We start from the raw sequence: 144,179 nt of genomic DNA, 5'->3' as shown, positions 1-144,179 counted from the left end.
TTATTGAGTATTTTTGCATCAATGTTCATGAGGAAGATTGGTTTGTAATTCTCTTTCTTAGTTGCATCCTCATGTGGTTTGGGTATCAGGGTAACTGTAGCCTCGTAAAAAGGTTTGACAATGTTCCTTCTGTTTCTCTTGTGTGGAACAATTTGAGAAGTATTGGTATTAGCTCTTCTTTGAAACTCTGGTAGAATTATCCACTGAAATCATCTGACCCTGTTTTTTTGTTTGTTTGTTGGGAGACTTTTAATGGCTACTTCTATTTCCTTAAGGGTTATAGGTCTATTTAAATTGTTTATCTGGTCTCAATTTAATTTGGGTATGTGGTACCTATGCAGAAAACTGTCCATTTCTTTTACATTTTCCAATTTTGTGCAGTACAGGTTTTCAAAGTATGACCTAATTATTCTCTAGATTTCCTCAGTGTCTGTTGTTATGTCCCCCTTTTCATTTCTGATTTTGTTAATTCAAATATTTTCTTTCTGATTTTTGGTTAGTTTGAATAAGGGTTTGTCTATCTTGTTGATTTTCTCAAAGAACCAACTCTTTGTTTCATTGATTCTTTATATAGCTCTTTGTTTCTATGTTATTGATTTTAGGCCTCAATTTGATTATTTCCTGTCATCTGCTCCTCCTAAGTGAGTTTGCTTCTTTTTGTTCTAGATCTTTCAGGTATGCTGTTAAGTTGCTAGTGGGAAATTTCTCCATGTTCTTTATGTAGGCACTTAGTGCTATGAACTTTCCTCTTAGCGCTGCTTTCATAATGTCCCATAAGTTTGGGTATGTTGTGCATTCCTTTTCAATGGATTAAAGGAAGACTTTAATTTCTTTATTTCTTCCTAAATTCAGTGGTGATTCAGTTGAGCATTGTACAATTTCCATGAGTTTGTAAGCTTTCTGCAATTTGTGTTGTTGTTGAATTCTAACTTTAAGCCATGATGATCCAAGAAGATACAGGGTGTTATTCCAATTTTTTGTATCCATTGAGGTTTGCTTTGTTACCAAGTATGTGGTCACTTTTAGAGAAGGTTCCATGAGGAGCTGAGAAGAAGGTATACTTTTTTGTATTTGGGTAAAATGTTCTATAGATGTCTGTTAAGTCTATGTGGGTTATAGCATATATTAGTTTCCTTATTTCTCTGTTAAGTTTCTGTCTGGCAGACCTATCCAGTGGTGAGAGTGGGATGTTGAAGTCTCCAACAATTAGTGTGTGGGGTTGGATGTGTGATTTAAGCTATAGTAATGTTTCTTTTACAAATGTGGATGCCTTTGTATTTGGGTCATAGATGTTCAGAATTGAGACTTCATCTTGATGGATTTTTCCTGTGATGGGTATGAAATGTCCTTCTCCATCTCTTTTGATTAATTTTAGTTTGAAGTCTATTTTGTTAGCTATTAGAAGAGATACATCAGCTTATTTCTTAGGTCTATTTGATTGGAAAAATATTTTCCCAACCCTTTACTCTGAGGCAATGTCTGTCTTTGAGGTTGAGGTGTGTTTCTTGTATGCAGCAGAAGGATGGGTTCTGTTTTCTTATCCATTCTGTTAGCCTGTATTTTTATAGGAGAATTGAGTCAATTGATATTAAGAGCTATTAATGACCAGTGATTGTTAATTTCTGTTATTTTTGGTTTTGGTGGTGGTGGTGGTAGTGTGTATGTGTGTGCGTGTGTGTGTGTTTCCCTTCTTTGGGATAGGGTGGTGTGAGGTTATCTATTGCCTGTGTTTTGGGGGGGGTACAGCTAACTTTCTTGGGTTGGAGTTTTCCTTCTAGTATTTTCTGTAGGGCTGGATTTGTGGACCAGTATTGTTTCAATCTGCTTTTGTCATGGAATATCTTATTTTCTCCATCTATGGTGATTGAAAGCTTTGCTAGGCATAATAGTCTGGTTTTTGTTGTTGTTGTTGTTGAGACAGGGTTTCTCTGTATAGTTTTGGTGCCTGTCCTAGATCCCGCTCTGTAGATCAGGCTGGCCTCGAACTCACAGAGCTCCACCTGGCTCTGTCTCCTAAGTGCTAGGATTAAAGGTATGTGCCTCCACCGCCCAGCCCTCATGGTTTCTTAATGTCTGCAGAATGTCTTCCCAGGACCTTCTGGCTTTCAGTTTCCATTGAGAAGTCAAGTGTAATTCTGATAGGTCTGCCTTTATATGTTACTTGGCCTTTTTCCTTTGCAGCTCTTAATATTCTTTCTTTATTGTGTATGTTTAGTGTTTTGATTATTATGTGGTAAGGAGACTTTTTTTGGTTCAGTCTATTTGGAGTTCTGTAAGCTTTTTGTGCCTTTGTAGGCATGGATGGGAAAGTTTTCTTCTATGATTTTGTTGAACATATTTTCTGGCCAGGCAGTGGTGGCACATGCCTTTAATCCCAGCACTCAAGAGGTAGAGCCAGGTGGATTTCTGTGAGTTTGAGGCCAGTCTGGTCTACAGAGCAAGATCCAGAACAGGAATCAAAGCTACACAGAGAAACCCTGTCTCAAAACAAAAACAAAACCCCCCAAAACAAAAAAAAAAATATGCCAGGCAGTGGTGGTGCGCGCCTTTAATCCCAGCACTAGGGAGGCAGAGCCAGGTGGATATTTTTTTTTCCTGTGCCTTTGAGCTGGAATTCTTCTCCTTCTTCTATCTCTATTATTCTTAGGTTTGGTCTTTTTGTGGTGTTCCAGATTTCCCGGATGTTTTGTGTTAAGTATTTGTTGGATTTAACATTTTCTTTGACAGATGAATCTATTTCCTCTATTGTATCTTCAACACCTGAAATTCTCTCTTCCACTTCTTGTATCCTGTTGGTTATGCTTACATCTGTAGTTCCTGTTCATTTACCCAGATTTTCCACTTCCAGAATATCCTTGGTTCATTATTGCATCTATTTCAGTTTTCAAGTCTTGAACTGTTTCCTTCACCTGTTTAACTTTTTTTCTTGGCTTTTTTGGCTTTTTTTGAGGGATTTATTGATTTCTCCAAATTTTTTTTTGTTTTGTTTTGTTTTTGTTTTTTGTTTTTTTGTTTTTTTCGAGACAGGGTTTCTCTGTGTAGCTTTGCGCCTTTTCCCGGAACTCACTTGGTAGCCCAGGCTGGCCTCGAACTCACAGAGATCCGCCTGCCTCTGCCTCCCGAGTGCTGGGATTAAAGGCGTGCGCCACCACCGCCTGGCTCGATTTCTCCAAATTTTTTACTTGTCTTTTCTTCCATTTCTTTAAGGGAATTTTTCATTTCTTCTTTAAGGGCCTCTATCATCTTCATAAATTTATTTTTAAGGTTGTTTTCTTCTGCTTCATCTGCATCAGGATGTTCGGGTCTTGCTATTATAGAACCACTAGTTTCTGGTGGTGCCATGTTGCTTTTTATGTTGTTGAATGTATTTTTACACTGCTGTCTACCCATCTTTTCCTCTAATCAGTGCAGGTGGGGCCTGTGGCTCCAGTGGCCACTCTTCCACCAATTGGTGTAAGTGGTGCCTGTGGGGCCTGTGGCTCTGGAAGTTGTTGATATGGCAGAGATGGTTGGCATGGGGAGGATGCTTTTGCCCCATCTCTGGGGTTGTGGTGGATCAATATTTAACTATTTTTAGCCAATTTTATTTCAGAATTTTTCAGTGGGATTTTCCTTGGTAGAATCTAAAATCATACCCACATACCCTAATATTTGCATATTTCTAGAGGCAAAATTAAGTAAAAACAAGAAACCATATCTAATTAAGCAAACATACATTGGTGGGGTATGTTATCTTAGAAATGGTGAAATAAATGATCCACGTTGCAGAGACACATGAAGTCTAGAAATTAACAATTATGGTTAAAATATTATTGGTGCACAATATATAACACCATACAGTATACTGTAGTATTAACTAAACTATGAAATAAATAATCAGATAGTGATGTAGGTAAAATAACAGTAAGACTGGAAAGGCAAGAACAGAAAAAAACACCAGATTGTCGGCATTCAAATTTGTGTGTACACGAAACATTTTAACTTTACCACTTGCATAGTGCTATTTGTCAGCTGGGGTTCTAAATAGAACACTGACTTTAAATCCTCAGCAGGATTAGTTAAAATGCTAATTTACTTTACAAATATCAACTATGAGTAATGTTAATAGCACATCCATTAACTTAGTAGTAAATTGCCATAAGTGTTACATGAGAGTAAAAAAATGAATTTGCATATCTTTCACAGTTAAGAACCAGGAAGGGCCAGGCCATTTGTGAAGGTTGTTAGGTATGTTAGTAGGCTGATGGTGATCTTTGGATGCTATCTTAAGAATCATTGATCTGGGCTGGAGAGATGGCTCAGAGGTTAAGAGCACTGACTGCTCTTCCAGAGGTCCTGAGTTCAATTCCCAGCAACCACATGGTGGCTCACAACCATCTGTAATGAGATCTGGTGCCCTCTTCTGTCCTGCAGTCATACATGCTGTATACATAATAAATAAAGAAATCTTTAAAAAAAAAAAAAAAAAAAAAAAAAAAAAGAATCATTGATCTACATAGCTGAAGAAAACACATCTATTTTTCTAAGTTGTATAAGTCTAATGTATAAAGACTGTCGGGGTTTCATTGCTGTGATAAAAACACTATGATTGAAAGCAACTTAGGGAGAAAGAGGTGCATTTCATTTTACAGCTTGTAGTTCAGCATCCAGGGACATCAAGGCAAGAACTCAAGGCAGGAACCTGGAAGTAGGAGCTGATGTAGAGGCTACAGAGGAGTGCTGTTTATATGCTTGTTCTCCATGGCTTACTTAGCTTGCTTTCTAAAGCACTCAGGAACACTAGACCAGGGGTAGCACAGTTACAATGATCTGTGCCCTGCCATATCAATCACCAATCAAAAACTGTACCATAAGCTTGCCCACAGGCCAGTCTGGTAGGGGCATTTTATCAAGTTAGGTTTCCTTTTCCCAAATGGGTCTTGCTTGTGTTAAGTTGACATAAAACTAGTCAGCACAGATGTGTTGCAAATTGTTTTTCCTAGAAATCACTCTGTGATATCTTAATGAGTTTCAGTACTCAAATCAAACTAATGAATATGACTTCTCTCATGAAAACATATTATAGACAGAGAAGGACTTTGAGGTTGTAGACCTAGCACATCACTTATAATGGTGCTGAACTGGGTTAGACTGACTAGGAGATCCATGTAATTGAGTTCAGACCTAGGGGCCACAGAAGCTAAAAGTGATTGATGTCACTAGACAGATTAAAGACAAGTTAAAGTTTTACAGTTTTGTGATTTTAAAACATTGAATCAATAACTTCCAGAGTCATATTTTTTAGATGTTGAGAGAGAATTAATTATTTAACACAATATTTACCAGGAAGGAACTAGGAAGTTCAGCAGTTAAAGAAAGTTCTTGCTATATGATCATGAGGATTTGAGTTCAGACCACTCCAGTGATCATGTAAAAAAGCTATGCATGGCAGTGCACACCTGCAATCTTAGTGATGGGGTGGTGGAGACAGGGGCTTATCAGGTCAGCTGGGACAGTGAAATCAGTGAGTTCCAAGATCAGTGATGACCCTGTCTAAAAAAATAATGTGGAGAGTGACAGAGGAAGACATTTATTAATAATGCCTGGCTTTCTTATGCACAGGCATACACACTCCTGCATGTATATATTTACACAAACAAGACATATATCTATACATAAACACATATGCATTCATATGTATATCTAGATAGATAGATAGATAGATAGATAGATTTACCTGGAAATTCACACTGAACTAGATGTTAAGTTACATCAGTGTTCCATAAATTTTATGATAATGTTCTCAGGTCATGTTATCTGGGCAGAGTTATGTTCCATTTCATGTTTACACCACCAAATTACATTAAAAAAAATCTTTACATGAACTAGCTGAAATAGTCTCACAGCGATGATCAGAGGAGGCAATAAAACAGGAATCAAGAAGACTTGCTATAAAATCACCTGCTGTACAGAAGTGAGAATTTTAGGCTTTCACAGATATGGAAGACTTTACTATTCTGGAAAACCAATTTGCTGTACAGCATCTATTTCCAGCTCGTTCCCATGTTTCTCCAGATTTTAGAACTGGTTGCACTGAGATCAAGGGAATATCCCCAGTGACTCACAGTATCATTTATCATTGCCACATTTCAAATAAAAACAAATGTTCAGTTATTCTGTCTTTTCCCAATGGGATTATCTTTTAGTGAGTAAAAAGTAATTCTTTTAAGTGGAGAGGCATAGAAGAGAGAGAAGAGGGGGAGAATATGCATGCACCCTCCAGCTCTCAGTGTATTACCTCACTGCTGGTGCAAAAGCAATGAGAACAACCAATAATGGGCTGGAACTCCTAAAACTATGAGACAAAACAAACAATATCTTTTTATAAACAGATTATCTGATGTGTTATAAAAGCCACAGAAAGTTTTTTGACAGTCATGTTTCACACTCATTTTATCTTAACGTTTGAATGCATTTACTTTTAAATAAAGTAAGTAATGTGCAAGCAATCCTAATGAAATACAAATGTTGTTAAAGAAGTATCTAATTTAATGTAATTCACACAGGGATGGAGAAAGAAGAACAAACCTTAGAGCTTTATAACATTTCATAGCAATTCCAAGGCAAAGGACACAAGGAACTGTGAACCAATATATTACTCTGGTTAGTGAATTCAGGTTTTGCAGTGATGTGTGTTATATATTTAAAGCTGCATTCTGTGTACTCTGTGACTGAAAAAAACAAGCAAATACATTGTACTAATGAGATCCAGATGTTCTTGTTGGAGAATAGAATTACAGATAAGGAAAAGCAGGTGGCTAGAGTGAATCCTGTAAGATTGGATGGGAAATGGAGTTATGAGTTACAAACTCATAGGCAGACAGATTATAGATAGATGCATACACACACACACACACACACACACACACACACACACACACATACATACACACACACACACACCACAGAGTTGGATGAATATAGAAACAGGCACAGATCTATGGATGTCTAAATGTATTCATTCATGTTTTTCCTGACTCTGGTCTCTAAAATGTAGAGAAACAAAGGCAATCCAACAATCATAAATGTCTTAATGGTGAATGTTGTAAGATTCAATATGCTTCATGACTTTAAAAAGTAACAAGATGTGGTTAAAAGAAGATGTTCTACATTGGATAAAGACTTACTAAGTATCCACAACACTGATTATACTCCATGATAAATAAAATGAAAGTACACCTTCCCAGACACATTCTGTACCATCAATATTTCAGCTTCACATTGCACTGGAGTCCTAACTGATGCTAGAAAACAGGCCAATAGAAAAGAAGGGAAAAGGAAGGGCTGATAATAAAGAAGGAAAATCCAAAATTAACATTACTTTTATACATATAATCTGCATCTTACAGGCCCCAAAGAATCTTCATTTCTATGAATTGTAAAGAGGAAGATCAGCCATTAAGAGTACTTGTTACTATTCCAGAGGACCCAGGTTCAAATTCCTGAAACCCACATGGCAGTTCATTACAATCTACAATTTCAACTTCAGGGAATATGATTCACTCTTCTGGTCTCTGTGCTCACTGGGCATACAAGTGGGACACAGACATACATGGAAGCAAAACACTCATGCATACAAAATAAAAACAAATTAAATTTCAAAAAATGAATTATAAAGACAGCTGAACAAGTTTCCAGGATAAAAAAATTCAATATATAAAAAACAATTTTATTTACAAATGACAGAGCATAACAAGTACAACTTCAATTAGGACATTTACAAAATAGAAAAACATTGCATTTCTAGAAACAAACCTACTAGGTATAGAAGGATTAGACATCTACAGAGAAAAGTACAAAATATTCTGAGAAAAAAAATCACCTGATGAATGTATGACAGTCATCAATTAGAAGAGTCAACTTTATGGTTAGTTCTCCCTGCATTGATCCATAGCTACAATACAAACCTTATCAACCCCTGAAGGGATTTCTGTTAGAACGTGAACATCTGTTTCTGAGATTTAAAGGGAACAGTGAGGGGAAGAGCTAAAGTAGTCCTGGAGAACAGGAAGGGAGCACTTACTATGTTGGATGTCAATGTTAACGTGGTCTGTAGCTGAAAGTATGTTATTTATTGACCTCTGAAATGATTGCTTTGTGTTCACAATATATATTATGCTGTACATTAAAGCTTATTTGCTTTTTTGGAGTAGGCCATTTTATTGTGGTATATTTCAAAATAAAAATGGCATTTAAGAATAAAAATTTTAAAAGTTTTTTCTTTGTATCTTCCTAAGTCAAAATTCATTCATGAGTCTTAAGTCTAAGACTGCACACTACTCTAAAACACTGTTGCTCATGGTAGTTTGGTAAAATACTTCTTGACCAGACTGGAATCTCAAGCACACTGATCTTCATATTCAAGAATCAAATATGAAACACTAGGCCCCAGATTAAATATCTTTTATATGAACATTGGGCCTGACCTATAATTCAGTTGCATAACCACTCATTTCTGCAGCTCTTTTCAAATGCGTCAGAGATAGGAAATACTTTCACTTCTGGCTGAACAAAAGTAAGTAATATTGGAAGGGAAACAATCCCCCTAAACAGATTATGCATAATTTTATATTTAAAAAGAGCTATGTTCATCAAAAGCCTAGATGTTTGAGACGATCTGATCTGCAAGCTTCTTTCCTGCAGTGTAGTCTCCATAGTACCAGAAAATACTATGCAAGCTGCCAAGGGAGGGAAGCAATTAATAGTCCTACTCAACTGCAACGACTATGAAACAAGATGATGACAAGCATGGCAGGATATCCATGAAGGTGCAATAAATGTTTGTCACTGTTGGTGGTAACCAACGTCTATCTTATTGACTTAAGCCCAATTCAACAGGAGGGAAATCACGCCTGGTACTGGTACTGAAACCTAGTCAGCTGCTGGGGCTAGTGAGTCATGAACATTGGAAAAGAACCTACCACTACCACTTTGCTACACCAGCATAATTCCTTACTACATTCTAAATGTTATCTTTATAACCACAGAGAAGTATAGCTACCATACATACACACCAACTTGAGAATTGGAGGCATGAGAGGGGTTTGAGGCAGAGTATTTGGAAGGGACTGTAGGGAAGAAAGTGACATGATTATTTCAATTAAAAACACATTTAAGCCTAGCTGTGATGGCCTATGTCTTTAATCCCAGCACTCTGGAGGCAGAGACAGGTGGATCTCTGAGTTTGAGGCTAGCCTGGTTCCAGAATTCCAGGATGACTAGGGCTACCCAGAGAAACCCAGTCTTGAAAAACCAACATATATATATATATACATATATATATATATATGTATATAGATAGATAGATAGATAGATAGATAGATATAGATATAGATATATTTAAAAAGAAGTAGTTGAGCCAGGGATGATGGCACATGCCTTTAATCCCAGCACTTGAGAGGCAGAGGCAGGTGGATCTCTGTGAGTTCAAGGTCAGCCTTGTCTACAAAATGAATTCCAGAACAGCCAGGGCTGTTACACAGAGAAACCCTGTCTTGAAAAAAAAAAAAAAGATAAGATAAGCAACAGCTGGAGCCAGGCATGGTGGTATGTGCCTTTAATCCTAGCACTTGGGAGGGAGAGGCATCTCTGTGAGTCTGAGGCCTGCTTGGTCTAAATAGTGAGTTCCTAGCCAGCCAATACTATCTAGAGATATCCTTTCTCAAAAAAAGCAAAAATAAATAACACACCCAGACACCACAGCTCTTACTCTAGAAACACTTTTTCTCATTCTTATTTGGTAAGAATATGTTCATATCTAGTTTGAGCACTATGTTCAACTTGATACAAACTAAAGGAAATCTGAGAAGAGGGAACTAAAATCGAAGAATTGGCTCCATCAGATTGGCCTGTGGGCATGTCTGTGGGGATGTTTTCTTGATTAATGATTGATATGGGAGGGCCCAGCCAATTACAGGTGGGGCGCCCCTGGGCTGTTGGTCCTGGACTGTACAAGAAAGCAGGTTGAAGACAACTTGGAGAACAAGCCAGTAACGGTGTTCCTCCAGGGTCTCCACTTTAGTGTCTAACTCCAGGTTCCAGCTTTGGCTTGGAATGGTGATGGACTATAACCTGTAAGGCAAATAAGCCCTTTGCTCTCAAAAGCTGGATCAGGGAGAAAGGAAGAGCACAAAGATGAATGGAGGAAAGGATCAAAATGAGATTCTGGTTTAGGCTGTGATCATCCAAATAAGAGTGGTGGAGTGATTTAGAGAGTCCTTTAACACAAACTGATTAATATCCATCCCCACAGGTTGAGTCTGAGGAACAGCCATTCTTCCAGAGTGAGTGAAAGCTGCCAGAAATTAACATGTTTTGTTTAGGATAAAATCAAAAAAAACAAACTTTAGACTTGTCAATCAGAGCTAAAAACAAAACAAACAGAAAAGTCATGCAATCTCCCAGGTAACAATGTGCTCTGGAAGTTACTTTGGAAATTTGAAATGCTGCACAAAAATGACCTTTTCTAAAATGAAAAGCGAGCACAGGATTTGATCTCACTGAAAAGGACACTTGAGATTTCCTGAAACTTTTCTACACCTCTCCTGCTGTTTCATTATGTATCATCCATGTATGAGAAAAGAGGCTGAGCTCTAGGTCACAAATGACCTAGAGAAAAACCTTGGTTACTGAAAATGACTTTGTCTCTATGAACGAAACTGCATTTCCATTAAAGCAAGCTCCTCCAAACACGTGTCTATCCACAACACCATACCATCTGCTCCAGAAATGGAATATTCATGACTACTGCAGATATGCTAAGAAGTATTGTATTAGAATGTCACAATGGGAGGCATTATAAGGGAGACTTTTTAATTTGTGTTAGAAAGATAGCAAAAATGAGAGTCAAAATCTAAGTAAAAGATAAATATTTATCAATTGTTTATTTTGTGTCACTAAATTAAGTGTCTTAACTAGCATTGAATGAAGCCCTCATAATAACTCAATGAGATAGAAATATATCATTTTATGGCTAAAGATCCTTACATATAGATTTGTTTAAGTAGATAAAACTCCACTCTAATAATTGGTTGAAATTGTAATTAAAAAGCTTGTACAGAATTTCTGTAGTATTTAATACCAAGATACCTTATGTCAAGTACTCAAGCTCAAATGCTGAAAATACAATAGTATATAAAACACAAGTGATTCCCTAGCTTGGTGGAGTTTAGAATCTGTAGCCCAATGCAACTGATTAATTAAGGAATAATGTGCAGTGTTTTAAGTATAATGCTAAGGTAAGTGCACAGAGACTACAGTAAGCAAATAGAAAAACATATCTGCCTTGGTTCCAAAGAGTAAGGGCTAGAGAACAGGGCTAGGGACAGAATTGGAGTCACGACCCCCTGATTCCCAGGCCAAAACCCTCAGAACGCCCTGAGATACTGATCCATGTAACTCCACTAGGAAAAGGTCTAACTAGCCATTAGTAAGGCTTGGTTCTTGTGCTGCTATGTTAGAAAGCAGTTATAGTTACCACTGTATGCTCCTGAGAGTAAAGTGTATATCTACCTGTTTACATATACACAATTTGCTGTTGTTTTGAGACAGACTCTCATGTATGCCAAACTAACCTCAAACTTGAACTCTCTATTCAGCCAAAAATGACTTTGAACTTCTGATCTTCCTGCTTCTACATTCTAAGGCCTAGGGTTATAAATGTGTGGCACTATGCTGGATTTATATAACCCTGCGAATCTAACCCAGGGCTTTGTGCATTCAGGAAACCACTCTATCAACTGACCCATATCCCAAGTGCCAAATTGTAATAATGATTTATATACAACACACAACTTGACTTTGCAAATGAAAGCATGTGTAAGCATTAAAACTTGGCATATGAGTACTATCTATTGACAGATTGTTGAGAGGGTAAAACCACCCCATGATTAGGACACAATTTTTATTCTTAGTTTAGTTCATTTAGTTTGAAAACAAAAGATACCATGGATTGGATGGTACTTTCTTATTTGATAGGCCAATCTGGAGAATCTGCTGAGAGTCATTCTAACCAGTTGCATAGGATAGATGCCTTAAACATGCTGGATAACAACCAGTTCCCTAGGATGGCTGCCTTAACAACCAGTGCTAATGAGGATATAGAGAAGCTGAAACCCTTATACTTTCTTGGTGAAATTGAAAATGGCCCAGTCATGTTGGAATCAGTTCTGGGGAATTCCCAAGTTAAACATAAAATTGCCAAATATTCCAGTAATCCAATTGTTATTATGCAAGATAGTTGAAAAATGTATGTCATATAAAAATTTACATGTAAATGTCCATGACATTTTTAATAATAATAGCCCCAAAGAGGAAGTAATTAAAACATTCCTTAGCTAAGAGAGATACAGTAGAACACTACTGAATGATAATAAAAAGGAATAAAGTAGTTGTCTTTGTTTTTTTGTGTTTTTTCTGTTGCTGTCATGAAACATACTAACAAAAATGATTTAAGGAAGGAAGGGTTTATTTGATGCACAGAGGTCACAGTCCATCATGGTACAGAAGTCACAGTCATAGGAGTTTGAGGCAGCTGGTCATTTTAGCATACACAGCCAAGAAGCAGAATGCAGTGAAGAATTGTGCTCACCTCACTTTATCTTTTTTTTATACAATCAAGGGAATGGTGCTAGCCTCAGTGGGTAGGTCTTACCATGTCAATAAACCTAACCAAAATAATCTCTCACAGGCATTCCTAGGGATTTGTCTACCACATAATGTAGATCTAATCAAGTGGACAGGTAACATTAGCCATCACAGTACCAGTATCTGCTACAGTATGGAGGAATCTTAAATACATTACAATAAGTAAAGCAGGGTTGACATAAAAGGCCACATGCTGGAAGATTCTATCTGTGTGATGGCCACAATGAACAAAACCACAGCAATAGAGAGTTGCTTCCCATTACCAAGGCCGGAAAGAGGAAGAGAGGAAGGATAAGTGCTAATGGGTATAGGTATAGGGGAATAATTAGGGTACTGAGTCAGGCCATGATGATATTTGCATAAGTATGTAAATAACTAAACAAGAATTGTTAAAAGAGAAAGCTATTATCTCAAATTTTTTGTCTAGAGATATACAGCTTATACAAAAATCATGAATATGGTAAATATTTTCATATATTTTTGTTCACCCTAAAAACAAACAGAAACAAGCAAAAAAAAAAACAAAAAACAAAAAACCAAAAAAAAAAAAAAAAAACAACTGAGGGTAATGTGAGGTGATTCAGGCTTAAAAATACTTTAGCTATAAATATGTAAGTGTTTTATGCAGCCATGATATTTTTCCATTTTATTGTCTCCCTTCTCCACTTCATTGCAATTTACATAGACAAACAGAACTGTTGAATGCCACTTCCAATTCTAACTAAGGCAAGGTTTAGGTTTCTTTCTTTTCTAATAATATTCTTACAATTCTTCTGTCTCTATCTTCTCTATATTTTCAAGTAACTCTTCTGATTCCTTATTGACAGTTTTTAGATCCTGCATCTTGGATGAAAACGTGTTAAACAGTATCTAACATGCACACCATTAAACTCTGGTGTTGGACATGTGTCCTCCCCCACATCAGAGCCTCTTGTTCTTTGGCATCAGGTACTTATCAGCCCTCTCATCTTCTGGTTATTGACCTGTGCATTTCCCACTCCTTTCGCCTGGTTGGGTCTGGAATTGTTAGCCAAACAAAAGAAGCCTGGGTGCTAAGCCTAGAGTGAAGGGCTGCTCTGAGGCTGCTTCCTGTTTGCACTGCATGGTGTGGGCAGAGAGGGCAAGGCCTCATGCTGCTTACGTCTGTTTGAACAGAACACAGGGGAGGCTGTTTGCATCTCACTTCTCCAGGCACTCTCACTCAGAACTGCTTTCTGGATCCATCTGTGGTAAAATCTGAAAATGTGCTATGCACAATTACACAAGCAAACACAATGTCCCAAGACAAATATGCCCTATTAGTAAGCAGGCCAGAACTGAAGTAAAAGCAGGTGTTTCCTATATTGAGTCTGATTGCCTACATGTGTGGCTACTCTGAATTATTTCTTAATGACCCTGAAGAGTGATCTCCAGCAGAAAGGGAGGAAAAACACTCCACAGTGCTTCTGAGGGCTATCTGAGCCTCTGCTGAATTTAAACTTAAAAGCTGAGTCTTGTAATTAACTTACATATTTTAGATCCACCATTATCCATTTTTCCTAAGCCAGCAAATTATAAATTCTAACTCTGAATTAGATTTCCTCTTCTTGTTATCCCTGAAGGATCATGGGCTTTTCAAGCCCAGAATTCTAATTTGATAGAGATATTGCTTGACTGGATGCCACACAGTATGTGAAGTATTCCTGAATTTTAATGTGCATTACATTGTGCAACTCTAGGAGGAATGAATTACATAGAAGGAAGTGTGATCTTAACAGTGAAGGGACATTCTGTCTTGTTTGTATTGTCAGGCTGAACTACACTAGTCAGCTCTAGAAAGCAACATTACGTGTAAGTAGAAAAGACTGATGACAACCTTGTTTATTTCTCAACGTCAGTGTTTTACATAGAAAAACAGAAGGGACAGCATTCAGAGCCAGGGTAGTCCTCAGTTAAGGATGTTGTACAACACAGCAGCATTGGACATATTCTTAGTATCATCACAAACTAAGAGGTGGGAACAAAAAGACAGATTCCCTTCATCTTCAAACACGTTCAAGGATACTAAAATGAAATTGTCATTTGGAATGTATAAATAAAAAAACAGTATATGCTGACTCCTAAAATGTGGTATATAGTTCCATACTACAGCAATCATATGAGGGTGAGATATGAGTGCATGAGATAAGAAACTATGAGAAAACAGGGCAACCTAGATAGAAACTTGTCTGACTATTAACATAATACCCAGCAGGGTTAATTCTAAATGTTCTCATGATGTCATTAAGAGTTTATACCCAGCAGAAGATGACCAACACCCAATAAATTGGATGGTATTTTTGTAGAATTTTTTGTTTCACATGACTTTGTTGGGACATTTTTTTTCTTACTGCACTTTTACTCATGTATTACGGCTTCTAATTTTGATTTTTATGGTGTGAGTGTGTCTGTATATATCTGTTCCTTGAGCTTTTTCTTACTTTTGTTAAGTTTTTATTATAGTTTCTTTGAGGGTTTTTGTTTGTTTGTCTGTTTGTTTTCTAAAGAAAGAGAGAAAGGAAAAGCTCTGGAGTTGAGTGGGTGGGGAGGTGGGAGGATCTTGGGGAGAGGAAACCATGGTCAGAAGAAAGTGTATGAAAAAAATTATTATATATAATTTTATTATATATATATCAGAATATACTATATGAAATACTTATTATATATACAGAATACACTGTGTGAAAATTTTTATTATATATATTTATTATATATGTGTGTATACCCACTTCCCTTACATAAAGAAGACCAGACCCTCAACTCAAGCCAATTATCAGCAAGGTCATGTCCTCATTCTGAAACACAAAGCAGTAGGTGGCCAAGGCACAAACAAAAAGATACTGATTAATGTTGTTTTAGTTCTTCAAATAAAATTTATGTTGACATAGGCTAGAGCAACCTTAATCACAGAACAAACAGGAATGAAGAAATTTGTGAGTAGTAAGATAGCATCCATCACCTGTGAGGATTAATTTGGTGTGAGGAATGCTGGAGAAGGTCAAATGAAGAACATTAACATGCTCTAGGGATATCTTCTTGACACCCATCTAAATCCCTCATGGGACAAAAGCTCAATAATTACAGGAATATCACCACATTACTTATGAATTTGTCATCTGTACTTGGCATAGGATACATATTACAACTTCTTAGGTAAATTGATGAATAAAATAATCTGAGTACATTAAAAAGAAAGCTTGTAACCATAATGAATTTGGAAGATAAACCTCAAGACAATGGTCTAGACTTTCTTGAGGAAATTAAGCCAAATGGAGGTGCTGGAAGTTGTTAAATATCATTATCACTTTAAGAGAATTTTGGATCTGGGAAACCTATACAGAGGACAAAATATATCATAGAAGCAATGGTCACAAAGACACAGTCAGGTATGTTTAACTTTTAAAGCCATGGATCTTACAAAAACTTTTATTTAAATCAGCAACTCATATAAAATTTGGGTTCCTTGCCTCTGAAACCTTCAAGAGTTCTTCTTGAATTCTTCAAGAAGAATGTTGGTGAAAAGTAAGTCCCACCCAAGTATCTTTGGGGTCTACATTGTCCCTCCTCCAGGTCACCAGGTTCTTCATTATTTCTTGTTCTCCAAATGGCAAAAATGAAGGAAAGTTCTCTGTCACATTCAGTTCTCTTTCCTCATTTATGTTTTCCATTTTGGACCTAGGGGTCAAGGAATTGTCATCAACTGCATCTCCTGAGTGACAGCCTGCTCTGTCTTTTTCTGACCTCTCTCTTCCCAGCTGGGGAACTCAGTGTTATAATTTCTCCTTGTATTTCACTAGTATGTACTGATGTCCTGCTGCATTACACACTGCAAGTGCAATGGCCTCTAACTAGACCTAGGGATTTGCCAGCAGAAATCTTCAAGTCTAAAAAGAAGACAAGAGAAATAAGAACAAACCAACATAAATATGTTATGGCCAATGCCATGAAGAATGAAATATGTAACAAGAGGCTCGCATGCAGAAGAAGTGGAAGCTGAATAATTTGATCCAAAGAAGCATTGTTGAGATGGTATTTAAGCTGGATGAGAAACACACAGGAAGAGAGTTGGAGTAAACAGTAAGACAAGGGTACGGCAACACTAGAGAAATGAGGCTAAATGTGCTGCGGGATTCTGAGTTGGGCCAGAGTATAAGACAAAATTCAAAGGCAGGAAGGCAAGAGGCAAACTGTGCAGGACATTGAGTGTCATCTGAAGTGCTCCTGTGTTCTTTTCAGTGCTGTGTGAAGTCCATTTGGCATGTGAGAGTTCCATCACAATCATCAAAACTCAGCATCATGAAAAGGTTAGAAATGCTTCCATGTTAAACTAAAATAATTGGAGGCAAGTAATGTCACCTTCAAGAACTCAAGCAAGTTTACCATGCCAAAATGAAATGTGTTAGCAGAATATGGGGAGATTGGACTATAAACTCCACCACCACTCAGATGTGTGAGAAATCAAGTATGATGAGAAATAGTCATCATGTTAGGAAGTAACCAGGCAGAGGAGTGAACACAAACTAAAGGGTGAATATATTTTAGAGTAGCATTGGGATATAGATACTACTACTTCAGCACCTCCCTTATTCAGAGGTTATAAAGAGGAGCTACAAGTGACTGGCTCTGACATGAAGAAAATGGTTCTCCATACCTGACATGGGCCTGACAAAGCCCATGGATTAAGCTCAGACACATGAGCCCCTTCACAGAAGAGTTCTCCCCTACCCCTCTAGAGCACCTAATTTTAAAAAATAAGTTTCCAAAATTAGGTTAGGAAAAGGAAAATATCAAAAGTAACAGGAAGAGGGAAGAGTTTGGAAACTTTGGTACAGTGGAAGCATTTCGTGAGTTTCATGGTTCTGGTGGTACCTGTGGGGTCAGTAGTCCCACTTGCTCTGTACATTTTCATAGTGATAACCCAGATGCATGGAGGTGCTGCTGAGTCATAGCATAGACTAGAAACTGTTTTAGAAGTTAAAGGAGAGTGAGAAATGCCGTGTAAGGATTTCTTTATGTTATGATTTTATAGAGGTGGTTTCAGGACCTTAGATAGTGGGCTTCATAATTCAGTCAACAAGAGAGGAAAGGACTCCTTATCACATGGTTCCGCAGCAGACAAAACTCTATGCCCACCTTAGGAGTGTCAGCATGTAAAAAGTGTGGAAAGGTGGATAATGTGATGAAATCACCAAGCTTTGAATCTGGTACATTTGCTTTGTGTGGACTGTGGATTCTCAGACAGTGTTAGACAAGATAGATCCCTTAGCTTTCTGTTTGCACTGTAAGGGGAAAGGTTGTATAAGAAACCCTCCTCAGATATTGCAATGAAGTCACAGATGTATTACATGCTTATCCTGGTTTAATTTCCTCAAATGAGACTCTTAATTACTGGAACCATAATGCTGACATTTATTATCCTTGTCTTGTTATAAACAACTTGGCTTTGTTTCCAAAGGTTATTTATAGTTTGCCTGGGATGGAAATCACTTATTGGTCACTCTGTTGTTTGTGATAGCATCTAATTACTGAAAGTGAGGCTTATATGAGTAACTCTTAGTTCACAATTTCTCTTCTGTAAAATACAATTTTTTCACATCTGTTCACTCTTCATAGATGACAGAATTTTCTTTACTTGCAAATGGTCTGAGCTTTATCATTGTCCAAGAGAGGTACAGGGTAGGCTGCCCAAGACACACCTGCTCCTTGGTGGTAGTATTTCAAGTCATTCATCTTCAGGGTTAACTTTCTTGCTATAACTTATACTCTTACTCACTATGTACCATCGTCATATGGCTTTATTAGTTTTTAAATTTTTATTTATTTTAATTGACTTTATTTTTATCCTAAATCAATTTAGAAATAAAATTTATATCACTACCACAAGTGAAAAATTAGCATCAATCGTCATAAATAAAGGAAACCAATAAAGTTTTTGTTGCTTTTCAAAATGGTTTTGAGCCAAATACCTGCTTTGTTTTATTAGCCAGGAGATTAGCAGCAGTTTTAAAAGCCTCCTAGTTCCAGCCATTTTCACCAATGGCCATTGAAAGGATACACAAGCCACTACACCTCTCTTGTGAGGTATTAATTCAGGGTCAATGGACTACCAAAAATAATTTCAAATGTTATCTGCAGAATACTTGGGAAATACAATAATTTGGAAAGGAAAACAATCCCTGCTCAAGATAATATTCACAAATTGATTATTTTAATGGTAAGGATTATGGCACAGTAATATGGATGTAGGGTAAAAGGGCTAGTCAAAGAAACCTACCCTGGCCCTCAAACCAGAGCCAGCCAAAGAAATCCACCCTGGCCCTGAAACCAGAGCCAATGAAAGAAATACTTTGGCCCTGAAACCAAAACCAAAGAAACACACCCTGACCCTGAAACCAGAGCCAGTGAAAGAAATACACCCAGGCCCTGAAACCAGAGCCAAAGAAACACACTTTGGCCCTGTAACCAGAGCCAGTGAAAGAAATATACCCTGGCCCTGAAACCAGAGCCAATTCTGCCCCTGACCAACTGAACACAAAACCAACCAATCCCTGAGCAGGAAAACCAACCAGTCCTTGAGCATGAAATCTAGCCAATATGAGTATGTCCAAACTCAACGGGATCAAAATCTGACCAATTCCCTCCCCGAAAATTTTCTTCCTGGAAAAACTCCGCCCCTAACAAGCCCTGTACCTGGTCAGTTGGCAGCTGTCCTTCTCCATCCTGGTAGAGATAGCCACTCTCCTGGATTCCTCCTTTCCAAATAAATCTCTTGAAAGAGTTTTGGGTGACGATCTTCTTTCACCAGCATGGATCAGAATCTCTGCTGGGAAACTCCCCGGGCGGGCGGAGCAGCAGAAGATATGGACACCTCTGCTGGGAAACTCCCTTGAGTGGAGGAGAAATAACTCTTTGCCAGAGCCTGAGCAGACTGTTTGCATTTCAGCAGGGGTTTCCCCTTTAGTGGAAGAATTAACATTTTGGGCCTGAGTTGAGAAGAAAGGGATACCTCTACTGGGAAACTCCCTTAGAGGGGCAGAGCAGAGCTCAGCTGTAAAGTCTCTCTCTCCAATAGGAGCAGGATTGCCGCATCCTGCGGGGAGACCCTACATCACCAAATCCCAGCTTCAGGTAAGCCTGACTTCCTGACAATTCAGGATACCTTTCTCCTCACAGCTGTAGGTATTCGGTATACCTTCCCTTCACAGCTGTAGGTATAGCCTGACTTCCTGATAAGTATATACCTTTCCCTCCAGAGCTGTAGGTATCCAGGATACCTTTTCCTCTGGAGTTGTAACACTTGCAGGTATAGCCTGACTTCCCAACAAGTCAGGATACCTTTCCCTTCAGAGCTGTAACATTTGCAATGACTGACTGAAAATATATAATCATTCTGCTGAGACTATTGATAGTTAGTACTAATACATCTTTTTAAAAGGCCATTCACTCTGGAATTAGATTCCAATCTAGTCTGAGGACTTTACTCATTTCAGATTTCATGAAAGGATTTTAACCTCACTGACTTTGGTTTCCTTGTCTCTTATATGGATCTGATAATGCCTCTCTCATATGAATATTATCAGGATTAATAAAATAACATAAATGATATGTGTGCCTCATACTAGGGGCTTAGTAATTGGGAGCTATTTTTGAGGGCAACATATGGATGGTTGACTGCATTAGTCCCAAGGCCTTGTCTCATATTACAATTGGGAAAACAAAACATATTTGACAAATTAAACAAAGCCCCAAATTATTTCTATGAATTTGCATTAGAGAGAAATTTCAAGGAAATTATCCAAATGATGCAGATTAAAATCTTTGCTGCTTAGTGCTACCCAACACCAGCATGGCACCTTTTTATTTGCTTAGTTCTTTGTGCCTGAAGTCATCTGGACAATTTTCTAAATCATATTTTTTGTATTGTAACAGCTTGAGTGGCTTCAATGTGAGGAAAGATACAATGTTTAAGCATTTCACTTGTTCAGATCAATGCACAAAGCAGTTAAGTCTAGTGACTTGAAAGAGGCAGTGAATATTAGCCATACACACTTTGAAAGAATTCCCATATGCAGGTTCGGCTGAACATGGCCGTTGAGAATGAACCCAGCTCCTCACTATGCTTAGGAATACCTCCCGTGGCTACCTGACAGTTACTGTGATATGCCCACAACTGACATTTTTAATTTTGTACTGTAAAACTTTTCATTTTGCAAAAAAATTTTATTCTCTTAAAATGTACCTTACTGTTGTAAAATATTACTTTAATGATGTAAAGATGTGTTACATTTGTTTATGTTGTGGAATATTGTTTTAACTATGTCTTTTCTTTATGCTGCATTTGTTTAACAATGTTAAGATGTGTTGCTTCGTCTGCCTAAGGCACCTGATTGATCTAATAAAAAGCTGATTGGCCAATAGCTAGGTAGAGGGGGAATAGGTGGGGCTGGTAGGCAAAGAGAATAAAAAGGAGGAGAAATCTAGGCTGAAGAGAACATGAGAGGAGAAGAAAACGAGGTAGATCGGAAGGGGGATGACCAGGGCCAGCCAACCATGCAGCCACCAACCAGCCAGACACAAAGAAGCAGGAAAAGTAGGACATATAGAATGAAAGAAAGGTAAAAAGTCCTGAGGCAAAACATAGATAAAAAGAAACAGATTAAATTAAGTTATAAGAGCTAGCGGGACAAGCATAAGATAAGGCCAAGCATTCACAACTAATAATAAGTCTCCGTGTCATAATTTGGGGGCTGACAGTTTGAGAAAGCCTGCTACACCTTACTTTATTTATATTCTTCTCTGCAGGGATTGTATTAAATGTCACCACACACCAGTGACTAAGCATACAGGCAAAATAAAATTAATATGGAAAGTAATCTTATGGAAGAATTATCTTACTACTTACATATTTCCTTAAATAAAATTAATAACTCTGCTCATGTTGATACCAGTAGGATTAAAATTGGATTCACATACACATATAATGGTGAAAATTAATAGACAAACAAGTACTCAACTGAACTATTTTCAAGGTCTAGGGCTTCAGACATGTAGATAAGCACACTGGCACTCAGCTGCATCCAAACCTTCCACTAACATTTTTGATTAGCTATTTATGCTGTATTTAAAACTCAGAAAAAATAAATTTGAGGATCTTATATTAATCATAACCTGAAGGCATCTTTTTTTTTCTGTATGAAATCTTCCTTAAAAGTAAACCAATGTTTTTCCTTTAGGGTAAGATATGTTTGATTCCTTATCTGCTTTGAGGTTTTAAAACAGAGCATTCTTTAAGTACAAAATGCCTCACTTGTTCCACTTCTTCATTTACCAAGAACTTAACAGTGGTAAGGATAAAGTTGCATTGTTAGAAGCAGTGTGGAGGTGGTTGGTGATGCACAAAAGTATGTAAAACAGTCTGCTCTTTTCCAGGGAGTTGCAATTTGTAATTACATAGAGTTCATCCAGGCATTAAGCATGTTCTCAAGCAATAGGTGCATCTGAGTGCTGCTGGGAAAGATTGGAAGAATCAGATGAGAGGACAAAGGTCAGATTTTGGTGAATGTGTGGGATGCCATTATGTGAAGATGGTGTAGAAATAGTGAAGAGGCTTTTCCAATACTGAAAACTGAACCCAGTGTCTCACATATACTAGGTCAGTCTACACCACCCAAAGAGAATTTTCTTTACATGAATATTTATTCAACTTAATCTGACTCATTATTTATGGAGTTATTATTAATATTATATAACTGAGACTTAGAGATTAAAAATATGAGTATGAAGTAATACTGAATCATGCAAATAGTTAATATGTATCCAAAATGAACTGCAACATAAACATGGAAAACAGGGTATGGTAGGGCTTAAAAAACATAAGTGCCTTTAGGTTGCATAATGGCTAAACCAAGGATAATAACATAATTTAGAGATAGAGAGATGACACCCTGCCAGCTAAGAAAGTAGAAAAATGATCTGAAGGAACTAGAAACAGGGTCCACGGGGAGGAGAGAACTGCTGCTTTTCCTTACAAGTCTGGGGTAGTAATTGATATAACTATGTATAATTTGATTCAAATTAAAGATATTATTTTTCTTGGTAAAGGAATGGCTTTATTTTTAAATTGCACATGATCCAAGTAGCTGATAAACAAAATGTCTCTCAAGATCCCTGCTTCCCTGCATTTTTTTTTTTTAGTATATTGTCTTGTGGCCCACATATAAAAGCAAACTCCTTCCTTGTGTGAATATGAACAATCTAGTGAAGTTATAGATGCTGAATTCCAGCATTTCCATTCCACAAAGGGAGTAACTTCACCAAGAGTTCCAGTCTAGAAAGGGATGGAATCCACCAAGTGCTTCAAGAGTTTAAGCGCTATACTGACACAAACAGGCTAAAGACTCCGAACTGTCGGAGCGTGGGGGTGACTGGCTGATTCTGACTGGGTTTCAGGCTTGCTCCACAAGAGGTGAATCATGCCTGGTTCTGTAAACTTATACAAAAGCCTGTGACTCGAGACCTATCATGGAATTTACTACTTATGTTTTACTAAATGTCGTGCTGTCAAACTACCTTCTAAATACTCATGTTTGTACCCATAAATCAGTGCTGCCCCCAGGAAAGCTTCTTACTGTAGAAAGTGGCAGTTAATGCTGGAATCCATAACTGACAAAAATGCCCAAAATAAGTGATGGTAGAGTGCTAAATTCTAAAGGTAACAGCTATATTATCCCCTCCAAGCCCCGGGGAACATTGCAGAAGATAATGTAGAAAGAATGTAAGACCCAGAGGATGGGGACACGTGCAGTAAAATAAGGTGGCTTCTGGATATGATATGGCTGTTGCACTATGGATTTTGTTGCAGCTGTGGTTATCTTCATAGGGCTTACACGAGATTGTGCCCATTGGCTTCTTCTTTTTTTATCATAGGTGGAAGAGGAGCTTATGAAGCCTCCCAACTCCCTGCTGCATAAGACTTCTGGCAATTAACAGTTGTTGGAGGAAGGATGTCATTTTCTTCAGTGGTGTAGCTTCTGGTAAGTTGCCTTTGTTCCAGTAAATAACCTCCCATTCATGTTCTGATAAGAAATTCTAATCAAATTCAGTGGATTACACATGAAAAGAAGACATGACTGTGGGGGGGTGCTTGTTGAGAAGAAGGGCTTCAGTGGGAGAGGGGCAATGGCAGAGGAGTGGGAGGGTGAAAATTACTAAAATTCATTATGTAAATATAGAGCAATGTATACATATTTTAATATTTAACAGTCAATCATTTGAAATACCCTGACCAAGAACTCAAACATATTTTTTTATGCCAGATACCAGGGTTTTGTTAAATAATCCATGCCTCTTGTGGGGAGTATTGTCAGGCCAAGTGGCATAACTCTGTTTAAGCTACATACACACACACACACACACACACACACACACACACACACACACACACACACACACACACACATTGCGGGAAGATTTGAGCTGGACCTAATCTGAAAGCCTCCTTTCTGTGGCTTCCATAGTACCAGAAAGTACTATGCAAGCTGCCAAGAGAGAAGAGCAATCAACAGTCCTATCAAACCATGGCAACTATGAACTAACCACAAGAATAACAAGCATGGCAAAATATCCCAAAAGGTGCAGTAGTGTCACTCACATGTTGGTGGTTACCAACAGCTATCTAAGTGAACTTAAGGCCCACTTTATTGGAGAGAAAGAATTCCTGGTATTAGAAAACTACCAACCACCTGGGGGTAGTTGAGGTCATGGATTTTAGAAGAGAAACTACCACTGCCACTTCCAGCATAATTCCTAACTACATTTCAGAACTTAACTCTTTCACTCACAGGTAAGTATAGTTCTCACTCCTCATCAAAGAGACTTCTCTTTACAGCAAATAAAGACACCACAGAAAACCACAACAGATCATGGGGATCTTAGCCCCAACAGATATATCTACATCACAGCTCCTGCATCTATGGCTCAGGAAAAATCATGGAACAGGAGGCAAAAAGAGCCAGAACACCAGGAAGTTTGCTATGAGACTGTGTCTCCTGGAAATGGCTCCATAAACAAGACCTGAATAATGACAGTATCAATAGCCATTCTAATACACAAGGAGGAATAATCTCAAGGTGTCACACTTCTAGACAAAGAACTACAGGCAACTAACAACTGCTGACAGAGAGAAAGAGAGAAAATTAGCCTTTGCCAGGGTTGAGCCCCCTACTTAGTTGTCCAATATAAAGTAGTCAACTCTGAAATCACTTAGACATAAACAACAAAATCAGACTCAGCATATTGTGTGTACATACATATATATGCATAATAAAAGAAACGTAATCAAGGAAAAAGAGGGTATCATTTTGAGAGGATAGGAAGAAGGCATTTGATCCATTGCTCCTCTGTTTCCTTTCAGAAAAGAGCAGGCTTCCCAGGGATGTCAACCAAACACAGCGTAGCAAGATGCAATAAGACTGGGTATAAATCCTCATATCAAGGCTGGATGAGGCAACTCAATAGGAGGAAATGGGTCCTACAAGCAGGCAAAAGAGTCACAGACACCCCCCACTCCCACTTTTAGGAGTCCCACAAGAACACCAAGCTAAACAATCACAGCATGTACGCAGAGGGTCTAGTGCAGACCTATCCAGGCTCTACAGTTGCTGCTTAGGTCTCTATGAGCCCCATGAGCCTTGTTTAGTTGATTCTGTGGACTGTGTTTTCCTGATGCCCTCTGGCCCCTACAATTCTTCCTCCCCCTCTTCTTTGGGGTTCCCAGAGCTCCACCTAATGTTTGGCTCTGGGTTTTTGAATCTGCTCCTATCATCTGCTTAAGGAAGCCTGTCTGACGAGTATTGGGCTAGGCACCTGTCTATGAATATAGCAGAATATCATTAGGAATCACTTCATTAGCTTTTACTTTGTCAGTCCTGTTTGGTTCTGCTCTAACTAAAATATATGTTTGAAAAGTTTTAATAGTCTGTAGAAGGCAGATAGACTATCTCCATAAGGGCCAACCCAGTGCTAGATATATAATAAATATTTGGTGAATGAATAAAACAAAGCAAGTTGCTCTTTAGACATCTGATCACGCAGTGTCCATGTGCCAGAGCAAAACATTTGGTTATTTGCTCTCAGTCTCCTCTTTAAATTCAGAATAACAAAGAGTTGGAGAGCATGAAAGCGCCAAGGGACATAATTAGAAACCTTTGTGTGAAAAATTTCCAGTTCATTTTGAGTCAGGACTTGGAAACTTAAAATTTATATCCTCTACATGTGGATTAATATACTTTTCTGAAATATGTTCAGTATAGTAATTAGGGGAACAATAACTTCAAAGTGGCTTTTTTTTGTAAGGACACTTCAATCTCATAAAGGTACTCAACAGATGTCTGGGGAGGGTTCTGGTACCTCATCTTTGCTTAGCTAGAATGGCCTTGATTTTATCTTTTTTTTTCTTTATATATAGGCAAGCCATTCAAAATAAAATCTCTGCCACTTGGATTTGGTGTGGGGCAGAAGAGCTATGTTAGAGCAGCTCCTTGTTACAATTTTTTTTTTCAAAGACATGAAAAAGGTACAAACAGCCTATGAGTCAGGTTAATTAGAATATCAAAGGCAGAGCAGTTTAGTACATGCATGTGCAAACATACACACAAACACACATCTGAATAAGAAGCAGTGGTTGAATAATAGGGCTTCATGTTTCTATAACCAAATGTACTATTTTGTCATAATTCCATATTTCCCATTAAAAATAACAAACTAGATTAAGCTTGTCCAAGTAAACTCAGTCAAATTATTGCTGTTATTTCAGTTTCAGACCCAAGAAAATGTAATGATTTAACTTTCTCTACTTCCTTACCAAGCAGCATTAAAATTCTAAAAGTGGTCTCTGTTTGTGCATATATGTATGCATGTATGTATGCTTGTGCAGGTATGTATTAGGTATATGCATATATATGTACAGTGTGTGTTGATGTCCATGTGTATGTGCATGTGTGTATGTATGTGATGTGTGTGTGTCTATGTGCATGTGTGTGTGCTTGGGTATGCATGTGTATGTGTGAGCGTGTGTGAGTGCAATGGGTCATCAAGCATTCTTTGTTTTTGTCTTGCATCAGCTACTATTTAAATCATCTTGCCTACTATTTGGGAATTAGCCCTTGTGCCCAGTATTTCTACTGCTTCCTGGGGTCTTAACCTGGTTTGAATCCTCTGTTGATCTCTTGCTATTCCCAAGTTCCCTTAGGAACACATACTTCAACAGTCACCATATTAACTGAAAGTCTAATAGAGATTCAAGAGGGCCTCTCATGCATTCTCATGCCTGAGCTCATTTTATTTTATTCCTCCCTTGTCACTATGTTGTGAAGCACAGAAGCAAGAATGACTATTCCTATACAGTCTCAGTGGGAACCCAGCATAGTTCCTCTTTTTAGGTCTGCTATTCAGCCAGCATGCTAAAGAGCACTTATTAGATTGATTGCATAGCTCCTCTGACAGGCCAATGCTTGTGATCTTCTGTTTGTCACATGGAATCCTTTCTGTCCTCAATCCTCCAAATGACAGGAAGCTCAGTCACTGTGCCCTGCTGTAGACATTGGTCTGACACAGACAGATGCTGCAATCGCACGCTTACTTGGTTGCTTTGCTTCAAGACAACTCTTCTTCCTGGCCTAGGCAAATTCTGTTCAGTCTTTGCAATACAGCGATCTAATACTCCATCTATCCTCTTTCCATTAAGTTATTTATTACATAAACTTTAAGCCGGGCTTCCTTTGGGACTTGGCAAAAAAAAGGAAAATGTATCTTGAATATCAATACCCTTGACTTTGTAGATTGTGTGTCAGCTGTGAGTTATAAATTTTATTTTTAGAGATTCAAAGGCTAAGCACTGACTGCTTATTTTCTTTTTGTGTTCCTGGAATAAAGCCTACATCCTCTGTGAACTGTTGCCTGCTGCAGGATGAACAGGAGAGGAGCCTAGGGAACCCTGGATAATATCTCAAAATGTCATCCTTCCACACAACAACCGCTCCTGTCTGAGAACACAGAAGAAAGAAAAATATTACAGAGACTCAGTGGCTATAGTCATATAAGATTCCAAGGTCATAAAATTAGTAGAGTGCTCTGTAATAAAACAAAGGCTCATTAGCAAATAGTTCTTGTATCATTAAAAAACTCAAATAATGTTAACAACTGGCAGGTGAGCTTCTTATGTAAATAAAGGAAAGATTTTTGTACTAAAGGAAACTTGATTTTTTTGAAAGCTTAGAAATTTTTTTGCCATACCAAGTAGAAAACTTCATGCTGGTCAACTTCCTTCCTTCCCCTACTCATGTTTCATCACAATTGCCTCCCCAGGATTCTACATAGTAAAAGGACTTGATGTATGTTGCTCAGAACAAGCATGGAAAAGGAAACGCAAGGAATGCTGGGAATTTTAAAAAATGATGAGGCTAGAGATGGCTCAGCCGTTAAAGGCTAGGCTCATAACCAAAAATATAAAGAAACTTACAATGTGATACCAAATTGGAATGCTTGGAATTCTAGAATAGGAAACAAAATGTTTCTCAAGGGACAGAAGAGTGAAAGTCAGAGAGAAGACATACATGCTAATAGAGGCATGGACCATTAGGAGAATAATACTGATGCTGGCTCCCCTAGAGGTCCAGAGCACCCCAAGCAGCCCAGTTAGTATCTGGGCAATGAGAAATTGCCTTCCTTCAGGTAAGAGATAAAGTAGCTACCTTTGTAGTGCCTTTGGTTTTTAAACCTCTACCGCTTCACTCTTCATGTTTTGGATTTGCCACCAGCAGCCTATATAGGTGCTCAATTGGGGACAAATGGCTAGGGTTGTCTTTTTAAAAGGAAGAATTTTCTTCTTGTGTTGATTTTATATGAATTGCATTTTTTCATTATGGAAAGTAGGTCTATGAATGACAGACCACAAGCACCATGGGACTAGTAGCAGTGTCTAGTACTTTATCACACATTCCTTGGGATTTCATGTGGGTTATAGAAATATGTTTCTTTTTTTAAACAGAAATTGAATCATATACTAAAACCTTTGCTTATTACCTATGAAAGTAGATTGTAGCAGACCTGCTTTGGGAGCCACTCAATGTACATAAACAGAAATTTCCCACAATTCAGGAACAGAGTAAAATAAATCACGTAAGTTTGTTACAATAAAAACTCTGGTCCAAAACCTAGACAGAAGCCCAGATGTCAGGATTGCTGAGTTGCAGATTCATTATTTACACAGAGTAAGCTGATTCTGGGAAGCATAAAGGAAATCAAGTCTGCCCACTTTTGCTCTAGACCTCTTAGCCCTGTCAGATTTCTTACCTGCCTTAGCTGCTACGCATCATGTTGTTCACAGAGACAGGAGAAACTCCAGAGGCCACACTTGGTTGGACACATACTTGTCATCCTTTCTGTCATTTAGCATGATACAGCAAATGCATAGAACTCATTGATGCTTGTAAGTTCAGAATGCATTGTTAATTGAGGTGGTTAGTTGTAAATGCCAACTTGAAAGAATCTAAAATCACCCAGGAGGGGAGCAGCAATGAAGAATTTCCTATATTGAATTGGTCTGTGGAAATGCCTGGGTGCAGTGATTATCTTCACTGCATTAGTAGAAGTGGGGAGATCCAGCCACTGTTGGTAGCACCATTCACTAGGTAGAAAATTCTGGTTTGTGTAAGTGTGGGGAATGTGAGCTGAGCATACATATAAGAACTTGCTTCTCTCTGCTTCTTGATTGTGGATGCACTGTGACTTCAAACTCCTGACACAATGACTTCCCAAAATGATAGGCTATAACCTGGATCTGTAAGCTGATTTTGTAATAGCACAGACCTAAATACAAGGCAAAAGTGTTTTCAAATCTGAGTTAAAGATAGTTTATCCTTAAGGAACTACTTAAATCATCCTAAGTCTCAGTTTTCCCACATAAAGATGAATTATAACAGTAGTTTCTTGCATATTTTTTGTGAAATTAAATCAATATAAGATCTGTAGGAGGAGAAAGGGCTGAGACATTACTTAGATTACTTCTATTAGTACTACCAACTATCATTTTCATGTATTCCCATATCATCATTCATTGGTATAAGTCTCTGTGATTGCATAGTTTTTCATTGTAAAGGTGCTCTGTAACTTAATTAATTAATCAAATACTGGGGACTATTGAGACTATTTGGATTCCATACAGTGGCTGAAAATTTTCCTGTGTCCCACCCAGTCCACTGCCGCTCAGACCAAAGTAAACACGCAGAGGCTTATATTAATTAAAACTGCTCGGCCTTTAGCTCACGTTTACCACTGACTAATTCTTGCATTTAAACTCAGCCCATTTCTGTTAATCTGTATGTTGCCACATGTTCTGTGGTTTTACCTGTGTGCTATTACATGCTGCTCCCTGGACAGCAGGCTGGCATCTCCTGACTCAGCCTTCCTCTTCCCAGAATTCTCCTTGTCTGTTTATCCCACCTATATTTCCTGCCTGGCTACTGGCCAATCAGAATTTTACTTATCAACCAATCAGAGCAACACATTCATAGCATACAGAACATCCCACAGCACCTCACCTTTTCTGATTATTTAAAAAGGAAAGTTTTAACTTTAACATAGTAAAATTACATATAACTAACAGTTATCAACCCAGAATTAGAGTTACAATATCTAGTTTATTTGTATTTTATAAAATTAAAGAAAATATTTTATCTATCCTATATTTGTGAGTTTAAGGTTTTATATCTAATTTATCTTTTATCATAACCAAAGAAAATCATAATTGTAACTATCTAGTCTTCAACTACATCAAAGACCTCAAAAGGACACATTAGAGACAGCACCCGCGATGACTGCCACTCTCCGTCCCTACCTTAGTGCCGTGCGGGCCACACTGCAGGCTGCTCTCTGCCTGGAGAACTTCTCCTCCCAGGTTGTGGAACGACACAACAAGCCAGAGGTCGAAGTCAGGAGTAGCAAAGAACTCCTATTGCAACCTGTTACCATCAGCAGGAATGAGAAGGAAAAGGTTCTGATTGAGGGTTCCATCAATTCTGTCCGGGTCAGCATTGCTGTGAAACAGGCTGATGAGATTGAGAAGATTTTATGCCATAAGTTCATGCGCTTCATGATGATGCGAGCAGAGAACTTCTTTATCCTTCGAAGGAAACCTGTGGAGGGGTATGACATCAGCTTTCTCATCACCAACTTCCACACGGAGCAGATGTACAAACACAAATTGGTGGACTTTGTAATCCATTTCATGGAAGAGATTGACAAGGAGATCAGTGAGATGAAGCTGTCAGTCAATGCCCGGGCCCGCATTGTGGCTGAGGAGTTCCTCAAGAATTTTTAAACCATCTGGCTGGATCTCGCGATCTTCCCCCTTGGCCTTCCCTGTGTCTCTGCGTGTCTGCGAAGGTGTCCTGGAGTCACTCCCCGGAGCAGCGGTGCGGCGGCAGCGGCAGCAGCAGGAAGCAGGGTTGGGTGGGCATTGGATGCGGGAGGTGGGTGTGGTGTGCTTTCTAGCTGTGCAAAAAGGCAGCAGTGGACCTACCCCAAGGCCACACGTGTCTGGTCAGACTAGCTTCTGATGTTTAGTCCCCTGGGCCGGGACAGACTTTTTTTTTAAACGTCTTGAAACCTAAACTCTGTGCTTGTGGAAGACCGTAACCTTTTTGTCTTTTTTTTTTTTTTTTTTTTTAAACAACCTCCACCTCCAGTGGCTGTGACTGGCCCCAGTGATTGTACCTTATTGGTCGCTGTGGTCTGGGCGGGCCTGGAGCCAGAAGGCGACTATTTTTCCTGCGCCACCCCAGGTGGGGAGAGAGAAGTTTCAGACTCCAGTTTCTCTTCCTTGCTGTCTTACTCCTTGGGCCCAATAGAGGTGGTAAGGACTCTCTACTAGCCTCCTGAGTTCTGCCTGAAGATGGCCACCGCACTGGTTGGGAACAAGGGCTGAATCTATGATTGCCAGGCAGACCTAGGAGCTGGGGTCCAAAAGCCAGGCAACTTCTGGCTGCAGGGGCCACCTGGAGTCGCCCCCCCAACACCTCCCCAGCTGAGAGGCCCCAAGGCTTGCCTGTCTGGGTCCAGTGCCTGTGCTGGAGGTGCAGAGGTGAGTCCTTGAGTGCCCAGCTGGGCTTCGCCTACTCTGACTCCTCTGCTCCCACGCTCGCTGTCTCTGATTCTGATGAATCCTCCCTTCCCCTAATTAAAGTCTCTTCCTGCCCCTTTGGGGCTGCATGAAAAAAAAAAAAAAAAAAAAAAAGGACACATTATTATCTAAGTAAACAGGAAGAGCATTGTAATCAACTTCCAAAAATCTAGAATGACAGAGACAGCTGGCTACCTAGACAGTCACCCAAAGTTTGTCTGTAGTGTTAGGGCATTTATCTTCAGCCTACCAGCCTAGAGTCTCTTAGTCACTTTTCTCTGTATACTGTAGAATGTCTGGTAGTTTTTTCTGTGAAGCAGGAACCTGAAAGACCATCTCGCCTTGCAAAGTTCAGTGGTCACCTTCCTATGGGTCCTGCATGTCCAGTTTAATAGGACAGTTTGTCAAGCAGTCCAGGAAAGAATAGTTTCTTGCCCAAATGGCTAACTTTTGCCATGAAGAAGAAGATAAACTCCATATGAAGTGTTTTTGGTGCCCATCATCTTTCTTGAAGTAATTGGTGCTGCCAGGAGCAGACATGTCTCATTGTCCAGAAAAGTCTAAGTTTTTAAAACATTTTAAATGCCCTATTCTGTAGGTCTTTGAGGTGTTTGAAGATTACTTATTTATCTGAAATATATCTATGTATATCTAGAAAACCTAACATGACTATAAGTTTGAATATCTGTATTTCTCAACTATGCATTACAATTTCAAATGAGTTGTACAAACAAAATACTTTAAACAAGAGTAGAAATATGCAAATAGTATAAAAAATTAAATTTGTATCAATAAACTAAAATCCATAGCAATGTAAAACACTTCAAACAAGTTGTTGCTCTTTAAAAGCAGATTCAATAATTTACCCTTTCATCCTATCATATCTGCAGCCTATATTTTTATATTATATCCTCCTTTCTTCTTTTAGAAAGAGATTGACTATGACCAATAACAATTTGCAACCAACAATCTAAACATAGACAAACATCCATAATCCATTTTCTGGGAATGTGGGTGTAGTTTCTCATACTACTTCCTGCTAATAGGGGCCACTGGTAATCTTATGGAGGTCCTGAGAAAATTAAGAATTATAGTCAAATCTTGGCTGTAGCATCTGTGAGGATGGATCATCTCAGCCAATTGCTATGAAGCTGGTTTTGGATGTTGGATGATCTGGGCCATGGTGTCATCAGAGACCTTTCAGGGGGTTTTCCTTGATCAAACCATATTTGCCTGGAAGCAATCAACAGGTTCTCATCTTCTGTGGAAACAAGAGCAGAACCTCTTTTCCAAAGCAATGTATCCTCAGACATAAATTTTGAAATTGAGATACCTTTAAAATATACATATTGATTTAAGTCAGTAGTTTTTACAATCAAATACCTTTCTGCAGTTAAACATCCCAAAGACAATATAATCCAGACTCTCTGTGTGATTTCCATCTTTACATGGCTTATTTTTATATTACTTTTACTTTCTCTTTAAAGAATTTATTTTTTAAAACTTTCTATTTCTTTATTCCTATATTATTTCTATATTCCTTTTTCTCTCTCTTTCAAGCCTATGTACATTTTTACACACAGTATAAACTGTTTAGAGTTTATTTCATCTGGATCTATTTTATTGTGAATCTATTGCTTTAACTGCAGCATTCTCTGCCCACCTCAGCTTCCCAACATAGCGGAACTACATTTACAGCCAGCTCCGTGAACCATGCTCCCTCCCACCTCTGGGAAACAGTGGTGGGTCTTTGCTTCCATCCAGCAGCATGTAGCCCAGAAAACTCATTTTTTTTTTTGTACTAGCAAAGGCTAAATCTACTACAAAGCTTAATGTGCGGCCTAGAGATGCCTCTGTGTATGGCTGTGGAAATCAGCCATGTTGCAGGTCAAGCCCACATGTTGTGATGTGTCACCACCCGCATGAGACATGAAGTAGGAACCTGTTTTTGGCTCCGTTTAGAATTGTTTAGCATACAGAACATCCCATAGCACTGTACATTGGTAAAATTTAATTTCAGTATGTGTCAAATTTTACTCCCCCAAAGACTACCAGGAAGAAATTTTTAGAGATATAAATTCATAGAATGGCAATAACAGTAGAGGAAATAATAGCAACAAAATTATTAATACAGAAAAGCAATGATTAGATTTTTAGACTCAAGCAATTTGAGTGTTAAACCTGCATTGGGGAAAGCCAGAGAAAACCATGTCTGTAACTCAGAATTCCCCAAATTTGACAGTTATTAGGACCAACAGTTCTGGAAGTTGAAAGAAAAGGTGCTCAATAAAAGGATGACTTGAAAGTCAGTATCAGAAGCATTCTTCCCTCGCTCCCCTCATCACCCTCTACTGCCAGGAAATGTCACTCAGCGTGTGTGTGTGTGCGCGTGTGTGTGTGTGCGCGTGTGTGTGTGTGCGCGCGCGCGCGTGTGTGTGTGTGTGTGTGTGTGTGTGTGTGTGTGTGTGTGTATGAGAGAGAGAGAGAGAGAGACAGACAGAGACAGAGACAGAGACAGAGAGTTCCTTTCCAGAGACTAGGTCAGGGGTTTCCTGGGAAAACCTTTTCTACTACAGTATAGAACTAAATGATGCTGAGTCCCTTAGGGTCTTAGTTCTTCCACTAGCAGTGAGCCTCCTTCCAGGTAGAAGACTTAAGCCAGCTCTCTGAAATCTGGCTTACTCAAGAATAAAGCCTTTTCAAGTCTGAATACTGGAGTTTCCTTAGTACATCCTCCTGACAGGTCATCCAGCAGCTAAGCTCAGTCTCATCTAAATAACCACAGCCTTTCTTTCCTCACTCTTTTTTTTTTTTTTTTTTTTTGGTTTTTTGAGACAGGGTTTCTCTGTGTAGCTTTGCGCCTTTCCTGGAACTCGCTTTGGAGACCAGGCTGACCTCGAACTCACAAAGATCTGCCTGCCTCTGCCTTCCGAGTGCTGGGATTAAATTCAGCCATATTAAATCATCATATAAAGGTGTGCGCCACCACCGACCGTCTTTCCTCACTCTTAATGTGGTCCATTAACCAAGGATTGCCAGAGATCAGAGAAATACTTATACCATGAGAGACAGAGCTGATGTCAAACTGGCAAATACAAGTTGCTGGTTGCTTAAGGGGAAAAGAACTAAATACACACACACACACACACACACACACACACACACACACACGCACACACACACACACATACACACACACCAAAACCCAAAACCCTAGCATTAATATTTTTTGAGCATGAGAAAAAAAACATGGATGAAGTGAAAGAAATCATCATAAAGTGGAACACCTCTTAGAGGTTAGCAACACTGTGTGAAAATGAAAACTCAGTTGAAGAGCTGAAATATAAGTCGAGAAATTCTTTCAGAAACTGTAGTCAGGTCTGAGGCTCCGCATCAGAGCCTTTGCCTAGCATACATGAAACTGAATTTAATCTTTAGTACTGAAAAAGGATACCTGTATGTATCTGAGTTTACATATGTATCAAAACAAATGAGCATGAATTAGAGAAAGAATAGTTTTGGCTAATGTAGAAAAAAGTTGATATTTGAATAAAAAAGAATATTTAAAAAGTTTAGACCAGCTTATTTTGTAGCTTGGAGTGAAACCAAAGGAGCATTTAATCATTTGAAGTCTTTGATTATAGAAAGAGTGAAAGTTTATTTCTACCAGAACCTCCATGCAGAAAGAAAAGACTGGAATATCATTAGTGACCATTCTAAATGCTTAACAGCAAATAGTGAAAATTATGCTGCATAAACTTATTGGCAAGTCATGGTTTCAATGCACCAGATTTCAGCAAGAACAGAGACGACATAAGCCAGAAGCACAAGGACAGAGGACAGCCTCCTTTTGTAAGTATCTCCAGCTTCTTTCTGAAAACACAGAAGATAGGCTAGGGTGATCTTGTCACTCCTGTGGCTTTTTCTGTAATGGCTCTGGTTCCACCAAGAGAGACAGTTCAATGTCAGATTTACTTCTCCTTCACATTCATCTCTTATATTGCCATTGATTCATTTGGAACATCTTTGAGGTGCTGTGTGTTACAACACTCTGGGAGAATTTAGACAAGATCATACACCCTACCAAAATGCAATAGAGAATTCTGACAATTAAGAAGAAATCCTAGATTAATATTTTGCTTTACCTAAAATGTGCATGAAATTGAGACAGAGGTATTCTTGAAGTCATTTGTTTAATTTATTTCTAGACATAATCTATGTCCATATATTGTGGAAGGTCTTAAAGAAATGTCAATTGTTAATTTAATTTAATTCACATATATTGATACACATTCCCAGATACCCAATACAAGAATCACCTAACATGTTCCAAGTCACACAATTAATTTATAATATTAGAATTTAGGTGCAGGATATTGGTATTTGAATGCTACCAGATAACTGTACTATACAGAAAGAAAATTAAATATATGATTCAGGTTAAAAATATTTTGAAGTGTGTGGTTCAGGTTGACTGTTATATTTTTCTAAAATTTGGTAGTTGCAAGGTTGCTAGTTTCCTTGAAGCTCTCTATAGAAGGTCCAAATTGGACACTGTGTTTAGTTGGTATAAGTTATTGCATACTTGGGACTTGGTTGTTTTTATCTAGTTCACAGGAATGTAAACACAATAAGAATGAGTAGAAGTATGGCATGGTAACATTATGACATGACATTATTCTCGGAGTGCATGGCTAATTCAAAGCAAAGGCCAGCATTACCTATACCTAACTGTGTGCCTTCTTCATAGGGAAGAAGATGCCTTACTATCCACATGCTAAACGTGGGCCCAACATTGACAAGCTCCGGAAATCATCATGAGCTAATTCACTGCTTATGAGAGGGATGGAGCCTGAAGCGATGTATGAGCAAATGCTTGCTTTTACTTTGTGATTATCTTCCTAATTGGCTCTGGAGTAGTTATATGTGTATAACTTCTTTCTTTGATGTATCATTCTGTTTTTCCTTCTATGTTCAGTGGCATTTTCTCTAAACATATGATAGTTGATTTAGTCTCATGGTGGAAACCAGCTGCAAACTGTACATTTAAAATGATCAAACTAAACAAACACAAAAACACAATAGAAAGAGTGATATGAAAAGAAAGTAGAGAGAAGGAAGAAAACAATAACGATGAAAACAGTCAAGGAGAAAAGGAGGAGGAGGCCAAGGAGGAGGAGCAGTAGCCCCTTCAGTAGAGTGGGGACAAACACACCGGAAGGCTGCTTATAGAGTTCCTTTTGATGTTGGAGCATATTTGTTAAAGTTCCTAGATTCTTGGCTGCTACACCACCTCAGAGTCAAGAGTAAGGAAGAGGACAACAAGGGTTCCAAGCACAGAATACTACTGTGCACATAACACACCATTGACCTGTAATGCTTTGCACACAAAATCCAGACAGACATTCTTATCAAAGCAACAATGGACAGTAGATACTCACACACCCAGGAGGGCTGTGCTTCCAGATTTAGTCTGAAATTACTCTTGAATGAGAACCCAAGATGATATGGCAGACAGCTTCCACTAGACACTTACGATGTGCCAAGTCTTGTTCTAAGAAATACTCATGATTTAGTCATGTTCAGGTCTCACAAATAGCAGGAAGTATTATTTCTCCTGACTTTCTGAGGAGGACATTGTAACCTCAGGAGCTGTCATAAGTAATGGTGGCTGGTAAAGGGCAAAGAAAACTCCTCATTCAACTTCTCAGAATATTAGACACCGATCAGTTCCACTTGATGGAAAGAGGAAGCGCTGCATATCTGAGTTTAATCTTTAATTCTATCAGATTAACTATAAAAACCCAGATGGCATTGCCTGCCTGTGACTTAGTTTACTTGTCTACAAAATGGGAAGAGTAATAATGGTGGAGTGAGATGCCGATAGTGGAAAGTCTTTATGAAAATTATAAATAGCATTTATCATAAATAGCCCTGTATTCATGGCTCATATGGCCTGGTCCAAACTTTCACTATTTAGTTATGAAATAAGTGTGATATTATTTAGTCACACACAGAATCACAATCAACCGGTTCTAATATCAAGAGATAAAGTGGCAGGAGAAGCACAGTATGAACTAAACCCTACCTCCCACCACTATTTTCTTTGTGTGCTTCACGATCTGTGACCACCACTCTTGAATGTAAGCACTCTGACATCCGTCTTGTCTTCCCACTTCATATATTCCCAGCATCCTGACAATATGCAACAAAAGTTGCATCTGAGTGGGCTTAGATCAAGCAGCATTTTGGGGGTTCCACTATTCTTAATTCCATTCAGAAATCAAATGCCAAGTGTTCAAAAAGAGAAGATCTTGCAACAAGTGTATGGGCAAATAGATGCCCTTATACTCTGCATGTCAGTATATTCAGAAAATGAGGAAACAGATGTGAAAGTGATGTTCCAAAGCTAGCCACACAACTAGAGGAGTAAAATTATTTCCACACTGAAAATGCTTCCGCAACCACACAATACTTCCTATTCTAGGACCTGAAAAATTCTTGTGTAAAAAAAAGTTGTGATGTAATAAGAGATCTATTTCTTAGTAAAAATAGTGATTATTTACTTGTGCTGAACCAAGGTTATAAGTATACTATGTGTAATAACTCCATCAGGTAATTAACTATTATACCTCACGTTATAAATGAAGAAAGTAAAGCACAGAAGTATTGAAATGATGACTGAATTGGCGTCCAACGTGGTGGCAAGAGTTTCCACCTAAAACCTGAGAAAAGATTCTAAAACGGCGCTAAAAACAGTTCCTAATTGTCTCTCTCAAATGAGCGGCAGCTGCTGGTTTGAGCTACTGGTGGGTTTCTAGCGTGCGTGCTCGACCTGCCTATGGCGGGAATGAGGCCTTTGCAAGTGGCACTTTGAGCTGCATGGTGGATTTAGCCTTTGCTGGTGCAGAGCAAATGGGGAGGTTTCTGGGCTACACGCTGCTTGGCTAAAAGCATAGACCCCCGATAGCTCCCAGAGCTGGCGGTAAACCATGGCCATGTTGGGAAGCTGAGGTGGGTGGATCCAGCAGCCACAGCTGCTGCAGTTTAAGGCAATAGATTCACAATAAGACAGATTCAGATGTAATAGTTTACAATGTGTGTAAAAGATACGTAGGCTTGAAAGAGACAAAAAAGATGATATATAGAGTTATAGAAACAAACACATAGTTTTAAAAAATAAAGTCTTTAAAGAGACAGTAAAATTAATATAAAAAATAAGCCACGTGAAGATGAATATTACACAGAGAATCTGCATTGTGTTGTCTTTGGGACTTGTAACTGCAGAAAAACATTTGATTGTAAAAGCTGTTGAGTTATGCCAAAATGTATATTTTAAAGGTACCTTGACTTCAAAATTTGAATATAAGGATATGTTACTTTGGAAAGGAGACTCTGCTTTTGTTCCCACAGAAAGCAAGAGGCTATGGATTTGTTCAAGATTAAGATACATCAGGTTTGACCAGCCAAGACCCCCTGAAAGGTCTCCTATGACACCATGGCCCAGATGATCCAACATCCAGAATGGTTTCAAGGCAACTGGCTCAGACCATACAGCCTCATGGACTATTCCATAATCCTAAAATTTTCTTTGTTTCCCCATAAGATACAGCGCCCCCTCCAGCAGGAAGTAGTAAGAGAAGCTACGCCCAAATTCCCAAATTATATGTAATTTTACTTTGTTAAGGTTAAAACCTTCCTTTTTGAAAAAAAAAAAAAAGGGGAAGTGCTGTGGGATGTTCTGTATGGCAAATGTGTTGCTGATTAGTCATTAAATAAAACACTGATTGGCCATTGGCTAGGCAGGAAGTGTAGGCGGGACAAGGAGGAGAATAAAGCTGGGAAGTGGAAGGCTGAGTCAGAGAGACACTGCCAGCCGCCACGATGAGAAACAGCATGTGAAGATGCCGGTAAGCCATGAGCCATGTGGCAAGGTATAGATTTATGGAAATGGATTAATTTAAGCTGTAAGAACATTTAGCAAGAAGCCTGCCACGACCATACAGTTTGAAACCAATATAAGTCTCTGTGTTTACTTGGTTGGGTCTGACGGCTGTGGGACTGGCAGGTGAGAGAGATTTGTCCTGACTGTGGGCCAGGCAGGAAAACTCTAGCAACACTGAATATTGCCAAAAAGGAAGTAACAGAGCTGTAAATCAGACCCTTGTGGTCTGTGCATTTGCTCTTATCCATGTGCCTATTGCTTTTGAAATGGTGTTTAGCTAGAGTTTTGGCAATACTTATTGAATGGTGTCAGCTTTTCTATTGATTCTCACCTGGTACTGCATACAAAATTATAGCCACTGTCTTTTCTTTGCCTAGAAACAGAGAAAAAGAAAAGAAACTGGATCACCAGCTACTGCATTCCATGTGTTCTTCCACACCAGTTTGTTTTTTCCTGTGTTTCCAATGCCAGGCCCTAAATTTCTGCCAGGTGTTGGTATAGTGCCAACCTAGACATCTGGTTGAGGCCAAAGTGCCAGAACATGAGTAGCTATAACATGTCCACTCATTCTGCCTCTTCCCACTCCATGAGCAGATCCATCTCTTTCTCATTCATGCATTCACCTTAAGTACACTTGCTTGTGCTATAGTGCCTGCTGCTTTTTGTCTCTTTTTCTTGCTGTGAGTAAAAAGCTAAGGCTGCAGTGGCCTGATATGAATAGTATAGGGAAGAGTCTAGAAGTAGCTCCAGGAGATGTCTGCATACATAGATGCTCACAGGAGACAAAGGGACAACATTATGAAACAGATAAGTCAAGTACGAAAGAAAAAGTTCTCCATACACTTGATTTTTGCTACTATATTCCTACTTTTGACAGATGAATGTTCCTGAACTTCTACAGTGAGGGAAAAAAGGAAGGTAAACATAACTGAAAAGATTAGCACTATGTCTCACTGTCTGGACCCCAGTTACAGATCCATATTCTCTAATTAAAAAAAAATCCAGAAAACCAGAATTGTATGTATCTCTCCTTAATTCAAGCATAAACTAACTTAGAATTTCAAAGTTACTGTTCAGTGGATTGACTCAGCCTAGAACTGTTATTTTCTTCATCTAGTTTTCATGATCAGTGAGGTTCAGGAGGGGACAGATGCAAGTGGCTGAGAACCAGTTTGCCTGGGCTGGAGTGTGAGGCAACCATGTTTTCTCCTTAGCAGTAACTGTGGGATTGGTCTCTTCAGGTATGTTACTGGCAGATAACCATCCACTGAGGAGAATCATGAATGGAATATAACATCACTTTGTTTCTCATCTTCCTCTAGTGAATTCTGAAAATAATTGCCTATTGTTTAAATAAATGTTACCCTTGAAAAATTACATTGAAGCAGCTATAAACAAACTGGGAAGAATGGGCCTTCAGTAACTGCCTCTAATTGTGGTTAAAACAGTGTTCTAACCTTGATCCCAGGCATAATAAATAAGAAATACAACCAATAAGAGAAAATCATGAAGGAAAAGATGGTATGTCATGAACACAAATCTTTTCACTTTCTCCCCCAAACCACAATTGGAGAATACTACTTTCCTATGGCATTTCCAGTGGTCTTGAAAATGATTTTGAAGTTGAAATGTTCTTTTTTAAATAATAACTTTATAGTGCATAAACCTGGTCAATATCATCTCAACAAAGTGATCAAATATAGTATAGCATCACAAGTAATTAGATGTATTGATTTCACATGCCTTCTGGTACAAGGTACTGACAAATAGCATGACATCACTTTTTTGATGGAACTACTTAGCTCTAACCTGATCATGAGACCATATCAAATTAACCAAAATTGAGGAATGATAGCTAATTAATACTTCTCAAAGTTTCAAGGTTCTGAAAGACAAAAAGGAAATGTCTTGGATCAGGGAATACATAACAACAAACTACAATGAGACATATCAACTGATTATCAGATAATAAAATAAGTAGGTAGAACAGTTGGAAACATTGGAAAAGATCTGTAGTTTAATTAACAGTATTACACTCATATTAATGTCCTGTTTCAGCTAATTTTTATGTTAGTCCCATAAAATGTACCTTTAGGAAAGCTAAGTGAAAGATATAGAAATGTTCTGGGAACTAATTTTGAAGCTTTTTTGAAAGTCTAAAATCATAGCAAAATAGAGGCCTCAACCCTACACAAAAACTCCAGGAAACTAAAGAATGCTGAGAGTGGGAGAAATAAACTTCCCCAGGTAAGAGCACACCAATTTGTTATTCAATACTAAATGGTCAATTCTAAAAATATATACATACAAGTAACATTTGTTGCGAGATATTTGCACACTGTGTAAAGATGTATTGCTGTGATTGGTGTAAAAAAAAGAATGGCCAGTAACTGGCAGGAGGTATAGGCAGGACTTCCTCACAGGGAGAGATAGGAGGAGGAATCTAGGTGGGTGAGAGAAACACAGATACACGTAGGAAGCAGGATGGGCCACATGTAACAGAACATAGATTAATAGAAATGTATTAATTTAAGTTATAAGAGCTAGTTAAAATCTTTTAAGATTTATGCTACATGTTGTACTGAATGTGGCACAAATTCATAGAAAAGCCACTTGCCTGTGACCTTACAGGATCCAGCTCAGTCCTGAGCTGCACATGGGCTGGAGTCCCTAACCAGCTGGATCCAGGTGGCTGGGTCTTTCACTTTTTCTCTCCTGGTGTGTTGTGGGCTCTCCCTGGACCCCCATCTCGAGCTGCTACCACACTAGGTAGCTGCCTTGAAACCCACTTGGGTTTCTACTCTTCTATGCAGTTGGCAGAGTTGGTGAGTCAGTTAAGATTTCTTAAAGGGAGAAATTAGTTGTTTGATAACATATTAGGTGATCTGAAAATGGAACAACTAAATGAGAGGATAATTAATGTTGATGAGATAGATGTAATGTCAATTATAAATATTATTTGTTTGATCATTTCTATTTTATCATTTAAAAAGTTGGTTAATGTGAGTGCCAAGATAAAAAATTTAGAAATACTTGATAAAATGGACTATAGAGAAATTCAGACTCAGACAGAGGAATTTAAAGGTGAACCAATCTCAGCATTACATTATATGGTCACAGAAAAACAGCCTAAGGTTTTCAAATAGCCAACTTCAATCTATCCATACATATAGGAACTGCCAAATGCTCAAGGCTGTGAATGAGCAGATTGGATTCCTGTGCAAATGTTAGATTTGAGAAGACTCGAAGATTCAAAGAAGTGTTATATGGTATGCATTCTCTGTTTGTGAAGCAAATGTTAAATTGTGGTCAACTTGTAATAGAATTATCCCTCAAGACTGGAAAGATTTGATTACAGTTGTCATAGAGGCTGGTCCCCAGTTACAATGGAGAACCTGGTGGAAAGATGAGGCTAAGACCATTGAAAAATGATGTAGAGCTAGAGATATGGAAATTTCCCAAGATCAACTTCTTGGAGAAGGCAATTATGCTGATATACCCTAATTCTATGCCATGTGGCAGCCATGAAGCCAGGAATTGAAGAAGTAGGAAAGAAAATTGAGTTATTTACAAAAGTTATACAGGGCCCAAAAAAACCTTCATGGATTTCTTACAAAGGCTGTCTTCAACAGTACATAGAATGATACCAAATTCAGAAGCTAGACAGATAATAATTGAATCTCTGGCTTTTGAGAATGATAATGCAAAAGGATAATTAGGCTGTTAAAGGCAAGATCAGCACACTTGGAGAAATGGATCTGAGATACAATTAATATTGAATATCATGACCATGATGATACTTGGATAGGAGAGGTGATTTCCAGAGGTCTGAAGAAAAATAATAGTTTAAGATGCTTTAATTGTGGTAAACAAGGTCACCTAAAAAGAGATTGTAAACAGGGCAATCCTAGATACAATGTTTCTTCAAGAAACAATGGCAACAGGATACCCTTCCTTCTGGATTATGCAGAAGGTGTGGTAAAGGCAAACATTGGACTAACAAATGTAGATCATCAAGGGACAGACAAGGTAATTCTTTGCCTTTGCCATTGGTAAACTCCCTGAGAGGCCTCTTGCAGGCCCCCATGACAAATTTGGTTCAGTCCTTTCCTGCCATCATAGAATCTGCAAATGCTTCACAGAGCAATTAAAGAACCTAATGCCTATTGTAAAAAAAACCATACTGCTTGAGGTGATAGAACAGCTATAGAAGAGAGAATAAAAATTTGGGAGAAACCAGAAAGTAAATTTTTTTTTGCAAACTTCTATAAATGAACAAAGGCCAAAATTAAAAAAATGAATAAACAACATTCTCTTGAAGGTCTTGTAGAAACACGTATGGATGTAACAATAATTGCACCAGAATCTCGGCATCCAAATTGGCCTCTTCAGGAGGAAACATTCAGTTTTTAGGGATTGGAACATTATCACAAGTGAAATGGAGCACAAGATGGGTTTAATGTATGGGGCTAGAAGGATAGAGAGGAAAATTAAAGCCATATGTGGCTAATATAGCTATGAATTTATGGGGTCATGATCTATTGCAACAATGGAATAGCTAGAATAACATTCCTTCAACCTCAGAAACAATCCATAAACTAACACATGTTTCTGAGAGAAATATTAGAGGATATTATAAAGAACAGTCACCAACCATCCAGACTGTACAAGAGCAGGGCACAACAACTGCTGATCTTCCAAAGATACCAACAGCTCTACCTTTAAAATGGTTAACAGACAATCCTGTATGGGTTCAGCAATGGCCTTTAACAAAAGAGAAACTATAGGCCTTAGAACAGCTGGTACAAGAGAAGTTAAATGCTCAGCATATTAAAGAATCAACTAGTCTTTGGAATTCTCCTGTATTTGTTATTAAAAAGAAATCTGGGAAGTGGAAAATGGGTAACAGATCTAAGTGGTATTAAGAAGGTAATTCAGCCAATGTGATCTCTACAATCTAGAATTCCTTTGACTACTCTGTTACCTAAGGATGGCCTCTTATAGTTATCAATTTAAAAGACTGTTTCTTCTCAATACAAGAAAAAGACAGAAGAAAATTGCCTTCACAGTACCTACTTATAATAATTCCCAGCCAGTCAGGAGATATCAATGGAAGGTTCTCCCACAGGGAATGTTATAGCCCAACTCTGTGCCAATATTTTGTAAAGATGAATATTACACAGAGAATCTGGATTGTGTTGTCTTTGGGATTTTTAACTGCAGAAAAACATTTGATTGTAAAAGCTGTTGAGTTATGCCAATATGTATATTTTAAAGATACTTTGACTTCAAAATTTGGATATAAGGATATGTTGCTTTGGAAAGGAGATTCTGCTTTTGTTCCCATAGAAAGCCAAAGGCTATGGATTTGTTCCAGATTAAGATACATCAGGTTTGACCAGCCAAGACCCCCTGAAAGGTCTCCGATGACACCAAGGCCCAGATGATCCAACATCCAGAATGGTTTCAAGGCAACTGGCTCAGACAATACACCCTCATGGACTATTCCATAATCATAAAATTTTCTTTGTGTCCCCATAAGATACAGCGTCCCCTCCAGCAGGAAGTAGTAAAAGAAGCTACACCCAAATTCCCAAATTATATGTAATTTTACTTTGTTAAGGTTAAAACCTTCCTTTTGGAAAAAAAAAGAAAAGGGGAAGTGCTGTGGGATGGTCTGTATGACAAGTGTGTTGCTGATTGGTGAATAAATAAATCACTGATTAGCCATTGGCTAGGCAGGAAGTATAGGCGGGACAAGGAGGAGAATAAATCTGGGAAGTGGAAGGCTGAGTCAGAGAGACACTGCCAGCCGCCACGATGACAAACAGCATGTGAAGATGCCAGTAAGCCACGAGCCATGTGGCAAGGCATAGATTAATGGAAATGGATTAATTTAAGCTGTAAGAACAGCTAGCAAGAAGCCTGCTACAGTCATACAGTTTGTAACCAATATAAGTCTCTGTGTTTACTTGGTTGGGTCTGAGCGACTGTGGGACTGGCAGGTGATAGAGATTTTTCCTGACTGTGGGCCAGGCAGGAAAACTCTAGCTACATGTGGATACTTTAGAAAGAATGTTTGAAGTAGTAAAGAAAATTTCGCCTTGTTGGGGATTACAAATTGATCCTGAAAAGATACAAAGAGGGAAATTCCATTAATTATTCAGGATATAAAATAGGTCTAGAAAAAAATTAAACCCCCAAAAGTACAAATCAGGAGAGATTGATTACAGACTCTTAATGACGTTCAAAGATTATTCAAAGGTATTTCCAATCTATGGACCACTAATTGGGGTAAAAAAATGATGAACTGAATAATTTGTTCAAAACCATAAAGGTTGACAAGGACTTAAATAGTTCAAAAGAATTATCAGCTGAAGCTGAAAAGAATTGGCTTTAGTGGAAAAGAAAATACAAGATGCACATATGGATCATGTGGATCCAAAGCTTGATTGCATTTTGGTTATTTTACCCTCTAAGCATTCTCCTACAGGAATTTTAATTCAGAGGGAAGATATTATATTGTAATAGATATTTCTACAAAATAAACAGAGTTAAAAAGTAAAAACTTATGTGGAAAAGATCTCTGAGTTGATTTTAAGAGGAAAATTAAGACTTTGTCAATTAGCAGGAATAGACCCAGCAGAAATTGTAGTACCTTTAACTAATGATCTAATTGACAAATTATGGGCAGAAAATGAATCTTGGCAAAGAATTCACAGTAATTTTTTTGGGTGAGATTAACAACAAATATCCCGAAAGTGATAGAATTCAACTTATAAAGAGAACTATCTGGATATTGCCTCACATTGTATGGGAAACACCAATATCTAAAACCCCTACATTTTATACAGACATTAACAAACAAGGAAAGGCAGGTTACAAGTCAGAAAATTTAAGTAAAGTGGTTCGAAGTACTTATAATTCTGTCCAAAAATCAGAATTATATGCCATTCTGATTGTATTAATGGATTTTTTTGTAACGTCTCAACGTAATTACTGACTCTAAGTATGCTGAAAAAAAAGGTTCTTACATATTGAAACTGCTGGATTTATCTCTGATGAGTCAGAATTAACTTAATTATTATTCAGTTACAAGAAATAATCAGGAATAGGAATCATTCCTTGCCGGGCGGTGGTGGCGCACGCCTTTAATCCCAGCACTCGGGAGGCAAAGACAGGCGGATCTCCATGAGTTCCAGGCCAGCCTGGGCTACCAAGTGAGTTCCAGGAAAGGCGCAAAGCTACACAGAGAAACCTTGTCTCGAAAAACCAAAAAAAAAAAAAGAAAAGGAATCATTCCTTATATATAGCTCACATCTGATCCCATGTGGGTCTGCCAGACCCTCTAGCACAAAGTCATGAGAAGATTGGTAAACTGTTGAGAGAAAAATGTGCTGGAAGCCTCAGAGTTTCATAAAAAAAAATATCATGTCAATAGTAAAGATTTAAAAAAGGATTTTTCCATAACTTGGCAAGAAGCCAAGGAAATTATAAGGAAATGTCCTACTTGTTCTTTTTGTAAACAGACTCTACTACCAGCAGGATGTAACCCAATGGGTACTCAGAGGAAAGAAATCTGGCAGATGGATGTGTTTTGTTTTGTAGAATTTGGAAAATTGAAATACGTACATCACACCATTGATACCTATAAAGGATTTCAATGGGCAACTTCTCTGTGTTCCGAGAAGGCTGATTTTGTAATCACACATTTTCTAGAAGTTATGGTCATCATAAGTATAACTGTACAAATTAAAACTAACAGTGCTCCAGCATATGTCTCTGGTAAAATGAAACAGTATTTTTTTTTCTTATTACAATATAAAGCATATTACAGGTATACCACACAATCCTATGGGCCAAGCAGTCATAGAAAGTTCAAACCAAATTCTAAAGTATATGCTAAATTAAAAGGAGTAACAAAAAACCCCAGAAATAGATTACATAATATTCTATTAATTTTGAATTTTCTCATTGCTAATGAGAAAGGAACAACTATTGGTGAAATTATTAAGGCCACTCCACGTAGTTAAAAGGAGATTTATTTAATGGCGTAACTTACAAAGTAAGGGATAGGTAGGTCGCGGGGTCTGGGGAAGGTGTATCGCAGTCCAGCGATCGCAGTCCAGCGGTGTTCTCTGGAGCCCTGCTTGGTCCACCTCTCCCGTCCAGGGTCCCGGAACCGAGCGCGAGCCCGCCGATCCAGCTCTCCAGTCTCCAGGCGCCTCCCTTCGCCCCGCCTTGCAGGCGTGACAGTTGCTGAAGTCTCAATGGGGGTTGGAACTTCCAGATCAAAGCTGGAATGGCTACCCACTACAAACAACAGCTGGGGAGAGACACTGGATAATAGGAAAAAACTACAGAATTAAATTAGCCTATATACTTTAAAGATGCACTGACCTCAGAATGGAAACCAGGATATGTATTATGTTGGGGATGAGGTTTTGCTTTTGTTTCTACAGGAGAAGAAGTGCTATGGATACCATCAAAATTGATAAAGGTTCAATTTGAATAAGAGAGAACTCTTAATTAGAAGAGGTAATAGTTCATCAACTAGCATGACCATTCAATTTAAACTAACTTATACCACTAACAAATGTTTTTCATTTAATCAGACATAACTTTCCAAAAGGGAACCTCCCCAAAGTTAGGCTTGGTGAAGAGTTCTTGTTTTGGCTTTCAGGAGAATGAAGGCTAGGGAATCTGAAGAACACTGGACAAATGAGACATCTGAAAACAAAAAAGGACAAATCATCCAGAAGAAAATGTCCCAAATAAAAGAGTAAATTAGCCTATTGGTATATCACATATTTAACAGGACAAAATTTCATAAGTCTTCCTAAATGTTTGTTGCTGCTGTTCTCTGCAGACATATAATTCAGATGGTCTTTATGTAGTCCTAGTTCAATTAAAAATTAAAGCTGGCTTTAGAGCTGGAGCATGGTTCTCTTCTTCTCTAAATCCAAACATGCTTGTTAAAAGAAAATGCAAAATCTCTGTATCATGTCAGAAAAGCCACCTGATATGGGACAGAGGAAAAAACAAAATTAAGGGACTATTTTATTGCCACTATTCTCATAATTCTTTGGTTTTATTTTGACTCTTTAACACTTTTCTTAAGGTATGAATTTTATATCAAAATTTATTATATATATATATTTTAATTTTTGCCATGATGTTAGTGGTCATATAGAGTACTAGCTAATCCTAGAAAAAAAGGCTTTATCTAGCTTCCTGTACATGATTTTGGGTTTGAGTGTCTTTCAGTTTTCTGTAGGGAACCATGACCATGCCTAACAGTGACTTTGAAGTCTCCAAAAATATGATGGGGCCCCACAATGATAATTTCATCAGGATGATGATAATACCACTAAGCTGACAAACATCACCCAAAGCTGGACTATAAACTGCTCAGGACAGTTTTGAGATGGCTAGCTGAGATGATTCAGCCTCAGAGACTACTTGAGCAGGGATTTGGGACAAGCCCTGCATTTTCCCATTATGCAGAGGCTGTACAAAAAATGATACAACTACCTCTCCTAGGACTTGACAATTAACCCAAAATTTTTCTTTTCAGGATCTCCTAAATATGCTGTTGCCTTCAGACAACAGGAAGTAATTTTAAGAAAATGATGCCCACATTCCCAAGAGGTAGGGTGAGTGGTTTTTGGTTATTCAGTGGGTTATGGATAATTGTCATTGTTTAGGATGGTTGGCTACAAGTTGTTATTGTTAATAGTCAGGAAAAAAAGCTAAGCAAGGAGATTAGATTTAGGGTTCTTGTTTGAAAAAAAGAAAGAAAAGAAAAAAGAGGATATAAATAAAAGGTAGATTATTGGATCTACTCTAAAAATATAGAAATGAGAGGATGGGGTAGATTATTGAATCTATGCTGAAAAGGGGAGGATATAGATATAAGATAAAAAGGTAGATTATTGAAACTACTTTTAAAAAAGTAATTACTAGTTTTAAATATTTTACATTGAATTGAATTTTTGTATATTTTATATAAATTTTGTATATTGATGCAAATTTGAGATTAATTTTGTTAGAAAATACTATACATACATTTCTAATCTTGTTCAAGATATTGTACCTATACAGCTCATTTAACAATGTAATGCAAATTGCTCATCCTTGAAAGTTATTACCAACTAATTAGGATATAAGAAATGCATGCTAATAGTCATTACAATCAAACTTGTAGTCATATTAGGTATGTTTTCAAGGTCAAACAGATATATTTCAAATACACAGGTCATCTTCAGACACTTCAGAGATCTACACAATATGTCATTTAAGATGTTTTAATAACATAGATTTTTTTTAGACTATGTCTGCTCCTCGCAGCACCAATCTACTTCAGAAAAGATGATGGGCATTGAAGAAACTCCAAATGGAGTTTACTTTCTTTGTGGCAAAAGTTAGCCAATGGGCACGAAAGTACCCTTACATCAACTGCTGACAGTATGCTCTCCAAAATGGACAAGAAGGACACAAAAGAAAGGACTGCTGATCCTTGCCAAGACAGAGTAGGAAGGCTCTTTAGAAAATCCTGCTTCACAGAAAAGTCTGTCAGGTATGCTAGGCCTGTAGGCTGAAGATGGATTCCCCAATGTTGCAGAGGAACAACTGGTGACTGTCCAGGCAGCCAGCTGTTTCTGTCATTCCTCACATGTCTGAGGGAGTTGAAGATTAAATAGTTATAGTTATAGATTTTCTTGTTAACAAATTCAGAAAAGGAGCTCACTACAGATGTGTAATGTATATAACTTCAAAAGACATCAAAAGATAGTTTTGGATTGGTAATGCAAATTAGGATATAAGGTAAATTAGATACAATCCTTTGGATTCACAAAGATAGGATAGATAATGGAGTATTTTATCTGAATTTGTCAAATGCAAATGGATTATACATTGCTGATGCATTTATTGCCTGTATATATTGTATATACTTATTGTACTTACTGTATATAGTTTTTCTTATATTAGTTATAACCTTTTTTCATTATTTTAGACAAAAAGGGGGAAATATGGTGTTATATTGTGTTCCCCAATAAAACTTACCTAGGGATCAGAGGATAGAGTCAGCCACTAAATTAGACATTGAAGTCAGGCAGTGGTGGTACACAATTTTAATCCTATCACTCAGGAGGCAGAGATCTGTCTGGATCTCTGTGAGTTCATGGCCACACTGGGCTACATGAGGGAAACAGAACCAGGTAGTGATACACTTTTAATCCTAGGAAGTAATATGGCAGGACACAGAAACGTTTATAAGGTGTGAGTGAAGAAACAGGAACTTGCTTTCTTGAGGCTGAGGTTTTAGTAGAGGTAAGCTAGAGGCTGGCTGTTCTGCTTCTCTGATTTTTCAGCTTTCACTCCAATATCTGGCTCTGGGCTTTTTATTTTAAGACCTTTTAAGATTCATGTTGCAGAGTCCTATACACCAAGTACCCAAATTTCTTCAAGTTTGTCTCAGTGTGCCACATTAATATTATTTTGTAGGTTGAGAAAACCACTAAATGTTGCCTCTAGTATACATTCTCTACCAAAACACCTTCTGCTTTAATTATGAACTCAACATGCAATTGTGATTATCCATAGCAAACTGTTAAGTCTAAATAATGACTGGGAAATATTAAACTAAGTTATTTCATTGCCATCCCTTTTTATTTGTAAATAACACCCTATTTTCTACCCAGGCTCAACTGAAGGAATCCTCCTCCCCCAACATTCTTAATACTTTCTGAAAACCTTGGAATAGTATTATATTGGGGCTGGAAATGTTCTTTTTGGTTGTTCAGTTTGCAGTAAATTTTTATGCAATTTGTATAATATCTCAGGGCACATATTTAATGTTACAGTAATATAAATTTCTAAGGCCAAATAAATGTGGTGGTCTGTACAAACCTATTCTTTCTTTCATTCTAACCTTGTTTTTATTATTTTCCCAAACATCTAATAAGTTGTTAACTGAATCATTGGACATTGGGAGCAGTCACAACAAGCATGCCATAATAGAAACACGATTCTGCTCAGTGTCTGAATCATTCCCTTCTTTATAAAAACTAGTAAGATCAAAATCTTATTAAAAACAATTTTAGGGCTGGAGAGACATCTGATGTGCCACACAAATAAGAACCTGAGTTTAGATCCCAGCAACCATGATAGTGTGTGTGTGTGTGTGTGTGTGTGTGTGTGTGTGTGTGTGTATGCCCAGTTTAACCTCCCACTGTGAAGTGCAGAAACCAGAGGATCACTGGGGCTTGCTTACTGCCAGCCTAGCCCCAGATTCAGTGAGAGACTTCATCTCAGGGGAAATAATGCAGAAAGGGATAGAGCAGGACACCCAGCATTGAGTTCCAGTCTCTGAGCATACACACAGAAATGCATAAACACGCAGTGCACATATACCCCACATACACCTTAGCACCACCAAAGCTGCATCCTCCATCAAGTCTTGCCTCCTTTGCTTATAGTGGAGAGAGCATCTCTTGCTTCCTTTCTCTGCTTGTTCTAAAGTATTTTCCTAGTATCCTCCCTTTTCTTTCTTCATGCTGCACACACACACAACGCACACAGACAACTATACATACACACACATACACACATAACACACACACAGCACACATTACACACACAACATGCACCCAAACACATAACACACACATACACACACAACACGTACACACAACACATACACACAAAGCACACACCATGCACACACACACACACACAGCACACACATAACATACACACAACACACACACCTTAGGATGTTGAAGAATGTTTTTCAGAAGAAATACACTCTCTCATTTCCTTTTCCTTGAAATTTTAATTTGGGCAGAGTCCAAAGAATTCCCACAAACAAGACGTACACAGTAGCCGTCACGAACCTCATCACACTCCCACTTAGGCCAGCTTCCTGTTTTGTTGTTCAAAGATGGGGAAGATGCAAGTCAAAGAGGAAGCCACTGAGAGCTGGCCAGGGGCAGCAAAGCAGAGACCGTTTCTGCTCAGAAGGCGGAGCACTTCTACAGCATTGTGACTGTCGCTGTCCAGACCTCGGTGCTGAATCTTAAAGGCTAGGCTTGCTTTCGCCAGTTCAACCCCTCCGAATCCACATGGTCTCTTATTCTCTACGGAAAAGCTGTCTTTCACAAAGATACACAGTGTATTTAATGTGAACGTAGTGAAACAGCTTCAGGTCAGCGCCCAAAGTGAAATTTCTAAGTTAGGGAAAAATAGAAAAGTTCTGGGGGTTATGAAACTTACTCCTCCCTTTCCTGAGTCAATACAAAAATCTTTGGAGCCCTAAACCTTCTTATTGAAAATTCAATACATTTTTCTATTTTGAAAACTCATGTTGCTAATAAATTACACACACACACACACACACACACACACACACACACACACCCCACAATGTAAATACTGCAATGATGGTGGTGGTGAGCTTCAAATGGTCTCGGGTAGAATTTTAGATATTGCTTTCTTTAGCAGGGCCAGAAACAAGAGAGAAGGAATTACGAGTGATTTAAAACGTACTTTGAAAACGTTTCAACACCGTCTTACAGAAGCGCTCATTTTCTTAGATGATTTGGGATAGAAGGAACGCAGCAGGTAGCTTCCCTCCTGAGCTTCAGCCTCTGTCAGATTTGAAAGATCTAAGCTCGAGTCCTGTTTTTTGTCGGTTTGTTTTAAAGCAAATGCTGATACTCAAGGGCCATTAGAATCCTATCTTCACTCCCCACCCCCAGGCACATAGGAGACAAGTAACACAGAGAAAATAGATGGGGGAGGGTGCGCTTCCTGCCTTGCGATCTTGGTAGTTGTATTCAAATGGAGCGCTTCTCTTTGAAGAACGGAGATGTTTCTCATAGCTACAGTATTTATGGGCAGACAGCAGAATTGACGGATCCCACTAAACAGTTCTTTCCTTTTCTTAATCCTTCCCTGCTTATTTTAGTCGTTTCTCCACCCCGCCGGGAATACCATCCAGTTCTCAGTCCAGGTAGATCTGACGTCAAGAGATGGCTTTCGTAGATTTGACGTGTAAACACTCATTTCTATTCTGGCTGGGAAGGCTGGGGCTCCACTCAGCCGGCAGATTGAAGCGCTTCAGTGAGCGCTCGCTCGCCGCCGCCCAGCCTCTCCCAGAGCGCCTGCTAGCCTTAGCAGAGCAACCCCGAGCCTTGTGTGGTTCAGAGCGGAAGGGTGGAAAGGTCGGGTCTAGCTGGTGTTTCTCCTGTCTGCCTTCTTTTCTCTTTTCTTGTTTGTGTGAGAGCAAGGGTGTGAGCCATGGAGCAAAGAGGATGGTCTTTGCAGTGTACAGCTTTCGCCCTCTTTTGCGCTTGGTGTGCTCTTAACAGTGTAAAAGCCAAGAGGCAATTTGTCAATGAATGGGCAGCGGAGATCCCCGGAGGGCCGGAGGCTGCCTCTGCCATCGCCGAGGAGCTGGGCTATGACCTCTTGGGTCAGGTAAGAGTTTCCACTTTCGAGAAACTTTGTGGAGCTTGAGGACACTGGTGGGGCTGGAGCAGTCTCCTGAGTGGGATCCGCAGATTGCACTCCCCTGCTCTCAGTGTTACAAACAGCTAGGATCATCCCCTTTGCCCCCGCACCCCCTGCGCGCTTTCAGAGGGAAAACGCTTGCATTATTTATTGTTTGGGCTGGGCTCCGCCAAGCAAGTGGAAGCTGTGGCGGCTTAGCAGACCCTGATCTCTCTGTTGTCCGCTCTAGACTTGAAATCCGCACCCATGAGGTTTGGAAAATAAAATCCCAAACGTTTGTTCGGGGAACTTGAGGTGTACACAGGCTCTCGCATTCCGTGGGAGAGCCAGTGCGCTTGGTCGTCCGTGCCCCCGTCCCCCCCCCCCCCCCCCCTCTCCCGGACGCAGGCCGCCTGCGTCCAGAGCCGGCGCTTTCCTTCCTTTCAATATGGCAGCACCAGCTCCTAGTCCTGAAGCCAGGGGCCAGGCAGGCTAGGAGATGCCCGCGTGTAGGGGCGCGCCCAGAGCTCGCAGAGAGCGCCAGCTGCTGGGACTAGTGACTCCGGGTTTGGGGTTGGTGTCGCTGGTGCAGAGTGGTGGGGGAAGCTGAAAGGGGACTAGGTAAAGGAAGACGTCCGAGCATCCTTTATGGGGGAGTTTAAGGTTTTATCAATAACTTGTGAAGTCCGAGCTTCCTAACTTTGCATCGCCAATGTCTCAGGGTCTAGCTGCAGAAACGACTGGGGGAAAGATCTCTTTCTATCTTGTTCCTCGGCCAAGTGCAAAATCATTTCCTAGGGGGTGTCAGATTATGAGATAAACTGATGTCTGTCCAAACGCGTGCTGAATTAACAGGCAGGCAGGGAGGGGCGCGCAGAAGCATTAAGTGAGAGCCTGTTTGGCAGAGGGATCCCAAAGGGGAATCCAGAGGGTGTAATTTCTAATCTGAGCTTTCTTTTTCCTTGACGTAGAGTCAAACCCTCGACCCTTGCCGGGGAAATAGTCCACAGTTAAGCGGGGGAGGGGGTAGTTGTAAAACATTTTGGCGCGTTTTCTATTCCGGAGGTGGTGACTGAGACTCTGAAGTCACAGATGAGTAATCGGCGTGGGCGGTGTCGTTTCCATGCATCAAATCCACTAGGAAATACGCCTTCTCTAGCCAGAGGCTTCCTTCTCTCTCTAATTTTGTGAGGCAAAAGGTCTTTGAAAGGCCCAGCATGAAACTCAGTAAATTCCCTGTGTCTTTTTGAACAATCCCTTAGGGACTGGGGACTAAAAAGGAGGAAAAGACATGCTCTCAGTGGAATTCAGATCTAGAGGACAGTGGATTAGAAATAAATAATGGCACCTGAATGTAATTTGTGTAAGAGAAGTTGCAGTTGGTGGTTTAAGGCAGCATCTTTTTTGTTTGTTTGTTTGTTTTGTTTTTTTTTTTTGTTTGTTTTTTTGTTTTTTTTTTTTGATAGAAGGGAGAAAGAGTAAAAGGGTATTTGGGAGGCAGGTAAGAAAGCTACTGAAAATATCTACTATGCAGGGTTGGAAATAAGAGTCAGAGACTGCCTGGAGAACACTTGAGGCTGGAGAAGCACTCCAGCATGGAAAACAGCTTGCAGGGAAACAGAGACACAATAGCTTCAGAATAAGTTTGTTTATTGTGTGCAATTCTTGAGCATTTGGGAACCAAAAGAGAGTATTAGAAGGAATTATTCTGGTGGGTACTATAAGCACAGTGGAAATTTGTTTGTCCTGGGGACGTGGAGGTAGTATTTAGTCGGCTGCTTGGTGTTTTTGATTGGGAAAGAAAACACATAAAACTCTTTTTTTCCTCCCTCACACATTAGCCCCAGACACATATCCAAACCTAGACCACTCTGTATGAAAATAATTTTTCAAAATAAACTAGCTTCCTTCTACTCATTTTAAGTTAAAATGCCGTATTCAGTAACAAAATTTCAGAAAATAATAATTTGCTTTCCTGGTTCTGCTTACATCCCATTTTGTTTAGTATTTCTAAAACCATACTAATTTAAGACAAATATCCTAACATTACAGCCTCATGAAAAAGCTAGGAATAGAGTAGAGACAAGGAGCAAAGCAACTGACAATAGTTTTCTTATGGCTTTTGATATCTCTTCCCAGTTCCATCTACAGCTCACAGTAGATTCACTGCCTGTGGCTCTGTTTTGCAGCTAAGCCTCAGCATTTCCACTAAAAGCATTCTCTGGGTAATAAGAACCACCAACATAAAGAACATACTTCTTTTGAAACAACACAATTGTTTGTCTCAATTTTTTTAAAAAATCAGGCATCTAAAAGATTTAGTCAATTCACATTTTGTATTGGTTAATGTAAAAGGACATTAGCTCAAAGAGTGTTAAGCATAGTTCTAAATGATCCAGAGGGTATTGATAGCTACCAAAGAAGTACAAATATCCTGAGGTGGGGCACATGTCTTAAATGCAGTATACTTCATGGAAGCACTGAACTAATGAAAAACTGAACCACCAATGATGGCTGGTAAAATTTATCACAATTGATTCTTTATACCTACAATATTTTATTTTAACTGAATGTGGCAGTAATCACTAATAAATCCTAAGGAATTTTCTTGTGTTACACAAATATTCTTTTCTGATAGTTTATATTTGTTTAAATGGACATGTTTTGAGAAATATCTACATATACATTTTGTTTCATCAACAAAATACCAAGTTACTCCTCTAAAATAAAAAGCACCTTATTGCTATGTGAAACAGAAGCATCCCTATTCTTGAGTACTGAGGGTCATCTCAAAACTTCCGTGCCTTCCTCGTGAAGAAAAAGTTAACTTCAGTGGGTTTAATAAAATACATTTTTATTACTAAAAGCCAAGTAACTGGGTTAGTTGATTTTTGAACTAGTCTGTATATACATTCTGAAGAAAGCGGATTGTTGTTTTGATTTTTTTAATAGATTGGATCACTTGAAAATCACTACTTATTCAAACACAAAAACCATCCTCGAAGGTCTCGAAGAAGTGCTCTTCATATCACTAAGAGGTTATCTGATGATGATCGTGTAAGTGTGCATTTGTCCTAAAACTCACAGTCTGACTAACTGCTTCCTAGATAACTCCCAACAGGAGCAAAAGCATTTTACATTTGATCCTTTTGTCTTATGATCATGATTGCTTCTCTATATTGCTTATTATTTCTTTCTGTAGAATTATAATTGCTCATAATATGTTTGGGTTAGATTAAGCTAACATTAATTTTATACGTAGCTTAGTTATATGTGATATATATTAATACAGCTAGAGTTGAGTTTTGAGTGTTGAAAATCAAGGGGAAAATTTAATGAAATAATTGACACTGTAGTCAGTCAACAGCCTTTTATATGGTATGTGACAAATATGAAATGTTCCTTCTTGAAATTCTTGAACTCAGAAAATGTAAAGATAATTTTAATACAAACCCAGTGGTGCCAAAGAAATATGTAGACCTGGCTTTTAATAACACTTCAGTATAACTGAAAAGCATTTTACCAGTTGCACTGTTAAAATGTATTAGTGTTTATGAGAAAGCTTCTAACCTATTTCTTTATGAGGTAAGTGTTTCTAAGCATGTTATGTTCTTTGTCCCAAACTGTCCCAGCTCTTTCCAACCTTGTTTGTATACCAAGTCATGATCATTTGGCAATAGCAAGGAATATCTAGGACCAATATAGATAAACAGTGTGAGGACAATTCGAATGCATATTTAATTATACCTATTGGTTTGCGGATCTATTTTTCAAGGTCAGAAGTTATGCTAACAAAAGACTGAATGAATACATTAGGGGTACTGAAATACATACACACAATGTTGCCTTCTCTTCTGACCCTGGTGTTCCTAGGGAAATGCATGCTGGTTGGTCTGATGTCTGTATACATGACTGATGTTTCTTAGGACACACTGAGAGTTACTGTGAGAAACAGAGAGTGTTGTCTCAACTTGGGGAGGGAGGAGAAGCTAAGTGACAGAAAGGTGATAGTAACATACCAGTTGAAAGAAGGAATATAGGAATCCTATGAATTACATTGTGGTTTGGTTTGCTCCTTAATTGATTTCTTTAAAATAAAACAAATTATAAGGAGAAACAATTGTTGGGTCTTGGGCTGCAGGACTCAAAAGCAGTAGAACGTCTCACATTAATGCTGCTTTATCAGGACCAAGAGCCACAAGCCTACAGCTCATTCTTTGTGTCAATGTATGTCTAGATGTGTTAGACCAAATTGGATGCCACTAACCTTGCTTAAAAAGTTTTCTTGCTTAGTGAGATCTTTTCTTATGCTCCCCACCAAAGTAGATGGCTTCTTGTATTGTGGGCTCTAAAAAACAGACCGGCTTCTGGTAACCTAACTAGGCTTAGTCCTTGGGCAAGGCAGGAGAAAGAATTCCTTCTCTTTCTAAATACATGTCCAACATTAATGTATGAGGAAGTCAAATTAAAATCCCTTCCCATCTTCATGGAAGAAACTGGACAGCTATTCTTACTCGGTGTAGCTGATGCAAATGAACAGATGGTTTAATTCTCCTCTTCAACTATCTCAATAGTTTTTAAGGAAATCCCAATTCTGATAACAAAAGGTTAATAATTACTCATTAATGAAAGTTAATTAAAAAGGAATTAATCCCATGAAAAATTAACCTCAGGATAATTTTAGTTTAGGAAATACCCTGAAGTCATAGGAGATTGCAGTGGACAAGATGGTATTTAGTTATCTTCGAAGATCTGAAGTGTTATTTACAGTGAAGTGCATGGTAACTATTGTACACATAGTAAGAAGGCACTGCCAATATTCTCTATTCCATTTAGTCTGCTCTTCTGGAGATTAAATGCAATTCTAGTTTATGACATTAATCAGAGCATGGTTTGCTACAACTGGATGTTTATCTGATCAGATGGCAAAGTGGTTCTTCTCATACACTAGTCTTAAAAATTGCTCTTGGTTTTCACTTGGCTGCTCTTCTTTAATTGGGGAAATATTCTTTCAAATAAACCCCATGAAATGTATCATGATGCCTATTTTTACAGACTGATGAAATTCTCAATTTTAAGTGGTCCCCTCCCACAGAGATTTCCATGTATCTCCTAGCACCCAGCTTCCAAAGGCCAAGCTAAATGACAGGCAGTGTATTCTAAGTAGTGTGGTATTTTAAGCCAAAATGATTGGATTTGAAAATACAAGCACTTTAAAATAAATTATAGTGACTAATTGCTGGCTCTCCAGTTCCTCCCAGTGTTTCTAACAGGCTTGCAATATACTTTCTTTTTTTTTTTTTTTTTTTTTTTTTTTTTTGGTTTTTCGAGACAGGGTTTCTCTGTGTAGCTTTGCGCCTTTCCTGGAACTCGCTTTGGAGACCAGGCTGGCCTCGAACTCACAGAGATCCGCCTGGCTCTGCCTCCCGAGTGCTGGGATTAAAGGCGTGCGCCACCACCGCCCGGCGATTGCAATATACTTTCTAACTGAAAATTCAAGGCATTCCTAGTGGATGTCTTTGGCCTTCAGCTGGAAATTTTCAGTTTTTATTTTTGGATTTCACCCATGGAAATTCTCATTTTAAACATATCCCTCCTCACAGTGAAATGTTACTACATACACAACAAAAAAAAACCTGTGTTTGGAACAGAAAATAGTCATGTTTCCCATCAAAACAAGTATATAGTATTATCTCATAATGATAATACCTACAAGACAGCCCTGCATTCTCTCAGGGCCTCAAGTATAATAAGATTATGCTAGAGATGTGAGCCAGATAATTTTTATTCTGTCAGATCTGTTTGCATAATGCATGAGGCTGAATTAATGACAGGTGTGCCTGGCCAGTAATGCTCATTGATCACCTCAGGTCTTGAATCTGTTTCTCATATTACGTACTCCTAAGCAGGAGCTAGAAACACAAGGGAGCCAAAGTTTCAGATTTGCACACACAGCACCACTCTTGCAAACACTTGCAATCTTTACCTTTGGATGTGAAGAGAGAGATGACGCAGCAAGAGTGTTATAACAACAGTCCCTGAGGACCCATGGATGTTGACTTTTTCTGTGAAAATGGGCAAATTTTCAGTCTCGGGGCCCTGGAACTTCAGTGTGGAAATGTATATTGTGGCCTGATTTCTGATGGCAGCAGCCTGCACTTCTATTCCCACTGTAAACACAGTGTAAATAATCTGAAGGACTCAGTCCTTTACTTACTGCTTCTCCTCCCCCTAAGAGTACTCCTTACTGTAATGCAGGGAACCCCTGCCTCCTCAGTGAGCATTCTTTTCTTCTCTCTGGGCTGGGAGTTTGAGCTGTGGTCAGGCAAAAACATCACTGAACTATGTAAGTTTTGGTGGGAGGGTCTTAGAGGTAGAGCGAAGATGACTATACCCAGGTGGAAGCTTGATTTTGATTTCTTACTATAAAAATATTTGTAGGTGATATGGGCTGAACAACAGTATCAAAAAGAGAGAAGCAAACGTTCAGTTCAAAAAGACTCAGCATTGAACTTCTTCAATGATCCAATGTGGAATCAGCAGTGGTACTTGGTGAGTACTGAAAGGACTGTGTAGGATCTAGGTTCTTATACTGCTACATCATCTACATGGAAGATCTGTCTGTATATGTTTTTATGTGTATTAGTTGAGGTTTCTAAAGGAAAAAACTTACAGAATAAATCTATCATCTATCTATATGTCTATAAATAGATATATAGAAAGGGATTTATTAAAATGACTTATGGGCTGTGGTTCAGATTATCCAAAAATGGCTGGATAGCAACAGAAGGTCTAAGAATCCAGTAGCTGTTCAGTCCACAATGTTAATGCCAGGGAAGAAATGGACTTGCTAGCAAGAGCAAACAGGCAAAGAGAGAGCCAGCTTCCTTCTTCCATTCTTCCATGTCCTTTATATAGGGTGAAAGCAGAAGGTGTGATCTGGATTAAAGGTGGATCTTCCCACCTCCAAAGATATGGATTAGAAGTGGGTCTTCCCACTTCAAATGACTTAATTAAGAAAAAGCCAATCACAGGTGTGTCCAGCCATTTGGGGTTTGATTAATTTCAAATGTGGTCAAGATGATAACCAAGAATAGCCATCACAATATTTAATACAGAATTTGGGAGAAGACAATGCCTTTAGAATGCAGGATTGATAGAACTTTCCTGACATGAACCTTTTGTTTTGCTAAATGTCTAAAAGAAATCCATCTGTTGATGCTTCTTGTCTTTGTAGATACTTCATAAGTGTAAATGGTGTAAATGCAGAAGAATCATGTCCTGGCAGGAAAGAATGATAAGATCACTGTGGTGTAATTTACTCTCTAGAATCCTCTAAGTCATGCATAGCCCATAGACAACACAATATGCAGTCCAAACTGACAGTTCTTAGACGTAGAATCTCTGAGTGAGGCAAAAGGAAGGAATGCTAGGAAAGTTTATTTACAAATAACTAGCCTTGTAAATTATTGTTTCTGTAAGATGTTTACCAAGCCTTTATTGGTGTATGGACATGCTGCTGCTTGGCTTGAAGGTGTTCTCTTTGTTGTGATGTCAGGCCTCTATAATAGAGACACAGGCTGCTAATAGAGGAAAGGTGTTGCTGGAAATAGCATAAAAGACAGTTTTCCCAATCACAGACTGAGGTTTTTGTTCCTATATTACACAGGGAAGGCCATTAATTCCTCATGCCATTCTTTTAAATTAAGCAATACTTCTGATTCCAATAGAAGACATGTCCACCAACACCTGTTGTATATTGACTATTTTAAGGAAACCTAAGTTCTATTCTAAGTGTTTGATATTAGTAGCTCATTTTATCTCAGAACTAGCTTAAGATAGAATTACTAATTATAACCATTTCACTGATGAAGAAACAGAGGCATTGCCAAGTTGAATAATTTATTTAAATTGCATGACCACTAGTGACATTTATGGTCCTACAGGCCATATTCCTTTTTTTTAATTCTCCCATACATTACATCCCTACCACAGTTTCCCCTCCCTCCTCTCCTCCCAGTCCCATCCCCCACCTCTCCTCTGTAACCAGCCCCCCATCCAATCCTCCTCTGTTTTTATTCAGAAAAGGGCAGGACTCCCATGGATTTTAACAAAACATGGCATATCAAGTTGCAGTAAGACTAAGCACCTCCCCTCATATTAAGGCTGCACAAGGCAACCCAGTATGAGGAATAGGGTCCCAAATGCCAGCAAAAGAGTCTGAGATAGCCCCTGCTCCCATTGTTAGGAGCCCCACAAGAAGACCAAGCTACACAACTGTAACTTATATGCAGAAGGCCTAGGTCAGTCCCTGGTTGTCTATTCAGTCTCTGTGAGTTCCTATGAGCCCAGGTTTGTAGATGTAACCAACTGTCTTATTAAATAAGAAACTCAGAGCCAATTCAGAGAAGAAAGCCAAGAGGTCAGAACTAAGAGCCTTACCCTTCCTGCTTCAGCCAAGAGAGCTCTCCGAAAAGGGACCTACTTCCTGTGTGTATGTCTTTATATAGTCTAGCTGTTCTGCCTTCTCATTGGTTGTAAACCCAAACACATGACTGCCTCGTCACTGCCTTTCTGTAGAGACTTCCAGGTCTTCTATGGTTGGGATTGAGATTAAAGGTGTGTGTCTCCAATGCTGGCTGTATCCTTGAACACACAGAGATCTACCTAGCTCTGTCTTCCAAGTACTAGGATTAAAGGCGTGTGCCACCACCACCACGCTCTTGCTATGGCTCTAATAGCTCTGACCCCCGGGCAACTTTATTTATTAACATACAATTAAAATCACATTTCAGTACAAATAAAATACCACCATACAGGTTAGTCGATTCTGTGGACTTTTTTGTGGTATCCTTGACCCCTCTGGCTCCTACAATCCTTTCTATCTCACCTCTTGCATGATTCCCTGAGCTCTGCCTAATGTTTGGCTGTGGGGTTTTGCACCTATTTCCACCCATTGCTGAATGAAGCCTCTCTGATGACAACTGAGCTAGGCACCAGTCTATGAGTATAGCAGAGTATCATTAGGAATCATTACATTGACTTTTTTTTTGCCAGTCGTGTTTGGTTCTATTCTAGGTCTCTGGGCTATCCAGGCTCTAGGTCCTGGCACTCCAGGCAGTGTCAGGGGTGGGCTCACTCTCACAGCATGGATCTCAGGCTGGAACAGTCATTGGTTGGCACTCCCACAATTTCTGGGCCACTGTACCCGAGTATATCTTGTAGGCAGGAAAAATTGTAGGTCAAAGGTTATGTGGCTGGGTTGGTGTACCAGTCCATCCACTGGAAATCTTGAGAGGCCATATTCTTTTTTTTTTTAAATTTTATTTTATAATTTAATTTAATTTTACATATCAGCCATGGATTCCCTTGTTCTCCCCCCCCCCCCCGCCTCCCCCCCAGCCCACCCCTCATTCCCATCTCCTCCATGGCAAAGACTCCCCTGAGGATTGAGTTCAACTTAGTAGATTCAGTCCAGGCAGGTCCAGTCCCCTCCTCCCAGGCTGAGCCAAGTGTCCCTGTATAAACCCCAGGTTCCAAACAGCCAGCTCATGCACTGAGGACAGGTTCCGGTCCCACTGCCTGGATGCCTCCCAAACAGATCAAGCTAATCAACTGTCTGAGAGGCCATATTCTTAATGACTATACACTATAACTACTCTTGCAACTCACATGGGGGCCTTCTTTTCTACTGTTGGCCATTGAAAAGGTTATGTATTTCCAACTCTTGTGATTCAGCCTCACAATCACCTGGTGAACCTTACCCCTTACTGCATTTTAATAGGGAGCATCAACAAGGGGATAGCTCATTCATGGCTTTTTATTGTGATTACTTACATATTGCTTGCTGACTCTATCACCAGGTACCTGCTACTCTTTTACTGCAGTTTTCATATGCTCAGAAATGTGTTTTTATCTGTGTTACCTTGTTTCCCAGCTCTTCTATACAGTCAGACACACTGTAAATATCAGGAAAATTACCCAAAAAGGAAAGAAAGTATTCCTTAAATTACATATAAACAGAAAAGGGCTATTAAATAGCAATTTCTAGTGAGGCTACAGTCTCCTTAGGATTTCCAGGTGCTTGTTTTTCTCTTAGGAGAATATTTCTACCATAACCACACATGATGAGAACTCAGTGTGGCAAGGAAGGCTCAGAACTTTGGCAAGATAAAAACACATACCACTAAATAAAGCCTCAGCATGAGGAAAGCTTGAGCTTGTTAATATAACTGAGAAAAGAATATGTGTAGTTAAGAGGCCGAAGATAATTCAGCTCTTGTGATTTTTTTTTTCATTAGGACAACTAGAAGAGTAACATAAATGGGTTATTTGGCTTGTACTCTCAACTTTGTGTTTTCATTTTACCCAATTGCTTTCTCTTTGTTACCCAAGGAAAAAGAAAAAATGACCTTAAGTTCCTGATTAAGTAAGAAAATCATAATTTCACCAATGTTTCTTTGTTTTTTCTTCACTAGCAAGACACCAGGATGACTGCAGCTCTGCCCAAGCTGGATCTTCATGTGATACCAGTTTGGCAAAAGGGCATTACAGGCAAAGGAGTTGTTATTACTGTACTGGATGATGGCTTGGAGTGGAACCACACAGACATATATGCCAATTATGTGAGTCTGAGCTGTCCTGTGTTTGTCACTTGGGGAGCCATCTCTGCAGACATGCAGGGCTTTTCTTTCCTTGAAGAGAGGTGGGTTGCCTGGATGTCAGTTTCGGGGCCCTGATACCAGCCTGAACCAGGAGGCATAAGAAGAGTCCAGTGAGATAAAAGATGACTTCTAACAACCTGTGTTAGGAAGTAGGATGAGGGGTACTCACACTAATGGAATTGTTAAAATCCTTCAGACCACAAGCCACTCTGCATGTAGAGCAGTAAAGCTTTAGGATCAAGCTGGCTACCTGATATAATTTTATTGGTGATTTTCTCAAATGCCTTCTGGGTCTGTATTCCTTCTTACATGGACGCAATTCCCACTATGCAAAATCAAGGTGAGTACCACCGTAAAAATGCAAAGCCAAGAAGGGAAGAGAGTTTACTAGAAGTGGGAAGACAAATAATTGTCAATGAAGTTCCTATTAGACCATGAACTCCAATTATGGACCTATTGCCTTTAGGACAAGATGCTGAATATTTCATCTATCAAATTATCCTTTATCATTTTCTTTTACTTTTCACTCATCTACAACTCCCCAGCCATAATTCAAAGCTAGGACAGGGACTGTAGGGAAGAGATTTAAAAAATAGCCTGGAGTAGAAATCAAGAATTTTTAAAAGATAGAGAAATAGTAATAGTAATAGCAATAAATTAGTAATAGTAATAGCAATAGCAATAGACAGTGTATTCAAGTTGGAGTTGTCTAAATGCAGCAGTAAGACTGGAGAAGAAAACAGGCAAGTTAAGCTTGCTTGAGTTTCAAGTAAATTTTCAGTAATTAAGTTTCATTACTTCTTACTGTGCCTAGGAAGGCTGAGGGAAAGCATCATAGAAATCCATCCACCCCACAGCCATCTCTGAATCTTGGTTATGAAAGGATGCATGTTGCCACATCAATAATTAGCTTGTGGCCTTAATAAGTCATTCAACATCTCTTGGTCTCACTATTTGTTTCTGAAAAATGAGATAGCTTAACCCATGGAATGCTGACCTTTTACAGCTTTCTAAGCATCTGTGGAATATGAGTTTGGTACAGTCACTGAGTGTCGGGTGCCTTGCTCATCACTGTTGCTGGCTTGTGGGTATAATACATGCTCAGTCAGGCTAGAAGCTCTAAAATTCACTCTTTGGAGCTGTCTGCTAGGATGGAAAAGGTTCCAGAAGTGCTGCCTTTTATGACACTATGTTGCTATTTTCATTGTCTCTTTAGGATCCAGAGGCTAGCTATGATTTTAATGATAATGATCATGATCCATTTCCCCGATATGATCCCACAAATGAAAACAAGTGAGTAAATTTGCGTTTTGGAAGAATAAAGTTATGCACAATGCTTTTATCTTCTTTGAGAGACTTATGTTATAAATTTGATCCATTTTCAAGTCTTAGTAAATGTTACTACACACTCTCCATACCATATTTCATTGTTTTTTAAAGTAGAAACAAAAACCTGTTTTCATATTCCTTTTAGTTAATAGAAGGATATTTAGTTAAATTTCTTATATATAAAATTGCCATTCTTATATCATGAAATTAGTCCCTCAAGTGTAACTGAATATTTGCAGATTCAGGAAGAATGTTAGGAATGTAATCAATGTAAACTGTATGCTTCCCTTTCCCCTTCATGCTTGATATTAATCATGAAAAAGAAGCATAAAGAAATATATACAGGTAAATACCAACACCCAACAACTTTCCATGGTGGTAACAATCATGCTTTCTAAACTAGTTCTACAAGAAGGTCATGGCCAGACAGCAGATAAAAGGAGCTCAGCTGAGATGTGCTTCCTCCATCTGGCTCAGTAACTAAGATATTGAAGCTGTTTAGGAACCTTCAAGGGGCAAAAAAGGACAGAGCCTTGACTCTTAGGCTAAGAGCTTCTCTTTGGAGTCTCGTAGTATAAGGGAAGCCAAGAACTAGTCAGTCCTTCTAAGGCTAGATGCCAAAGTGTGATCCAGAAGCCAAAGACTGTCCGTCCTCTCCTAACTCTAGAAAAACTTTACTCTAGAGACCTATAGTTTCAAATTATCTATGTCCATGTGAGCACTCACCTTTTTTTCATACTGGTATTTTTTATAGGCTTCAACGAGATGTTCCAACTTTACATTTTCTCCACATAGAAAAGACTTTCACTAAAAGATAAAATTGAGGTCAAAATTGGGGCTTGTTGCTGTGAGGATAGGCATCGTCTTGATAGCTCTTGGAGTGTGAAGCATTCTATATGAAATATGAAGTGGTTCTCTTTCTTCTGGGCCTGTCTGCCTTGGATAGTAATTTTAATTTAAAGTTATTTTTTCTTTGACCTGCCTAAGGAACACATGTCCTGTCCGCCTTCTTGTGACCCTTCTGGTACACTTCCTTCATGTAAGGAACACCAACTCACATGGTATCCCTTTCCACCTCAACCTTACTTCCAGTGAGAGCTCTTGTTTGCCCCATTCTTGTCTAGGAAACTTAACTCCCACCTCCACTCATTCCAACCAGCTCTACTACTCATCCTCATTACTTGTACTTGGGTACCTGGTCCCTTCTCTAGGCAGAAACCAGATTTGGGCAGCAAACCACACCCATCCCCACTCCCTAAGGACCACTCAGTCTCCAAGAAGGGGCACTTGACCCACACTAGTAACCCTATTCACCTCTGAGCTGAGTACCATCCACATGTATTGCACCTGACTTCCACTCCCATACCTCCTCTTCAGGTAGAGATCCCAGACATGCACTACCAACTCCATCAGCACCTACTATCTGAGGGAAAGGCCTGAGGACCTCCTCCAGACCACTCAAGATTGAATGAGAATCCTATAAATGTACACAAAGTCTGTTTTTAGGCTACTGAGCCAGGACTACCCCTGACAGTCCCACCTCCAGAAGGACAGAGCACACCAAAAAGAGAGACTCTGCCATATAGACTTAATCGCAACTTCCAAGTGTCTGTTTATTCCTTGAAGAAAAGGGAAGGGGTTTGAGTAAAGGAGCTAACCACAAGTATAGAACGTTCCAGTAACAATACAGTGGAAAGCTAGTGAAGTCTCCTGGAAGGAAAGTGGGAATAACTTAAGAATGACAACAGCGCTCATGGACAAGCTTTTAGACATATTTCTCAGTCAGGAAGTCAGAAACAACAGGAATACAAGTTCTTTTTGGAACACTGCCATGTGGTGTTAGCCTAGCTGGAAGTTGTAGCTTTGCAATTACTAGCAAGGAGTTGGAGTAATCTTAGGGAAATCATTTGCTTCTCAATGCCTCTGCTTTTTTTCTTCTTATCACCTTAAATGGGTGATAAAGTACCTGCTGTCTGTATTTCTGAAAGTTCCTGAGAAAATGAGCAATAAATACTTGAGAACAGGCATTACCTTATTAGAATGGTGTAAAAATAACTTTCACTGCACCCCTGGTTTAGACTAAGAACAATCTGCCTGTGTCCAAATGGTGAGTCTGGGGAGACTTAAGGAGAGAAGGAAGTATACCTCCATCCTATATAGAGCTTGGGGTCTGGCTGTACGATACAATATGGGTGATAACTTGGGTGATGATACTCTGCCATTTCTCTGGTCATGAGAAGGACCCAGACCTTATATGAGTCATATATGTGTTACTCTAATAAATAAAATTAAATCAACTTGAAAAGAGAAGAGGTTTATCTTGACTTACAGTTTTAGAGGATTCAGTCCACAGTTAGTTGTCTCTGCTGCTCTTTGGACCTGTGGTGAGATAGTATATCACTGTGGTGGAATAAGCTTCTTACCTCACAGCAGCAGGAAGCAACCAGAGAGGAAGAGACCAACATCTCTCAATCAACATTTTAGGATATGTCCCTAACTACATAAAATTTACCTCTTATTTGTTCCAATACCTACCAATAGGACCAAGGTAGAGACCAAGCCCTTGACACATGGGCCTTTGGGGGAACATTCCACATCCAAAAAGTAGTAAACCTTCTTTTTGCCCCAAGAAGTAGATATGTTACCCTTATAGTGAGTTTCAAAGTCCCATAGTGTTGTTTATGGTTATCCTGAAAACCATGGATTTTGAAAGCATTGCCCACCATAGGCCTTCCACATGCCATCAGTACAGCAGTTAACAGCAGGCTTAAAGACAGGTTTAGATGAAATCTTAGCTCCTCCACTTACAGTTGAGTCAACAAAGTGAGGGTTTTTTTTTGCATTTAGATCTCAACATCTTTGGAAAATGAATGTTTTGTATAACTGCATTATTATGGAGACTATGAAAATATGTATATATGCATATTTATGGCATGGACATTACTATATAAAGATATAAATAATTGTTTACTGAAATGATTTTAATGATAATGACAATGATAGTGGTCAAAGTTTCTCACATAGCAACTGAAATAGACTGCATTTGCTTAAGAAATCACCATAACAAGAATGGCATCATTTGATAGGAGCAGAAGGAGAAACATATTTTTATTTTCTCAGCCAACTCAGAATCTGTATTTGAAAATAACATGAGAATATTTCTCAGAGCACGCTTGACTATCACCCAGAAAGATCGTATCCCTATCATTAATCAGAAACTACAATAAGAAAAAAAGTTACTTTCTAGCACATTGCCAGACATAACATTCCTTAAGTTTAGAAAATAAGTAGCCCTATACAGCAATTGGAGACCTGTTGGTTCCCAATTCCATGAGCATTATCTCTCTGAACCATCCGTATCACTGATCTTCATAATTACTACATAAGGAACCACATAGAGCCACATATAAATGCCCTCTGCCAATCAAAAGAGGAGTCACCAAACAATAAATCATAAAATTTCAGGTAACTCTTACTGTTAAGCTGGCATGAATATGTATTCAGTATTTCAACACCAATTACCGATTATGTTTCCAGTCAAATATTAGTGTTACGAGGATGTTATAAGCAAAATAATAGTCATTACCTTTTGAAAAACTTGTAATCAATTTTTAAAATGCCAGTTACTACCATTGTTCTAAGTTAGTAGAAGTTGTTTGTTTGGGTAACCAATCACATTTTGATTAGATTTAAGGCCTATTCTGTTAGATGGAACCCATAACTGACATTGCTAAAGTGGCTGAGAGCCTAAGACTAGATAGGTTATGGGCCTAGGAGAAAACCCAGTACTAAAGCAGCATGACAATAAAATGACTCCTAATGACATATTGCTATGCTCATATTAAGTGCATTACTCAACCCACATTGAGAAGCTTTTTGCAGTGGATGGATGCCAATATTGCACCAGTACATAGTATAGGCAGATTGCTGTTGTAGGTCATAGGGTTTGTAACTGGATGATATTGATGAGTACTTTTCTCCTCCAGTAATGTGCAGAGTACCTATCAACACCATGAATACTAGTCAGTAGAGGGTTGAATTTTCTAGCTGTGCATCAGCTTGATTTCTCTGTGTTTGATGACATAAGTAAGTGGTGTCTTCATCCATTGCAGGGCCTTGTCATCATGCTGTGGAAAGCAACCAACACAAATGACTGAGTAACACTCAAAAAATGTTCAATATCCTTAGCCATCAGGAAAATACCAGTTAAACTACTTTAATATTCCATCTTACCCCAGTCAGAATGGCTTTCCATATGATTTTCCAAAGGGATGTTATGGAAACCTATTACTGTAGAAGCTTCCTTAAGTACATACTATAGGAGAGAAATTTAAATGGAGTTACCATATAATGGGGGAGAGAATCCCTCAAGTAGGCATCTTATGACATCAAGTAAAACCTTGAGTGACAGGCATAGATTTCATCTTGTTGAGTCACTGTGCAAGGGATCCAACATAGGCTATTGTAGGTATGTTTTATGTGTTCTGATTTGTACACATTCTATAGAAAGTTTCAGGACAGCTTCAGCTGCCTGTGAGATAATGCTAACTCAAAGATAAAATGTAAAATGGGAACTTAAAAATCACTAACAGATGCCGGGCGGTGGTGGCGCACGCCTTTAATCCCAGCACTCGGGAGGCAGAGCCAGGCGGATCTCTGTGAGTTCGAGGCCAGCCTGGGCTACCAAGTGAGTTCCAGGAAAGGCGCAAAGCTACACAGAGAAACCCTGTCTTGAAAAACAAAAAAAAAAAAAAAAAAAAAAAAAAAAAAAAAAAAAAAAATCACTAACAGATGATCTAGCTTCAGAAGTTGCAAGACACTGCAAATTGCATAATTGCACAACACCAGCCACTGTTAGTGCTGCTTCCCAATTTAGCTTCATTCTCTGTAGGGTTCTGAATGGCAGCAAGACGCATCTGAATTACCTACTACTTCATGCTGAAGGTTTACAAGGAAGGACAGTATTTTCTTCCCCAAAATTAGCTTCTGTGCTTGAAAGCTGGGTGGGGAAGGTAACTATTATTGAGAGAATCTCAAGGAATCATGGAGAGCCTACTTAATAAAATGGGATCATACTAGCTTACAAACAAAACAAAAGAAAAACAAGCAAACAAACAACAACAAAAAATCCTAAAGCAGATATTTGTAATAACAGGTAAGCCCCATTATAAAGAAACTGACTTTTCTCTGACCTAGAATTCCTGTCCACTATTAGCATGAGGGAGCAGGAATGTCATTTAGTCAAAAGAGACCAGGGAATCATCTTTGGAACTTCAGAGAAAATAATAAGCAGAACTGTCTTTGTTGGCTCTGAAACTTCAGGAACTTTATATCCTGTGCTAGGATGAATTTCTACAGCTAGTGCAGTACTTTATAGAAGTAGCTGGTTAGTGTTGCTATTAAAAGGTAACCCTTCTCTATTCCTCTATGTCAGGATCTCTGTCAGCGCCTCCTGTAAGTCATTAGCAGCTTTGTACGGTAGCCAGCTGTTTCTGCAATAGAATAAACTCTGGAAATGGATTAACCTTAGCATTCTCGTCAGTCATGGCCTTCCTGAGTCAGGCTGCAGATGAAAGCACTATTATTTTCTCCAGAATTTCAGAATTGATGCTTCAGTGGTAGAAGTCAGTATGCTCTAGGGTTTGGTATATTCCACCAAATATTCTGAATCACCAATTACTCTTTTTGGCTGATTGAAAAACCAATCTTGTTCATGTCTCAACCAGGTTACAAGAATGTCTCATTTCTCAGTTGGTTAGTAGTGTCCCCAGAAAATTGCATGTTCCTCTTGATAACAAAATCATTGGGTATCATAGTATGCTGCATGGTCAGAGGCATAGAGAAGGGCTCACAAGGGAAATCCTAGTTTATCATACTTTACTAGGGTTGATTGAAGACTACTTAATGGAAGCCCATTCCTAAAATAGAAAGTGAGCAACTATTTCATCATGAATACTTAATGCAAAGCTAGTCCTAGAATAGAAAGTAAGGAGCCGTTTCACTGCCAGTATGTAAGGAACAGAAGATGTGTTGGTGACACTGTCCCCGGGTGTTGGTTCACTCACAATAGTGTCAGCAGCTATACTGGCTGGGTGCTTAATATATGTTCTAAGTATTCTTCACAAACAACTCATGTAGTTTTCATGGCAATCTTTTGAGGATGTTAACTGGCCCAAGACCACACTATTGGTTAGTGGCAGGAACCAGAATTTGAAGTCACATATTTTGCCCCCACTACCTATATTATTCATCTTGACAAATTTTATTTAACTTCAATAGGGAGGAAGAAAGCTGAAAAAAAAAGTTAGTACATCTAATACCATGAATTCATGTGAGAAACACAGTTGTTATCTTTATTTCTGTTTTATAAGTTTTACTCCTTTATTCTTTAGACATGGAACTAGATGTGCAGGAGAAATTGCCATGCAAGCAAATAATCACAAGTGTGGGGTTGGAGTCGCATACAATTCCAAAGTTGGAGGTAAGGCTGCCCTTTTCCTGTAGTTTGGCATGTTAATTGAAGGTTTGTATTCCCTGTTATAAAAAGGGGGAAGGGGATCTTCTCCAACACAAGGGGAAAAAAAGTTCTTAACAGAATTTGTTGTAGGACTTGAGTGTGACTTGCAGGAAATTAGTGGCTCTGAATTTCTAGAACATAGCCTGTACATCCTTGCAGGAAAAAATAATGACTGTGTTGAATGGCACTTGAGTGAGATCTAATTTACTCTGTTTTGTTTTAGGAGGGATAGCGATGGGATTCTTGCTAAGAGAGCAGAAGGGATGGGTAATTTTAGGCAGACTTTTCCTGCTTCTCAATTCTTTGCTTATAAGTAAAAAACAGGTTGTGTTTTTTTGTTTTTTTGTTTTTTTTTTAAGACAGGGTTTCTCCTGGCTGTCCTGGAACTTACTCTACAGACCAGGCTGGCCTCAAACTCACAGAGAGCCACCGCCTCTGCCTCCCAAGTGCTAGGATTAAAGGCATGTGCCACCATACCAGGCTCAAAGAATAGTTTTTAAATGATTTTTTTTAAAAATACGTTCTTGTTATATAAAGTAGCCAATGCTATCTTTTGATGCCAAAAAAGGAGAATCGTTAGTTGACTTGTTCAGTGTACGGTAATTGAAGACAGTTGAGGTAATTGAGGCCATTCATATAAATTAGAAGCGACAAACAGGAGGCTGATTGGAATAAGCAGAGGTTGTCACCTCTAGGCTCAAAACAGCAAGGGGAAAGGCAGGTCAGAGAAGAGCAGAGAGAGAAGACAAGTCACAGCCATAGAGAGCTCCTAGACACGAGCTCTGGCTCCACATCTGCGAAAGAAGCCACTTCCAAGTGTATAGGTTAGAGATAAGAAAAACTTCACTCACCTGCCATGACCACCCTCCTCTGGGTGACTGTATTTGACTGAAGCCACTGGGGAGGCAAGATAGCCCACTTGTAGAATCCACATTCCAATGGAGAACAGTGGGGGGGGGCAGATCTGTTGGGATACAGGGAGAAAACAAAAATTGTCTCCTTCCTCACTCCCTACTCCTGGCTTTCTAGTTACGTAGTAAACTTTGAGCTTAATTTTGTTTTCAAAGCATAACCACAAAGTGGTCATTTGTAGAACATGCCATTACAATAAAGTCACATTAGACTCTACGTGGTTACACTTTGAATTTGGCTATAAATTTCTTTTTAGAAACCAAATAAATACACATTGTGACATGGATATGTCTGATCTCTCACCAGTGTAGGACCCTCATGTAGATTTTCAAGCATCACTCTGATTTTTTTTTAATACTACCATCTTCAAAATGCTGTTTTAATTTAAAGAAAATGAAGGCAGGTACAAATCATGTAATCAACTTAAAAAAGAATTCACTTTTCAAGTATCTGTCACAAACAGCCATAGTTTGTGAAGAAATTATCTGATCCTTCATATTTTGGAAAATTGCCATCAGGTTCTTAAGGTAGCCAGTAGCAGCCAGTGCCATCATCGAACAAAAAATATAAAACTTATGATCCTAAACCTACTGTGCTTTTTCATCACTCCTGCCTTTGGTAGTCCAGTCCCAATTTGAAGAACAGTTTAAGGTACTAGACAGTTATTGTACGTCAATCAAATATCATACAGTATATTATAGAACGTGTCCCCTGCAGTAGACAATGTAGACTTTGGCACCATGCTTTTGGAGTTTGGATCCAGGCTTACTGCTTTCAAGCTATGTGGTCTTAAAGCCACTGTGTCTCTTAGGCCTCAGTCTGTGGACATATAAAATACAAGAACTACAGCACCCATCTGAAATGGCAACTGTAAAGAGATGAGTTTCTGTGTGTAATGTGTTGGAACAATGACTGTGTATAATTCAAGTGTGCTGTTATCGTCGTATCCATTTTAGAGTTGATGAAAGTGAGGCTTGGAGAGGTGGAATAGCTTCCTCAGTATCAATACGGCTATGAAAAATTAGAGCTATGAAAAAATGTTTTTCTCCCAAATGCATTTAAAGCACTTTGTTGTTGTTGTTTTTATTTTCAGACAGGGTCAGTAGCCTAGGCTGGCCTTGAACTCACTGTGTAGCCAAGGATGATCTTGTTTTGTGGATCCCCCTGCCTCCACCATCCTCCTGCTGGGATTGCAGATGCTATCGATCATTCTTAGAGAAGCAGTTCTCTAAAAACTACACGACTTTCACTGATCATGTGAATTATGTATTCTTCTCCCTCTATTCCATAGTAAATAATAGTGTGAAAATATAAGGCTGTGCAGTGCACTGGATCATTAGCCCAAAGCCAGGAGTAGCCAGGTATTGGTCTATCCTGTTCAAATTGCTTTTTCCTTTCTGGCTCTTGAATCTGATGATGGGTGACAGGGTGTTGGAAAGCACAAAGATCTCTCTCCTGATGAAAAATGATCTGCCTCAGGAGGGAAATCTGTGGCAATGACTTCATCCTTGAGATTATTTAGAAGAAAAGAAAGCATGTTCCTTAAAAAATATTTCTCAGCAAGCATATAAAAGAGTGACCTCTATATTACTTTTGTTCTGTGCTTAGAAACAACAGTTCCTTTCTTATGTTAGTTCTTACTGTAGATGGATCTTTTGTGGCTGCAGTTTCCGAGCAGGGCTCCTCTAAGGACAGATTGGGCCACAGTCACATGGTACAGTCAGGGGCATGTGTGTTGAGGAAGGGATGTTTGGTTTATTTTTCCTTCTGAAAGCTCTCTGTCATCTCTTGCTTTGTTCGGATGCTAGAAGGAGAGGAGACACTTTGAATGAACAGCAGCCATGGCGTTTCCTCTTGTGCAAGGATGCCACTTCCTTTTGATCTCAGTATTGGGGGAACAGCATAGAGCAGCAAATCGCAGCTACTTTATAGTACATAATATTAACTCGCAAACCCCTTCACAGAGGACGGATTGTGGTTTTGGTGCTGTTGGGAACTGCCTCAGAGGTGTTGCAAACATCCAGTGTCTGCTTTGCTTTTTTGTTGTTTTGCTTTTTTTTTTATTTGTTTGTTTTATTTTGTTTCAGAAAGTCATTTAAGAATGTGATTATTGCCGGGCGGTGGTGGCGCACGCCTTTAATCCCAGCACTCGGGAGGCAGAGCCAGGCGGATCTCTGTGAGTTCGAGGCCAGCCTGGTCTCCAAAGCGAGTTCCAGGAAAGGCGCAAAGCTAAACAGAGAAACCCTGTCTCCAAAAACCAAAAAAAAAAAAAAAAAAAAAAAAAGAATGTGATTATTAAGAGTGTTTTATTTTTCTGTATGGACACACTGACATTCCTGTTACATTCTCATTGTGTTGTTTCTTTGTTTTGCTCAGGCATAAGAATGCTAGATGGCATTGTAACTGATGCAATTGAGGCCAGTTCAATTGGATTCAACCCTGGCCATGTGGATATTTACAGTGCAAGCTGGGGCCCTAATGATGATGGGAAAACTGTGGAGGGGCCAGGAAGACTAGCCCAGAAGGCATTTGAATATGGTGTCAAACAGGTGAGATGCTTAATGTATGGACTCACGTGAGACTATTAGGAGAGGAGAGCACTTAGGCTAGAGGGAAAGATACAGTGAACTTTGTGGAAAAAACTTTCACAACTTCAGATGCACTTAAATGACTAAATCACTCTTCAGTGGATAGGTGTTCAAGGTTAAGAACATTTCCATATTTGGGTCCAACATGGCATAGAGAGTCACTACTTTCAGAATATTTACATTTAAAATATTTCTTGGGGCTAGGGCAATAGCTCAGTTGAAAAAGTGATGGTTGTACAACATGGAAACTTGAGTTTGAGTCCCAGCATCTGGTTTGTAAGGCACAAATGACGGTCATGTTTGCATTTCCAGGGCCGAGGCAGTAGAAACGGGCAAAGATCCCTAAAGATAACTGCCTGGCCAACCTTTGATGGGCGACCTTGCCTAAAACAAACAAAATGGATTTTTTTTTTCAAAAAAACTAGGCAGATAGTGTCTCAAGAATGACAGTCAGGCTGACCTCTGGCCTCCACACACATGCATGTATACCTGCACACACACACACACACACACACACACACACACACACACACACACACGCAGCCACACACATAAATCCACACATATATGCACATGCACACACACTGCTTTCGGACATCTTTCTCATTTTTCTTCAGAGTTTTGTAGTAGGTAATCTACAAGCTAGACTTCTTCCCGTCGCTGTGAGAATGCATTCCTGAATGTAGCAACACTTTGCCTTCCACACTTCACATGCACCTGGAATCCTCTCACCCGCCATGTGTTGCTTTTTCACTTAAACTGAATGCATTATTGGGCAGATTCTAAGACCTTGAACTATGCAGGACGAGACAAAAGCAGAGGCTTTGGAGAGAACCAATTGAAAAATCACAGAAAAAGTGGCCTTGACAAGTTTCATTCAACCCGGAGTCTTTTTTAAGGCAGCTGCAAGGCAGTTTTGAATAATGCCTGATTTTGTCATTCTATCAGTCAGCCAGACGATTCAAGCAGAAATAGAGGAAGTTCAAAGATTCAAGTACAGTGGCACAGTCAAGAGAAGAGTGAAAAGAATTATTCATGTGCTAAGGGCCAGATTATGAATCTACTAATAAAGAAGAAAGAAAAAGCCTTGCTGGACCCCACTGCAAAGAGGGCCCTGAAAACTGGAGACTGCAGGGACACTCTTGTCCTGATCTGTAATATACAATCTGACATTGACACTTGAGGCCCTGAAGTTAAAGACAGATTCCAAAGAATTGTCTCCGAGAACACTGTGCATGTATTTTTCCGGTAGTCTTGGTGGGCTTGCCAGTAACTATAATAGACGATGATGAACTGTCACATATTCTGTCTTTTCTTTCAGGGGAGACAAGGGAAGGGCTCCATCTTTGTTTGGGCTTCCGGGAATGGGGGTCGTCAGGGAGATAATTGTGACTGTGATGGCTACACGGACAGCATTTACACCATCTCTATCAGCAGTGCTTCCCAGCAAGGCCTGTCACCCTGGTATGCAGAGAAGTGTTCTTCCACACTGGCCACCTCCTACAGCAGCGGGGATTACACAGACCAGCGAATAGTAGGTTGCAGGTTGCTTTTGTTTCTGTCTCTCGGCTGAGGTAGAGGAGCAAGGCATGCTTTCAGAACAATCCTTTCCCCTGACCTTTGGTGGAATTGATTTGCTTCAGCTTGATGTCTCAGTTGGGGAGACTCGTGCTTACTCACTCAAAAGATTGGCATATATTGGGAAGTTTCTCTCCAGGGATAATGGCACTTCTGCCAAGATGATCTTCCCTGTCATTTTTTAACTCAGCTCAGAGAAGCCATGAAACCTGTCATTACATATAGCAGGCTCTCCAGATGCCTTTTCTGCTTGTCCGATGCCTCCTTGGAAACAGCCTAGAGGGAGATTTCAGGAGCATGTAGCTTCATCACCCTGTTCTTGCTGATCCTCTAATAACAGGGACGTAGTCTGACTTGACCGTTAGCAAATGATAAAAATATAGACTATACACCAGTGATATTGCTTAAAAACAGATGACCTATATGAAAAAATAACAGTCTCAATTTCACCTGGGGTGAACTCAGCCTTCAGAGAAACAGCTCAGGGAGTTATATGCTTCGATCTCCTCCAGCCCACGCAAGCCTGTGCCTTTTCTTCCATGAGTCATGAACAATTATTGGATTTCCCTTCAAGGGCATAATGATGAAGAACTGTTTGGAGGCATTGAGAACAGAGATGGGCACTTTAAATTTAAACTTTTAAAGCCTCAAATTTAACTCTGGACACAGAATCCAGATAGATAAAGCATGTAGATCCTAACCTCAATAAAACAGCAGGCTGTGACCCAGTTAATAATTACCAGGTTCTGGGGACTGGTTGCCAGTAACCCCAGTAGATTATGATGCAGTGTTATACATCTGTCTGTCTTTTCTTTTAGAGGAGACAAGGGAAGGGCTCCATATTGGTGTGGTCTTCTGGGAATGAGGGTCCTGGAATATATGCACAGTTTCCACTAACAACTCGGAAAAGATAGCCAGCATTAATGTCTGCTTTGCACAGAATCAGTGTTGTATTGCTCTCTTTCTATACCTGCTTTAGGCAACAGAGCTGTGTAGTCTTCACTGAAAGGTACTGGCCTCTCTCTCATGCCATATGCTCAGTTACTTGAATAATAGACTGTGACATTCTACTCAAAGGTTCTTTATGGTAGGCATACTTTATTGCTTTAGAAAGGGACATATCAGACATCTGTCCATGGGTGTCAGAGCCTCTGGCTGTTGCTATTCCTGCAGTATCCAGAGTTGGCTTCTGTTAAAAGTTGAAATGTTAAAATAGACTCCCCTCATTTGGTACCCTGTGCACTGAAACAGGGAAGAGATTTCCACCTTTGTAGAGACTCATCCTTAGGTAAACCAGTCCTGGAAGAGACAGATGGTAGATTCTATTTGAGACAGTTGCAATAATGCTTTTTCTTACGTAACCCTTTTCCTCCACATAGTCATCTCTGGGGGCTTATTTGCGTCAACAGGTATAAAGGGCATCTTGACTTCCTCAGCTCTCTGAGAAGCAGAGCCACCATAACTTGAGAAATTCAAGGACACTAAGTGGGAAGCCAAAGGAGGTGATAACAGAACAAATTACTTTTTTACACCTCCCTCCCACACATTGAAGTCTGTAGCTAAAACTAAGACACTGAAGCCCGGGTGGGTGTCTGCTTAGTAATCCCTTGGCCCCACTGCTTGTTCAGCCAGCAGACTGACTGCCAGTGATTGTGGTATTTGTGCTTTATCTCAGTAACCTCTTTATTATCCTAAAGTTAGCCTGCACAATTACTTATATACAATAATATTGTTCCCAAATACTTTCACAAAGCAGGCTCTCACTTATGTCTCAGAATGAGTCCAAAAATATAAATCCCATTCTGCTAATGTGAAGACCACATAATGTAAACATGGGTCATATCTAGTACACAGCAGATTTTATAATCTGAAAACATAACTAAGTGTGGGTTAATCTTTAAATCTAACCATTCCCATCTAAGGGCAGAAGACATGACTCATAGCTCTCCAATCAAGTTTGCAGTTAATACAAAATCTATTCCCAGTAAGTTCTGTTAAAGAGGTCTGATCAAGATGTCATTATATCCCTGTGTTCCAGAGGCAGACAGATGTCAATCTGAAGGCCAGAGGGAATGTTGTTTGAGTTAGAATTTCTAAATATGCCCAACCATGCACAATGGACCTGATGATTAATGGGCTGGCATGATTCATAGTGATTTAGAAACAGTTCCTTTTTTATAGACACATTTCGTTTGGGAATCTCAGAAGAGAAAATATTCATAGTGGGAGTACTTCATCCCCAGAAAAGGCAACTTGCTGCCAGAATTATAGACAAGTTGCATATAGAGGAGGGTGAACTAAAATATCAGCAGATGGCAAACATCCGCTTGCTGGTGCTTGAGAGGAGGAAGTAGAGAATCGAATCTCGAGCTTCCTGGTCACAGCAGATGCAGACCTTGGTCTGGTTGCTCCTCTCATGCTCCTCGTGTCTCTACCTTTTCCTCCTTCTTTCCAGACAAGCGCCGACCTGCATAATGACTGCACAGAGACCCACACAGGCACCTCAGCCTCTGCACCTCTGGCTGCTGGCATCTTCGCTCTGGCCTTGGAAGCAAAGTAAGGCCCCCAAATCTGGCCAGCTTTACTAAGACTGCTTCTCATACTGTTTTCTGGATATATGATTATAGGAGAAATTTTGGACAACTGCAAAAATAGCAGCAACAACAAAATCCAGATAAATCCTGCCACTTTGAAATTATCATTGTTGACACCTCGGTGTAGATTTAAGAAGCATATATCCTATTATATATGCAAATTTATATAAAAGGGAAAATATATATCAAATTATATATGCTATATATGCAAATTATTTCCTAATGCTTAAAAATCTATAATATATTAGAAACAGTGACTCACATCTCAGTCAGTGTTCCTTGGCTTTCTAAATTCATGTTTTCCCCTAGTCCTCTTCCAGGGTACCAAGCCTGTCCTGTCAGGCAGAATTCCATCCAAATCATTTCCTAGGAGAGATGCTGAGAACAAGTATGTTTTCTTCAGATTATAAAACCTTCATTCTGGAGCTACTATAGCTAGATAAGACATGATATTAAAACAAGACTTTATCTTTTCACACTACTACAAACTATAAATATAAATTTTGATAAAGCTATCCAATCATGTTTCTATAAATATTGGCGTTTCTGATATGTTCCTTAGGACAACCACACAGAATTGGGAGTTCTGAGCCAAAGAGAAAGTGTGTTTTAATGATTTTGATGCATATTGAAAGTTGTTGCCTTGGAAGGCCATATCATGCTATATTCTCACCAGGAGTGTATGTTTGAAAGTGCCAGTTTCTAAAATACTAACAGTATTTACCTTTAAAGTGTTCGTTGTGTGAAGGAAATGGTGTCTTGTTTAATACTTGGGTCATTACTGATAAAGTTCAGAATTTTATGTCTTTTGGCCAGTTGCTCTCTGTTACAGCCTCTTTATGACCCTGGCTTTGTTTTATGACTTTGGTTTCAAAGATCCATTAATACTTTATCAGTTTGGCATTTACCTTCAGTTTTACTCACAGATAACTTAGTGCAATGAAGCTAATAAGTAATCAGCTGTGTTTACCGATCTCTTTCTCTAGAGCTTCTTTCTTTAAAAATTCTCATAAACCAAAATTAGATTCAAATTATTTGTGTTTCTTGAATCTCCTTTGCCATGCTTAACTTCTAAATCCCTCTGGCCTTTATTTTAGTACATGATATTAAAACATGAATTTAGTAACATTTTTACTTCATAAGACGTTTAGCATTCTAACACTTAACACAGAAAGGGAAAAAGGCCTATTCACCCCATACCTGCTTCCACAGCTTATTTTTCCTTATTCCTGCCTTTTGATGTTTGATGACAAGAGGTTAACCTAGCTGGAAGAGGGAGTAACAGCCTCCCACATATTTGTAGACTAGACTCACAGGGACAGAACAGAACATGCTGTCCTCTGAGCCACATGGAAGAGTGCCGAGCAGCTGAGCCTTTGTCCAGAGGAGCCCAGTGAAGCTCTGAATCCCTGGGGCTCCCTGAAGAGATGAGGATGGAATTTCTGGGCATCAGCACTGAGACCAGGCATGATCCTTGTCCAGACTCTTACCTAGTGTCTATGTATTAAGAAGAACTGGGGAGATGTTGGATTAAGCTGGGCTTTTTTATTTCTCTATTCAATATCTGTCAGATGCTACGAATATACTTATACCAGGTCAGGGCCATTTGATTTAGTGACCAATGGAGCAAAGGAATCCACTAAACCAAACTTTATAATGTTTTTATGTGTTAATTTTACATAAGAACTGGAATTTTAATTTGTATTTATATGTATGCATGTGTGTACACTACATGCCTGCAATCCCTCTATGGGTCAGAAGAGGGTATCAGATAACCTCGAACTGGAGCTATAGGCAACTATGAGCTGCCTGATCTGACTACTGGGAATCAAACTCAGGTCCTCTGCAAGAGCAGCAAATACTCAAAACCCATGAAGTCATCTCTCCAGTCCCAGAACTGGGCTTGTAAAATTTCTGACCTTCATACCTTCATGGGAGGGAAATTATCTAAGAATGATGTAGCCTAATTAATCTTGTTTATCTCTAGTGGGCTTTATCTAAAGGAGGGCACTATTGCTCTGTGAAGTACATGCCTAGTTTCCAAGTAGTCTGTGAATTTCTTTGCTTTTAAATGAAGACTTACTTAAGGGGGTATATATGGAATTTTCTGGGGACTGGCTGGTGGGTTCTAGAAGATCCTTATCATATTCATGATTAAAACAGTAGTTTGTGATCCTCCAGGTGCAGAGCATAAGACTTAACTTTCCCAAATTTTGATTCTAGTTACCAATTCAATGGACTTGATCTGTCTAAGCATTATATCCATCCTGCTAAAGTAGATAGCAATTGTTGAGATGTCTGTTCTCAATTGCATTGCTTTCTGTGCCCTATTCAAGACTATATATCAGAAAATCTGAATGCTAGAATTTCTAGACAGGAGCCAAAGCCATGTCCCTAGTCATTCTAGACTGAATCATTCAAACACTTCACTGTCACCTAAGGAACAGCCAGGGAGACTGGATGACTTTTGATTAAACTTGTCAAGAACGACATTCTTGTGCTCATCATGTTCTTACTGTGGTCCAGACATTGTGCTAAACTTTCACATACAATATTTGTTCTAATTCTTATGACAGGTTTATAATATAGAAACTAGTAGTTACATTACATTTTATAAATGAAATTGAGGGTTAGAGGGGTTGAAATGTGTGACCAATATCTCACAAAAATGATATAAACTCAGGCCTATCTGTCCTGAAATGGTGCTACCCTATGCTGCCCACCACAGCTCTGACAGGGAGGAAGGTGTTGAATGGAAGCCAATCATCCCACCAAATAAAGGAGGCTAATGTGAAGAACATCTAGGTCCCCACAAAAGGCTGCAGTCACAGATTCCTTACTGTACTTCTAAGTGAGGGAACTAGGAGATTGGAAAGAACAAAGGGAAGGAGAAAGAATCATTTCTGGCTGAAATAATCTACAAAGCAACACTTTCCTTCCCGAGGCAGTAACTCTTGAATACAGTATCACTCAGGGGAGGTTATTTCCCATGCTCTTTACCAGATTGCATTGCTAAGGATTCAGATTCTGACATGTCCATCCTAGAAGCCCTGTTTTAACCAGGCATCCAAGGCATTTTAATGCTAGGAGTACTTAAATCAAATTTTGAGAATCAATTACTCTTAACTATTTCTTACAACTTCATCCATTATGAGAATACCCAGTAAAGTACCAAATAGGCGAATTCAGGAGAAAGAAATTCTCTGCATAAATGCCTGTGGCACCATGATTAGTATGTATTAAATGTATCTAAGAAAGCTTGCAGATAATCATCTCAGTCTTCAGAGGCAAGATCAGAAGAATCAAAATACTTTTAATATGGAAGAAAAATTCCAACAGAGAGACTTGTGAATAAAGGAATTTACCCTCGGGGGCTAGGAATGTATTTGTGGAAAGTTTAGGAGGCAGCAGCACAATGACTCTGGACCAGGGTTGGTTCAAATGTAGGTAGCTTTCTCTAGAGGTCTCATCATTGAAAGCCTTCGTAATTCCATATGGTTGTTCCTGAAAGACCACACACAGGTCTTTAACCAGTACCCCAGGCATGATTAACTGATACCTTATTGGTTCTGGGGAGAAGACAGCAAATTGAGCCAGATTTCCATGATTCTGCATCCTAATGAATGGTAAGATAGAACCTTTAAGAAATAAGCATTATTCATTTAAATAATGATTGATTTGACAAGAGGGAAACAATGCAGATCACAAAACAACAAAAAGCTTAAGGTCTTGGAGCAGTCTAATGACTAACAGCAATAAACTTTAAAATTATATCAAAATATTTAACTTAGGTAACTTCTTATTCATCAATATTGCTTACATATACTCATCTTTATTATTTTTTGATTATAATATAATTACATGATTTTCTCTCTTCCTTTTCTCCCTCCAAACCCTCCCATATACCTTCATTGCTCTTTAAAATCATGACCTCTTTTTTTATTAAAAATATTGTAATATATTATTAAAAAATAATTTTTTTCATTTTACTTACCAATCAGAGAACCCCCTCTTCCCTCTTTCTACCTCTCCAGCCTTCCCCCACCCTCCAATTACCTCCTACAAGAAAGTAAGGGGGTTAGCAGAGCCTGGTACATTCACTATAGGCAGGTCCTAGCTCCTCCTCCTGACTCAAGGCTGTGTGAGGGGTCCCACCATAGGTAAGGGGCTCCAAAAAGTCAGCTCATGCACCAGGGATGAATCCTGATCCTACTGCCAGGGGGCCCCTTAGCAGATCAAGCTACACAACTGTCTCACTATGCAGAGGGCCTAGTCCAGTCCTGTGGAGGCTCCACAGTTGTTGCATGATCTCTTTTTCTATTAACTGTTGTTACATACACACACACACACACACACACACACACACACACACACACACACACACACACACACATACATATGTATATTCCTAAATATAACCTGTCCAGTCTGTACATGCCAATTGTATGCATGTTTTCAAGGCAACTGGTGTACTCTTTCCTGAAAGATCATTTTTCGCACTCTCAGTATTCATTACGTGCCTGTCATTCTTTGTGTAATATTGAGACCTCATAGATTTTCTTTGGTACACTTTGACAGGTCTATTGGTGTTGTCCTTGTTCAGCTCACGTTTATGTAGTCGCATTAGTGAGACTTTATGTGTGTAGCTTAGATATTTTATTATATTCACTTGGTAGATTCATGTGCACATGTACATGCCACAGAGGACACACATATGGAGGCCAGAGGACACCTTGCTGGAGTCAATTCTCTCTCCTTCCACCAAGCAGATACTGGGGATAGCAGTCAGATCAACAGGCTTGATCTGAGATGCCCCCACTTGCTGGCCATACTCATGTGTTCTTGTATACTCTTGTGCCTGGCATTCTTCTGTGTGTTTGCTAAGCATCAGGGAATGAGGTAATAAGTTTTTACTCCTTGAGGCTAAATTCTAGCTAGAGCAACAGAAAATAAGACACAAAACAAATGAGTTGACCAGTATGTAATAATGTGGAGAAAGAGAAACATCAGAGCAGGGTGTGAGCTCCAGGAGCATGTTGGAGGGAGCTGAAAACCTCAATAGGATAGTCAAAGAAGGCCTTAATCTATTGTAATACTTTGAGTCTCCAACTTACACATGTTGTTGACAAATTAATTTTACTAAAACTTCAAATTTTACCATTCTCTTAAACAAAAGTCCAGAACAATTTCCACTACCCAAATGGTCAAATTCAAGCTCACTTTGTGGCATTCAGCATCTTCAGTCTTCTGGCTCAGTTCTCTTCGTTGCCTCTTCCCTGCCCTAACATACGGATTGGAATCTGGCCCCAGTTGTTCTCCCACATCATGCTGCCTCTGCTCTAGTTGTCGGGTTCTTCCTTTGAGAAGTTCTACTAACCCTTCAAAATTCATCTCATATATGTCTTCCCAAAAAAGACATTCTCCAGGCTTTCACAGTACATTGTTATAAATGCAATGTTCAGTATACATAGTTATAGAAAAGGTCATTTTTAACTGTGCTGTAAATTTTTTAAGAACCATAACCACCTCCTTGAATATTCTAACAATATTTAACACAGCTCCATTCAAGAGTAATCTCATGAAGCCAAGAATTTCTTGACAACTTTCATCTCCTGTCATCTCTCAATATCCGCCAAGGATCAGGTTTAGGATCATGTTCTACAATGCTCATGTCTCTTACATGAAATGGTACAGTAATTATAAACGATGTGTATACATCTTCTCATATATTTTAAGTAATTTCCAGATTACTTATAATACCTAATACAATATAAATCCTATGTTACACTGGATTGTCTAAGGAATGGTAACAAGGAAAAGTATGTACACATCAGTACAAATGAAAATTTTTTCTTTTGAAATATTTTTTATCCCTGTTTGATTGAATCCTAAATATATGGAACCCAGGAATATGGAACTCTAACTATACCAAAAAAAAAAGGGGCAAGATGTATTAGATGTGTTGAGTAGGTTACAAACCCCTGTCTTTCAAATTTGATTGAAATCCATGACTCAATTTATTTATATTCTAAATAATAGAATTGTAAGTTCTAAATAAAAGAACTAACTGTTAAGCAATAGAATATGTATTTACAAAAGGCACTTAATAATCCCTAAAAGGAGATGCTTATTTTTAGCACTTTATTTTTTTTGAGCTTCCTCATGTTTCTTTTTATTTATTTATTTATTTATTTATTTATTTATTTATTTATTTATTTATTTATTTATTTTAATTAAGAAATTTTCCATTCATCCCACATATTAGTCACAGATTCCCCTGTCCTCCCTCCTCCCACCCCCCAGCCTCCCTAACCCACCCCCCACTCCCACTTTCCCCAAGGCAAGGTCTGCCATAGGGAATCAGCAGAGCCCAGCACACTCAATTGAGGCAGGTCCAAGCCCCTCCTTCCCACGCCAAGACCGTGCAAAGTGTCTCACCACAGGCACCAGGCTCCAAAAAGCCAGCTCATGTACTAGTGACAGGCCCCAATCCCACTGCCTAGGGACCCCCCAAACAGTTCAAGCCAAACAACTGTCTCACCTATCCTGAGGGCCCAGTCCAGCACCATGGGGGCTCCCCAGCCATTGGTCCACAGTTCATGCATCTCCACTAGTTTGGCTAGCTGTCTCTGCACTCCCTCCAATCATGGTCCCGACATCCCCTGCCCACAAAATCCTTCCTCTCTCTGGTTAATTGGACTCCTGAAGCTCTGCCTGGGACCAATCTTGGATCTCTGCATCTGGTTCCATCTATCACTGGATGCGGGGTCTGTGATGACAGTTAGGGTATTCAGCCATCCGATCACCAGAGCAGGTTAGCTCAGGCACCCTCTCGACCATTGCCAGTAGTCTATGGTAGAGTCCTCATTGTGGATTCCTGGGGACCTCCCTAGCTCTCTGCTTCTTCCTATTCCCATGGTGTCTTCATTTATCATGGTATCTCCTTCCTTGTTCTCCCACTCTGTTCCTGATCCAGCTAGAACCTCTGGCTCTCCTAAGCTCTCTTTCCCCTGACTCTAGTCCTCCATTACCCTCCCCTCACTCCTAGTTTTCTCATGTAGATCTCATCCGTTTCTCCATCGCTGGGCAATCCCTGTGTCTTTCCTAGGTTTGTCCTTACTAGCCAGCCTCCCTGGAGCTGTGGGTTGCAGGCTGACTATTCCTTGCTCCACATCTAGTATCCACTTATGAGTGAGTACATACCATGTTTGTCTATCTGAGTCTGGGTTACCTCACTCAGGATATTTTCTAGTTCCATACATTTGCCTTCGAGCCTCATGATGGCATTGTTTTTCTCTGCTGAGTAGTACTCCATTGTGTATGTACCACATTTTCTTTATCCATTCTTCAGTTGAAGGGCATCTAGGTTGTTTCCAGGTTCTGGCTATTACAAATAATGCTGTTATGAACATAGTTGAACATGTGTCCTTGTATGATTGAGTGTTCCTTGGGTATATGCCTAAGAGTGGTATAGCTGGGTCTTGAGGGAGGTTGATTCCCAATTTTCTGAGAAACTGCCATACTGATTTCCAAAGTGACTGTATAAGTTTGCATTCCCACCAACATTGGTGGAGTGTTCCACTTGCTCCACATCCTCTCCAACATAAGCTGTCTCCATCCAGTATTTTTGATCTTAGCCATTCTGACAGGTGTAAGATGGTATCTCAGAGTTGTTTTGATTTGTATTTCCCTAGTGACTAAGGATGTTGAGCAATTCCTTAAATGTCTTTCAGCCATTTGAGCTTCTTCTGTTGAGGATTCTCTGTTTAGCTCTATAGCCCATTTTTTAATTGGACTGTTAGGTATTTTGGTGTCTAGTTTCTTGTTCTTTATATATTCTGGAGATCAGCCCTCTGTTAGATGTGGGGTTGGTGAAGATCTTTTCCCATTCTGTAGGCTGTCCTTTTGTCTTATTGACCATGTCTTTTGCCCTACAAAATCTTCTCAGTTTCAGGAGGTCCCATTTATTAATTGTTGCTCTCAGTGTCTGTGCTACTAGTATTATATTTAAGAAGTAGTCTCCTGTGCCAATACTTTCAAGACTACTTTCTCTTCTATCAGGTTCAGAGTAACTGGATTTCTGTTGAGGTTTTTGATCCACTTGGACTTAAGTTTTGTAACACTTGATTTTATAAGAATACTTCATTTTGTCCCTAAAAGATACTTTGGGTCACTTTCTCTCTAGCCCAAATCTCACCTGGCGAGATATGCAGCATCTGGTTGTCTGGACCTCTGAGTACGATCCATTGGCCAATAACCCAGGTTGGAAAAAGAATGGTGCAGGCTTGATGGTAAACAGTCGGTTTGGATTTGGTTTGCTAAATGCCAAAGCTCTGGTGGATCTGGCTGATCCTAGGACCTGGAGAAGTGTGCCAGAGAAGAAAGAATGTGTTGTAAAAGACAATAACTTTGAGCCTAGGTAAGTATTTCTGAGAATTTTAAACAACTGTATGCCCAAAGCACAGTTTTATTAAGGAGTTGTCACTTAAGTTTTTCTCATACACTTGGTCTTATGAAATAAATGAGGATGGAGTTTAACAGTATTTGCTTTGTCTGTGTCTCTGTGGGGAGTCATAGAAAAAACAAAGATCTGCTGGTCATGTTAACATATTTGCATTTTCTTCTTGCAGACTACCTACAATGTAGCATTAAGTCTCAGAGGCACCATTGTTTTATATAACATTAAGACAAAACATCCTCAAACCAAGAACAATCAACAACTAGATTTAAGATATTTTCTCAAATAAAAATATTGTTTGTTTTAAAAATGCATTTTAGCATTGATGGAATCCAGTATTGCTAACTATCTAAAGTTTATTTCCAAAGTAGCCCTACTTCATACTGTAGTTCTATGTCACAGATGGATTTTCTTTCAAGTAGGGCCCTTTATGGATTACCTCTGTCTCATTGTGTGTGGTCATGGAAGCAGAATCTGCTATGGCTGTTAAGCTGTTTTTATCAAGACAACCATAATGATAATAAAAACCCACTCACACAAAGTCACAGAGCCTGGAAAGCATGGGAGCATGCCTCAGGAAGGCCTTCTACACAAAATTAATTTTTTAATGAGAATCTTATTGATATCTTTGTCATGGACCACTTTTGTTGAAGACAACCCTGTCTGAATTTGATTGTACAGCAATAGGATCTTATTTATACATTTGTATTTCTTATCATTTTCTTATGCATTAAGTTCATCTATAGATAATTCTGAATTGAACTCTAATTCAGATAATTATATAATAGCAATAAACCTTGCTGACTATCTGATCAAGACATGCATGCACTTGTGCAACTGTCTCAAACAAGCAAAAGGATGGCAGGAGAGACGCCTTTCCTTCAACGTTGCTTCTCTGATGTATGTAGAGCCCTGAAAGCTAATGGAGAAGTAATTGTTGAAATACCAACAAGAGCTTGTGAAGGACAAGAAAACACTATCAAGTCCCTGGAACACGTGCAATTTGAAGCAACAATCGAATATTCTCGTAGAGGAGACCTTCATGTCACACTCACTTCTGCTGCTGGTAAACTTCAACTACCAATCAGTGGTTATACAACTAAGTCTCCTTGTGGGCATTTACAATTCTTTAAAACATGATCTTTTTGTGATGGTAGATTTCTTCTTCCTGCTCATTATCACTGGACCCTAGATAGACAAAGGGTGTGACCTGCTCAAGTATGCTAATTAATAAGCTTTTCTGAAACCACTTGTTTTCAAACTAAGTTCATTTCACCAGGTTAAAGACTGAGCATTCATTTCTCTTAGGTGACAGTGAAATGTTTTCGAATAATTATCAAAACTTATAGATCTGTCTGGATCACTGAAGGAATCAATTGAAAAGTTAAGAATTGTTACCCATAAAGTTGAGAATAGTGATTAAATCTTCACAGCAATATCAATAAGAATATATAATAATACAGACTTTACCCTATTCCTGAGAGAGTCCTACTTAAGATCAGTGAAGGACTGTTGAGCCATAAACCACAATCCAACCAAAAGTTGTCCCAATATATTTAAGTATGTTGATGGACCTGTGAGATAGGCAGCAGGGAAAGACACCTGCTGCTCTTCCTGATGGCCTGAGTCCCATCCCCAGAACCCACATGATAGGAGAGAACTGACTGCCACAAGCTGTCCTCTGAACTCTGCACACGTGCCGTGACTCACACACATGTGTATGGGTAAGTGCTCAAGCACACACATGAGCACACACACACACACACAGAGAGACACACACACACACACAAATAAATAAAAATATTTCTTACAAAATATTTTGATAAAATTCAGTCAAATAATTTCAGTTTCCACAAACACTAGACAAGGAAAGATGAGCTTGCTAACTCTATGATCTTTCTAGCATATGAAGTCTTAGAGCTTGGGAGTAGGCTCTATTGAGAGTTATACTTTCTAGATGCCTTAGAGTTTGAATGAAATACTACTAAGATTCCCACACCTTCCCATTGACAGACTATAGTTCACTTAATCTCACCCTTGATTCCCAGTTATTAAATTCTAGAGTGAATCCTATGATCAGACTGTCAGGTTAGGATATTCACTAAATTATGTTTGTTGTGTGAAAATAGGAACCAGCACCGTACTGTTGGCTGAAAGGGAACGGGATACATCCCCCAATGGCTTTAAGAATTGGGACTTCATGTCTGTTCACACATGGGGAGAGAATCCTGTAGGCACCTGGACATTGAAAATTACAGACATGGTAAGCATAAATAAGAAGACAAAGAAACCAAGCTCATTTTCAAATACTTTGATGTATTTTAAAATGTTGATGACATCACTTAGTTAGATCGTAATGAACTGTCTACTTCTTAGCAGAAGAAAGATAGGCAATATTTTAAGAAACAACTAAACTCAGCATGCTGTAAGGGATGAGAAAAGGTATGCAGCCACCTATGTGACTGTGGTCCCTGGAATCATCCATAATCACGGACAGCCAGGGTGAGGCCTCCTTTGCTATGATACTTTGCTGCAGTCAAGGAGAGCATCCTTACAACTCTCCTGCTGCTCTCATTGAATAGCAGCTTCCTGCTTCAGGTTAAGTAAGACATCTTGTTTAATATCTTTTTTCTACTTTTAGTAACAAAAAAAAACACACTAAAGTTTTTTAATTTTTATTTCTAATGCTCAAATGATACTCAAAAATGTTACAATTTTAGAGCATTATAGACTTTGTTTGGAGAATAGGGAGGCTCAGCTGGTAAAACCTATATAAACACTTTAAAACCAGAAAGATTTGGAAATCTGAAGTACTTCTGGTTCCCACCATTTCAGATAATAAATTTGTGCTAAAACTCTTTGACATGCTTTAAAGTACGATGCCACAGGATGAAGTGGCAGGGCTGTATCTGATGTGAAGCCACAGAGCTGAGTTCTTAGTTTCTGTACCATTTACCATTCCCCTGCTTTCTCTGTAGGTTGGGATGTAAATGCATGGTGTTCCACCTTTGAGTTCTGAGAGAAAAGTGTAAGGACCAGCAGTGCAGATCTTTTTCCCTAGATAATTTTTAAAAATAAATCACTTTCAACTTCTAAAGAAGCCAATTAATGCAAATTATATATTTTCTACCTTTTTCTGAGAATAACTTTCTTCTGTAGATCGTTGAAGTAGGACCAACAAGATGGCTCAGTAGTTAAGTACATTTGCCATCAAGCTGAGTCTGACTCTTTGAGTTTGATCCCTGGACACCACATTGTTGAAGGAGAGAATCAACTCATATAAGTTGTCTCTGGATTCCACAGTGCTTTGTCACACTGTGCATGCTCACACATACACATGGAATTAATTCATCAATTAATTAATTATAGTTTAGAAAATGAAGACTGTAGTAAGTTCTGTTCTAATAGGAAGAGAGCAGTATTTTTACTTATTAGTGCTATTCTTGAACTTGTCCTCAATTCTTAAAAACAAAAAAGATAATGTATGTGTATAGGTGTATTGCCTATATGGATGTATGTATGTACATATGCATGTATAACACATTCATATCTGGTACCCAAGGAAGCCAGAAGAGGATGATGGATCCCCTGAATTTGAGTTACAGAGGATTGTGAACTGCCATGTGGGTGCTTGGAATTGAACCTGGGTCCTCTGGAAGAGCAGCCAGTGCTCTTAACCACTGAGCCACCTTTCCAGCCTCTCCTCAATTCTTTAGCTCCGTTTCAATTGCAGGAAACTAAGTGACTCTGCTTACCAAAATGGATCCACTTCAGTCAAGTCTATACAGCCTGACTCCACAGTTTTAGATATTTGACTTATAGATGTTTCAGCTTTTCGAACAGAACCAATGTGACAAAATAGATTTACACGGGGAATTCTTCTTTTAAAACTAGATGCTTGAGTGTGAGACAATAAATCAGTTTTTTTTTTAATGTTGTGCTTACATAGTATCAGTTTTTATAAGAGGAGTGGATCCAGTGGTTTCTTTCAAAATAGATCTTTGAACATGAAATGCACAATACATTAAAATTAGATTTTAACTATGATATTCTTTTGGCAAGTTGAATGAGTTTGTTTTATATTTGAAACACTGACTAAAATACACGTATGCTTGCTTTTACCAGTCTGGAAGAATGCAAAATGAAGGAAGGATTGTAAACTGGAAGTTGATTTTGCATGGGACCTCTTCTCAGCCAGAGCACATGAAGAAGCCCCGTGTGTATACGTCCTACAACACTGTCCAGAATGACAGGAGAGGAGTGGAGAAGATGGTGAATGTTGTGGAGGTCTGTGTAGCTCTGTTCTTGGCATGTTCTCTCTTGAACAGTAGTAGACAATGAGTGAGTAAAGATGCATCTAATTTTTAAGAAGGGAAGAATTCATGTATTCATAGAGAGAAAGGGCTTGGGAGAGAAAAACTGTTGGTTTCCAACTGGATGAACCTTTGTTTTTTCTTTTGTTCTTAAATCTGGAGTTTATTAATTAAAGTTGATGACCATAAAATTAAATTCTATAACATGAATTTTATCCATGTACAACAGCATATTGCAAATCAAGCTGTGTTTCTCATAGTTACATATACCTATTATAATAAATTGTGTAGTATTATATTGCAGTGCAATTATTCAATCTTAGTTGGATGGTGGTGGCGTACACCTTTAATCCCAGCACTCAGGAGGCAGAGGCAGGTGAATCTCTGAGTTGAATGCCAGCCTGATGTACAAAGTGAGTTCCAGGATGACCAAGGCTACACATAGAATCCCTGTCTTGAAAAACAAACAAATAAATAAATGAATGAATAAATATGTTCAATCTTATTTTATTTTAACTGTAATCTCTGTAACCTAGACAGAAAACATTTAAAGAAAGGAGACCAAGGTTAGACAGTCAAATAACGTAAGCTTCTCTTTGCTAATTTCTGTTTAGTAATTGGCACTTAGCTGACATGCTTTGGCATTGTTAAGAATAGGTATAAAGTCACAATTTCTCTCAGAAAATTTCAGAGGGTAGCCAATGTGATCCTGGGTCCTTTGCCCTTTTCAGTAGTCATGAAGAAACGGCATCTGTTTCCCCACATGGCCAGCATCTAACGTAGTGCCTCTGCTGTAGAGAGGATTTTAGGATATCTGGAATGATCTGTCCTAAATGGGAGATCTCTCTGCTGGATGTTTTAGAGGGGTTCATGGCATGGCATTTACATGAAAAACTTATAAACTAACAGAGAGAACTTCAGCTAGGGTTCTGGTCCCTGTTTGTATTCTACTAAGCAGAGCCCAGGCATGGTTTCTTCACAGCAACTGAGGAGAGCTTATACTGTGAGTGTGTCTCCAAGGTTCCTTTCAAAGTATTGACAGAACTTTTCCTTGTTAAAGTATTGAAATATGATCACCTCTTCATATGGCGGGTTCTAAATTCTTGTAGTCAACCAAGTATGGATGAAAAATATTTGAACCAACTGCCTCTGTACCAAACATGTACAAACTTATTTTTTTGTATCTATTCCCTTAAATAATGCAGTATAGCAAGTATTTACATTGTATTAAGTATTAAAAATGGTCTAGAGATGATACTGTGTACTGGAGGATATGCTTAGGTTATTTAGCAGTCTCTTGCATTCTATGCAAAGGATTTGAGAATCTATTGATTTGTCCTAGAGAACAACTGTATTTCCATAAAGGTTGACACAGAAACACTTCTCAGATTTCCTAGTTTCTGACCTCTCCTCCCTAGGACTTTTTCAGAATCTAATAGCTACTAACAGGAGCAAGGGTCCTCTACTCAGCTGCATTTGTGCACAGCAACCAACCAACGCCTTACAAGCGAGTTGTTAAATATTTAATATCACTTCCCCAAATGGATTAGATTGTAGCATGCTTGAAAGTGAAGGAATAGAGCACATTAAATACATACTTGCATAGTCTCAATCTCCAAAACCACCAGGCATGGAAGCATTCTGATTTCTACTTTATAGCTAAAATTCTGGGAGACTGAAAAAGCTGCCAACAGTAAATCAGTAAGTGGGGAAATAAGAATTGAAATGTAAACCCATATAACTCCAAACCTTGTGTTCTCTACTCTCCAAATTGCTTCTCATGGGACCTGTAGTGGGCTTGTGTTAGGGCTGCAGCTAGCTTTCCTGACTGTAAATAATAAGTTTTTCCCCTTTGTTGATGACATGTTGTATTTCAGGAGCAGCCCACACAAAAGAGCCTGAATGACAATCTCCTGGTGCCCCAAAGCTCCAGCAGCAGCAATGTGGAGGGCAGAAGGGACGAGCTGGCACAAGGGGCTCCTTCAGAGGCAGTGCTGCGGCTCCTACAAAGTGCTTTTAGCAAAAACCCACCTTCAAAGCAATCACCAAAGAAGTCTGCAGGTGCAAAGCTCAGCATCCCTTATGAGAGTTTCTATGAAGCCCTGGAGAAGCTAAACAAACCCTCCCAGCTTGAAGACGCTGAGGACAATCTGTACAGCGACTATGTTGATGTTTTCTATAACACAAAACCTTATAAACATAGAGATGATAGGCTGCTGCAAGCTCTAGTGGACATTCTGAATGAGGAAAATTAATAGTGTGGCCCTAAGTTGGAAATATTCATGCATCCTCCTTCCCCTTAGACTTTCCTGGGTCTAGAGTTGTGTCACTGATTCCTATGCTTACAATGTCCTTGGTGGTGTTTTTACTTTTTCTCCTCAAACTGTACCTTGGGGTGAGTTCCAAAAGGAAGTCAACTTCATGAATGGGTCTCAGTGTTTAAGAATGTCTTCCCTATCTGTACAAATAAAGCAACTTCTTTCTAAAGTCACTGTTGACATACCCAGTGGAATGGCTCCTTGAGCACCTCCCCTATTTCATATCTCACAAAAATAGGAAAAGACTGGGAGATCCATTTTAATTTAGAAAAGTTATCTACAAAGGTGGGGGAGTACTACAGTTTATCTTGTTCCCTATTTTCAATTGGGTTCTTGGAATTTTGATCATAAGGAAACCTTCATAAAGTATCTAGCGAAAGTTCACAACTAGGTCTGCACCCTAGGCAGCACTATGTGTTGCTCATGCTGAGGCAGATAATCTGACCATTTTAGAGGGGGGCAGAATAAAATGCATTATTGACATATGAAAACAGATCTTCAATTTTATATTAGATAGAAGAGTTATAGAATATTCCTCTTGATAGATGTACCATGCAGAGATCTCTATGGATCCAAAGATAGCTGTGACTCATGCTGTATATGGCCTGGTCTTCTATTTCCCTTTCTGCCTTGTATGTTTCCTTTCTGAGCCACAAACTCAAAACTCAAAGAACTAATTCATGCCAATTTCTCAGAACAAAATTATGTTTGAAGTTGGCAAATGCCTAGTAATAGTTTTGTTTAATAACAAGCAGCCACTCAGTGTATAGAAAACCAGTGTACTAACGGAGAAAATAGTGATTTAAGGGGAGAAGCAATGAGACATTTTCACAAGTTATGTTCCTAGGACAGGTTCTTCTGATTCTCTGTAAATGAGTGTTCATTTCTGGATACCATAGGGTCTTCTCTAATCTCAGAGGACAGTATTCAGATTCTTACCAAATTCCTTCCATGTTTCAAATCAGAAAACAGATGGGCTGCACTTAGGTCTTATTTGTCCTTCCTGTAAGTCATGCAGAATGTCTGGAAAATGTGAAGGACTGTTCAAAGTGTGAGATTTCACATAAAATCTGATTTTCAGACCCATCTTCTATCACTGCAGTAGCCGGCAAAAGGCAGCTCCTTCTTAGTATGAATCAAAGTCCAGGCTTCCCCGGCTGGCTTTTTACAATAGCCACTTTATTTGTTGCTACTCAGTATCCCATGGGCATTTATCCCTTTTTAACTTAAGTGTGTTAATTGAAGAAGATAAGGTTTCATCTTCATTCTCCTCCAAGTACTTCATGAACATGGACAATGTCCACCCTCCATTAACCTCTCTTCTGTTTGTTCCTACTTCTCCTCCTCCTCACAAGTGCTCCTGCCTCCAATTCCTGTCTTTGCATTTCATCCAGATTCCACATAGAAGAGAAAAATGTGATATTTATCTTTCTACACATGTGATTTTTTTGCCCACTCCCACACTGAATGAATCTGTATAAAGTGTAAATGCGTTAGGAAAAAGATTTCACACAATTACTTCTAGGCGGGCTTTGCCATTAAGAATTGAGTTTGCTGTGACCTAGTTAGTTTGTTGCATTTGTAAGTAAAAAGAGTACTTGGAACCCTAAAAATATCTCTGAAGTTTCATTTAATATGAGCACTTAATCTTATCTCACTGGATATTCATTTTTATTATTCATTAACTAGAGACCCCTGCTTCCTTCTCTTAACATGCCAATATAGACTCTAGTTAACTGAACTCTTGCGTTCTCCAACTGAGTTTGTTTGTAAATTTTCTACCAAGTCTGAGCATTCTACAGCCACTCCTAGCATTGAATTAGTTCAGAAAGACAGTTCATTGCTTTTTCTTTGAGTGTGGTTAGTATGACAAATTTTCACCTCCTGTTTCATCATTTGAATTTATACATAACAAGGTTCTCTCCAGAGCCATGCCTGTGATGCTTAGAAGGCTTGCAGTAGCCCTCTGTCCTTGAAGGTTTTACATGGTGTTTGTTATAAGGTTTAAATGAAATTTTCACTATTGTAGCACATTAAAACTGTAAAGGACTTAAGAGTTATTACATTAAATTTTAACTAATTAAAAATGGCCTAGAGGAAGATATCACTAATTGTTAACTAGTGATTTAGAACAATGAAAGAGCTGGAAGTCAACACCATCCTTCCCTAGTTCTTATACTAAATACATGAAGATTTTCTTCAGCCCTTTTGAATAGTATCTTTTCCCTGTAAGAACCCCAACCAACTCGTGAGCTATAGCCAAAGGTTCACTCTGGATAAGCTTTAATATTTAGACAACACCATGTGCGAATGTTTCCAACCTGGAGTATAGATTGTTTAGACAAAATATTTTTTGTCAGTTTGTTTTCAGTGCCTATGTGGGTTTTTGTGAAAATGTTAAAAATGATAATTATATAATATTTCCCTTGGAATTTTAAGCTATATTTTCTTTACAGGTATTTATAATGTACCAAATGCTTTTATCAGACAGAATTTTAAAAGGCATATTAAATTATATTAAAGAATCAAAAGCTTTCATGAGAATAAGAATGTTTCATCCAATAAAATATTTTTGAAAGGCATATCCCTCTGTGAATGGAAAAGTATATACATATATATGTGTGTGTGTGTGTGTATAAAAGCATATGTATATATATGTATGTGTGTATGTGTATGTATGTGTTATGATACTAAAAGCTTTGTTTATCTAATATCCTAATAATGTACAACTGAGTCTAACATGGTTTTAGAATTCTTAATGGAACTCCGACATTACACACTTGATGTATTAATCAGAGTATGTAAAATATACTTATAAATAAGAATAAATGCTTCCTCACTAAGTCAAAAAGGAAAAGCTCATGTTTCCAATAAAAATAGGTTCTCTCTTTTTCCCAATGTGTTTTCCAAATGGACTTTAGGAAAACTGGAGGTTTACAGTAAAATGTTGATCAACTCATTTTTAGGTGGTTTGGCTTTCTTAGAGGCAAATTAAGTACCTACTTGGACAGGCACATTTCATTTTCATACCCAACCCAGGCTTTCATGTTCATGAGAACACAAGGAAGCTGTGTAATTGAACCTTAACTGAGGTGTTGAGGAGGAGAAAAGGCAGGCAAAAAAAAAAAAAAAAGGGCTCACTGCCTCAGAGAAATCATTTGTGACAATTCGGTTTATAAGCCAAAGTAAAGCAGCCAAGCTGTGGTCCCTTCTTCCAAAATGTCCCCTGATGAAGCCTCCAGTCTCCATTCTCAGGACAGTCTTCCCCCTGCACAAGCTACCACCCCTCAAAATTCCACAGCTCAGAAACAGACCTTTCTGTCCCTGAAGATGGGTTTTCTCTGACAATCAACTCTCCTCTCCTAAGAGAGCAGTCATTTAAACTAAAATAATATTTCAAGTATTCCAGAGGGAATGTTCTAACTTGGCTTTGTCCTCCCAGTCCAGACTTTGTAAGCATTACTCTTGACCAATGCATCAACAAAGAAATGCTATAGGCATGCTATGTGCATCATGTTCATACCATCTTCCAGACAGGTCGAGACCACTTTTATGGTATGTCTACCATGTTTACAGCTCCCACACAATTTTCCTGGAATGCCACAAAACATTTTGTTTTACTGCACATGCCCAGTTGGGTATCTATTGAACCTGACAAGGGAACCATAGCTCAAGAAAAGTTCTTGGGTTTTGTTTAGGGATATTTGTACACTGTGTGAAGGTATGTCATTGTGATTGGTTTAATAAAAAGCTGAATGGCCAATAGCTAGGCAGAAAAGTTTAGGCAGGATTTCTGGGCAGAGAGAGGAACTCAGGTAATAAACCTAGGCCCATGACATTAGCCAGCAAGACATGAAGAGGAGAGGTAAAGAGTCACATGGAATAGAAACAGGTTAATATATAATATATATTATAAGAGCTAGTAGAACAAACCTAAGCTAAGACCAAGCTTTCATAATTAATAATAAATCTCTGTGTCATTACTTGGGGGTTGGCAGTCCAAAGAAAGTCCAACACGAAAGACTTACTGCATTTGGTGCCCAATGTGGCACATGACCACACTAACCAAGAAGTCATGCCAGCCAGTGCCTGGACCTCTCTGTAAGCACTCATAACAGTTGGCTGCCACTCATGGGGACTCTAGATAGCAGGCTCAGTAGCTTCCCATAGCAGAGGTAGGTAAACACAGCTTTCAGCTGGTATCTTCGGGGAAATAAGACTTGGCTCTCATGGACCCGAAGGGGTCAGAGCCAGCCACCAGTGCCATGTGCTAGTGGGGCAAGCCTAAGCTAAAGCCAAGCTTTCATAATTAATAATAAGTCTCTGTGTCTTTATTTAGGGGCTGGCGGTCCAAAGAAAGTCTGACAAGAAAGACTCACTATAGGTCTGTTTTTTATTAATTGGATTTGTTATTTGATATTTACCTCCTAGCCCCATCATTGTCCCCTTCTCCCTCCAAATTCCTGACATGCATAACTTTTTGTTTTGTTTCATGATCCATTGAGTTTAACCAGAGCTATCTATGTGACCAATTGTTTGAAATTATCCATTGGAACTTGGTGAAGGTAATGACTTCCTCCTCTCCACAATTTTTCAGTAGCCTGTAATTCATCATGGATGGGTAGGACCTCATGAGCCAATAACAGATTGTTGGCAGGGCCAGTTTTGTGCAGACCCAGTAGTAGTAATAGCAGCTGCTGTAAGCTAAAGATTCCAATGTCTGTGTTGCACCCAGAGGATGACATTTCTCAGTCTTTCTCCCTATTTTTCAGGTCTCACATTATTTCTGTCCATAGACATTCTCTGAGCTTAGATTAGTGGTATAAATGTCTCACTAGCGACTGAGAACTCATTCTGTCACTTATTCTCAGCTCCTTGAAGGAGTATTCACAACAGTTCATTGCAAAAAGAGGCTTCTCATTATGGTTGAGAGTAGTATTTTTTTATGGGTATAAACATAGATATTTAGAAGATAGTTTGACGTTTTGTAAATTTAACTAAATTAAAATAGTAAGTTCACATAGGTACACTTTTAATTTTAGGGTTGGTTTTTAAATATTTTTATTAATTCCTCTCAAATTTGCCTCTATCTTCTAGTCCTCTAATTTTTTGTATCCTTGTTATTCAATACAAGCTTCAATTTGTATTGTCCATATACTTCTGAGTGTAGGGATATCCACTGCTGTAAGAATGATCTAAGAGTATACCCTAAAAGAAAACTGACTCTTCCTCCCCCTGACACCATAGCTCCTCAGGGCTCATGAACTCCTTATTCCATGCTAGAATGTTGATTGGCTTTACTTTGTTCAGCTCCTGAACAGGCAGGCCACCTATTGGTTTAATTATTAAGGCAACTCCATGTAGTTAAAAGGGAGGTTATTTTGTGGGGTAACTTGCAAGTGAAGGGATAGGTAACAAGGTCTGGGAAAGGAGAAGCACAGTCCAGTGGCATTCTCTGGAGAACTCTGTTTGGTCTACTTCCAGAGTCCAGGATTCAGGAACCAAGAGTGCCAGCCCATTGGGATCCCAGGTCTTCAGGGGTCCTCTCTCGGCTCCGCCTTGTAGGCATGGCAGTTACAGAAGCCTCAATGGGGGTGACACTTTTCCAGGTCAAAGCTGAAACGGCTACCCACTACGAAAGGCTACCCCCTTTTGTCTAAATAAGAAGGTTCTAACCTAATACAAGACTATATACAATAGAAATGATTGTCAATTATTGTCCAGGAGTAATAAGGGATAATGACCTAGATAAGATGGAACTACAACCAACACAAACAATATCAAACAAGAGACACATACTAAAGTCCAGAGAATTCTGGAGCATAAGTAAATGGCATGTTACAAAGATCATTCCAAAAGGTGTCCTATCCTAAAGGACCTAAATCTAATACTTAATATGTTCTATCTTAGTATATATACTAAGTTGTAACTATAACTGCTAATCTTTAATCCCATCAAAGACCTGAGAAGGAATATAATGATACCTGAGAAATGGAAGATGGATGCAAGCAACTTTCAGGAGTCTTGCAAGAGTAGACAGAGACAGCTGGCAGCCTGGACAGTCATCCAATGTTTCTCAGCATTGTTGGTACATTCAAATTGGTTACAGGCCTAGAGTATCTGATAGACCATTTTCAGAAGCAGGAATTCTGAAAGACCATCTTACCCTGTCTTGGCAGAGTACAGCGGTTGCTTTCCTTGTGTCCCACTTGTCCAGAAAGGACAGCATTCATACTGTCAGCAGTCGAGGCAAGGGCAGTTCTTTGCCCATTTTGTGCCAAGAAGATAAACTCCCAAATGGAAATGTCTTAGAAGCCCAACATTCTCTTGGGATCAAATTGGTGCTGCCAGGAGCAATTGTGTCTCACATCAACAGAATTCTAAGTTATTTAAATGCCATATTCTCTAGGTCCCTGAAGTGTTTGAAGATTACCTATCCATCTGACCTATGTATCTGTAAATCTGGATAACCTAACTAACATAACTATAGAGATGACAAGCATAGGTGACTATAAATCTATAAGTCTTATCTACCTAAATAACCTAAGGACTAAGGCTTCATGTAAACAAGGTAAACAAATGTACAATAAAAGGATGATGACTTCAAAATTGTGACAATACAGAAAATATCTTTAACAGAGGTGCTGTGGGATGTTCTGTATGGCAAAGGTGTTGCTCTGATTGGTTAATAAATAAAACACTGATTGACCAGTAGCCAGGCAGGAAGTATAGGTGGGACTAACAGAGAGGAGAATTGAGGGAACAGGAAGGCAGAGAGGGATGCCTGCCAGCTGCCACCATGACAAGTGAGATGTAAGGTACCGGTAAGCCACGAGCCACATGGCAACTTATAGATTAATAGAAATGGGTTAATTTAAGATAAAAGAAGTAGATAACAAGAAGCCTGCCATGGCCATACAGTTTATAAGTAATATAAGTGTCTGTATGTTTATTTTATAAGTGGGCTAAGGAACTGCTGGGGCTTGGCAGGACCCGAAGAGAAAACTCTCAAGCTACACAGAGGTAGGAATGTATAGTGCAATATGCAATATGACAACAATCCTAAATATATATCAATATACAAAATATCCTAAACAGAGGTAGAACATCCATACAGTATGACAGATATAAATTTAGATTTGTATCAATATACAAATATTTCAAATGAGAGTAGAAATATATGTACATTATAACAAATATAGTTCTGTATTTGTATCAATATACAAATTATCTTAAACAGGAATATAAAGATAGTTTACATTTGTATCAACATATAAGAATCCATAACAGTGCAAACTATCTAAGGCTGCTATTGGGCACCAGATATTGGTTTAATTATTAAGGCAACTCAAGGTAGTTAAAAGGGAGGTTTATTTTGTGGGGTAGCTTACAAGTAAAGGGATAGGTGTCAGGGTCTGGGAAAGGTGAAGCGCAGTCCAGTGGTGTTCTCTGAAGAACTCTGATCAGTCTACCTCCAGCATCCAGGATCCAGGAACCAAGAGAGCTGGGCCATCCGGATCTTGGGTCTTCAGGAGTCCTCTCTTGGCTCCGCGTGATAGTTACTGAAGCCTCAATGGGGGTGGCACTTCCAGGTCAAAGCTGGAACAGCTACTCACTATAGACACCACGGTTGATATGAGTTTATGGATGCAACAGGCCTTATACTCCAGTCCTACCCAACCTTTGACCCTTACAATCTCTTTTGTCTTCTCTTCCATGATGGTCCCCGAACCTTGAGGAGAGGGGTTATGATATAGATTTTCATTTATGGCCAGATATTCCATAGCATTTACTCTCTGCACTTCTGCCCTTCAACCCATTGTGAATTTCTCTGTTAAGAACCCTTCACTACACAAGGATGCTTCTCTGATGAGGGCTCAGAGCTGCACTGCATGTGGGTAGAGAAATGTGATTTAAAGGGAGTTTGATATTATGTCTATTTAGCAATACAATAGTAGTTTTTGCACTATTATAATATTTACTCATAAGGCTGTGAGTTTATGGGTACAGTGGTCCTGTCATGTCCAAAAGACAGTATCTCATTCTAGTCTCACACAACATCTGGCTCTTACAATCTTTCTAACTCCTCTTCCATAATGGCTCTGAATCTTGAGGGGAGAGTGTAGCTAGAGTTTTCCTGCCTGGCCCACAGTCTGGACAAATCTCTCTCACCTGCCAGTCCCACAGTCGCTCAGACACGACCAAGTAAACACAGAGACTTATATTGGTTACAAACTGTATGGCCGTGGCAGGCTTCTTGCTAACTTTTCTTACAACTTAAATTAATCTATTTCTATAAATCTATACCTTGCCACGTGGCTCGTGGCTTACCGGCATCTTCACATGCTGTTTGTCATCATGGCGGCTGGCAGTGTCTCCCTCTCAGCCTTCTACTTCTCAGCTTTATTCTCCTCCTTGTCCCGCCTATACTTCCTGCCTGGCCACTGGCCAATCAGTGATTTATTTATTGAACAATCAGCAACACACTTGACATACAGACCATCCCACAGCAGGAGAGATATGATATAATTGTTTATTTTGTGGCTTCCCAAAACTTTGGGTTCTTGACCATATTTGCAGTGCCAAATATATATATATATATATGAAGCAGGCCTTAATCTAATTATAAAGTGGTTGGTTACATTCAAAACATTTGTGCCAACTATTGTACCCAAAGGTGATGATTTAATTTTATAAAGTCATACAAATAGTGTATGAACACGTTATTATCATACAAAATTTAAAATACAGAAGTATGTACAATAAAAATTGATGGCCCATTAGACAGATACACCCCTGTCCCCAGTCTAAGACACTTCCCAACTATAGCTAGCAGTTTAAGTAAAATTTCTCTACAATAAGTATTACAATAAAATTGAAGTATACAAAATTCTGTGTAAAAATGAAATGAGGTATATAAATATGGTCTTTACTCTTTAGAAGCTTATTATCCATCAATTTAGATGCCCATCAACTGAAGAATGATAGTGAAAATGTTGTACATATAGACAATGGGATATTAATCAGCTGAAATAAAAACTGAAATCTTGAAATTTTCAGGTGGATAAAGATGGAACTGGAAAAAAATTACACTGATTGAGGTCACTCAGGACCCTAAGACAAATGCCTGATATTCCTTCTCATATGAGAGTTTCAGCCTCAAATCTTTTGTTTTGTGGATTTAAAATTAACATGGAGTAAATATGAAAGGTAGGAAACTAGAAATAAGTACTGACAAAGTGATGCATTCCATGTGACAGGAAATAGTAGAATACAGGTGAAATGAAAGTAGAGACCTGGAATATGGGGCAGAAGAGTTCAAACAAGTAGTCCATAACAGGGCTGTGAAACTGAAGGGCCAAGTGAAGGCTTAAACAAAGCATAGGGGTTGAAGCGATGGCTCAGCAGTTAAGAGTGTTTACTTTTGTAGCAGAGGATCAGAATTTGACCTAACACCTACATCAGGCAGTTCACAAATCTCCAAGGAATCTGACACTCCTTATGGCTTCACAGGGTACCTACACACACATGTGTGAATACACACACAAATGACATAAAAAAATCTTTAGAAAAATAAAGTGTACATGAAGAAGCTACTTGGGGACTGAGCTCTTGCAAACCAAGTAAAAAATATAATAATAATGGATAATAGAACAGGTATGATAAGAAAAAGCAGGGGAGAATTCTGGCAATTGGATGAACGGCCACTAGCAAGGCAGGAAAAAGGATACATGGGGCTGGCAGGCAGAGAGAGTAAATAAAAGGAGAAAAAGAGATCAAGAAGCAAGAAAGGAGAGGAAGAGTCCAGGGGCCAGCTGCCTGGCCACAAAGCCGCCCAGCCACACAGCCAGCCAAGGATTAAGAGTTAAAATAAGATATACAGAGGTAAGAGAAAGGAAAAAACCCAGAGGCAAAAGGTAGACAGGCTAATTTAAGGAAAGTCAGCTAGAAAGAAGCCAAGCTAAAGCTGGGCATTTATAATTAAGAATAAGCCCCTGTGTGTGATTTATTTGGGAGCTGGGTGATGGGCTCCCCAAAAAAGCCAAAGAAGCAAAGAACAAAAGAGGAAAAGCAACCAGCTACATTAATTTTCTTATCCAATGCTGGACTCTGCATGCAGCAAGACCATTTATAGGGTAACCAACTACTTTCTTGGTTGGATTTAAGGCATACTCCACAGGGGAATTCATTTCTTGTACTATAAAAATGGTTAAAACCCTTAGCGAGGGAAGTCATAGACCCTAAGAGAGCAATTATTGATTTTGTTTTTATAAATGATCATGTTGTTGAACTGCTTTCTAAATGTTTATGTTTAAATGCATAGATTTGTGCTGCTACTAACCTCAGTCAGAGAAGTGCTTTATTGTAATGGATATGGTTAATGCAGAGGTATGTTAAATGTTCAAAGTGCTGAAAAGAGTTGACTGTGAGTGCTCAGCCACAGATGGTGCATCTATATCATCTCCCTCTTCTGAAAGCTCAAAGAGCATCATGGAAGAGGGAGTGGCAAGAATGAGCCAAAGGATAGGGAAGGATGCTCTGAAGTGCTTTCCTCTGGCCATGTCATATCTATTGAACACAAACACTCACAGCAGATGTGACAACTGAGACAGTATCTGTTCAAGATCGAGCCAGTTAAAACTCCAGCATGGATTGGGGAGGGGGTCCAAAAAGTCCAGCCCTAGCTGAAGATCTATTGATAATAATGGCTGCTTGGGAAGGAACAGTTACCTTTCTTTGGGAATCGGACCATTGGTAGGCTTCCCACGCCCCGCCCCCATAGATGGTCTCACACCAACGTGCATGTGAGCAGCACTAACTGGACTCAGAGGGTTAAAATAAATCAAGCAATATAAGTTTTAAATGTTTTATATTTTTTATTAGCACACAAATAGACTGGTTTCCTTGTGGCATATAAAAATTATAAGATAAAAGGTAGATTTTTGGTCTACTCAAAAAAAAAGAGAATATGGATATGAAAGATAAAAAGGGAGATTATTGAATCTACTTTTAAAAAGGAACTGCTTATTTTAAATAAGATAAGTAATGAATTTTTTTTGTCTAAATTTGTCAAATGTTAATGGACTGGACATTGTTAATATATATAATGGAATTTTTTGTCTGAATCTGTCAAATGTGAATGGACTAGACATTGTTAATTTAATTCTTACTGTATATATTGTAGATACTTATTGTATATACTTTTTCTTATATTTGTTATAACTTTTTTTATTTTAATCAAAAAAGGGATATGTGGTTGATTTATTGTGCACCCCAATAAACTTATCTGGGGGTCAGAGAAAGAACAGCCATTATATTAAACATAGGTTTAGGCAGTGGTAGCACACGCCTTTAATCCTAGCATTCCGGATCTTTGTGAGTTCAAAGCCACACTGGAAACAGCCAGGCATGGTGACACATGTCTTTAATCCCAGGAAGTGATGGCAGGAAGAAGAAAGGTGTATAAGGTGTGAGGACCAGGAACTAGAGTCTTTTAGAGCTTTTGGGCTTTTAGCAAGCAGTTCAACTGAGATCCATTTGGGTGAGGACTCGGAGGCTTTCAGTCTGAGGAAATCAGATCGGCTGAGAAGTTGGCAAGGTGAGGTTAGCTGTGGCTTGTTCTGTTTCTCTGATCTTTCAGTGTTCACCCCAATACCTGGCTTATTAATAAGACCTTTTAAAATTCATGCTACAGTGGCATTTTCATACATACATGAATTGATAACTCCTTTCTCTAAATCCAAAAAGGATAAAATGTCAGAATCAATGGGAAAAATAGAAATAACTGTAAAGTATCTCTGGCTAGTGTGATCTAGTCTTAGATATTATCATCCCTCTCTGGTCCCGAGGCTATTCTGACAGCTATTTCATCATAAGCAATGAAGACTGTACTCCAGTGACAGGGAGTAGGAAGTACAGCTGAGTTCCCATGACAAGAAAGCCAGAGGCAGCCGCTAAGGAGAAAGAACACAATGAAGGAAGGAAATAATCTGCTTAATTACCTTTGTGGGAGAGTCACAGTGCCATTTTCAAATATAAAAATTTATAAATCATTACTAACCATGGAGAGCAATAGGTTCTTAACCACAGTTATAGTACAGTGAATTATTTAATTGAATTCTCACAAGAATTGTAAAACATTATGAAACAAATCATATCATTCCTAGTTTGTCCACTATAAAATTGTGGTATGGAAAGGTATTCAAGGTCACACAGATGGTGAGTAGTAGAGTTGGATTTTAATGTGGCAGTAGTTATAATCCCAGCACATGCCTCACAATAGCAATACACAGAGGTCATGCATATTTTAAAAGATATTTCTATGATGAGTCAAGTCAGAACCAGGTGATTCAAGCTATTAATTCTTTTCTACTATATGAAATCATACAGCTTTTACTGCTGAGTATTTGCTATGCTCTAAATATGCAAATCCCATATTTTCACAATAATTGCATGTTTCTTCCTGAGAATAAGTGATAGTATTTAAAATATTGGCATTAACTTGCAAGTGTTTTACAAATACAGAAGCTGAGAAAGATTAAGCCACTTAGCACTAATGCGAGAAATCCATGGAGTCTGCTTAAAGGGTAAAGGAATTTATTAGGGAGGAAAACTCACTACAGCACAGGAGATTTATCTTGGGTTCTGGAAAACCAAGTTACAGTCCCATACTGTTCTTCCACCTGTTCTGTCTCAGTATCTAAACCCATGAGGGAGAGCAGAGGCCTAAGTGCATCTCAGGTCTTAAGGGTAGCCCCGAACCATGCCCCAGGGACAGGTACTTCAAGGTCATAGGTAGATAAGACAGTTATATGCTATATCTCTAGGGGCAGTGCTTCAAAGTCATAGACATAACAGCTATCCACTACATAGCATGGATCACACAGCTAAGCAAGTATTTTTAAATTGATCTATCTGACTCCATCTTTTTCACTTTTGAGCTTCATTTCTCCATTTTCTCTTGATAAACAATCTCATGACTTCAAAAACAATGAGGTAATTTTTTCCTGTTTCATTAATTCAAAAGTTATAAATTCCAGTCAAGCTAAAAGCAAAGTAGATGTCCTGTTACATCAATCAGAGTGGCCTGTAGGTGTACCTCTAGGGAATTTTCTTGACTGATATAGGAGGACTCAGCCCACTGTTGATCCCTAGGCAGGTGGGCCTGAGATGCACAAAAATGCTAGCTGAGCAAAGCAGTGGGCAGGAGCCAGTAAGCAGTATTCCCTGCTGGTTTCTGCTTCAAGCTCTGCTTAGCCATCAATCAATTATGGACTATAAAAACCTATAAGCCAAAATAAACTTTTTCTCCCAAGTTGCTTTTGGTCTCAGCAGCAGAAAAGCAAACCAGAACAACTTGACTCTATTTGAATTTGTGTGTAATCCACACCCAGGACTGCCAAATCATACTGACATTATGGGGATTCTTTTCTCATTCCTTGACCTCTCTGCCTTGATACCCTGTGTCTGTGTGTGTGTGTGTGTGTGTGTGTACAAATTTTCCAAAGTTTATTCTCCAATATTGTTCAATGATGAGCATGTGAGATATCTTTAAGTTTATAAAATATTTTATGGTCTTGTACATTTGCAAAAAAAAATCTTATTTCATTTTTGTTGTTTTTCTTTTGGATCTTATGATTATTTTATGCTTGTTTGTTTTGATTTCACTGCAGGAGTTCTCAGAAGTCCATTTAATATACTAGTGTTCACTATGAACATTTAAGATGGACGTTCCTTGCTCATCTCTCTAGGCAGAGTTATTTTTCCTGAAGCATTTGCCAGGACCAGAATTCTTTCAACTTGAGACATTATTTTCCAGCCATCCTTCTCCAGCTAATAACTCCACAGCTTGATTCTAGGTTCTGAAGAGTGAGTGAAGCTTACAATTGCCACATGCCTGGTATCTCTGGGATATTACAGCTCATGCCATTCCTTTGCCTCAGTAAGGAATGATGCAGCACCAGCTGACACAGAGTGGGTGCCAACTGTGGTCAATAAGGGACATGAGTCAGAGCCCCCACCAGGATGATCAAGATAGAAGAAACTCACTTTCCGAGGGGAGAGGACTCAATGTGATAAAAAAAGAAAGAATCCACTCCATCACATATTTGTGGTAGAGTGGTTATTGTCCCGGTTTGTTAAGAACACCCTTGATTTATTGCCGTTGTATTAGGATAATTATGGTTTCATATGTGTCTTGTATGACAACGTACATACTGTTATCATAACAAGGATTGTCTTGCAGATAATGAAACTCTTTTTGAAATTTGTTGTCAATACTACAATCATTGAGTCTCAGAATTAGAAAGAATTGCCTATTTTTTTGAAGTTTCTCACACTTGAGAGAGATGCTACTTACTCATAAGGAGATGCAGACTACAAAACAAGGCTTCTTCCCTGTCTCTTTCACCTTGTATCTATATGTGATGTCAAGAACTTTGACAGCTATTGGGGGACATTACTGAATACAGTAACTGTTTCTGAAAGAGCTCCCTAATTTTATGTTTCAAGTCCTATAAAACCTGGATCTTCCTCCTTCTCATCTCTTTGTCTTCAGTCATGAAGTCTAATTGTTCAAGCATTCCAATTTCTCCATCATCAAAGCTACCATTTGGTTCACACTGTGTCTTCAGCATCACTACTGTAGACAGAGTTCTCCCTGATCTCCTTTCATCCTGTGATGTCACCAAACTGTACATTGCATTATATTACTTGCTCTTTGAAAATCCACTGAAATTAGAATTAGACCAAATGATTCACCTGGGTCAGAAACCCTGGAGAATTTGCCGTTAACTCTGGCTGCAGTTCATACATACCTTCTTGCTGACTCACTCTCTGGATTTAGTACACTAATCCTTTTCTAGCTGCTCTAAAGATCATTGTTGGGGCCATGCTATTCTGCCAACATGCCATACTCCACATTTTTATAGTTAATTCTTTTCTATTCATCTTTAGAACTCAGTTTACAAACCCTTATTTGGGAAAACTTTTCTGTCCAGTGGACCAGATTCAGTGAGAACTTCTCATTTATGCTCCAATACAATATGTATTAGAGTTTCAGTCACATACAACTGTTTGGTGTTTATATCTGTGAATGGCATGCCAACTCCATTAACATATCCCATGCTAATTATTGTACCATAAAGAAAAGTATCTTATATAAAAGGGTGAATGCACAACAAACCTTTATGGAATGCTTGCTTAGCACTTGATTAGCTTAACATTGAAAGCTATAATTTGTTTCATTAATTAGAAACTGAAAAGTGAAATTCATCCTTCTCAAGTAGCATGAATCAGTAATTTGAATATACCTTCCTAGGGATCCAGTACAGGCTCTGAGCATAAAATTCAGTAGGTGTGAATGCGTGAGACAGATACTTTCAAACATGGACAGGACCCTTAGGCCCCATCAAAACCTAACTGAGAGTCCTGGATGCCAGAGACGGAGAAGAAAATGAGAGAGAAATTCAAAGCTCAGGAGAGGAAATGAGTAACATCAAAAAAGCAGCAGGCAAGTTTCTTTCTCTGTCTCCTGTCATCCAATTGCTTAGTTATCAAATGGAGACTTTGTTCCTTTATGTTTAGATGTCAGACAATAATAGATTCAACTATGCCACACTATAGCTTTATGGAGTCTACATTATAGATCATCAACTGAAGCACTGACTCATGAGAATGCTATGTAATTTTATGTATTTTGATAAAGAAATGCTCTTACAACAATTGTAGTCTGCTGATTTTTCCTCGGGCTGATTTCAAAGTGGCTTGATAAAGTAATATAATAAAAGGTAAAATGAGAAACAAGCTACATGCCAGATGTACTAAACATAAGGAAGCCACGTAGATGACTAATATTTGAGATCAAAAGCCCATGGTCATGTGGCAAAGTAAACAGCTTCCCTGAAAGACCAAGATCTTGGGTCACTGTTTTACATCAGCAGCCAAGAGCAAGGCCAGGTGCAGATGCGTCAAATATCCAGGAAGCTGCTTCGGGCTTTGTTTTCTTTGCAATCTTTTAATCCACTATTTATTTATTAAGCATTATTGGTTAGAATGCAGCTTTACATTCAGATCAAGAAGGCATTCTAATCTATTATTAAATGCTTTAACTTGCATGGTGTGGCCTATAATGTCCACATGTAAGATTACCTAAGAGAAATTTATTAGGATAATAGTTTCTAAAATGTTTGAACCTATGGCCTCTGCATTCTTGATGTAATTATTTAGGACCTTAACAAGCCTTCCTATATGCAAGTTTTGTCTATTCAAACTTTGTGTTTAAAACTCAAGTTGAAAAATTGAATATAAGCCTTTAATCCCAGCACTCAGGAGGCAGATCTCTGAGAGTTCAAGGAACAGAGTGAGTTCCAGGACAGCAAAGGCTACACAGAGAAACCCTGTCTCAAAAAACAAAAACAAAACAAAACAAAACAAAAAACAGAAACAAAAAGCAAACAACAAAAAGGAAATATTTATGTGTAATCATTTATTTGATTATCATAATCAATCAAATTCATATAAAAATAATTATTTATATGAAAATAACTATTTCTCAAATAAAATGTTACTGAGAAAAATGCTGCTTTCATACATTTTTTGCAAATCTCTTTGAGGTCTGACTTAACAGAAGAAAGCTGGACTCTGCTATGTAGTTCAGCCCACCATCAACCTGCCACATGGCAATATTTTGGTATATGCATATCAAGATATAACTGAAAAAGGAAGAAATATAGTTCTGGATATTCTTTGATCCTATAGTAAAACAGTCAAGTTCTATGTCTTCAAGGGTACAATGTACATTCTTAGAACATATAAAAAAAATCTGTGCTCTCTTATATTATAGCCCATCAGCCCATCTTGAAGTAGCATTTATTGATGCATGGTTTTGTAGCATTACATATTGTTACCTAGACAACATTGAAACACTGAGTTATGCCTTTCTGCCAGATGTTTGCACAGACCATCACAAAATGTCATATTAGTTAATATAATCATTAATTTCATTTAAAAGTCTTCAAATATTGGGAAATTCAAGTTCATAAAAGTAGAAATGAATTTCCCAAAAATTTACATTACTTGAAAGAAAACTTCTACCATGAGCATCAAATACTTTCAGCTGTTTGTTAATTTTCCTGAAGACAACCATATCATTCGGCTTGCAGAAAATCGAATTATGCAAGCTTCTCATTTTGTCATCTGATTGAAAAATCACAAAGTCAAGGCTAAGTTTTGTTTTCTATAGTTTTACCAAAGGTCCTTTGAAGGTAGCTAGCTATTTTATAACTATCAGTGCAGCAGGGCAAAGCCTCCAGTTACCACTAGGAAAGCTTCGTGTCACTGCCTTGGTCCTTGCTCACGTCAGAATGACAGCTTCTCACCATTGGTGAATGGCAACAAAGAGACGAAGGCAAATTATGTCAGGATTCCTTAAAAAGTAGCTTTGACTTTGCAAGGTCATTGATGTATTTTGCAAAATTGCTATAATATTAGAAAATTTTCAGTATTGAGCAATATTAGTAAATTCTTCAGGTAAATTCATGTGAGTTAGATGAAAACCAAGAGTTGACACTGAAGGAGACATGGTCCTGATCAAGCAGTGGCTAGACTGAGACCAAGCTGTTGGTGCTCTACCTGTTAGTCCTACACCCATAAGAAAACTCCCATGTTTGATTAAGAGGTTGGTTAAGAAAAACTGAACTTAAGCAACAAAATACAACATCTAAATGTAAATGTGTTCTCCAGAAGACAAAAGAATGTTCATCTTAAAATAACTTAAATCTCTAATATAGCTAGGTTTTAGACATTACTATTGTCCCCACATTTGGGACGGTGAGGCATGAGGATTTTGAGTGTAAGACCCTGACTCAAAACAATAAACATAAGCAAATAAGAAGTCCAACAAAAACAGCAAAGTCTACCTCATTGTGGTTTTTCTGTTAGCTCCCAATTCTCTCACTCTACAGAGCTAATACCTAGGCCAGTGTCTGGTAGCAGCTCTTTGAACCTAAAAGACTTCATTCCAGTTTCTTCTTAACTGCTCAACTTTGGCTATTAACTACTTCCTGGACCATCTCAGCTGTTTCCCATTGAGCCAATGCAGGGGGAATTCCTGGTAACAGTAAATCTATCCCCAACATCAATACCATGGATACTTGCAAAATGTTCATAATTGCTTGTTTATAATTCATCAACAATTACTATTTAAAGTGTATTGCTTGGTCAGCTCTCTCTTATTGCCAGCTGTTTGCCCTATGACACCATATACGTAAGAAACTATGAAATGTTTTCTCCACAGCAAATGGACTTACTAAAGCTCATTTCAAATGTCTCCTTCACATTTGTACAAAGAAATACAGAGATGGGGAGAGACTGAGAGAGGATGAAAGAGTGAAAAAAGGGAGGAATGAGAAAAGAGACACTGAAATGAAGGAAGTTGAAAGAGAGACTGAAGAACCCTGTACACAACGTATTCCGTGAACAACTGAAACTTTGTACCCTTAACGCACATCTCCGTGTTTTCCTCCTTCTGATCCCTGGGAACCCTCTCCTATTCTCTGTTCCTGTGGTTTGACTGTTTCATATTCCAAACAAAAGTGAGACTACAGAGTTTGTATTTCTCTACTTGGCTTTTTTGACTTAGCATTCTAACTGCTCATTCATCTATGCTGTTACAAATTTCAGGATTTTCTTTTTTTAAGGTGAAATAATATCCCATCCAGTTTGTACCCACTTTTTAATTGATGGAAAGCTGCAATCAATCAAAATGCAGTATTGTGGAGCCCAGTCCCAAGGGATATATTTATGGTAAAACTCCTGCATCTAAGGCTCAGGAAGCATTGTGGAACAGAGGATAGAAAGATTACAAGAGCCAGAAGAACAAGGAGTTTTCTGTGAGATTGTGTCTTCTAGGAATGCCATACCCCGAAAGTCACCAACATAACTTCCTAAACATGAGCTGAACAAAAACAATAGACATGCTGATGTGAACCAGGAAAGCCCCAAATGCCTGAACCCTGCATACAGAACTATAAACAAATAAGGAATGCTGAGAGTGGGAAGAGCATACCAACTGGTTATCCAGTACCAAATGATCAGCCCTAAAAACATACGAACAGTAACTTTACACAGACTGAGCAGGCTGTACTTATGTATTTAGGGAAAGTGTATGTGTACATATATATGTATGCATGAATGTATGTATGTGTGCATATAATATGTATATTATATAAATATAATATTATATATTCATATATTGTGTAACAACAATTAGTGAAAAGAGGCCGTGAAATTAACAAAAGAGTCAAGAGGGTTATATGGGGGGTGCTGAAGATAAGAAAGGAAAAGGTATAATTATATTATAATCTCAAAAAAACAAAAAGGAGTAATTTTTAAAAAATATTTTATTTTGACTTAATTATGTGAGAGGGAGAGGCTGCACATGTGTGCAGTTCCTGCAGTGGCCAGAAGAGGGCAACAGAGCCGCGGGAGCTGGAGTCAAAGGCTGTGGTGAGCTGTGTGATCTGGATGCTGGAACTGAACCCAGATCCCCTGCAAGATCAATCCATGATTTTAACCACTGAGCCATCTCTCTATCTCTTAACCAACCTGTCACATATAATTAAATTTATGAAGCAAATGTATACACATAGTAAAAAAAAGTAAAACATCAAAAAGAAAATAATTAATTAATAATGAGTTCTTCCAAATGATGATTCAGAACATTAATTTTCTTCACACAATTTCATAAGCTAAAATAATTCAAGCTTTTTTCCTCAGTGTCTTCTCTTATGTAGCTACGGGGAAAGTTAAAGAGGTGAAATCTGGATTTAAGTGAGATAGGAACTTCCATATGTAAAGAACCCTGAAAACCTTTCAGAACCTTTCAATCTGTGGTCATTTTCTAGTCTTTCATTTCCAAAGCCTTTTGCTGTTCATGAGACCAGGGGTGAGACTGCCTGCCCGTCGCTGGTTTTTATTTCCATCATTCTGGCCAGAGCTGTTAGCAGAAAGTTACAGGACATTTACAAACTGAAGCAAAATAGGGTTGATTTGTATTGTAGTAACTTCATCAGAATTTCAAGGCCAGGTAGAGACAGAAGCTTAAATGTTTCCCAGCTAGGAATTAAGCACCCAGGATCAATCTTCACATACTTCAGGGAAAGGGACCCTGTCTGCTCCTCACTGCCTAATCCTGCTCAGACCTGGAACAAGGTGTCAGACATGCCATCACCAAGTGCCTAGACGAGCCCGGGATTATTCACCACCACGCTTGTCAGAATATTGACCTGTCTGCCTCATCCTTCATGACTGCCTTTGCCAGCCATACCTTGCAGGAGAGCCACTGAACGGAGAAGTCTGCATCTTAGGTGACCCTCCAGCAAGCTAGTCTGATGGTTTGTGTCTTCAACTTTGACAAGGAAGTGTTCAAGCAGGAAAATCATAAAAACATGAGTATTTTCTAGAGATTGCACAGGAGCCTCGTGTGCCTGTCAAGATGTGGCTTGATTAGAGTGACATGGAAGGCAGCACCACGAGGAGCCTCTGGGCAGCACTCTGTTTACCACTCCTACCCTCCCCACCAGGAGCCTGGAGAACAGAAATCAGAATTTACATTTCAGTCTGGGATTTTATGTCAAAATGTCTGGGACAGGTAGATAAAGTTTTTCTGCTTTTGTGTTTCAGGAATGCTTTTTTATATTTTTATTTTTAAGTGGACCAGTACTACCTGGTCCTAAATTTACTCATTTGTCATATAACAAAAACAATGAGATAAAGAAAGAGAAGAAGCATTTGAATCAAAAAAATCCAGCATCTAGATTGGATCACATTTACTTCAGGAAGACATTGTTTAGGCTCTATGGAAAGTCCTTTTTTCTAGCCAAGTATATTTAAACAGTTGGCAAATAACCAATTTTGAGTGGTGTGAAAAGTTTTCCACACAAGGGACCCAATCCTAGTGTTTTGAGCCGTGCTTTATGCCAGCTTTGCATGGTGAATGAATCAGTAATGCCTGTTGCCCACATCAGCAAAACATCAGCTTTTTAAGACAAAATAACCAGTTCTGGAAGACAGCAGAGAAGCCGATATCTGGGATTCTTCCAGGGGTCCACCAGCACTCACACAGTTGGAAACATAATCTGTCAAGGTGCTTCCATCTAGTGAGTGACTGAAAGAGAAAGACTTCTTGTTGATACGACAGCTCAGAGTCCACCAATATAGATTCTCCTGCTCCGTGCCCAGACTGGCCATGCCATGTTTTCAAATATTATAGTCTCATCTCAGATGAGAAATTATTAACATGTCTCTCTTCAAAGGGAATAGCTGCTTTTATTCCCCATTGGAACCCACAGGGATGCAATGCTTTCCAGACATTAAGCAATTTTTTGAATGTGCTACACCTTCTTTTTTTTTTTTTTTTTTTCGAGACAGGGTTTCTCTGTGTAGCTTTGCGCCTTTCCTGGAGCTCACTTGGTAGTCCAGGTTGGCCTCGAACTCACAAAGATCCGCCTGGCTCTGCCTCCCGAGTGCTAGGATTAAAGGCGTGCGCCACCACCGCCCGGCACACCTTCTTCTTGATGGAAGAAAACAGGATATTCTCAAAGAAGAAAAATGGTTACATACTCTCTGGAACATACTGAGCAACAGAGGATAAGATTAAGTTGGTCTACTAGACATTAGACACAAAGAGTTCTATTGCATTTATGGAACCGTTTGACAGAGAAAAATAACACATTGTTACAGAAACTGGGGTTTTTCATGTGCTACTCTATGACTCAAAGAGCCTATTATCCATTATAAACTGTCCCCTGCCATCTCATTCCCAGCTCACAGCAGAAATTATCCTGAAGCCTTAATTGCTTTTCATAGGTCACCATTCCTGTCATCCAGTGCCCTTTGGAGGTGTAGAATATAATATAATCAGCTGTCAGGGTGGCCAGCTTTGCCATAAGACAATCCTACCTGCCAAATTGAGAGAAAAACTTCAGCAGAAAGATTTGCATGCCTGTTTAGCAGATGCTAAAGATTCCCTCATGAAAAAGAAAGCAAAGAAAATGGACAATCAGCTCAAAAGAGAGATGTGTGTCCTAATTAGTACCTCCTTTCCTGGCTGCACAAGGACATCACACTAAATACAGTCAAAATTAAATACCAAGACCAATGAGGAAAGTGTGCTGTGGTTCACTGTGGGGGCCTGAGGAGAACAAAGAGAAGAGTGTAATCATAGGCTAATGTAAGAGTGGGGTTTCGGTGATGGTGAGTGACTACGAGGAGTCGTGGGTACACTGGGAGCATCCAGGTGTAGCTGCAGTGATGTTTTCCTGAACTGGGCCTATGCACACACTATAAGGACATATGTGAGGTGCTGTTTGCTCATATAATTCCTAGATTGACCTGAGAGCCATCCAGGAGCTGATCCTCTAAGAATGTGCTGTCTTCAGTCTTACTGATGGTAACTTAGACTGAGGGTGTCCACAAAGCAAAGGGTCACAGAATATAAAGGAAGCAGAACATGTCTCCCAAGATACAGCCTTTAGAAGGGCAGAAACCTGGCAAGCATAAATCAGAAAGGTGTGAGGGAAGCCCAAGCAAGTTTTATTCCTCTTGCAGGGAAGAGACATTTAAATCTGGAAATAGATGGGGCCTTCTGAGTACCCTCAACCCTGGCACTCAGACCCACTGAATCACTACATCTGTGGCAAAACCCTGGAGAGTTCTTGGCTCTTTTACTATGTCTAGCTGTTTTCTTGGATTACTAGGTTTGCCTTCCCAAAGTTGTCTGCCTGCAGATTCTCATGGCTTCTGAAGACAGCTACCACTGAACCCAAGGAATAAAGAGCCATGGAATATTTAATAAGCAGTGTGTGGTAACAGTCAAATAAATCTCACTTCCACACCCATATATTTGATTAAAACTAATGGGAAAACTCTCAGAACATGGACTTTTCTCATTTACAAATTATGAATGATTTTTTGTTCATAGAAATTACAGGATAAAACTAATGTAAATTATCTTGGCATAATATCAGTGCTTAATGAACGTTAGCTTTTAAAGAAAATCAAGGGCACTATACTGGGTGTCTTATCAATGATTTACAGAACGTGGTCATGTGTGCTGCTTTAGTGTTATGGAGGGAGTGCCTTTTACCATCTCTGTATGCTTTTACCTCAATCACAAGTACTGCCATGGAATTCCCTTTTCTTTGAGATACAGTCCTTCTGTGTAGCCCAGATTGGCCTCAAATTTTTATTTCCCTGCCTCTGACTACGAATAGTGGGGTTACAGGCATGTTCCCTCACAGTTTTGACTACTGACCTGACATATTTTTTTTTCGTTCTTGCATATACCTGTGTAGTATGCATGCATGTGTGTATGCATGTTCACAGGTATGTTGACACATGCATTTGAGTGCATGTAAATGTGAAGACCAGGGGTTGGCATTGGATGTCTTCCTCTATTGCTCCATGCTCTATTTGCTAAGGCAGGAGTTCCTGAATACAGAGTGTACTGATTTGGTTGGTCTAGCAAGGATCCCTGTCTCTGCTTCCCAAACACAGGGGTAGGATGGTGTGCTGCCACACCTATTTGGCTTTTATGTAAGTAATGGGAAACCTGATTCCAATCTTCACACGTCCACCATAAGCACATTATCTACTGAGCCATCTCCCCAGTCTCCTCTGTTTGTTTATTTGTTTTTTCTGTTGTTGTTTATTTTTTTTTTTGAGTCAGGATCCTACATACTCCTGGCTGACCTGGAACTCACAGTGTAGACCAGACTGGCTTTCCATTTGCAATGGTTCCTCTCCTTGTGCCTCACAAGGTCTGGAATCGTAGGTGTGCCCTTTATAGGCTGTAGCCTAAAATTCCTGAGGAATGTATATGGCTTATCACACATTTGTCCCTCAGGCATTTGTAGAGCACCTGCTATGTGATGGATGCTGTGATAAGCAATAAGAACACAATGTCCAGAATGGGCTTTCCTCTTTGTCATTCAACTTTCTACTAGAAGACAAACATTAAGAGTACTATTTTCCATCTTTAAAGTCTAGTCATCTTGTGTGTGAGAAAAAAAAAAAGGGACCACATTTTCTATCAGAAAATATAGTAAATGTGGATACACCAAGTTCTCCCTCATATCTAATGGTTATTCGACAACAATCCCAGCAGATACTTCCTTTGCCTCAGGATGCTGCAGGATTAGTACAATATCTCTGGGCACTTACTGAGCAGCCTTTTCAATGATGGCCTTCCTGGAAACTTTGGCTGGACCTCTGAAACCCCACCTCTCCTTTTGCAGCAATCATGGCTTATCAGCTTTTCTACATAACAACCTATGGAAATGAGCCAACCATGGAAAAACAGCTCCATTTGCTTAGCTCTGAGCTGCAGATGGCCTGGTGAACATTGAGCTAATGGAAAAGTGACACTTGCTAGCTCAGGTCAACAGCTGTTGCCACTGCAGCTGTGGATTTCGAGGCAGTGTGTTTCAGTCCCATAGGGGGACTGCCATCTGCTCAGTGGGTGTTCTATATTTCCTGTAAAATGAAGATGGATACCAGGAACTGGAAGTGAGTCAGATGGTAGAGGCTTCTTCCTATAGGTCTGCATAAGGTTAGGGTGCTGTCTGACTGGACTTCCAGGGAGATTTTCATGATAGCTCCTCAAGCCCTCTTGGTTTTTCTACAGGGAAAATTGGAAGTTATGATTTACTTTTGCTGGTCTCTCTGTAGACTTGCTTTGTGATTCCACCATGTTCAACATTCTGAGTAAGAAGCACACCTTATAACCAAAGAAATCTGTGCTCTGCTGTGTCTCAGCCCCAGAAGGAGAGGGTGAGATGAAACAGCAGTGCTCTCTCTCCCTGCTTAGCTGATCCTTTACTGAGAATCAGCATTCCTTTCCCAGAGAGGCTAGGGAGTCTGTGTATGGAGAATGGATACAGCAGCTCCACACACTCTCTTTATTTTGAAAAGGTTCATGCTACAGTGTCTTCAGTTTTGGGCCTTTAGCTGAAATTGTAGGAAGTGCAGAACAATTCTATTTAATGGTCTGCTGGGTCTGCTTGCTTGTTTTTATCTTCCTCACTCCCAGAAATGCTTAGTCATCAATTTTAGTCATCTTTTGTGTTGTTGTTGCTGTTTTGTTTTTTCCAAGAGCTGATAACAGTGCTTGGTATATACCAGACTATGGTCCCGGTTCTATGATTGCTGAGCATCATAGGCTCTTGGGAAAGTCACAGAATAATTTAGCGTTTCTGGGTCTGTGCTTATTAGTTATAAGACAACTTTTACACAACAAATCATAAAAGATATCCAATGCCTCCTATAATGGGTTCTTTGTCACAGAAAATGGCTGTGCCTCTTAGCCACTCAGGTTCTTTTTCATTTGGCATGAACTACCTGAAACTGGTGCTTTGTAGCTAAAGTGAATTGAGTAGCAGAAATTTCATGTGGTCTACCTTAATTCATTCTATGATTTTTTAAAAATTGCATACTACCATCTGCAAGGCATGGTTTTCAGACTTTGGGAATCTAGCAGTGAATATAAAGAGATAAGAGCTAGCTTTGATATAATCTCATAGCTTAACCAGCGACAATACAGAATAAACAATTTAACAGATGAAAATATAAGGAGCTTAGAAGGGATAGAGACAAAAAGCCAAATGTGGACAGAGAGGAAGTCTTCTAAGAGATGCGGTGAGTAGAATTTGCACTGAACAGTGAGGTTCTCACACATCTCCTACTGCTTGCATCTTTGGTTTCTGGCAGCTGAGTGATTCAACATCGGAAAGGAGATTATGCCATTTTTCTCTGAGTATTATCTCATGAGAAGGAAGTCTCAAGGATTTTATGCTAGATGTTCACTGACAACATAGCTCAGCTGCAGCAAGGCAGAGCAAAGCCCAGACTTGCAGCTTCCAGACAGACAGCTGGAGCCTGCCAGGGACTGGAAGAGAGAGCCCACCCTGAAGGTTAGGAGATGATGTTACAACCAACAACTTAGATAAAGTCTTGACAGGAAGAAGGAAACTCTAAAACAATTTTTTATTTACATAGAGAGAAGAAATACACAAGTATTTAAAACTAAATTCACATAATGAAACAGATTATAGGAAAAACAAACTATAAAAAAGAGAAGCATGAGTAGGAGGATTACACAATAGTATTCTAGGGAATATATATATTCTAGGAAATATATATATACACACACACACACACACACACACATATATATATATATATATATATATATATATATATATTACACACACAAAGGGTGTATGGAGGGGTGATATCAAAGATGAAAGATGAAGAATACAAACCTTTGTATGTGTATTGTGGCATGTGGAATGCATGTGTATCCATGTACATGTGGGTGCTCATACACATGTATGTGCCAGTGTGGGAGCCAAAGGACCACCTCAGGTGTAAACTTATCAGGCACCATCCACTTTCCTTTAAGGAAACAGAGTCTTTCACATGTACACAAAGCTGGGTATCTGATGAGCTCCTGAGATCCTCCTCCTCTTCCTCAGTTCCGGCGTTATAAGTGAGCGCCATCACACGCAGTTTTGTTTTGTTTTGCTTTGTTTTTTATCTTGGAACCTGGAGGTCAAGCTCATGTCTTCATGCTTACAATGCAAGCACTTTGCCAGCTGTGCCGTCTCTACAGCCCACACTGTCAACTTTTTAATAATGAAAGTCTAAAAATGAACCGATTATTGTGCTCAGGGATGAACTAAGTGCTTCAAGGGATTGTTGACAAAGTATTGTGAATTTTCAGAATACTAACACCAAAGTGAGGAGTACTTCCTGGAAAGGGGCTGTGGGAATTCCGTTCCAACCATGGGACTTTAGGAGAAAATGGAGCAACACTATCAAGGCACTGGTGTGACTCTGGGAGTCCGGAGGCCTGAGATGCAAGAGCTGTGATTCCATGGGCAGAGGTGGATGACCCAGATCCAGAAGAGACAGCAGATTTATCTTCTTCATCTTTTTGTTGAATGAAGGGCTTTGGTAGGTGGGAGAAAAATGCCCACACTGGTCAGGAAATGTCATCATTCGCTCTGCAGATTCAGTGTCAGTTGCTTTTTAAAATATTCCTATGAACACACCTAGAAACCCAGGTGTCCCTAAGCCAGTCACTATGACATATAAAATCAGTCACCACAGCAGGAAGATCAATAGTGGAAATGGTCACATATGTTTGAATTTGTCATCCGTGCACAAGGGTGATGGTGTTGTGTTCCCCAAAATATTGTGTACCTTAATAAACTTACCTGGGGTCAGAGAACAGAACAGCCACAAGATACTTAGGCTAGAAAATGTTAACACACACCTTTAATCCTAGCATTCCAGAGACAGAAATCCCTCTGGATCTCTGTGAGTTCAAGGCCGCATTGGAAACGGCCTGGCATGGTGACTCACGCCTTTAATCCCAGAAAGCAGCCTTTAATCCCAGGGAGTGGTGGTAGAAAGCAGAAAGGTTTATAAGGTGTGAGGACCAGAAACTGGAAGCATTTTGGCTGGTTAAGCTTTCAGGCTTCTAGCGGCAGTTCAGCTGAGATTCATTCTGGATGAGGACTTAGAGGCCTCCAGTCTGAGGAGACAAGACCAGCTGAGAAGTTGGCCAGGTGAGGTTAGCTGTGGCTTGTTGTGTCTCTCTGACCTTCCAGTGTTCACCCCATTACCTGGCTCAGGTTTGATTTTATTAATAAGACTCTAAGATTCATGCTACACACAAGCCGTTCTTAGGCAAACTGATGACAAAATGTAATTTATTCCCTCATTTCTCTGCCTACCCAACTAAATTTTTGGGTTTTCTTCTTGAACTTTTTCAAAGACAAACCTTAAAATATTGATTTATTTTTAAATAATACGTTCTTTTGTAATATTTGTTTCCCTCTGGAGTTGTAGAAAATGCTGCCTGAAGGAACTCTAGCCAGCTCCAGCATGGAAAATATGGCTCTGACAGGCCTTTCCCTTCTCCCCAGTTCTCTCTACCTTGCTAAAAACTGTTAGATTATACTCCTAAAGCTAGCCACCAAGGTCTATTCCGTTATTTGGTCATTTTCTCCTCCCAAGGCTGACTACGAAGTTCTAGTACCAAAAGTCCCCTTTGGCTCACCTCATTAACATGCCCAATTAAAATTAAATATCTCATCCTAACACAGGGTTTCCCCTTTTGCCTCTATAAATCATCATTTTCCTATGGATCATGTCTGTCTCCTCTATCTAGAGGCAGTCCTTTGTCACACTCTAGGACAAATACCTCTTTCCCCTCTCCCTTGTCCTCTATCTGCTGTCTTTGTCCCTTATCCCCTTCCCTTTGTCCCCCTGGGGCAAATAAATTTCCTTTGTGTTGAGAACTTGATCTTCAGGATCTTGAGCTGATACCAATCTCTTACACTGCCCATGTGATAGCACATACATCCAGAAAATGTAAGCACTCCTTACCAAGATTCTAATTCATATAGGTTGACTGAATTAGTGCTGTTCTGGTAACTATGTTAAAATAGATGTACTCATTACAATCATGGACTCAGGATAGTTGGAGTTGCCTTGCATGAGACTTGAACAAAATCAAGCCACTCTCAACATTGCAGAATGAAGTAGGGAAAGGGTCCCAAGGCCCTACTGCAAGCTGAGAAGATTTAGTAGTTGATGGGTGCTGGGGAAAGTCAATTCTCTTGATGGGAGGTGTGTCCCCTGATAAGTGGTCCATGCTCCAGTGGATATCTGCTGTAATAGTTGGAATAGCATGTACCCTTTACCCCCATACACTCAGATGTCTGAATACTTGGTCTCCATGGTGGCACTGTTTGAGTAGGTTCAGGAGGTGTGTCCTAACTGAAGAAAGCAAGTCACTAGGCATGGGCTTTGAGGTTTCAAAGTCACATGCCATTCCCAGTTTACTCTTTCTGGTTCGTGCTTGTGGTTCAAGATAGAAACCCTTAGCTTCTGCTCTAGATGCCATATCTGCTACCTGCTTCCTCTGTCCAGCCATCATGGACTCTAAATCTCTGAGACTATAAGCTCAAATAAACTGTTTCATAAATTGCATTGGCAATGGGTCAACAGAAAACTGATGTAGGTCTTCACCCCTATACATGCAGGGGATATGAATTAGACTCAGTGAGGGTTTGTTTAAGACAGAGGCTCCCACTGGTGGGTCACAACCCTTTTAGGAGTCAAGCAACATTTTCACAGGGGTCACCCAAGACCATTGGAAACACAGATATTTACATTATAATTTATAACAGTAGCAAAAATTCAGGTATGAAAAAAATTATGGTTTTGGGCCACCACAACATATAAAGGGTTGCAACATTAGGAAGGTGGAGAATCATTGGCTTAAAACATGAAGTTGGGAAGGGAATTTGGTGATGTTTGGAAAGAGGGAGGGATAAGAAGGGTAAATATGATCAAAACATATTATATGCATGTATGAAACTGTCAAAGAATAATTAAATTATTTTTGAAGGAGCAAAGTGCTAAACCTGCTGGTGGCCACAGATACTTCCTACTTCTCCTATGTGAGAGAAATTGAAGCCAGAAGAACAAGCTCTCCGGACCTCTGGAAACAACTGTTTGAAACATTTCTGTTACACACACACACCCCAAAAACAACTTTCATGATACATATGAAATAATCTGTCCTGAATTTCTTTGAGATAGCATCACAGTATCCTTTCAACAGACTTTTAAACCCACACCACACATTCCTCTGTGGAGAACACTCTTTGGACAGAGACAGGTACTCCTTTCTAATCACAACATGTACATGAGTGTAGTAAAGTGCTAAGCACCTTGGAGAATGTTCCTCAAGTCACAGACAATGTTCTAAGTTCACCTTACCTGCCTCATGGGAATTTCAGAGACCATTGAGTGATATCAGGGACATGATGGTTCACTTCTTTAGAAGTGATCACAGGTGGAGAAATGAAGGTTAACTGAGATGCGGAGTCACAAAATCCCACTCACCAGCTGTGCTGTTCTGAGATAGAGGCATTTCTGCTCATTCACTTTTTGATGCTTTATGGTAACCTTAGAGAGAGAACTTTTAACGTCTTTGTATTTATTATGTTGTGATCCCAACTCTTTCACCCCCTTCCCTAACCTGAATCACTTAAAACAAAATATTTGATCATTTTTATAGCAGCATATTTTTAAACATAAAAGAATAAGTGGGTTATTTTCATCTAGTGCTACTGACAATTTAAAGACTGTTTTCCACCAAATTTTTCTTGTTACACCCACACTATCTTTCCTTCAATATTTCTTTCTTGTAAAAATATTTCCAACATAATGTAGGTATTCAGTAGATGTATATACCCTTCATCAATCAAAACAGGTTGATTTGATTATGCTGTGGAGACAAATGACATCAAATTGCAGTGGCCTACTGCGACAAGGGCTTTTTTCTTGCTCCTGATACAGTTAGTTCCCGCCTGTGTTGCCTGAGGACTCTGCTTCCTGTCACTTTATCATCACCCAGGGACCCAGCCTGAGAAAGCAGCTGGGATCTACACTGGTCACAGCCACAGAGTAGAGACAACATAGCAAAAGTACAACAGGCTGGCTCTTGAGCTTCTGCCTGGATGGGACGGACATATGTTCCCTGGATGGGATGGACTTGTGTTCCCTTCAGCTACATTTCTTTTGCTTTCACAAGTCACATGGCCAAATCTAACTCTGAAAAATAAGATAAATAGATATTCCTGTTTTGTAAATGGTATATTATACATGAGTAAATGTAGATGTAATTCTGAATGGTTTTATTAAATAAGAAACACAGAGCCAAATGCAGAGTTAAAAGCCCAAGAGGTCAGAGCAGCAGCCAAGAGCTAAGACCAAGACCGCCTTCTTACCCCTCGCTGTTGCTGTTGTCCTTACCCTCAGAAAGAGACTACTTCTTGTGTGTCTGTCTTTTTATTGACTTTCTGTTCTGCCTTCTCATTGGTTGTAAACACAACCCCATGACCTCCTTGTCACTGCCTATCTATACAGACCTCCTCCAGGTCTTTATGGGTGGTATTGAGATTAAAGGCATGTGTCTCCATGCTGGCTGTGTCCTTGAACACACAGAGATCTGCCTGTCATGTGATTGGGATTAAGGGCGTGTGCTACCACTGCCAGACTTCTACTAAATGGCTTGCTATTAGCTCTGACCCCCAGGCAACTTTATTTATTAACATACAAATAAAATCACATTTCAGTACAAATAAAATATCACCATAAGTAAATGGTAACACATGAAATTGTGGCTATAGATATCTGATTTCACATTAAAATCCATAGAAAGAGAAGAAATTTAAAAACATGTAAAATCTGAGATTCAAAGTCCCAAGCCACTGTCTCAACCTTGGCTTGGTATGTTTGGTTAGAAGCTACTGGTAACACACTTTGTAGAAAAAAGAGGGGGGCATCATCTCATTACTGGTTATGTTTCAAACCATAGACAGTACGGTTGCCCAAGTTCTTCATTTCTTCCAAGGGCCTGAAAATCAAGAGCTAGTTTCAGCTAGAGAGCCTGTCCCACATGTGGTTGTGCAAAGGTAGTTACAATTCATTTTCACCCTTCTCCCTGGTTTATGGAAACAGGAAGTATGCTATTTGTTTTAAAACAAACACTGCACAGTGCAGAAAATATCATCTTAACTTAATAAATGATATGTGTATATGTCACACCTGTATTGTACTTGGAGTCATTTTTACAAGAGAAAAACATTGTGAGATTGAATTCAAGTGGTAATAGTGAAAAACCATGAGGTTGGAAATTATGAAATTTCAGTATAATTTACAAATCAAGCAATTTAGTTGGTTGCCGACCATGCATGGGCTATTCTAGGAAGGAGTACCTTCTCTCTGTTCCTGCTCATCTGTGTCAGTGTCCCTGTCAGAAATAAAGATGCTGAGACCTGATATACTACTATCTCCCTTATATTGTTTGGTTGCAAATTATTCTGCTTCTATTCTGAAAATTGTAGTAACTGGATTAAAGGAATGACTTGTTTTCTGGCTATAATTTGTCTTTCTGTCCATGGAGTGATATAGAAATGAGAGGATAAAAGGGTAGATTATTGAATCTACTTTAATCCAAAAAAACTGAACAGTTATTCTCAAAATATTTTATATTGGCTTGGATTTCAGTTTATTGATACAAATTTAAAGCTAATTTTGTTATATTGTATATATATTTCTATTCTTATTTAAGGTATTATGTTTATGCAGTTCATTTAAAAATATAATGTATAGTTAAAAAATGCAAATTACTAGTCATCTATAATAGTCAAACTTGTGGTCATGTTAATTAGATTTTCTAGATATCCGGAGATATATTTCAATTAGGTAGGTGATTTTCAAACACCTCAAAGACATACCAAATATGGCATTTTAAATGTTTTAATAACTTAGACTTTTCTGGACAGTGAGACATATCTGCTCTTGGCAGCACCAATTACTTCAAAGAGGATGATAGGCATTGAAGAAACTCGTTATGGAGTTTGCTTACAATGTGGAAAAGACTAGCCATTTGGGCAAGAAACTGCTCTTGCCTGGACTGCTTGACAGTATGTTATATAAACTGGATGTGCATGACCCATAGGAAAATGACCACTGAACATGGCCAAAACAGGGCAAGATGGTCCTTCAGTTTCCTAGTTCACAGAAGAAACTGCTAGACATTCTGCAAGACACAGAGAAAAGTGACTGATGAAATGCCAAATAGGTGAAACAATCCTCCAAATTTTCTGCTTCACTGAAAACTATGCCAGAGGCTCTAGGCCTATAGGCTGAAGATGAATGTCCTGCTGGGGACCAGCCTCAACAGTTTCGGGGATCTGATGGATGGGATACCTGGAAGGCACAGCAATGACTCAGAGACAGTGTTTGTGAAAGCTGACAGGTCACTTCGGGCTTCTGCAGTTGCTAAGTGGCTTCTCTGCTACAGTTTCTTTAGTTTCCCTTGCTTCTCTTAGCTTCTGCTTTTGCCCTAGTAACCTCAGCCTTTTATTATCATAAGCAAGGAGGAACAAAAAGAAAAGGAGAAATCACCCAATACAGAATATTCTCATGATTCCAAAGGTTATTCTTAGAAAATCACCAATATATCCTTCATCATTTTTACTAAACACAGGAACTATCTCAGACTTAACACCAAAACAAGCATTTTTATTTTTATTTTTAAAAAAATTTTATTTTATTTTATTTATTTTTTATTTTATTTCTATTTTTATTATTAATGACTATACAATTTTCTGAGCACTTGACCCAGAGGCTAGCAACATGCAATTTTGCAAAAAAGGTAAAAATAAGAACAGTGGTACCAGTCGTTTCCTTCTCACTCAGCCTGCTCCGACCTCAAGACCCCTGCAGCCACCTAGGTTCCTCCTCAGCCCTCTGCAAACACCAAACCCCATGACTGGTGGGCCACAATGACCTCAGACAAGAAATATGTCCCTGCAAGTCAGCGACTTTTGTCCTTCAATATCCCAACAATTCCAAGGAAGGCCTGATCCAATTTTCAGAGCTTCCAGGAAAGGAAGCTCACCTTTATTGGCAATTCTTATTAATCTAGGAACCCAATAAAACTTGTAGCAATCACTCCATCATTTGCAACATTGTCTCCACACTCCTTCAGGAGGAATAAAAAATATCTGTATTAAAGATGCCATGTCCTTTTCTTGGTGGAGGCCCTTATTTTCCTCCTATTCTAGGTTCCCACACTTTCAGTTTGTCATCCCATCTATATGTTACTCCATCCACAGTCTTCAGCCAATACCCCTTAGGGTCTCAAGTTTTACACAATGCCCTCGGAATATCCTCAGAAACTGAATTATTCATCATGGCCAATTTGAGTCCAGTGTGTAAATACACATACCAAGTGCTATAGTTGACCACACATTCGGTACAGTTTATCCAAACCTGAAAAGCTTCCCCAGGCTGCAGGTTCTTTCCCATGAACTGCATAACTGCCTTAACCCCAGCCTGGGTGATCATCTGTGTATAATTTTCTGTGAAATTTACTTCACTCCTTTCCTGTATCACAGAAATCAACATTGATCTAGGAACACAGAACATGAAGATCAGATAGAAGAAAAAGACTAGTATTACAAGAAATATTTATATGGAGGAGAACATAACATGTGCATGCCATAAAGCATAACATTGGGACATGTAGGCATTTCTGCCTTGGCCCTCTAGAGGCATGCTATGCAGAAGATCTGAATGGGAACACACGGAGGGTTGATGGTCCACAATCTCAGGTCCCCTTTTCTCCAATCTCTGCTGGCAGCACATCAGGCATCTTATATGCCATCCCCAGCAATGTCCCAATGTAACAAAGGAAATTTGAGTGATGGTCCAGGTAGCCAGATGTCTCTGTCATTTCTAGAATTTTGGAAGTTGCTTACAATGCACTTCCTGTTTATTAGGTAATATTATATCTTTCTGGGGTCTTGATGGAGTTGAAGACTAGATAGTTACAGTTTTTCTAGGTTATAATAAAAGGTAAATTCGATATAAAACTTTAGACTCACAAATATAGGATAGATGATGAATATTTTCTCTAATTTTATCAAATACAAATAGAGTAGATATTGTAACTGTAATTATTATAACTGTAATTCTTGCTTGATAACTGTTCTATTATATACAATTTTACTATACTAAAGTTAAAGCCTTCCTTTTTGATTGGAAAGAAAAGGGGAAGTGCTGTGGGATGTCTTTCTGCAGGCTGTGAACATATGTTGCTCTCATTTGTTGATAAATAAAGCTGTTAGGCCAGTGACAAGGTAGAATAAGGTTAGGCAGTATATTCAAACTTAGAATGGTGGATGTGAGGCAGAAGCTGTGAGCCACCACCAGGAGAAGCAAGATGTGAGAGAACAGCAGCTACAGGACCGCAGGTGGGAGGCATTCATCTGGAGAAACTTCCAGCACAATGCGTCAGAAACACCCACTCTCCAGACACTCAGGAGTATGTGCCTTAGGATTATGGGATTCTGAATATTTCTTCAGATTAATAAACTCACTTCATGTCCGAGGAGATGTCATCATGGGATTAGGGGCATAGAATCCATTGGCTGCCATTTGTGGGGTAATCCAGGTATTACTATTTCAATAAAGATTAAACTACCTGAAGTACCAACCTGGAGACACCATGTAAAGTTGGAGTACTATGTTAGGATGTGGTCATTATGAAGTGCTGTATATCCAGTTGTAGATGATATGAATCCAAAAGCCAATAAGTAGGTTAGAAAGAAGCTATTCACCTCATTGCCAAAGACTCTTTGTTATTTAGAAAATTTGTGCCTCCTGGGAACCAGACCTAAGACAGCATTTAATTACCAACGCTATAGTGGGTGACAAATGCCAAAATCATCTAACCCACAACTTTTTCATGAGTTCCAACTTTTGGAATTGGATTACCTACTTTATATTAAAGTTAATTACCTTATAGGCACCTGATCCCTAATATGTCTAAATTTGCATGTTCCATCTCTGTATACTGGCACCATATCATGATAAGTGATATGTTGTTTATTTCTCTAAAAGTAGTGGAACCTGGGAGAAAGGAACATAAAAGTGCGGATGTCTTCCTCTTTTTATTTTTTTAAGATCAGCATATCCAGACTGGTTTTGATTTGAGATGTTGTAAATAAATCTAATTGTCATTTGATGCATGAGTGTCCAATAAGCAAACAAATTCCATTGGAACAGTAAAAGCCCTGTGTATGATACTCTGCTGTAAAGAACAGAGATCTAAACTACACCCAGTACTATTAGCTACATTATTATACCAATTTAAAAAAAAATCTAGAAAACAGTGTGAAAAGAGACCCATACATTAGCAGTTCTAGCATCTTGTGGAATATAAGTTCATATTTACCTTTAACAGGAACACGTGTTATGATGTCTTATGCAAATGGGAAGGGATACAAATCCCAAGGAAATCCTGATAGTCCCTTGGTCAGATGAATAAATGGGTCTATTACAGTCCCAAGATCTAGTCATAAACACAGTTGTTAGTAAAGATAACAGGAGCTGGATCCATCCAATCTGCAAGTTGAAGCAAAGGAGGATGAGGAATGTAGGACCAATACGCATGCTCAGAGGCACTTACCACAGATGCACAGGTCAAAGCAGCTAGCATCAGCAGAAAGAGATTCTCAGGTGACATAGAGCTCTGTATGTTCATAGAATAACTTCTCCCTTGGCACCCAGGGCCTTAACTTGGCTCCAGGTGAGCAGACTTGACTTCTGATGGTATAGTCGATATCTCCCTTTGCCTTTTAGCTGGAGATTTGCTGTCTTCCTGATGATTTTCACTGCCTCTTCACCTCCACTCTTATTCTTGATGGACAGGGCTAAAGGAGCCAAAGAGGAATAAATATGTTTCAGTGGATCCATCAGCAATGACAGATGCATACCCCTTCCAACTTTCTTCTGGAGAAGTAAAAATAGGGCAGGTTAATGCATCAGCTGCTTATTTCCTTCTGCAATAAAACCAGGGAGGTTAGAGTGTGCCTGAGTATGAGTCTATTGTTGGAAATAATCCTACATCATAAACAGAATCTGAAATTATATTAAAGGATTTATAAATTAGCCATGATAGATGAATCAAAACAGCCAGTTCCACCTGTTGGGCTGAGTATAAGGAAGTAATAATAGATTGATGAATATATGGAGCATGAATCCCTCCTATACCCTTAGGTGAATGATCAATAAGTATCTGCCTGTGAAATGGGAGAAGGTTGGACAATTTTGTAATCACAAGTTTAGTTTGTATAAGAAAATCCCATAGTTTATCAGATGGATAGTGATTTCCTACCCTTCCATGATAATCTTCTAGTGAAATTTAAAAATCCATAGAGTTCTATAATGCTCTTAATGACTGATTGTTCATTAAGGGTAATATAATACAGCAAGGTTCAAATCCATGTAACTGTTGATATCAGGTCCTCCCCTGGTTTACTAATTGAGCAAGAAGACTAAGGTAAGCAGTTACTATTCTATTGTCTTTATGGTACAGAAAAATCCTTTTGAAAGATTTATCCTCTTGTGCTATAATACCTGCAGGAGACAATTTAGTGGGGAAAATAAGTAAGTTTAAAGGCAGTGAAGGAGCCACACGATACACAAATGCCAATTTTAGTCTGGCTTCAAATAGCTGTAGTTCTGCCTTTGCCTCTTGAGAGAGTAAGTGAGGACTGTCCAATGCCACCACTCTTTCTCCAGTTTTAAATAGACAGGTGAGTGCATAGTTAGGTGTAAACAAATTTCTTTTCCCTACTGTGCTCTAGCTGGCCTAGGTTATAAAGTTAGCTTTTTCATAGACTCTTTTATGTCCTCATCAAAAAGTGGAGAGCATTCAAGATTAGATTGACTATCAAATTCCTCACCCCAATACTTCATGGTCATATTTAGGCAATGGGGGATATATATCTAAAGGAATTGAGTGGAACTGTCACCAGCATAGTTATTGGTGCATTGCTTTTAGTTTCAATTTTGCCTGAATGGGAAAAAACTCCTCCTTTATCAATTTTAAGATTAGATCATCCAATTTATATTCCTGTAAGGAATTAGGCATCTCTCCAGTGTGATTAATATGCTCCTTATCTTCCTTAAGCATTTTGGAAACAGTCCAAGTTAATTCCCAAGTGACCCAAAATGGAACAGGGATTTTTTTCTCTTGTTTACATGCCTTTCCAATACTCTTTTGGACTCTGTCCCATACTTCTCCATCTAAAGTTTCCTTTTCTGCAAAACAGGGATTATAATAAAGAAACAACTTGCAATCTATCTAATAGTTGTAATTCCAATATATGTGTTCCTACTTTCCTTAAAAAATGTTGCACAAGTTCATCATAAGGCAAAGCCTTCTCTGGTTTCCCACTCACCTCCTTGTGTGAGGCCCCCACTCTCTTATCTCAGAGTTGACTTCAGGTCCCTGATTCATGGCACCACTTGCTTACCACTCTAAAGGTGATAGGATCTGGGAGAACGGCACCAATAAATGAGGCAGACTAAAGTCTTATGCAATCGCCAACTTTATTCAGAACATCAGACAATTTATACTCTGATGGTTAAGAAAGGTCACCTTAGTAAAATTTTCATGAGTTAAAGCTATATGCAATCACAGGAACAAGCTGCATGCATCAAAAACATGTTTTTCAATAGAGGCATATAAACAAATAGCAACAGCCACCTGTAATAATAATCTAAAGTCACTCCTATCCACTACTCTTGGGAGGGGCACATAAACACATTCCAAGAACAATTCCATGTTTTTGAGGTCACAAGACTCTTGTCTTGTTTTCTCACAAGCATTCAGAATTCCCCTTGTTCGACTCCATTCTTGGACTGTCTTCCAACAATACCCATCACCATTTTCTAGCATAGGCTAGCTTCAACTTTACTGTGTTGCTAAGGCTGGCCTTGAACTCCTGATTCCACTACCTCTACCTCTAAAGTGCTGACATTACAGACATACACTATACCTCAAATGCATAGGATTGACATCTACTCAGGACCTCACAAATAAAATCTGTACACTTCCTGAGAAACCTCATTCTTTTACCTCCCATATCTAACCATCATGCTCTACCAATACCATGCGGGGTATTCTACTCTTCTAAATAATTCTGCTACTTAAAAAAAAAAGAAATATTATTAGCATTTATTTCTATTTTTATTGTCACCACCCAAGCTCAAACTCTATTTTTTCTCTGCTGAATAGTAGTAATAATAGCCTCCAAGGTGGCAGCTCTCAAATGTCCCTAATGTCTGATGTTATCTGCCCCCTTTCTCCTAATAGAATACAGCAAAACTTCCAAAATAAGCTACCAAAAACAGTCTTTAGTTTTCACCTCATTCTATCACTCCTCATTTGCTTGTTCTGAGGGAAGCCAGATGCCATTATGTCAGCTGTCTGGGAGACAGACAATAAACTGAGTGAAGTCTCCCATAGCAGCCATCAAGAACCCGAAGGTCTCCATCCAATATTCCACAACACCTGGGTGCTGCGAGCAGCAATGAGTAGATGTGGACAAGGGACCTTCCTGAGTCATTCACCAGAGGTGACAGCAGATCTGGGTAGAATCTCAGTTGCAGCCTTGAGAGTGTCAAGCTAGTGATGCCATCTGAGCTGTGTGTGGACTCTTGCCCCTCAGAAACTGAAAGATAGAGTGGATGGTAGGTGGGGAAAACTAGGGAGCAGGTTTCTGGATTTCAATAGGCAGAAAGAAGTGGAAAATCAATATTGTCAGTTTAACTCATTCTTATTATATCATTGAGTTAATATCATTAAATTTCAAATGCTAAGAAATTTAAATTAAAAATCATGAAAAATAATGTCACGCCATGTCAAAATACCAGGCACTGTGTCAAATACTGTGGCTGGTTAACTAAACAACCTGGAGCAAACATTTCCTTTTTCTTCACCTCACTTTGGTGACTTATCAGAGAAGGTCTGACTCTCATGCTAAACCTCTTCTGTCTTAAAATTATTTAAATGAATATTCTCAGAGGGCAGAAATCTAGATCATGTGCATGTATTCAATCTGTGAGAGTCAGAGGCTTTGGAAGAGAAGGATGAAGCCATGGCAAATTCAGGTTTCTCAGAACTTGGTTATTTCACCTAGGTATTTTCTCAGAAGAAATGAAAACAAGTTCTCAAAGAAAAGTCTACATGTGAATGTTTACATTAGCTTCATTAATGTGTGTTATATTTGTACATGTATTGATATATTAGTATATTTATTAATATCCAAAACCTTGATATTACCTGAGCATCCTTCAGTTGGAAACTTGGACAGACTATAGTGTATCCAGCAATTAAAATAACAACAGCTGAATATGAAACAACACAGATGACTCTCAAACTCATTATGCTAAGTGAAGGAATCCAGATATATGCTACACAGTACCGTTTACATGCTGAGGACTGTGGGGTGCTAACTTCACACAAAGGAGCATTTTGGCACGAAGACCTTAACTCTAACTACAGTGGTTTTACACAAGTCTGCTCCTTTGTCACTGACAGGAGTGAATTATATTGTATGTACTTTTATATTGATGGGAAAATATAATGTATCCTAAGAAATATTGAAGCATCTGCTTTCTTAGAATAAGGAACGACAACTGAAAGGGAGTCTCAAAGATAGGGCAGATCACATCTAAGGCCAAAATTCCCAATACTCACAGAACCAACACATAAACTCACTAGCTCCAAAGCTCATTTTCTTTGTAGTCTTTCATCAATAAAATGGTACAGCCCTGGAAATCGTCCAGTACATTTGTTCACCAAGTTAAGACTAAGGACTCTGGGTGAAGAGGCTCTTTGGGGGAAGAGGAAATTGATACAAATCTGGAGATCGCTGAAGCTTGCCGAAACTGTCAGGGCCAATGAGACTGGAAGGCCCACTGGTGATGTTAGGAGCCACCTCCCACAGTGTCAGCAGACTTTTAAAACCTAAATGGGAGATGTCCAAATTCTAAACTGGAGAAGAAAGAAATTTGAAAATACAAATTGAATTTCATTTCCCTATCCCTTTCAAACTCCAAAGCTGATCAAGCCAGGTGGTTCAATATCATTTGTGTTGAAATGCTGACCCCTTGTGTTTGTGAGCCATTAAATTCCAGGACTCTGTTTCACCACTTAATCTAATTTTTCAACCTTATTTGTCTGGGTGGTGATGAAACAACCAGTGCAAGCAGATTTCCAATATAATCTAGCCTGAAGACTACATTTGCATTGACAGTGTAGGTTATCTATGCTTCTCTTCACTTGCTTCACTGGCTTCTGTGTGTTAGCCATTTATCCAAGGAAGAAAAACAATCATCAAAAGCAGGTGAAGTGCCATATCCCACAAAGTCAAGGAAAAAAGAAACAAGACATAAAGGAAACAGAGACTGTGGGTGTTTTATCTTTAGGTCATTGTCCACTTACTGGAATAATTACTCAGCCTGCTGTCTGATTATTTTATTCTAATCCAAATTCTTTTAACAGCACCTGATTTGCTATTTGCTGTTTGCTCTCACAGTAAAGCTAACATGTGGATTGCTTCTTACCAATTTGATTGATACTGCATTTGGTTCTGGAGCAGAAATGAGATTAACATTCAAATACTGTACATGAGGATAAACGCATTCTAAGGATGTGGGTTAATCTTGATGGGATTGAGTAGAACCTGAGTAATAAAACACATCTCTAGGTGTGCCTGTAGAGATGTCTCCAAGAAAGGATTAACTATGGCAAGATTCACTCTGAATGGGGGCACCTTATAGGTTGGTGGTCTGAATGGAATAAAAGTGGGCAAAGGAAAGAAACTATTTTCTCTGCTTCCAAGCTGCTGTGATATGAGCCTCTGAAACCCCGGGCCATTATGAATCTTTCTTCCCTTACGTTGTTTACAGCAGGTATCTCATCACAACAACACCAAAGTCTGACTACCAGGGAGAAACTGTCAAAAGTTTCATTTACTTCATCCATTCATTTGACACGTTTAAGTATTGTCTAGGGGCCAGGCTATAAGAGAATCATCAGTTCTTCCCATCCCAATATCTCTTCCTTATCAGACATACAAACTCACCAGAAACTGTCTAGATCAGTGGTTCTCAACCTTCCTAGTGCTTGGACCCTTAATCACAGTTCCTAATATTGTGGTGACCTCCAACCATAAAATTATTTTTGTTGCTACCTCATAACTGTAATTTTGCTACTGTTACGAATCATAACATAAATATCTGATCTGCAGGATAGCTGATATGCAACCCCTATGAAAGGGTTGTCTGACCCCCCAAAAAGGGATCACAACTCACAGGTTGAGAAACACTGGCTTAGACATATACTCTACATGTTTTCTAGGCCCAGGTTAATTTCTTCTGCTTTTAGCTGCAACACTTAGCAAATGATAGGGTGTACTCTGAGTGTCTCACATAGCAAAGAGAAATGCACCTTCATTGACTCAGGTGTAGGACCCTTTTATATAAAGTATAGAGTTGCCGATTTAGAAAGAAATAAAGACAGATAAGAAAGAGTCTCTTGTATAACATTATCATTTCAGCACTAACATTTGGTATTGCCTTCTGTCCTGCAAATAAATAAATAAATATACTAAGACAAATTTTAAAATGTAGAACATAATTTTAACTTGAAAACATTTAGCACTAATTAACATTTAAAAAGAAGTAAACTGTCCTTCCATTCTGACCTTGTCACAGGTAACAAAGGATGACTTTTCCTGGGTACCAGCACTCTGATACACATTTAAGAAACTGAACTCTAGAGCTGAGGTTTGCACATTACTTTTTGGGTTGCTCTAAAAGAATTTCTAGAAATCAGTGTGTTATTTTTAAGTAAGGTTAAATTTTCATAACTATTTAAATAATTAAAAATATGCACAGGTATATTTTAAATGTTGCTATTTTAAAATAAAACTCAGAGTTCTTTTAAAATGTGGAATTGAAAGCTGGGCAATGGTGGTACACACATTTGCCAGCAGGGAAAACTCATGTGGACAGGCTCCCCCACCAAAACCCCCCATTGGGCCCTGCAATCTACAAGACCCCATGCTCTACCCCAATACCCATGCCCCTGAGACCCCAGTCACTTCCTGAGACAAGGAATCTGCCAGCTCTCATTGGACCAAGAGGTGAGTTATTCTTCTCCAACCCTGAGAGCCCTGCCTCTAGGACCCAGGCCCTGGAATATAACCAGTCCCTGGGAACCCTCACCTATCTCTGCCCCAGTTGCCAGCAGGGAAGACTCCTGCAGGCAGGCTCCCCCACCTAAACCCCCCATCAGACCCAGCAATCTACAAGACCCATGCACTGCCCCAATATCCACCCCATTGCGACACTAGTGGCTTCCTGAGACACAGAACCTATCAGCTCTGACTGGACCAAGAGCCCTGATAAGACCAAGAGTGGCTCCCCGAGCCACAGAACCTGACAGCTTGGATTGGACCAAGAGCAGTTCCCTGAGATACAGAATCTGCCAGCTCCAATAAGACAAAGAGTACATTTGGACCCAGAGTGGCCTCCTGAGACACAGACGCAGCAAGCACAGATTGGACCAAGAGCAGTTCGCTCAGACACAGGCACCTCTTGTACCTACTGGAGGAAGAGATGGGTAGATGCCAGTGGAAAAATACATACAACAACATAAAGAGCAATATGGCATCACCAGAACCTAGCCCTTCTACAACAGCAAGACCTGAAGATCATAATGTAGAAGTGAAAGAAAGTGACCTTAAAAATAATTTCATGAAGATGCTAGAGGCCTTTAAAAAGGAAATGAAAAATTCCCTTAAAGAAATTGAGGAAAAGACGAACAAGAAATTAATAAATCCCTTAAAGAAAGCCAAGAAAATATGAAAAAGCAATTAAACATGTGAAAGAAACAGTTCAAGATCTGAAAAGTAAAATAGAAACAGTGAGGAAGACACAAACAGAAGGAATGCTGGAAATAGAAAATCTGAGTAAGCAAACAGGAAATACAGATGCAAGCATAACCAAAAGAAAACAAAAGATGGAAGAAAGAATCTCTGGTGCAGAGGATACAATAGAGGAAATAGATTCATCAGTCAAAGAAAATACCAAAGCCCAAAAAGTCATAACACAAAATGTCCAGGAAATTTGGAACACCATGAAAAGACCAAACCTAAGAATAACAGGAATAGAGGAAGGAGAATACCAACTCAAAGGCACAGAAAATATATTCAACAAAATCATGGAAGAAAACTTCCCCAACTTAAAGAAGGAAATACCTATGAAGATACAAGAAGCTTATAGACCATCAAATAGACTAGAGCCCCCCCAAAAGTCCCCTCACCACATAATAATTAAACCACTAAACATACAAAATAAAGTAATAATATTAAGAGCAGCAAAGGCCAAGTGACATAAAGGCAGACCCATTAGAATTACACCCAACATCTCAATGGATACTTTGAAAGCCAGAAGGTCATGGATAGATGTAATGCAGATACTAAGAGACCATGGATTGTAGGGATAACGCCCGCGCTATCACCACCCGTTCACCATGTCCGAGCGAGGGGCTGTGGATTAAAAAATAAGGGACAAGAGACAGCGAGTCATTCGCCACAGCTGAATGCTGAGTGCCAGCCGAATGCTGTTTATTGAAAGAGGGAGGAAACCTTAAATACAGGCTTACAGCACAATGGCTGATCCCCGGAGGGCAGAAGTTTGCTACATTTTTGCATCTAAGCTGTTTACACCAAATGCAGGATACAGGAACAAAGAACCTCCGGTAGAACATTAGGTGAAAAGGAAACCGGCAGGGAATCTGAATAGGGAGGACATCTGGTCAAGGTCGGCAAGCAAGGCGGCAGCCACTCACAGTGGGGGGCCAGGGCCCACAGGTCCCCCCTTTTTACTAAAAAATGAGCTTCTGACTTAGGTTGTGTGGGACGTCAGCAGGTCACCTTACCCGTCATAGAGACACCTGCCCAGGCCATACAAGTGTTCTGTTTTAGGTTGATGACCGCCCCCCAAGCATTACCCGTCTCTGAATACTCATTATCATACAGACTCAACCACATGAGCTGTAGAGTGACTGCTGCCAAAGATCTCAAAGTGGCGCTGGGCTTGCAATCTGTGCGACACAGAAAAGACCAACAGAAGTCCTAACCCACCCATAGCCAGGAGGCTAAAGGCAACTGAGCCATTCCCTTCCTTAACAAGCCTTACTGCAAATTGGAGTCCTTGTAAGATGGTATCCCATAAGCAAATGGAACTTGAGTTTTAATAATTTTTACAACTTTCAAAGCCAATTTAAATGTATAAATGTAGAATTAAATTTATCATGCCCAATAAAATAAAAGATTAACTAACTGGTAGCTACTTTTGCTGCCAGGGTCTCCATTGTGCTAGCTGTAGAACCCAATTATGAAATAGCCATCCCAGAAGCAATAGCAGCAGTGACCACCACTGCTATAACAGCAACAACGGCAACAGCAATGTCAGATTCTCTTCTGGAGCGTGTGAGCATCATCTGTGTCTAACTGCCATGGTCCACTGGCATGGACGCAGCTCCAGGAACATGAACCACCAAGGCCCATTTTTCTTGATCCCAGCACTACTTAGGCTGGCAGGTCTGCAAAAGAACAACTAAGAACCATAAAGAAAACAAAAACAAAAACAGCAAACAAGGAGCAGAACTAATGGTCTCATTAATGTCTACATTCAGGCTCACTTTTAAGGTATCTTCAAAAAGGCTAGATGAATTTCAGGAGGCCAATAAATGTTGCACAGAGCCACTCCTGAAAAGTAGGGTACTACACCAGCTTGAAGAGGGTTGCAAAATGTGAAAAGGCTTAGCTGGCATGTTACTGTTAACAAATAGAGGTCAGTGACCTTCAGAGTTATCCTTAATCTCCAAGGTGTGACACATTCTCAACATTTTTGAAAAAAGTTACCATACATTACCTTCTGAAGAATCCAACCACATGGCTACAGTTCCTATGCTTACGTTAATGCTTGCCAAGACTGGCAGTATTGGGCTCTCAATCCCCATTGGCATCAGAAGGGGAGAGTTTTTTACGAAGGCCCAATAGGTCTCTGCCATGTCGGGATTCAGCAGCAGCCACAGGGCGCACACAGCGCTCAGGAACCCAAAGAAGAACTTCATTGTCCTGTGGAAAGACACAAACAGATCCCCGGGCCCACACCAACACCGGATCGGGTCCCCTCCAAGTGCCAGTAGAAAGATCCTTCCATCGCACCAGAGGATGATTTGCAACAAGAGCCCTCCAGTGCTTATCTGCAGTGGATACTCCAGCAGAATCCACCGATAAAAAATTTAAAATATATAAAACAAGGGAAAGAATAGAATGTGGAGAGGAGAGATGAGCCCCTAGCTCCCCCCTTTTTACTTTAGAAATATATGTTTTTAAGGTACAATGGCAGCATTCTACTATAGCCTGTCCTTGAGGATTATAAAGAATACCAGTCTTATTAACAATAGAAAAGTCTTGGCAGAATTTTGAAAATCCTGTACTGCTGTAGGCGGGACCATTATCAGTCTTTATGTAGTTTGGCACTCCCATGTAAGCAAAAGCATGAAGACAATGATTCTTAACATCCTTAACCTTTTCCCCTGAATGAGCAGAAGCAAAAATTAGAGAATAATATGTATCAATAGACACATGGACATATTGTAGTTTTCCAAAGGAAGGCACGTGTGTGACGTCCATCTTCCACACAAGATTAGGTAAAAGTCCTCGGGGATTAACTCCCAAATGAGGAACAGGTAAAAATTCAACACAAATAGGACATGATTTAACTATCTGGATGGCTTGTTCCCGGGTTATGCCTGTATGATGACGAAGAGATCCAGCATTAAGATGATAACATTGATGCAACTGAGTAGCCTTATCAAAGGCAGAACAAACTAATGTGACAGCCATACGAGTAATGGCGTCAGCCCTCTGATTACCTTCACTTAGAGGTCCAGGCAATTGGGTGTGAGCTCTAATATGGCCCACATAAAGGTTATGTGAGCGGGACCATATTAGTCCTTGCACTTGCAATAAATATTCATGAATGGGAGAAATGGACGGTATGTAGACTGTTGTCTCTAAAGGCATAATGGCATGTGCCACATATTGACTATCAGTATAAATATTTACACTCTCATCAGAAAACATCTGTAAAGCAAGCAACAGCGCCTGTACCTCTGCCATCTGGGCAGAAGTGCCCTGGACTTTCATTCTCTTTACTATGTTACCAGAAACCACCACAGCAAAACCACATGAAGTGCCATCAGTAAATACTACACAGGCCTGAGGAGTGGTGGTTTTTGTTGGAGAAGCTGGGGAATGTACCCATAGAATAGGACCTGTTTGCCAAAACATTTTAGAAACAATCCCTGAAGTCAACCACAATTAAATGTCAATGTTTAGGAATTGCCACAGGGGCAGGCAAGCCAGGCTGTGTTGCTCCCATAAGAAGCATGGTTTTATTTACAGCTCTAAGATCCTGTAATAGCCTCCATTTTCCTAACTTCTTTTTAATAACAAATATAGGTGAGTTCCAAGGTGAAGTGGAAGGAATGACATGACTAGCATCTAACTGTTCCTTAACTAATGTGTTTTCAGCCTCCAATTTTTCTTTTGTAAGGCCATTGTTCCACCCATACAGGGTCATCACTTTTTCAAGTGATTTTTATTGGTTGTATAATCAAAGGCTGCTGTGCAGTGACCCCTATGGAAAAGATCCTAATCCTCTTGTATCCCCAGGACTTTTAGTGACAGTTTTTGTCTGTCACAGGGAGTGGGTCTTCTTGTAACATTTTCCCTAAGCCTCTGCCCAGGCAGTAGCCCTGACTTTTTAGTATCTGTTGTACAGGCTGTGTAGTAAGCACTGCTCCCATACCGTCTAACACATCTCGTCCCCACAAGTTCACTGGAATGTCAGGTAGCACAAAGGGTTGAAAAGTTCCTGCATGACCTTCCTCATCCTTCCAATTTAAAAGTAGCCTGTTCTGTAATGGCGTCTGAGCTGTGCCGATACCTTGTAGGTTAGAGATGGAATTCTTAAGGGGCCAATTGGGATCTCAGGATTCTTGTGAAATTATAGATATATCCAGCACCAGAATCCAATAATCTTTTAATCTCAATCCCATATAATTTTGTTTTTAATTTTATGCTGTTTATCATTGATAACTGTTTGTCAAAACATCTTTTTTCCTGTACTTTTAAAACCTCCAGTTCTACATATAGGCGCCATTTTGCCTTTAAAATATGAAAGCAATAATAATTGAGCAATTCTATCACCAGCTTTTATTTTTATGGTCCTTTTTACATATGCCAATTATAAAAGTATTAAATACAATCTCTATGATTTGAAAAGGTAACTTTAGGTAATACTCTGGAGTATTTTTATAAAATCTTAAAAAGAGGATCTTTTTTTTATAAATTCCAAGTAACACATTAATGCAAATATCCAATTATTAACAATGTGGACCAAACAATTTACCTGTATTTTATTTACTGGAAAAATAATTTTGTAACCTCTTTATCAGTAAGAGATTATTATTTATGGGTTTATCTTAGCAACAACATTATTTAATAAGCTAACAACCCAATCCATTTCAGGTGTTATATTTCTAGAGAATTAAACCAAGAATTTCTAGAAAGCAACTTAAATTGCAGAACCAAATTTTCAGTAATGATCAACAGACAAGAGCACACCTAATATATAGTTCAAAATTATGAATCTTGTTCCTTTAGTTTATCTACCATGAGAATCAAACATGCATCCAAACATTTATTAAGACAATCAAAAGAACAAAACATCCTTTATTCAAACAGCATTGACTTAGCATTCTATGTCTTGACTGAAACCATTTTTCATCAGAAGTTAGGCCCGATTAAAGTTTTAGTGTTAGTCCCTCTCCCGGACTCTACTTGCTTGGTCCGTTCCGTTGGCCTTGCCTCCTGCCTGTGTGTACCTGCCCACCCGCTGTTCCGGGCAGCACGCCTTTGACCACAGCCATGCTGGACATGCGCAACACACACACACACACACACACACACACACACACACACACACACACGCATT

General features: G+C 39.1%; 2 protein-coding genes across 2 annotated transcripts; both read left to right on the top strand.

Moving 5' to 3' along the window:
* Window positions 1-30,563: 30,563 nt before the first annotated feature.
* LOC128113299 (actin-related protein 2/3 complex subunit 4) lies at window positions 30,564-31,968 on the top strand. The gene has a single exon (XM_052742856.1). It carries the CDS (start codon window positions 30,572-30,574, stop codon window positions 31,076-31,078), a length of 507 nt encoding a protein of 168 aa, XP_052598816.1. The 5' UTR covers window positions 30,564-30,571; the 3' UTR covers window positions 31,079-31,968.
* Window positions 31,969-53,901: 21,933 nt separating this feature from the next.
* On the top strand, window positions 53,902-98,484 carry Pcsk1 (proprotein convertase subtilisin/kexin type 1). Its single transcript, XM_052743737.1, has 14 exons — window positions 53,902-54,308; window positions 57,273-57,377; window positions 60,762-60,872; window positions 64,799-64,945; window positions 66,201-66,277; window positions 72,706-72,794; window positions 76,119-76,291; window positions 77,652-77,864; window positions 80,364-80,464; window positions 88,688-88,921; window positions 89,869-90,026; window positions 91,090-91,223; window positions 93,086-93,247; window positions 95,151-98,484. Exons 1-14 carry the CDS (start codon window positions 54,129-54,131, stop codon window positions 95,526-95,528), a joined length of 2,262 nt encoding a protein of 753 aa, XP_052599697.1. The 5' UTR covers window positions 53,902-54,128; the 3' UTR covers window positions 95,529-98,484.
* Window positions 98,485-144,179: the final 45,695 nt, after the last annotated feature.

Source organism: Peromyscus californicus, unplaced genomic scaffold (assembly GCF_007827085.1).
Source record: "Peromyscus californicus insignis strain IS unplaced genomic scaffold, ASM782708v3 Scaffold_18__1_contigs__length_77618521, whole genome shotgun sequence".
NCBI lineage: Eukaryota > Metazoa > Chordata > Mammalia > Rodentia > Cricetidae > Peromyscus > Peromyscus californicus.
Note: the sequence above shows the minus strand (reverse complement) of the source record. Positions and strands in the feature narration are given on the sequence as shown.

What these genes read in the sequence shown, in the direction of transcription:
- LOC128113299 (XM_052742856.1), top strand. Translation starts at nt 30,572, where the DNA reads ATGACTGCCACTCTCCGTCCCTACCTTAGTGCCGTGCGGGCCACACTG.
- Pcsk1 (XM_052743737.1), top strand. Translation starts at nt 54,129, where the DNA reads ATGGAGCAAAGAGGATGGTCTTTGCAGTGTACAGCTTTCGCCCTCTTT. An exon ending in GGTTATCTGATGATGATCGT is followed by an intron (nt 57,378 to 60,761) that starts GTAAGTGTGCAT and finishes AAATATTTGTAG; the next exon opens with GTGATATGGGCTGAACAACA. An exon ending in GATCCCACAAATGAAAACAA is followed by an intron (nt 66,278 to 72,705) that starts GTGAGTAAATTT and finishes TTTATTCTTTAG; the next exon opens with ACATGGAACTAGATGTGCAG.